Source organism: Mizuhopecten yessoensis, unplaced genomic scaffold (genome assembly GCF_002113885.1).
Source record: "Mizuhopecten yessoensis strain PY_sf001 unplaced genomic scaffold, ASM211388v2 scaffold11177, whole genome shotgun sequence".
NCBI classification, from domain to species: Eukaryota; Metazoa; Mollusca; class Bivalvia; order Pectinida; family Pectinidae; genus Mizuhopecten; species Mizuhopecten yessoensis.
The window spans coordinates 1,147,890-1,292,068 of record NW_018408918.1 but is presented as its reverse complement, the minus strand read 5'-3'; the positions used below and the strand labels follow the sequence as shown (position 1 = coordinate 1,292,068).

Genomic DNA, 144,179 nt, shown 5'->3' with positions numbered 1-144,179 from the left:
TTCAATCCCCACATCCCCCCCTTTTTAAATTAATAAATGTGTATTCTAATTGTTTTCTGGATGAAACCATACACAGGTAAATGAGCATGTGCAAATGTGTTCAAAAAGTGAAACAAATGTATACCATTTATCAAATTCAATTACCACACATCTCGGTGATAATTTTGTTAAAATCTGTCCATTTAGTAGCCCAATTCCTGAAGGCTTGTGGTGCAATGTATTCAGGAGATTGGAATTTGTTATTTTAGAGAACACAGATACCATTTCAAATGAGTAAAATTTAGTATGAAGGAGGCAGACAGGGTGGTCTTTCCTTTTGAAAGCTATACCGACACTACAGGTCTAATCTGACCCCTGAATAACTTCAATTTCAAGTTATTTTTATCTGCATTGTGTGCATGATGGCTGCATCTATCGGAAAATGTTGGAAATAGGTGGCGACGTCAACAGCACCCAGAAAAATGTTCATCCTCACAAAACAATGTCCACTACCATCTCTATTAACTGATATTCTAGCAAGTGTGGTTACTGATGTCATTGACAGGCACCTTATATTTATTTGAGGAACAGGTAATGTACAGGACATAGTTTAAAATAAATCGATATCAACCCTAATAATCAGCAAAATCTAATCAACATAGGTTACCCCACCTGGCAATGTTGGCACTTGTTGGATGGTTAGTCATTTTTCAGATGCTGGGACGGATATTTCGTGTCACTTTCATGGTTACCAATGTCAATATAACCCAATAGTTTGCCCACAATAATTTCCATGAGTCCCATAATCTGGTTGCATTCGATCACAGTGGTTCGTTACAAATGTGTAATACACAAACATATGATACTGATATGGGTCACTGCACATAGCATATATATATATGTGTATTAGACATTTGTAACAAACCACTGTGATTTACTGATTTGATTAATATCTTTACACTATTAAGTTTAAAACAGTTTTGCATACATTCTAGATATTGGTATTTTTAGACAATGTGAAATATGTGATGACTATTACTGCAAAACTTTTATTCAGGATGAAAGGCCATGGATGAGGGACAAAGTTTCCATGGCAGACAAAGTTCATAAAAACTCCATCGAACAGAATACATTTCAATATAACATTACTAATGACTCTACGGTAAATATGAATAACAATGTGGATATGACAGGCTTCACAATTCATGTTGACACTATTCTTTAATTGCCATGTTTATAACCTTCGTGTCCTGATCATGACTAGCTGTCTGTAAAATGTACGTATGTAGATATCTGTGTATCAACTTCCAGCGACACCTGTAGCAAACGTTTTTGCTTGTTCCTCATGGCAACTGTTAAAGGTCTCCATTAAGGATGAACACATTACTTCGTTGTGTCCAGAACACGGTGCCAAACTTACGTGTGCTGCCTGAAAACCCATGCTGTGACGTCCTATTCTTGACCTCTGTCAATGCACGAAGCCGGTACCGGTTTCTCAAGTTAGATGTGTCCCCACAAATACTAACCCACCTTTTATTGTTCCATAAAGATATCAAACATTTTCCATTCGTCAAAATTGATCTCTTCTTTATTGAACACTTTCTTCTATAAAATGATTCTATTAATTGATAATAATACAAATGCTATCAAATAAGTGTATGTATGAAATCAATTGTTTCAGTATCATAGTATGCCCATTTCGCTTAATTTGCAAAAATGGAGAAAACGAAACAAAACCAACCTCACCTTTCGATAAAAATATAATAAACTAACACTTCCTGAATAAGCCATTCTCTCCCATGTCAGTTGCATTCTTACATTAGCCAGTATCAAATACATACCCAAGCCTCTTGTGACATGTTGGTAGTTTTCACTTCTAACACAACGCTGCAACTTCCCTCTGACGTTGAGTTTTGAACAACCAGATACTGTCATAAGTTTCCCAAATTTTATCTGCATACGCACCGCTTTCTGCGTCATCCGAACGCTTGTTCTCACACCATAGACGCCTATATGTATAGAAGTATACATTGTGGCAATAGAGAGGCCTCCAACTGGTAATGTGATCTGGAACAATCTCTAATTTGCAAATGGTAACTTTTTTTACTTCCAACACGCCCGACTGCTTAATGCAACATTAAATGTTGAAGCAATCTTATTAAAATCATATCCTACGCTCTCAACGTAATGAAATAATTTATCTGATGAACCCAATATTTAAGATGTAAGGAACATGTATTTTTTATTAGCTCATCTGGCCCGAAGGTCCAAGTGAGCTTATGACATGGTGCGGCGTCCGTCGTCCGTCCGACGTTAACTTTTTACTTTAAACAACTTCTTCTGAATAACCAAGAGGCACAGGCTGATGATATTTGGCCAGTAGCATGCTGGGATGAAGGTCTACCAAGTTTGTTCAAATGAATGACCTTTGTCAATTTTCAAGGTCACAGGGGTCAAATATGTAAAAATATTTAAACAACTTCTTCTGAATAATCAAAAGGCACAGGATGATGATATGTGGCCAATAACATGATGATGAAGCACTAACAAGTTTGTTCAAATGAATGACCTTCGCCCATATTCAATGCCACAGAGGGGTCAAATATGTTTAAACTTTTGAACAATTTCTTCTAAATAACCAAGAGGTCTAGGGTGTTGATATTTCGCCAATAGTATGCTTGTATAAAGGGTTACCAAGTTTGTTCAAATGAATGACCTTCACACATATTCAATGTCATAAGGGTCAAATGTCTAAAAAAAAACCTTTAAACAACTTCTTCTGTATAACCGAAAGGTCCAGGGTGATGATATTTTATCAGAAGGATGTTAGATGAAGGGGCTACGAAGTTTGTTCAAATAAATTACCTTTGCCTTTATTCAAGGTCACAGGGGTCAATTGTCTTAAAAACTGTTAAACGACTTCTTCTGAATTATCAAAATGTCTAGGCTAACGATACGAGGTCACCGGGTTCAAATATGTTAAAATCATTTAACAAATTCTTCTGATTAACCAGAAGGCTCAGGATGATGATATTTGGCAAATAACATGCTGGGATTAAGCACTACCAAGTTTGTTCAAATTAATGGCCTTTGCCGATGCTTAAGGTCACAGGGGTCAAATATGTTGGTATATTTTAACAACTTCTTCTGAATAACCAAAAGCTCCAGGGTGATGATATTTCACTAGAAGCATGTTGGGATGAAAGGCTACCAAGTTTGTTCAAATGAATGACCTTTGTCCATATTCAAGGTCACAAGGGTAATTTGTCTTCAAAACTTTTAAACAACGTCCTCTGTATAACTAAAAGGTTCAGGGTGATGATATTTGGCCAAAAGGATGTTGGCATGAAGGGCTACCGAGTTTGTTCAAACAAATGACCTTCACTCATAATCAAGGTCACAGGTGTCAATTGTCTTAAAAACCTTTATATAACTTCTTTTGTATAACCAAAAGGTCCAGGGTTATGCTATTTGGCCAGAAGGATATTGGCGTGATGGGCTACGATGTTTGTTCAAATAAATTACCTTTGCCCATATTCAAAGTCACAGGGGTCAAATATGTTGAAATCTTTAAACGACTTCTTCTGAATAACTAAAGCATACAGGGTGATTGATTGCTGATGTGAATGACCGTGACACACTTTCATGGTCTCATCTGGTCCATAGTGCATAAATCTTTAAAAGTCATCTTCTTAATAATATTCAATTATAGCCTTTGGCTGAGGTCGATACCTGGATTTATCAATCCGAGAAAAGATATATTGACAGAGGACGCAGTCCGAGGTCAATATATCTTTTCGCGGGTCGATAAATCCAGGTATTGACCGAAGTCAAAGGCTACAACTGTTTTATTATTTTCAAAACAGTAATGTTAGCAATCTGAAAAAACACAGCAAAAAGCTACGGAAGCGGGACGATAAGTTCGTTTGGAGACACGTTATTATTCTATTTTAAGAAACACCCAGTCCTTCAACTAAAATCACGCGCTCCAAGTCAATATCGGTTTTTATCGATGGACACGTGATTCACTTCTGGCCAATCACTTGTCGAGAATAATATGAAAAAATAATGAACAGTTTTATTATTCAATTTCTAAGATTACAATTGTGAGATTAATACCGGGTGAGCGATACAGGCCCATTGAGCCTCTTGTTTTCTAGTGTATGTGTAGTAATATGAAACGTGGCTGGTGGCATTAGCGGTTATACGTTCAAATGAATAAATAATTGATTGTGATAATTGATTTACTGTAGGTTTTTTATCCTGTTTTTATTTACCTCTCCTGTCTAGAGCTTAGTGTGATGTCAGATCTAATGCTGTTTTTGTGACTCTACATTATTGCTTCTATTCATACGCTATATGTCATACCATAGGGCTGACTAATAAAATCCTCCCCTACCTTGAGGGTGAAACAGAGAGTTATCAAACTCGAGTGGTGATTTATTTGGTTGTCTAACCCACGGAATTAGATATAAGTTAGTGTCTTACCAAGGCTCTACCGAGCGTTAGACAACCAAAAAATCACAAGGATTGAAATTTGTTTCTTTCATATTACCCTCAAGGTTGGGAATAATTATTTTTCTTTCATCATTCCCTTACTATCTTAAAAAACAACAGTTTTCAGTATTTATAATCTGTTTGATGTGACCTCTCCCGTCAAGTGCTAATTTTGACGTAATATATTATCGGGGTATACTAGAGACATATAGCTCCCAAACCATTTCCAGGCACAATTCGAACTCGCACCCACAATATGGAGTCCACATACAAGAAAGTGACAGGAAAGTTGAAATGATACAAACAAGCGCCACCAAGAAGAACAATAAATGTAAAAGAAGAAGGAAACAGAAGAAAAAAAAAAAAAAAAAAAAAAAAACTACTCCCTGCATGCTAGTGTCAATGATATGTAAGCTAGCTTCTATTGGAGCTGTATAACCGGATGCTGATGGATAGAAGGCCTCTTATAGCCATGTTTATTATTTTTACGGAGCGGGGTAACAAAATAGTGCATGGTCTTGTTGCGTTCCCCCTACCGTCATGTACAATATATATGGCATTCCATCAGATCTAGACGTCACATGCTCCAGCGCTCCTTCCTTAAATTTCAAAACCTTTCATGTTTTTCTTCTTTCCTGCCATCATCATTCTGTTCTACATTTCAGATTACTGCCGTATACATTATGCCATTTTTAAACAGACTGTGGTAACGTCAGGCTACTACCCACATTGAGCCAGTACCCAAATTGAGCCACCCGTCTTTGAAATGGCTCTCAAACTCTCGAGCATAAAATTCACGGAAACTTGCATGTATTTCTGAACAAAAGTGATGACGTCACATCATTAAATTGTATTTTTTTTCGCCGTTTTTGATGGAGCCATCCTGTACGAAGCGATCACGTAATCGTCTACATTTACTGCCATGGATGTATCTTCTTCTTATACTTTGTTTTTCTATTTGAACATATTCATGACACTATTGTGTGCCCCTTTTTCTATTTCTGTCCTGTGCATTTTATTACTACATCCGTGAGAGTAAAAATAATGATATCTTATTCAGGTAAAGGGCAAATCTTACAACGTACATACAATTCATCATAAATCCATGTAAAGACTGTATAGCATTCATCAATATACCATCCTCGATATCCAGGAGTTACGCTCACTTTCGCTCTCTACACCCCCTGGAATATGTCATGGCAAAATTGAAGGCTCGGTGTACGCCACCTTATTGATGAGACAAGAAGACTAGTTCGATCCTTTGTTGTACATCAAAATAATCTCGCGGTCATGTAACGGTAAAAATTGACAGGCTTTGAAGTTGGGCGTCTCTCCTTTAAAATCTTCAAGGGAGAGGTATCAGCCTAGCGATTGGTCATTTTTTTTTACCCGAGACCAATCAAACAGCTATATCGTGCCTTCAATTTTGCTATGACATATTCCAGGTGTGTAAAGAGCGAAAGTGAGCGTAACCCCTGGATATCGAGGATGCAATATATAATCTCAGTAGAAAGTATCAAAGTAACTAATTTAAAAGTGAGCAAGATACAAAAGTAGTAATTCTGAGAATTGAGTTACATAATATTGCAATTAACTGGAAAGTTGCAGATAAATAATTAAAACAAATATCGAAATACAGATGGATCTGAGTTTGTCATATTACCTAGAATAACCAATAAAACTGAGAGAAATGGCTTGCTGATTTCTAGTGGGGACCTGGCAGAGACGTACTTGTACATGTATATACTATATGTCTCTAGATCTGGTCCTGGAGGATATCGCTCAGAGAATGGATTTAATATTAATGCATACAATTAGCACGGAAGTAAAAAATACATCCAGGTTCGTATGATAAAAAACCCACTGACATAAAACTAGCTAAACGTAAATATTAATTCCTAATGAAAGTTGAAAATGTTTCATATGAAAAGTATTAACGCTTTCTTTACCCTAAGGCGCTTACAAATATCTATTATCACCAGCAATACAAAAGATAAAAGCATATCATAGAGGGCGGAGCTCTCTCACGGGCCCTTCGGGCCCGTGAGAGCGAAGCTCTCCCTATAGGTAACACGTATGTAAGAAAAATAAAGAATATTCACAATACCTATGGAACTGAAAAACTTGTCTTAACATGGCCGCCGGTCGCACGCGCTGTAGTCTCCGCCATCTTGATCTCGAAACGAGGTCTCGTTTGCCGAATCTCGAACAAACGTTACATTTTTGTAAGATTTAAAACTTATATCTAACTATAGGATACTTAAATATTTGATACTTTCCGGTTAAAGATGTAAACTCTCTTGACATAACGTTACCGGCTACATTGCTCTAGTTCTGAATGGTCGAAAAATTATCGTATCGGCAGTGTAGTCTCGGTCAATCAGACGATTGCGCAGACAACAAGAGTCTGGTTGAACGAGACTATCACGTAGAGTTACGGTCCTTGCACTCCCTACGACAACTCTGGGTAGAGATTGCAGTGGTGTATATTTAGAAAACGGAATATCAACAAAACAACGTGCTGGTTGTCAACAAAAAGGGAGTTTATCACAGTGACGCAAAATGATAGGATAAAAAAAAACATACAAATATTTTCATCAGAATTTTTTAATTAATATTTTGCACGAAGAAAATAGAAGAAAAAAATTGAATCCATACTGTAACATTTTCATTTTTGATTACTATCTCACAGCTTTTTTTATTCATAAAAGAAAATCTGCTGTTTTACAAATCTGCACGATTTAAAAAAAAATCTATCCAGTTTAATGTGCTGAACTGATTCAATTTCTAATTGAGGAAACAATACATTTTCTCTATTGCTAAAACTATACATAAAGCAGAGACATATAAAGCATATAGTCAGTAAATTGCTGAAACAAATGTATTCATCCACAATATATATATGATATATAGATCTATTGACTCTCTTGGCTGCAATGATGGGTATTGAAAAATGACAAAAAATGTGATTTCGCATATGCTTCTTATTTTAATAGAAACTTCATATAAATCCAGTTTGTATAGCATTGAACAAATTAATTTTTAGACATAAAAAGCATAAAAAAAGTAAAATACTATGCATAAGTTCTCTCTGGATACAATATTTATAAATCATTGAAGTTAAGTTTGAAGTAATCCAAAGGGCTTATTCGTAAAGATATATACATATATATATGTATATTTTTTCGTGGATATCAGATAACTATGCTATTATACATGATTAACAATATCCATCCTAATATGTTTTATAACAATGTCTTTGTAGAATATGCTGCACTTGATTCTTGCAATGGATTCAAGAGGTGCAAATTTAAATACTTATATAGTCTAATGAACCTTTCGCGTTCTCACATTAATGTCATGTCATCATACGCCTAGGCGGAAAACTTCAAGATATCAAACATCTTGTCAGCCAAAAAGAAATCAAGAAAGGAAACTTATCTGTAATATACACTGTATAGCTATACATGTAGGTCTGATTTAGTAATTTAACACATCACTCAATGCTTGAAAGAGTACAGTACCGACATTCCGATACATTTACAGTACAACCTGGCTCCGCCCTCACTAACGGCCATGCCGTAAAACATATTACGAAATGTGTTTAAATAGAAAGTATTCAAACGTGAAACGCGCCCAAGGCCGATAAGCTAAGAAAAACCCAGCCTGCACCTTGTCTTCTCCTCAAAATTTAAGTACTGCACACCGCGTGCATGGTGTGAAATATCTTTGAGCGTGTAGATGACACAGATCGAACTTCAATAAAAGAGTTCCAAAACACACTTTTTCGTTGAATGTCAACCGTCACGTAACAGAATGCAAATTTTAATGTAGATACCACTGTAAGTATTAACTTAGCCGCTGTTAGTTGTTTGAAATTACATATTTTTGCACTTTTATTTCATCTTTTTATGTATGTTCGTTGAGTTAGCCTAATCGTCTTCTCGAAATCGAACAGTACTGTTCTCATCAAGATCAAAATATTATGAAACTCGCTTGAGAGCTCGAAGATCACTACAGCTGGAACTCCTCTAACTGTACAACGCAGTATTTAAAGTCAGATAATTTTAATTTGTGTGCATGTAATTCATATAATTTTATCAGAATAGCATAGAAAATGACACATTCAAATTCACTCACTATCATTAAAATAATAATAATGTCTATTCATGTAAAAGATAGGCATGGCAAACATAAAATTACATTACACACGTCTCTGCATTACACAAGCAATGAGAACACAGACTGGTATTTGATGAAAGACTAACCTTCAGATATCACAAAATGCATATGACTAAAAATTATATTAATTTCAATTGAAAAGCACATATTCAGCACTAGGTAGTAGTATTATCCCTGGTGAGTTTGTATGAATATCACATTAAATATTGGAGGTAGACAGTGAAAAATTATCTTGAACCGGTAATCTTCTACCTAGGATGACCCATGAAAGTTTTGATTTTTTTTTCTTTTCCAATGGGGTCATTTGGAAAAATATTAGCAACCGGTCGAAATGATATGATGGTTCTTATAATGAATACTATAATTATTAACACCTGTGAGAAGTCAAAAATTTCCTGTATAAAACTTTTTTTCTTATATGGATTTTTGGAAAAAGGAGTTAATGGCATAGTAGAAAATGTAAAAAAAACTATATGTCCGTGTGTTCGTTTTTGCAGAACAAATTCTTACAATTTCTTCAAAGTGTGTTATCAGATATATGTATGAATGTTGGCTATATCTTATCATCGTCCCAAGTGGGATGATGCCCACCACCTAATAAAATCGGCGTGTGTAAGATGTGTTTTGGTCCATTCGGAACTCCTCGCATGTGATCCAACATATTTCTACTGATTTAGGATGGGGGATAACTCCTCCGGCATTGACGGAAATATATTATGTTATCTAACATTGGACGATTTATTCCGTCATTGGTAATTTAGTGGGAGGATAGTAAGAGTAGTATATAGAGCGTTGATATGTAGTGGGACGATGGTAAGAGTAGGATATAGATTTTTGTCACGACTTTCCTACACTATGAAAGGGTTTTCCTTGGGGATTGCCACAATCAAAAAGGGGCTAGGAATATTTTTTGGGAAAACATAAATAAATGATAGTTTTCTGTTGCTATTTTAGTGGGACGATGACAAGAGTAGTATATGGAGCGTTGATCTGCTGGGACGATAGTAACAGTAGGATATAGAGGGCCGATAGCGAGTTGTGTACTAGGCGTACTTTCATTTTTGTCATGACTTTCCTACACTATAAAGGGGTTTTCTTTGGGGATTGCCACAATCAAAAAAGGGGCTAGGAATATTTTTTGGGAAAACATAAATAAATGATAGTTTTCTGTTGCTGATTTAGTGGGACGATGGTAAGAGTAGTATATAGAGCGTTGATCACTAAAATATGTAGGCTATATATTCACAACGGAATAAATCGCGTAAGAAACCATGCATTTGTTGTGCCCCTTGTAAGAACGGAGGAGTTATTTCCCTTATAATGGTTGGCAATTATGATGGATAAACCCCGAGGAGTTCCGAAACAAATAAAAATTGTATTATTTCATAATTTTTGGAAACGCAATTGGAATGATCCCAAATGGGACGATGGTAAGATATAGCCTGAATGTTGGTAGAATTGATGAAAATATCATTTTCTTTTAAATTATGGAAGTATGAAAAAATACTCATTTTTTTACCATTTTTTGCAGATTAAATGCTTGATATAAAACATTCTGCTATTAAACTTTTTTTTAATATTTAATGAATTAAAAGAAAATGTGTTTCTCTTTCTAAAACATTCACAAAAATTGGGGCTCAGTGTGCTTCTTTTCTTGTCCCATTATCATTTGTGTTATTTTTTAACCTTTTTCAGGGTCAAAAATCAAAAGTGCTTCAGTAACAATAAATATGTAAAAAAAATATCAATAATGTATAATTTTCCAGTTTGTTGCATATTATTTTATCATATTAAACATTATAAAGTTGTACAGCAGAATTGAAATTGCTACAATTAAAAATGGTGACACAATGACAACTTAAGTGATCAATCTAGTGTCAAAAAAGGTGATATTTGTGCCTTTTTTGATGCGCGAGAAATACACATTAATACACATTTTCAAAATGGCCACCAAATTGGTAATTTTTTTAAATTTTGTAATAAAATTCTACAAACAACAGGCATGTAGTTTTTTGACATATTTTTCAGATGCGTGTTTGCTAATAAACTTGATCATAATTTGTTAAATCTGTATTACAAAAACCTGTTACACCGGATCAAAACGAGACTTGAACGTGATTGAAACCTCAGAAGCGTACATCCTTTAAGTGGTATAGGGTAATTATATATTATAAAAAGACAAATTCATTTTGATGTTCCCTCTTAGTCTCTTATCTATTTCCATCAAGTGATGTTTAACCTGAAGTTTAAATTGATGCTTTTTGTGTAGACATCTGATTGACCTAGGTAAAGAATTCCAATCTCTGATTCCATTATTGAAAAAAGTGGAGGACTCAGCTCCCCTAATAGATTGTACTAAAAAATTGTGTTCACAAGATCTTGTAAAACGAGTATTGTTATTCTACTAAAACCTTTGTTCATATATTTTGGACAGCACTGATGATACTATTAAAAACATGATTGAGACGAAGCTTTTTAACTCTATGATTTACATTTAGCATATTTAACGATGCAAGTTCCTCAAATGATATTCGTTTCCTATGATCCTACCGGGGAATAAATCTTACAACTTTGTTCTGCATAATTTGTAGTTTATTTTGAAATATTTTGGTTAGGCTGTGTACCAAGACAGCAGGCATAATCAAAATGGCATTGTATCAGTGCTGAACACAGTGTTTTTCTGGATTTCATTGATAGACATTTACTATTTCTATAAAGAAATTTTAGAAACGAATAAATTTGGAAACGATTAAATTTTAAAAGAAAATATGTTTACCTATTTACATGTTTTATAACCCATACACCAAACTGTGTATATAGTAAATTACGGTTGAATCCATGCAGATTATTGCTAGAATTAGTCATTATTATCAATGTAAATATGACTCTGAATCTTTGATTAGTGCACGGTGAAATTTGGTAAACAAACAACATTTGCAACTGACCTACTGTAGTATTTGACTGTGGTAGTCATAACAGACGGAAAGAATAAACAGATTGTGCATATTGTGTGACCTTAAAGCTCGTGATCGAGTTCCCTCTGGCCCTGATACCAGACTTTTTGACATATACTAGATGTCTACGATTAGTGTACGAGTCAGACTATATTCTGGTTACTGTTCACACTCCTCTATGCGTCTATTTGTACTGAATATTGTCTAGCTGTGATATCATACATTTGTGAGATTGCACAACATAACACGATTTGCGGTTAGCCCAAGTTTCCTCTGGACACCCGACTTAGACAGTTTGACAGATACATGTCTGGTGTGCTATATCTGTCAAAATGTCTAAGTCTGGTGTTGAGGCCAGAGGACACTCGGGCTAGATGTGTGGTGTGCGCACAATGTGTGCACGATTCAAATCTGGACGATTATTGCTTGCACACATTTGTGCGGACAATGGAAAAAATGTTGTGCAATGACAATCGTGGTTGGTGTAAATTTAGAAATGGCTTAACAATATATATGGTTCGAAGTTTAAACATATTAACTTGAATTACTTTAATTCAGAAATGGTGTTTCTGTTTTTTTTAAACAACCCGAATCAACGCATGTAAAATTATTACACATTTGGACTCCTCCACATATACAGGTAAATATCGCCTCTTTGTACATGTACGTCAACCATAGTTATCCCCACACGGGCCGTAGCACTTACATAACTTGGTAAGTTGTGAAAATCCAGGTGAACTCATCAAAATGTTTTTTCCCGTTCTGTTACCTAGGAGCAAAACCCATTCTTGACAGTTTTCACACAATCACAGTAATATTATGTAACGTGTAGTTACAGTAAAATTTAGTATAATATGTAATTAATGTGATGAAAAGTTAATTTATACAGTACTAGTGTTCCTTTTACCATACCAGCCTTCCAAATTGTTTTCATTCTGTATTATTGATCAATCAAATGTACTAAATCGCACATTTGTGGGGAAAGAAGCGTACTACTGGGTGAGCGATTGTTAAATCGTAAAGTTGTGCGCTCCATGTGTTGATGATGTGCGCATTATGTATGCACGATGTGGGCATGCTATTTATGGAACGTTGTGCAGTCACGCAACTGTAGCTTATTTATTAATATAAGGACATATGTATAAGTACTATATATTGTTTTGTATTTTGCTGCTTTTTATACTGTACATATTGTAAATAAACCAAGGAAGTCAACACATAATTTCTGACTCGAAGTAAGAGGTAAGTTTGAAATAGCATTTGTTTCCATTTGGGTGGGCTTATTACCAGGCATGGGCTTGTTGCTGGGTAAAAAAGGTAAAATTATGTTGAAACTGATAAGTTAGACGACTTAAAGGAATAAAGAACTTGAACTTGAACAAATAAAAGATAGATTGTTAAACCATGTTTTTTTCTTTCTCCAGATTTGGACTTACATGTACAGTATTGAAAAAAAGGTTTACATTTAGTGGTACAGGTGCTAACGCTCAGGTGACATGATGGCCATGAGCCAGCGAAGTCGTGTTATACAGCTCTACAAAACGGTAAGTTACACATAAGTGACAACAACTTACGTCACAGTAAAAACCTAAAACTGAAAGTAATTAGTCTATTCTGTGTTAGAAAATCTTGTAGACTGGCCCCCATCTATAACCATTTTACCCTATGTGACTTTATTAGAGTCTACCATGCATTGATATGGATGAGTCTGTCATGGTCTTCAGTGGTGAAAGGGTTAAATATTGAATCATTCAGAAGAAAAAAATTGACTGATAATTTTGAACACTCAGATGTCTGATTCCAAGTTTCAAACTAAGGGGAGGTAAGCTAGTAGAAAAATGCAACTGGAAAAGTCCTTTAAAAAACTTAAGAGCTATAGAAAAACACTACTTAAGTCAATCAACAACTGTCGGCACTTTCTGAGTATTTTCTCGTTTAAGGAAACTGCCGATGGTTCCCAATAGTACATTACGTATTGCAATTAGGGACCCTTCCCTAAAGATTTAAATTGGACAAAGAATTTTTTCTCATAAAACTATGTCATCATTTGATAACAATCAGAATGCTTGTCAATGTATTTATTTTGAAAATAGAAGTGGTTTTTTTTGTGATGAAATTATTTAATTTTCACTTGATTGTTGTTTTGAATTTATTTTTTAATTTAGCAAAATCATTTGTAATTTTTGGGAAAATAAACTGGGTAGCTTAAATTCTTCTTGACAAATGCCAAGTGTTTGTGTAAATTACTTTTCGGTGTTTGTTTTACAGCTGCTACACATGGGGCGTGATTATCCAAAGGGGCATGAATACTTCAGGGAACGACAGAGGAACGCTTTTAGGAAGAACAGAAATATAACAGATCCGCAAGAAATTGATGCCCTAATCACCAAAGGAGAATATGTCCAAAAGGAAATTGAGGCACTGTATTTTTTGATGAAATATCGGACAATGAAGAGAAGATACTATGATAGTCACAATTCAAATGAAACAACTTCACAGAAATAGTGATAACTAATTTGTGGTGACAAGAAACATATGCCTGGATAAAGAAAAAAAAATTAATGAAAGAAGAAGAAATATATTTTAACATACCTGTGATAAATTTCATCTTTTAGGGAGCTTGAAAGATTTTATCAGCAATACTATGCATTTGTGTATAACATTAGAATGTGTAAATTAATGTATATTATAGTGTATAGATGGGACACTCGGACTAGAAAAGAATACAGGTGCTTGTAAGGGATGGGGGCTTTATTTAGTCAAATACAGTATTTGTCAACCCTTATATCAGTAGTTAAAGCTGTGCAAACATTCTAGATCTGTAGCCTTGAAACAAAAAATCAAAATAGGATTTCCAGTTTGTGTATGTTTAAAGAATGAAACTGACGTACTGGTGAGAAGATTTCATAACATTTCTTACATTAATTGTTTCTAGTCGCAACACACTTGTCAATATACATTTTTTTTTTAGTATACAATGCATGCATACCAAAACTCATACATGCATGAAATAATTTTATGGCCTATTTTACACTGGTAATATTTCAAATAGTCTATTTTTAGTTTCAATCAAAATAGGAAAAAGGTCAGTGTTATTCATTAGTTGTAGTTATGACTAAACATACATGCAATCTTTCTTTCCTAACTGTATATAACTTTACTTAATTAAGTATTTACTAATTTGAAGGAATTTTTCTGGAAAAAGTTACCCCAAATATGAGATCCTTGAGTTAAGGACCATACATTCCTGAACAGTAAATAAGTAATCTACATGTGATAAAAAGCTTCAATATTATTCCATGTGTGTTTTTGTAAACATTTAGTGGTTTAATAAATTATCATTTATATTTATTTTTGTGATTTTTGACTGTTTTAAATGAATTTGATCTCCTTTCATTTAACAAGAATCACCTGATATGCATTACTCAAGGAAAATCTGTTGCATTTTATGATTTTACAAATGCTTCAACTATAGCATTGAATAAAAATAAAAATAAATGTTGTTTCCAAACATTGTTAGCCGATGTAATTTTAACAATATCCTTGATTTGGCATCATTTAATGAGTACTTTCCATTTTAAATGTCTCAAAACTTTGTACATGGTTCAACACAATATGCAAGAAAATTTTGCTGTATCATGACATCATAAGTTTATTGTTATATCGGGAGAATTTTTGTTCCTTGTGAAACCATAACTAAAATTAACAAACTTTGCCTTCTAATGTTTCTAATTGGGTATGATATATGGATGAATTAACTGTAGTCTGTCTATATTCTGATAGTTTCATAATGTAAACTCTGTAAAGTGTTTTGAATTTTTTCTATTTGTATGGATTGTTGAAAAGAACATTTTTATATCTTCCCTAGTTTACTTCATTTTTACTTTGTTAGAATGTGCTTTCTGATTAAAATTGCGTACAAAATGACATATGTATTGAAATTCAGATTTACCAGAATTAAATGAATCACTTGATTGAGGTGCAAAATAAATTTTCGTTTTTTTAATTTGTGAAATTGGTTTTATTGTTCAGATTTTACAGTTAGATAAAATACATTTTGTACTAGTTTCGGTTATATATATTATATGAGAATTCGGATATTAAAAGTACAATTTGAATTTTCAAATACACTTTCATGCGTTTATTTAATATTATTTTTCATATTCCCAGATAGTAGTTCAAATTTTAATTTAAACATTAATGAAAATATCTTTGTATTAAACTCTACAATTGTATGTTATTTACTTAATCCGTTATTAATGGCAAAAAAACAAGAACTGAGAAAACAGGATCATCTGGCCTTTTGTAAAAGACGTAGTTTCAATTAGAGTTATCTCCCTTACCTCGAGAGAGGTCAATTGTAAAAGGTCATGGGTCATGGTACCAGGTATATATGGAACTCCGTGGTGGCCTCATGTAATTTCATTATTTGTGACAAGTTTATGAAATGGAATATAAGTGGCATTAAAATATATTGGGTTGCTATTAAATAATTTCATTAAACACTTATATGTCTCCCCTTTTTCCCCCATTCGATACTTAACTTGCAAACTTGAGTGCTTCAACCATACTTTGAAAGATAACATTGGAAATGCTTGTAAATCCATATGCATTTCACGGCAGATATGGCGCTCTATTTTAAGCGACATTGAGCATATATGGCGTTCCATATTATGATACATTAGGCAGTTACGACGTTCCATATTATGATACATTAGGCAGATACGACGTTCCATATTATGATACATTAGGCAGTTACGACGTTCTATATTATGTAACATTAGGCAGTTACGACGTTCTATATTATGTAACATTAGGCAGTTACGACGTTCTATATTATGTAACATTAAGCAGTTACGACGTTTAATATTATGTAACATTAGGTAGTTACGACGTTCTATATTATGATACATTAGGCAGATACGACGTTCCATATTATGTAATATTAAGTAGATACGACGTTCCTTATTATGATACATTGAGCAGTTACGACGTTTAATATTATGTAACATTGGGCAGTTACGACGTTCTATATTCTGTAACATTAGGCAGTTACAACGTTCTATATTAGGATACATTAAGCAGTTACGACATTTAATATTATGTAACGTTAGGTAGTTACGACGTTCTATATTACGATACATTAATCATTTTCGACATTCCATATGATGATAGATTAAGCAGTTACGACGTTCCATATTATGATACATTAAGCAGTTACGAAGTCTATATTATGATACATTAATCATTTTCGACATTCCATATGATGATACATTAAGCAGTTACGACGTTCCTTCTTATGATACATTGAGCAGTTACGACGTTCCATATTATGATACATTAAGCAGTTACGAAGACTATATTATGATACATTAATCATTTTCGACATTCCATATGATGATAAATTAAGCAGTTACGACGTTCCTTCTTATGATACATTGAGCAGTTACGACGTTCCATATTATGATACATTAAGCAGATACGACGTTCTATATTATGTAATATTAGGCAGATACGAAGTTCTATATTATGTAACATTAGGCAGATACGTTCTATATTATGATACATTAGGCAGATACTACGTTCTATATTATGTAACATTGGGCAGTTACGACGTTCCATATTATGTAATATTAAGTAGATACGACTTTCCTTATTATGTAACATTGGGCAGATACGACGTTCCATATTATGATACATGAGGCAGTTACGACGTTCTATATTAGGATACATTAAGCAGTTACGACGTTCTATATTATGTAACATTAGGCAGTTACGACGTTCTATATTATGTTACATTAGGCAGTTACGACATTCTATATTATGTTACATTAGGCAGATACGACGTTCTATATTATGTAACATTAGGAAGATACGAAGTTCTATATTATGTAACATTAGGCAGATACGACGTTCTATATTATGTAACATTGGGTAGTTACGACGTTCCATATTATGTAATATAAAGTAGATACGACGTTCCTTATTATGTAACATTGGGCAGATACGACGTTCCATATTATGATACGTTAAGCAGACACGACGTTCTATATTATGTAACATTAGGCAGTTACGACGTTCTATATTATATAACATTAGGCAGATACGACGTTCTATATTATGTAACATTGGGTAGTTACGACGTTCCATATTATGTAATATAAAGTAGATACGGCGTTCCTTATTATGTAACATTGGGCAGATACGACGTTCCATAATATGATACGTTAAGCAGATACGACGTTCTATATTATTTAACATTAGGCAGATACGAAGTTCTATATTATGTAACATTAGGCAGATACGTTCTATATTATGATACATTAGGCAGATACTACGTTCTATATTATGTAACATTGGGCAGTTACGACGTTCCATATTATGTAATATAAAGTAGATACGACGTTCCTTATTATGTAACATTGGGCAGATACGACGTTCCATAATATGATACGTTAAGCAGATACGACGTTCTATATTATGTAATATTAGGCAGATACGAAGTTCTATATTATGTAACATTAGGCAGATACGAAGTTCTATATTATGTAACATTAGGCAGATACGACGTTCTATATTATGTAACATTAGGAAGATACGAAGTTCTATATTATGTAACATTAGGCAGATACGACGTTCTATATTATGTAACATTAGGCAGATACGAAGTTCTATATTATGTAACATTAGGCAGATACGTTCTATATTATGATACATTAGGCAGATACGACGTTCCATATTATGATACATTAAGCAGATACGACGTTCTATATTATGTAATATTAGGCAGATACGAAGTTCTATATTATGTAACATTAGGCAGATACGTTCTATATTATGATACATTAGGCAGATACGACGTTCTATATTATGTAACATTAGGCAGATACGACGTTCTATATTATGTAACATTGGGCAGATACGACGTTCCATATTATGATACGTTAAGCAGATACGACGTTCTATATTATGTAACATTAGGCAGATACGAAGTTCTATATTATGTAACATTAGGCAGATACGACGTTATATATTATGTAACATTAGGTAGTTACGACGTTCTATATTATCATACATTAAGCATTTTCGACGTTCCATATTATGATACATTAACGACGTTCCATATTATGATATATTACTATATTATGTAACATTAGGTAGTTACGACGTTCTATATTAGGATACCTTAAGCAGTTATGACGTTCCATATTATACATTAGGCAGTTACGAAGTCTATATTATGTAACATTAGGAAGATACGAAGTTCTATATTATATTATGATACATAAAGCAGTTACGACGTTCCATTACGTTAAGCAGATACGACGTTCGATATTATGTAACATTATGCAGTTACGACGTTCTATATTATCATACATTAAGCATTTTCGACGTTCCATATTATGATATATTACTATATTATGTAACATTAGGAAGTTACGACGTTCTATATTATCATACATTAAGCATTTTCGACATTCCATATTATGATACATTTTATGATACGTTAAGCAGATACGAGGTTCTATATTATGTTACATTAGGCAGTTACGACGCTCTATATTATGTAACATTAAGCAGATACTACGTTCTATATTATGATACATAAGGCAGATACCACGTTCTATATTATGTAACCTTAAGCAGTTACGACGTTCCTTATTATGTAACATTGGGCAGATGCGACGTTCCATATTATGATACATAAAGCAGTTACGACGTTCCATATTATGATATATTACTATATTATGTAACATTAGTCAGATACGACATTCTATATTATGTTACATTAGGCAGTTACGACATTCTATATTATGTTACATTAGCCAGATACGACGTTCTATATTGTGTAACATTAGGCAGATACTACGTTCTATATTATGATACAATAGGCAGATACGAAGTTCCATATTATGATACATTTTATGATACGTTAAGCAGACACGACGTTCTATATTATGTAACATTATTATGATACATTAAGCATTTTTGACGTTCCATATTATGATATATTACTATATTATGTAACATTAGGAAGATACGACGTTCTATATTATGACACATTAGGAAGTTATGACGTTCCATATTATACATTAGGCAGTTACGACGCTCTATATTATGTAACATTAGGAAGTTACGACGTTCTATATTATTTAACATTAGGCAGATACGACATTCTATATTATGTTACATTAGTCAGTTCCGACATTCTATATTATGTTACATTAGCCAGATACGACGTTCTATATGATGTAACATTAGGCAGTTACGACGCTCTATATTATGTAACATTAAGCAGGTACGACGTTCCATATTATGATATATTACTATATTATGTAACATTAGGAAGTTACGACGTTCTATATTAGGATACCTTAAGCAGTTATGACGTTCCATATTAAGATACGTTAAGCAGATACGACGTTCGATATTATGTAACATTATGCAGTTACGACGTTCTATAAGATACGACGTTCTATATTTTGTAACATTAGGCAGTTACGAAGTTCTATATTATGTAACATTGAGCAGTTACGACGTTCTATTTTAGGATACATTAAGCAGTTACGCCGTTCCATATTATGATACATTAAGGAGTTACAACGTTCCATATTATGATACATTTTATGATACGTTAAGCAGATACTACGTTCTATATTATGTAACTTTAGGCAGATACGACGTTCTTTATTATGTTACATTAGGCAGTTACGACGTCCTATATTATGTTACATTAGGCAGAGACGACGTTCTATATTATGTCACATTAGGCAGATTAGCCGTTCTATATTATGTTACATTAGTCAGTTCCGACATTCTATATTATGTTACATTAGGCAGCTACGACGTTCTATATTATGTGACATTAGGCAGTTACGACGCTCTATATTATGTAACATTAAGCAGATACTACGTTCTATATTATGATACGTTAGGCAGTTACGACGTTCCATATTATCAGTTACGACGTTCCATATTATGTTATGTTACATTAGGCAGAGACGACGTTCTATATTATGTCACATTAGGCAGATTAGCCGTTCTATATTATGTTACAGTAGGCAGATACGACGTTCTGTATTATGTAACATTAGGCATTTACGACGTTCTATATTATCATACATTAAGCATTTTCGACGTTCCATATTATGATATATTACTATATTATGTAACATTAGGTAGTTACGACGTTCTATATTAGGATACATTAAGGAGTTATGACGTTCCATATTAAGATACGTTAAGCAGATACGAGGTTCTATATTATGTTACATTAGTCAGTTCCGACATTCTATATTATGTTACATTAGGTAGTTACGACATTCTATATTATGTTACATTAGCCAGATACGACGTTCTATATAATGTTACATGAGGCAGATACGACATTCTATATTATGTTACATTAGGTAGTTACGACATTCTATATTATGTTACATTAGTCAGTTCCGACATTCTATATTATGTTACATTAGTCAGTTCCGACATTCTATATTATGTTACATTAGCCAGATACGACGTTCTATATGATGTAACATTAGGCAGTTATGACGTTCTATATTATGTAACTTTAGGCAGATACGACGTTCTATATGATGTAACATTAGGCAGTTATGACGTTCTATATTATGTAACCTTAGGCAGATACGAAGTTCTATATTATGATACATAAGGCAGATACCACGTTCTATATTATGTAACTTTAGGCAGATACGACGTTCTTTATTATGTTACATTAGGCAGCTACGACGTTCTATATTATGATACATAAGGCAGATACGACGTTCTATATTATTTAACATTAAGCAGTTACGACGTTTTATATTATGTAACATTAGGCATTTACGACGTTCTATATTATTGATACATTAGGAAGTTATGACGTTCCATATTAAGATACATTAAGCAGATACGACGTTCCTTATGATGATACATTAGTCAGTTACAACGTTCTATATTAGGATACATTAAGCAGTTACGATACGTTAAGCAGATACGACGTTCGATATTATGTAACATTATGCAGTTACGACGTTCTATATAATGTTACATGAGGCAGATACGACATTCTATATTATGTTACATTAGGTAGTTACGACATTCTATATTATGTTACATTAGCCAGATACGACGTTCTATATAATGTTACATGAGGCAGATACGACATTCTATATTATGTTACATTAGTCAGTTCCGACATTCTATATTATGTTACATTAGTCAGTTCCGACATTCTATATTATGTTACATTAGGCAGTTACGACATTCTATATTATGTTACATTAGTCAGTTCCGACATTCTATATTATGTTACATTAGGCAGAGACGACGTTCTATATTATGTCACATTAGGCAGATTAGCCGTTCTATATTATGTTACAGTAGGCAGATACGACGTTCTTTATTATGTTACATTAGGCAGCTACGACGTTCTATATTATGATACGTTAGGCAGATACGACGTTCTGTATTATGTAACATTAGGCAGATACACGACGTTCTATATTATGTGACATTAGGCAGTTACGACGTTCCATATTATCAGTTACGACGTTCCATATTATGTTATATTAAGTAGATACGACGTTCCTTATTATGTAACATTGGGCAGATGCGACGTTCCATATTATGATATATTACTATATTATGTAACATTAGGCGGATACGACGTTCTATATTATGTAACATTAGGCAGTTTCGACGTTCTATATTATGATACATTAGGCAGATACGACGTTCCTTATTATGATACATTAGGCAGTTACAACGTTCTATATTAGGATACATTAAGCAGTTATGACGTTCCATATTATGATACATTAAGCAGTTACAACGTTCCATATTATGATACATTAAGCAGTTACAACGTTCTATATTATGATACATTAAGCATTCTCGACGTTCCATATTATGATACATTAGGCAGTTACGCCGTTCCATATTATGATACATAAGCCACATACAACGTTCTATATTATGATACATAAAGCAGTTACGACGTTCTATATTATGTAACATTCGGCAGATACGACGTTCTATATTATGTTACATGAAGCAGTTTCGACCTTCCATATTATGATCCATTAAGCAGTTACGACGTTCCATATTATGCTACATTAGGCAGTTACTACGTTCCATATTATGATACATTAAGCAGTATTATGTAACATTAAGCAGTTACGACTTTCTATATTATGATACATTAAGCATTCTCGACGTTCCATATTATGATACATTAAGCAGATACGACGTTCTATATTATGATACATTAAGCATTCTCGACGTTCCATATTATGATACATTAAACAGTTACGACGTTCCTTATTATGATACATTAGGCAGTTACGACATTCTATATTATGATATATTAAGCAGTTACGACGTTCTATATTATGTAACATTCGGCAGATACGACGTTCTATATTATGTTACATGAAGCAGTTTCGACCTTCCATATTATGATCCATTAAGCAGTTACGACGTTCCATATTATTATATATTAGGCAGTTACGACGTTCTATATTAGGATACATTAAGCAGTTATGACGTTCCATATTATGATACATTTAGCAGTTACAACGTTCCATATTATGATACATTAGGCAGTTACGATGTTCTATATTAGGATACATTAAGCAGTTATGACGTTCCATATTATGATACATTAATCAGTTACAACGTTCTATATTATGATACATTAAGCATTTTCGACGTTCCATATTATGATACATTAATCAGTTACAACGTTCTATATTATGATACATAAAGCAGTTACGACGTTCTATATTATGTTACATTAGGCAGATACGACGTTCTATATTATGTTACATGAAGCAGTTTCGACCTTCCATATTATGATCCATTAAGCAGTTACGACGTTCCATATTATGATACATTAAGCAGTTACGACGTTCTATATTATGTTACATTAAGCAGTTTCGACCTTCCATATTATGATACATTAAGCAGTTACGACGTTCCATATTATGATATATTAGGCAGTTACGACGTTCTATATTATGATACATTAAGCAGTTACGACGTTCCATATTATGATACATTAGGCAGTTACGACGTTCTATATTATGATACATTAGGCAGATACGACGTTCTATAATATGTAACATTGGGCAGTTACGACGTTCCATATTATGTAACATTAAGTAGATACGACGTTCCTTATTATGTAACATTGGGCAGATACGACGTTCCATATTATGATACATTAAGCAGATGCGACGTTCTATATTATGTAACATTAGGCAGTTATGACGTTCTATATTATGATACATTAAGCAGTTACGCCGTTCCATATTATGATACATTAGGCAGTTACGACGTTCTATATTATGTTACATTAGGCAGATACGACGTTCTATATTATGTAACATTAGGCAGATACGACGTTCTATATTATGTAGTTACGACGTTCTATATTATGTAACATTAGGCAGTTACGACGTTCTATATTATGTAACATTAGGCAGTTACGACGTTCTATATTATGATACATAAGGCAGATACGACGTTCTATATTATGTAACATTAGGCAGTTATGACGTTCTATATTATGATACATTAAGCAGTTACGACGTTCCATATTATGATACATTAGGCAGTTACGACGTTCTATATTATGATACATTAGGCAGATACGACGTTCTATATTATGATACATTAGGCAGATACGATGTTCTATAATATGTAACATTGGGCAGATACGACGTTCCATATTATGATACATTAGGCAGTTACGACGTTCTATATTATGATACATAAGGCAGATACCACGTTCTATATTTTGTAACATTGTGCTGATACGACGTTCTATATTATGTAACATTGGCAGATACGACGTTCCATATAATGTAACATTTGGCAGATACTACGTTCTATATTATTATACATTAGGCAGTTACGACGTTCTATATTATGATACATAAGGCAGATACCATGTTCTATATTATGTAACATTGGGCTGATACGACGTTCTATATTATGTAACATTGGCAGATACGACGTTCCATATAATGTCTATATTATGATACATTAGGCAGATACGACGTTCTATATTATGATACATTAGGCAGTTACGACGTTCCATATTATGATACATAAGGCAGATACCACGTTCTATATTATGATACATTAGGCAGTTACGACGTTCTATATTATGATACATAAGGCAGATACCACGTTCTATATTATGTAACATTGGGCTGATACGACGTTCTATATTATGTAACATTGGCAGATACGACGTTCCATATAATGTAACATTTGGCAGATACTACGTTCTATATTATTATACATTAGGCAGTTACGACGTTCTATATTATGATACATAAGGCAGATACCACGTTCTATATTATGTAACATTGGGCTGATACGACGTTCTATATTATGTAACATTGGGCTGATACGACGTTTTATATTATGTAACATTAGGTAGTTACGACGTTCTATATTATGTAACATTAGGCAGATACGACGTTCTATATTATGTAACATTAGGCAGATACGACGTTCTATATTATGTAACATTAGGCAGATACGACGTTCTATATTATGTAACATTAGGCAGATACGACGTTCTATATTATGTAACATTAGGCAGATACGACGTTCTATATTATGTAACATTAGGCAGATACGACGTTCTATATTATGTAACATTAGGCAGATACGACGTTCTATATTATGTAACATTAGGCAGATACGACGTTCTATATTATGTAACATTAGGCAGATACGACGTTCTATATTATGTAACATTAGGCAGATACGACGTTCTATATTATGTAACATTAGGCAGATACGACGTTATATATTATGTAACATTTGGCAGACAGTGATACGGCGTTCCTTCCATATCATAAAGGCAGTCGCTATTGACACTCTGGTGATACTAGTGACGGTTTTATATATGTTTAACGTTTGAAAGATTTAGTTTCCTTTATCATGTAAATAAAACAGTATCAGTGTCCATATCATGTACTATGCTATTACATGTAGTTATAGCTATAGGTTCACGTGACGTGTAAGAAAAAAATCCCACAGTCTATACATTTATTTAAATTATTAATGCATTACTATATTTTTTTCAAACCTGCGATAGCTTTACTTAAAGGAGTATACTATACGGATTTCGGGTGAGCAACCATGCTTTGTTTGTAAATGTATTTGGTAGACGAAAATATGCAGCAAGCAAGCGTGTATCTCTATCTATAAACCAGCGGTAAATACGGACAGGGGAGATTGATCAAGAAGGAAATGAAATGAAAAGACAATATAACTGTACACTGAGAACTATCGCACTGAACTCCATACGAATAGACACACGGACAATGTATTAAACATAAGTTTTTATACAGTCTAAATAAGTATAAAGCTGACCTCTGTTCGGATACCAAACCCTGGAACCAACACGTGCGCATTCTGTTTTTCGAATATCTCGCAGATCAGAAAGATTATTTCACCTACATATGGGACATTATGACAAGATGTCAACTATATACAAGTAAAAATATTATAATACAGAATGTTTGTTGCAAAATGAAAATGAAAAAAAAAATCAATAATATTATACCATCATAGATAAATAATAATTACTTGTCTGAAACGTGAACATAATTTCAATAATATTTCACCAACATTGATAAATAATAGCCGCTCCCTAATTATAAAGAAAACAGAAATGCAATGTTTCTTACCAACTTTTATGATTTATGGTCGATCGACCCCTTTCAAATACGCATCCCCATACGATACTTATACCATGGAATTAGATTAAGTCTATCTAAGTCCGTGCTGATACGATTGTAAGGATCCTTTAGGGTGACTCAAGGCAGATATGGCGTTCCATATAATTTAAATAAGGCTTCTGTTTGTACGGCGCTCCGTGTATATAGGTCAAACTGCTGGATCAGATCAGCTGGCTATAGCTTGATGTACCGCCTGCGTGCTAGTGTCTTGGTCAAATCGAAGGTAAGTATAGCTTGTCAACAACATCTGCAAAGTGCAAAAGAACAATATATCATTGCTATAGCTTCTGATATAGTAAACAGAAGTTTAACTGGTTTAATACGTCGATAGCAGAATCAGCGGTTCTTGTAGAATATGACCCAGATTTTGACTGTGAGTTTGAGATAACGGACGTGTCTTATAAAGAATGAATGAATGATATATGTATACTTACACATTTGTTTTCTTAAAGGCTAAGCCAAGACTTGGGAACGTTGTTTTGCAAGCTAAATTTTGTAAACTGCATTCGGGAAATAACCTTCCTCGGCTAGTAATATAAATCTACTTCGTCACAACTCAAGTATTCAAAAGAAATAAATAGATCTATACGTGACAAATGTCAAACAGTACAGCGATAGTTGGTTAGGACTATTTAACATTTAAATTGTTTTAAAGGCCTCAGGTGACCAATTTGAAAGCCGGGTCACATGGTGGTGAGCAATCAGCTGATCGAATGGCCAGTGTAACTTGGCTATATTGCTGATGTTGCTTGTAAACAAAATCACGTGGTCACCACATGGTCAGTGTATATTCCTTCTTTGCGTATTGCAGAGTTATCTTCTCTTGGGAGCAGGTATTGATTGTTACGTCATTGGTTTGTGTGAGAAAATTACGTCGTTTTCTCAAAAATTGATGACGTTACTCTCACAAACAAGTGACGTAACAATCAATACCTGCTCCCAAGAGAAGATAACTCTGCAATATGCAAAGACGGAATAGCTGTACATACAAATTTAGGATCTCCGAAGGATTTCTAAAATATCCTTTTTAGGAATTATTCAATAAGTGAATTCATGATATTGATTAATAAGAATAAGATAATTAAAAATAAATAGCATGGAAAATAATTGAATCCAAAACTATTTATAGAGAATAACCGTACTGCATTCTTTTATAATGTATGAAATGTGCATAACATCTGTTATCAACACACTGTCAAAATGTATAATAGAAACATAAATTGAATATATAAAAGCAGCTCTATCTGAATATACTATTCTCGTAGTATCTAAACAATAAGCCTGATTGAAAATAGATGGTCTTCGAGCTAATTGGGATTCCTTACTACATAAATAAAGTCGTAGCTTATTTTCGAGATTTTAGGATATTATCATGTGAAGTGGTTTTTTGTTTGTTAAGGTAAAATGTATTTATAACTTGCCATAAACGGGTGTCTAACTATAAGCGGCCACCTTATACCTGTAGCTACTTAGTTGCATACAGATTTTGCACAACATAATTAATAATTTTTGGCGTGAACACTATTCAACCTACGTGGACGTTTTCACTCCTATATGATCAATTTACTTTGCTTGATTGTATTTGAAGATACACGTAACACACACACAATGCGTTTACACCATACTTGCCAGCTCTCCTATGAAGACTGGAGACTCCCGATTTTCGACCTTCCAACTGAGCATTTTCAGCATGTTAATTTGCTAAACTATTCCTCTTTTCTAAGATCAGATGATTTCATCTGAAAGACATTTTGTGAATGATAAAGTAAGTCAAAAATAATTAACATGGCACCATACAGCTATTTCGTTCTTTTAAGGCTCATCGGTGATGATAGGAGCCAAATATTTGGAAATCAAAATAACTCTAGACTATTGTTGAAACAGAGAGACAGGTGTGTAAAATCCCTCTAGTTAATTTCAAATTAAATAGTATGTAAAGTGTGTTTATCATATATTATGAAACATACCACTACTCGAGAGAGATTGCTGTGGTCATCAAGGTTACACTCAAGGTTACACACGATGTACATGTTTCTGTAACGATCTATAAGCAAATGGATTGATAGGTGGACCATTAATTACAGACTTTCTGTTTATGCCTTCAATGTGTCTCCAATCATGCTCGATAAAAACGTACTGAAGTACCTTAAAATTCAAACATTATTTGTATATTCATAAATGAATCATAAAAATATCACAGAAGTGATATAGCATTAAACCAACTGTTCTGCTAAAATGATTAGCATAACTTTTAACAGTGAATAGGTGGGTATGTCTTAACAAAACGAAATCGCTATAGGTAAAAAATAACGCGACAGGTCATTTTAATCTGCCCATACCGCTCAAAATCAGTGACAAAATTGATCAGGATGATCATAATACACATCATTTATAAAGCGTCCTATATATGAACAAGACATACATTTATTTATACGATATGATTCGAATGCATGTTGTTCCGGAAAATAGGGAGGCATAGTTATAATAATGATAGAAGCATTTACAAGTATGTTACCCTTCTTCCAACCAGAACCAATCATGTGCACTTACAGTTGAAAATGGACCTAAAAAGGCGAGTTTTAACACTGTGATTGAATATTGCAAGTTTTTTTTGACTTCTCCAACAAACTGATGCTTGCCTGAAATACCGATTTCCATATGTTACAGTGCAAAATGCTGAAAGCATTACCAGGATCACGGGTACGAGCCTCGCCTGTCAAAACACCTATACTGTAATCGTACAGGTGTATTGACAGACGAGGCTTTAGTACCTGTGCCAGGATTTTGACAACTAATGGCAATGATCGTGACAACTAATAAAATGGTGACAAACTCATATAGTTCCATTTTGTGCCCTGAACGTGTTCATACACACGTACCTCGTCCTATATCATACAGGTAACTAATACATGGGGTATATCGCTGGTGTGATGTGTTTGATTTAAATCCTTACATTGTTTTGTTGTTAAGATCTACCGCATACATCCCTTGGTCTTAATCTAGTAGTAAAAAGATCTTGTAATATTATTTCCCTGTTTCTCTATTTTTTTCTGAACGATCGACTATACAGTAAGGACGTCCTAACTTAGAGTCCTTTTTATATACGGTAACTTTGACAACGATCTATAGGTGGCCATGGAAAGCTAATGCTTAAGCATGGTAGTGTTACACATGTATTTCATATACTGATGTCAGACAGACAAGCAAAACGTGTGGTTGATTGGATGATAATCACAGTTTTAGATTGTGCATGTCGCTTCATGCTGCATTTGTTTATTTTGATTTTTTTAATGTAAGGACAGATGCTTTATGTACAATTAAAATGCTCCTCATCTTGGAATCTTTAATAGCTTTTGCAAAGACGAAGTTGCCAAACAAAAGAACTATATCCAGTGTAATATTATAAGATAGTCAATCTATATATTATCCTGTGTATCCAACAGTGCTTTAAAATTCTGATACAGTACCGGAGAACCTGTCCCAGCGACTAATGTGGGGGTCTCCTTAAAACTTCGGTTTTCTTTGGTGTGTTATGTTTATCTGCAGACACAAATGCAACACTTTAGGCTTCGAACATTGTTTATATTAGTTCCACTCCATCTTTTTGGTGTTGGCTGATAATACCGATGTAAATATGGTGAGCTAGTTGTCAGAATATTGTTCATTGGTTGAGTAGCTTAATACAGCTTGTGGCATTTCAGGGAAACAGCACAGTTTACATATGTCTTTGGATATGTACAAAATATTTATATTTATATTTGCTATCATCCATGGAACCGTTTTCACATGGCCTTAGCTATTGCAAAAACACAAAACCATGAACAAACAAACAACCATTCAGAAAATGACCATACTTAGGTTTACTAACACAAAAGTTCATAATACATGTAATTAATTTCATTTCACGTTAAATATATGAGTACAGTAATAATATATTTGGACTAATTAACCGTTAATACATATTAATACATACAAGTTTTCATGTCTTTTTATAATGGAATGATGCCAAATTAGGATCCTGAATCACTCGTATGTCAGTATAGTCTATATAACCAGTAGTACTCTTGCTAAAGTCAGCAGATTGAATGTTTTAACGACGGAACATCTAACCAAATGGCTTTATCTCTATAATCCAGTAATATGAATTTTGACACAATTTTGTGTGACTAAGCATATATATTGCATGTACGAACGCAGAACGATGTTAACCTGTGTCCTTGATAAAATCCTGAATGGTGAATTGCAGATCGATGTTACTGACAAACGACAGGGTATTATTTCAAATTCACTAGACATTCGGTTTGATTAGATAATAATTCTACCTTGGTTATCATGTCATATTTCCTGCTATGATAGTTACAAATACTTAACGCTGATGGCCATGTTACATACTACATGTAGTATTATTACTAAATCTCCACGACGAGATCAATTTAAATAGCCATCACAACGCGAGTGATTCAGCTGCATAGTTACACACATCTGCTATCAAAAAACCCTCTCTCTGATTTTTAACTCATAGCACAGGTTTTGAATGCGACGTTATGAAAGGGGAATGACAATTCCCATGTTTTTAGTTTCGTAAAAACTACGTATACGTTTAGGGTTATTTGCACATTAAGTGTTTGTGTATAATGTAAAGCGCATTAGAGTAATTTTGTAAATATATACGATGTTTTATCAATGTTATAAATATTAAAAGTATTGAATGATGTGTATATAATGTATATAAATACCTCTTGCCTTGTGATACTAGGTTAGCTAGTGCTAGGTCACCACGACCTGAACTTAAACAAACAGGTGTCAGATGTCGATGTCCTGAAATGCAATGATATGCAGTCGTCAATTACAATTAATGACATGTGTACACATTTCTAACTGAAACAACTGACAAACTGTAAATCAATGAAGTCATCAGAAATAGGCAAAGTGTCAGACAACGTAACAAATTTCGCGGTCTGTCTATTTCTATTTGATTTTTTGCTACCATTTACTGTGTTTGAATATATCACGCATAGTCATTTACCAAGGTATTATATGGAGGTTAATCTTTACAAGAAATGATCCTTGAAAATTTATATATTTATCTTTCACAAGTCAATCTTTACACCCACGTTATAAGGCACAATATATTTTACTATAAAAAAACAAGGAGTGCCGCATGCATATAGGCTTAGTGCCAGCTCACCAGGCCGAGTTTAACGAACGTGCCTTCTCTTAACTTGAGGGAATTCTGTAACTTTACTTTTCCAGAGGAAAGGCATTTTTAAGGACAGAATTATTAGAATATGGTAATATCTGAAGGAAATTGTCACGAACAGCAATACTTCCTAATGCAAATTGCTAGTTAAGGAATTCCTTGTGTTAAAAAAACTTTTATGGAAATTGGGTCAGTGACATCTTGACATTCGATTTTTCCATAAATGATTCCAATTCATTTGTTTTGTAATTACAGACGCCAGGTGAAAAATGTCACTAAATTCCAAACTCATTCGGTACTGCCAAAAGTTTAGAAATACACAAGGGATTTTGGAAAGACACTGTAAATCTGGCAATATATGTTTTGGAGCGCAGCAGGACATTATTCAAAATGGAAGGTGTATCACAACTTTGACCACCAAAGAACAGAGACTTCTTAAAAGGGAGACAACTTCAATCTGTGCTCCTGTTAACTGGTACTATGGGGCACCCAGGTCGCAGGATGTGTTTTCGCAGAAAGACGGTAATAACATCGTCAGGAGTCCATACGAAGATCTGGATATACCGAAAGTCACCTTTACAGAGTACGTCTTCTCACAGCTGGATGACCACAAGAGTCCAGTGTGCTTGGTAAGTAATGAATGATGAATGAATGTGCATTACCGCTGTCCAAACCAGAAAGGTCTGGTTCACTGATAAATTTTATGATTTTTGTTTCAACTCATCCTGTCTCTTTGTCTCCCGCATGTAAAATAGTGAAGTAGAAGCGTTAAGTGTTCTAAATTCACTATTCCTAGCATTAATAACAAAAAAACAAAATAATTCCCCCAAACCCCCCAAAAACAAAAGACATTTTTTTTTTTAAATTGCGGGGATTTTTTCACGAGACCTAAATCTCATTTGGAGATAAGTATAATTATATCATGCTACAAAAGACGATTTCGACCATTTCATTTTCACTCTTTCCTATACATATTCGGGGGAGATATAATTGAGATTGAATAGACAAGGTTTAAGATAAATATAGGATAAGATTGTGTGTTACATTCAATAAAGTCATATCATATAATAAAATATTTAATGTTCAGTCAATCTTAATGAATTTAAAGTAACTTTTTATACAAATTTACACATGTTAAACCTATTTAGTTTCTCGGAGCAAGGAACGCCAATGATTTGTGGTAGACATATCATTTCAAAGACATCGCTAATTTATCCAATGTCCCATTTTATATATTTTTTCTTTTTTCTTTCTGACAGGTAGACAGTTCAACAGGAAGGAAACAGTCCGCATCCGAACTGAAAGACATAACTGTGCGCGTGGCAAGTGGACTGACGAGAATGGGGTACAAAAAGGGTGATAAAATTATCATATTTGCAAGAAATTGTATGGAGTATCCAGTAATGTTCCTTGCCTGTGGCGCCACGGGGATCGTACTCAGTACCGCTAACCCAGTGTACACTCCGAGTAAGTTTTACTTTTAGGTGAAGGGCTGTGATCTGGTAGAGTATCAGACGATATATCAGTTGTATTGGCAGGTCACGTGTAGAACGTTACCTGTTATCCAAGGTCTTACATCTATGTAGTGATGTCACCTGTATATGGTGGCCATCTGATAATGTAGGTCACTTGTATATCTAGATCATCGTCAACATCACATACAGTTCATCACTTACGGATCAATACATTGATATATCATATTATGGGGATGGGATGGGGGTAGAGTTAGGGGTTTTAAATAAGTGCAAAACTAATATATTTACCGGAAATCGAAGAGCTCGAAAGAATGTTCTTTGTTAGGAAGCCAAATTCAGCTCCTTCCACATTTCCTGCACCCAGCAAAGTTATTTGATCAAGGACATATGCATTTAAATTCAAATATATAAAGGTTACCTAAATACCAAGGTCACGATATTTCGTATGTGTGGTTATCAGCCATGTAGGCTAATATTGTGTAGTTTATTTTAAGACATTGCTATAGCAATTACAAAATATTTTTGTTCATTTTTAGGTGAACTTGGCCGCCAATTAAAACATTCTGGATGTGTTGCCATAGTTACATTACCAAGCATGCTGGAAACAGTGAGAAAAGCCTTGGCGTCTGATCCAGAAGTCAAACAAAACATTAAGGTCAGATTATGTGTTTTTAGTTTGTCTTTCTGCCTGTCTGTCTTTATATAAATGTGGTTTTGTATCTAGATATCTTAAATCTGTGTCTTTCTGTCTTTTCCTTTGTCAATATCATATACTGCCACAATTTGTACCGGGAATGTTTTGCACAGTAAAAAGGTTTTGGCGATATACCAAAGAAAACATTAAGGGAATTGTCAAGATAAGGGAAAAGAGACATTGGAATTTATTTATTGGCAATAAGCAAAGTGAAATAAAACGAGTAGTGTTATATTGAAATTAAATCTATATATTTATATATATAAATAAAGCAAAACACGAAGACTAGTATAATCGGCTTTCGCTTTCGCCCATCTATGGGCCTTTTCAGGCGATTTAAATTTATTTATTTTATATATATACACATATCCAGTGATACCTCATTATACTTCTTATCATTTAATTTGCCACCTTGCTTCCCAACAACATTTTGAGATCTTTTTGAGAATTCTTTAATGCCTTTATCTTTCATATTATATCATGCTAAACATTGCTTGGAAAACATTATTAGTGTAAAGATTTTTTTTGTACATGTATTACACTTCAAATAGAAACGTTGATTTCCTTGAACATTTAACTAACAAAAATCATGATTTTCCAGCATGTGATATCGATAGGGGGAGGCGAGGGGTGTGTCCCATTCTCGAATCTGGCCGAGGATGATGGGAAGGCATTTCCGGAAAATGTTGTCATCGACCCAATGACGGATGTCCTTACATTGCCCTACTCTAGTGGAACAACGGGGCTGCCGAAGGGTGTGGAACTTACTCATAATAACTTAGTGGCAAACCTCGTCCAGTGCATCAGGTGTGTCCCACTCCAAGAAAGCCCCACATACCTCATCCTAGGCCAAACTGTATTGTTTGCTGGTATAAACGATTGGGGTTCAAAGTTTCAATTGCTATAGCAGTCTGGAATGGGGTACTTTATTTAAAGTTTTTACTATATCAAGAAGTATGATGTTTAGCTGTTGACCTTTTGATATTTTATTGGTAGTTTCGTCGATAATGACCAATTGGATCTGCGTCTCCATGTTGGTGGTCTTTTCGAAACTTGGTGTTAGTCGAAATATTTCATGAAGCTGCGTTCAATCTCCTTGCAGGTATAGAAGTATTACAGATAAAGGCATTGTTCAAATCTGGCATTACGCCATTATTATTGCTAGTGTACATTGCTCTGGACAACAAACAATCGATGGCCTCAGTCTTCGTGATTAGCAGGGACTGAGATTGGGCCAGTAGCTTTGTAAGATTTTGAGGCCAGGCGATAGTTTCAAGACCGTTTCCCTGGTCACTGTCCTCTCTGACATGCCTTTGTATGGTCTAGCTTTATGTCTTCATTGCTACTTTGCTCTCATTTGTAAATATTGCAATAGGTTCGCTAAAATAAACAATTCTTAGACTCGTTTCATAAATCTCGTATGAAATGGAAACTTAAACTTTAGGGTGGTCTGGTGGCGCAAGGATAGCGCACTCACCTTTTATCAAGACGACCGATGTTCAATTTCTCGATCGACGAGAAAAGGTATGGGGCCATTTGCCCGATGACGTAGATTTTCTCTGGTTTCCTCCTACATTATGACCCATGAGCCCTACCATTCGAGCCAACAAGAGTGATTAAGATAAGTTGACAGAGAACTTGAAACTCATTTAAGATCCTTTATTTACCTTCTCTTTATCTCTGATTGTAGGTATATAGTAAATTAATAAAAGTGTGTAATCGTATCGATGACAAGGCTGATAAACAGTTCGCCACTCAAGCTTTAGAGTGTAACTAGGCCTTGTTGTAACGTTCTGTATGTAACGGTGCAACGCAGTGCTCAAATAAAGTCTTTGTATGAGCTCTGTCCGATATTTGTTGATCTAGTTAGCTTAAACAGTTGTGATAAACATTTAAATGAAATTTTCAAATAAAATGTTATTGATTTCATGTCATTTATATGACTATTAACTGCATATGATTCTATGAATACACTTGTTGTATTTATTCACCATCACATCTTTGCATATGACTGTAACCTACGAATGTCAACGGAAAGTAAAAGTGTAGAATGTTAAATAGTCAGTTTAGGACATTCGTAGGACAAGACATTAAGTACGTTTTATAAGTTAAAAGGATGTTTACTTAACTTCTGATAGTTATACATTTATGTTGCCTTGTACAACACTGCTAAACATATGTGTAGCATACATACCCGTTTACATGCAACACAGAAAATGACAATCAATACAACGAACCACCAAGGAGTGAGAAAGTAAACCAGCAAAAATTAAACGCATTTTTATGTAAAATATATGTTATATATATGTATTGGTCAATTTCATTTCATTGACATCGATAGTATTACATGTTAATGTCTGTAACAGAGGTCCAATGAAGCTAGATCCCAACACCGAATGTCTCATGGGTTTCCTGCCTTTTTACCATATTTACGGAATGGTTCCGGTACAGCTTGGTGCAATCTGCCTAGGAACCAAACTAGTCGTCATGCCTAAGTTTGAGCCGGAGGTATTTCTCCGGGCCATAGAAGAGCATAAAGTAAGTACAATTTAATGTGAACCAATTGGTTAATATTCTGCTAATTAAAGCCCTTTTTGAACTGTAACATTATTGCAACTAGGGGTTTCTAAACGATTTAAGATCCAATAAGGGGCGGAACTGGTAAACATGTTACCAATCTCCCTATCTGCCTGCAAAATATGAGTGCAATTGGGCAAAATGATTTTTGACAACTGACCTGACTGATTTGGCACACTGTGGCTTAGTGAGTTGTTTTCAGCGGTTTAGAGTCGAGACACCGGGTCATTTATACTCTTTGCTTGACAAGGGAAACAAACGATTGCGAAAACTCGAAAAAAATAATAATTCCTGTTTGTGTTCAAAACCGATTGAGCCTTTATTAATCACATTTTATTGTTTAAAATTTCTAAACACATATATGCCATTTCACTATTTGAATTGATTATTTTTTAGATTTCATACATGCATATCGTGCCACCAACCATACTGTTTCTGGCTAAGAGCCCCCTTGTGGAGAAGTTTGATGTGAGCAGCCTGAAGACTTTGGTGTGTGCAGCCGCGCCCCTGGGGGTGGGGCTGACGGGGGAGACAAAGACCAGGCTTAATGTGGACATCACACAAGGTAGCTTACATGTGAGAAAGCGCATGGAGATGTGATTCTAAAAGACCAAACTCCTAAATATGCATGATCGTGCAGGGACTATGTTAAGGGCGAACAGTTCACCTGATCAAGACATTGCTGATTTCATTTATGTTTTCTTAGCTTATGCATCTGTCGCAAAGTTATGATATTCGGCAAATAGCTAAGGATGGAAATAATTATCAAAAGTGTCAAATAACGTCATCTAAAGGACCCGCAATGCATGAAGTCATTCATCAAGTCGCTAACAGAGGTGAAGAGTATCAAGTTTGTTCAAATATATGATCACGAACAACACCTAAAGTAACAAGGGCATAACGAGCGAAATGAGACCATATTGCCTAAAGTCTTCATACTTCACTTGTGACTTAATGTGGTGAAAGGCTAGAGAGTTTGTTTGATGAATTACTAGTTCCTTTTAGTTTGAAAGGGGTTGGTTGTGTTTAAGTCTTCCAAGAACTTTTAAGGAAAAATAAGTAAATTTTAAAAGTACTTAGCAAAGGTATAGGTAAAATAAAGATTATGCCATGCCTGATATCTTTAAGCAAGAGTACAAATTGCGATAGAGGTTTGGGAGGGTATGCTACGGATTGTTTAGACAAACTGATCGCTCTTGTCATGAGCAAATGAATTTGAAGTATGCAGAATCAAAAACTGTTAATAATAACTCTAATATTCCTCCTCTACGCATACATATCTTCATTATGAGTTATACGAAATTACTTATCTCTCATCATTATAGCTTATGGTCTGACGGAGTGTAGTCCTCTCACCCACTATGACACATACCCGGGGAAGGAGGGGACCATAGGGCAATTGGTGACAAACACAGACGGCAAGGTAAGCTGGAAATATGACAATATAGGTTGGTAAGTTCTGAAGCATTTCCGATGGCACGACACGATTAGTGTCAAAGTTCTATGTGCTTCATCGCCAACGAAGCAGGTTCCATTTTTATAACTTTGATTTACTTGCCCATTTACTTTAACGATGATTTAAATACATCTTGTCTCCGCTAAGAAGATTCGATACTAGGACCAAACATCTCCAGCACACACGCAGGCATACACATATACGGAGATATAAGCCAGATGGCAAAGGACTGTAGTTAGCGCCTGACAAGACAGCTCTTGCAAATTCCTCAAATTCTATTGATTAATGTAACAGTTAATGCATATGCTAATTATATTGATCGTATACTATATACATCTATGTACTATCAAGCGCTTCAGAGTGTCTTATTCTAGCTAGATAAGGCGCTATATCAAATGTGGTATAGATATTTCTATTTATTTAAATTATAAAGCATAGAGCTTAAACCACCGTGCCATTGGTCATGGCATTTGTCGTATATTAAAAAAGTCTTTCCTGTTACATAACTGGGGATACTTTCAAGACGGTTGCATGCCCAAAAACCGTCCGCAACTTACAATTGTCATTTTGCGAATGTACAGGAAATGCAAATAAATAAACAACTTTCCTATCAGACGGAGAGGTCAAAGTTTCTATTCAGTTGGGAAGTCACGCTCTCGCATCCCTGGCAGTATTCAATGTTCAAAGTTCTTAGTGAGTAGATAAGTCAGGGTTACGAATTCCTAGTTAATAGAGCTGTCAAGGTTACAAGTTCAAACGAGCACATGGTTTAATAAAGGTTGCAAAATAAAAACTGATTGTGCCCGGAATTTTATGGTTGCTGTCTTATGATAAACCTTTGGAGACAGCATGTTTGAGCGAACAACAATTTTAATTCTTAGTGGCCATGGAGAGGCTTTGAGTCATTATGACTAAAGTGATAATCAAAGGTCAATTAGTGTAAACTGAGGAAGCAAAAGTTAAAGATTAAAACCACTTATTAAGACATACTCTATAATGTATTAATTTAGTGGATTCATATATTCGTGATGAATGGTTGCTGACACATGGCCAGAGCACTAATATAACAAAGTTGAACCCCTGTGAAAAGGCTTAGTTAGTCAACCTGAAGGAGAATTCTTCTTTCAGAACATTTGTTGTTGATGCAAGTCAGATGTATTTGATGTTATCATGTTTCTGGAAACTTAATTTGTAGATAATTAAACAACTTGCGTTTCAGGTAGTGGATATTGAGACTGGTCAAGCGTTACTCCAGGGACAGACCGGTGAGATCATGATACGGGGGCCACAAGTGATGAAAGGCTATCTCAATAACCAGAAGGCTACAGATGAAATGGTTGTGGATGGCTGGTTACATACAGGTAGTATTTATAGTTGAGTAGTTACATACAGGTAGTAGTTATGGATGACGGGTTTCTTACAGATAGTCATTTTGGTTGAGTGGTTACATACAGTTTGTGATTATAATTGATTTGTAGCATACAAGTTGTAGTTATGATTGACTGGTGGTTTCATACAGGTTGTAGTTATGGTTGACTGGTTATATACAGTTTGTAGTTATGGTTGAGTGGTTACATACATGTTGTAGTTATGGCTGACTTGTTACATACGGGTAGTAGTTATGGTTGAGTGGTTACATACATGTTGTAGTTATGGCTGACTGGTAACATACGGGTAGTATTTATGGTTGAGTGGTTACATACAGGTTGTAGTTATGATTTATTTGTTACATACTGGTTGTAGTTATGGTTGAGTGGTTACATACGGGTTGTAGTTGTGGGATACTTGTAACACTCAAGAAGTATTTTCGTTTGAGTAGTTGCATAAAGGTAGTAGTTGTGGGTGACTTGTTTCATGGCGGCAGTAGTCACTTGACAGGCTACATACAATGTAGTAGTTATAGATGACTAGCTATGGTAGCTATTGAACTGATCACTGGTTACAACAAGGTAACAGTTATATATGGATTGCTGGTTATATACGATAGTATCTTTAGATGGATGGCTAGTTATGTAAAAGTAGAAGTATTTGGTGACTAGTTATGGAACATGTAGGCATGCAGTGGTGATGGTTGACTAGATACAGTACATATAGGCAGTAGTTTCTATAATTGTTTACATACAGGAAGTATTTATGGACGGAAGGTTCTGACAATAGTCGTTATAGTTGAATCGTTACATGCGTATTGTAGTACATACATGTAGTTGCTTAGTTTATAGAGTAAGAGTTGTGGCTGATTGTTCTTAGAAGTAGCATTGGAAGGGGTTATCTTTGATGTATACCAAAACTAAAAATCCTGATTTTCCATAACATTTGCTCTTTGTTTCAAGTGACTTTCCATTTTCAAATTCTTGAAAATAAAAGTTAGCCTTTTTTAATAGTAGTTCATGACTGTGATTTTCTTTATTCCTAACCAGGTGATATCGGCCATTATGACAAGGAGGGATACTTTATTGTGTCAGACAGAATGAAGGAACTCATCAAGTACAAGGGCTACCAGGTAATTACCTTAAGTATTATGTAATGATCCTGGATAACAGATCATTACGTGCACTTCCAGATAATGAACTGAGAGACCACATTATGGCCATTATGGCATTACGATTATGACATTCCCTCAAATAGACCTGATTAACAGATAATGACTTCGATATCCATGTAATGATTTTGCCTTCCGAGTATACAATTGGTAACCATACACTGATGTTGACTAGAGGTCAAGAACCTAAAAAACAGTAATGACCTTGGCGACGTCATTTTCACGTCAGTGTTTTAGCCTTGACAACTAGGTAACTGTCTTCCCGTGATCATTTGTCTATCATTGACTTAAGATAAATTGTTTAATGCGTCTGAAAAATGATTGAATAATGCAAACACCAAATGTCATAGTTGAGCGAGAGTGAGACCGAGTAAAGTTTTGTGTAACGGTATCCATTTGTTTATGTAAATGTATCCTTTCCTTGTCTCTAAGTGAGATGGCACTTGAATGGTCTTATTACTTGTGAACATTCATATGATTTCAGATAAGACATATGTGAATCAAAACTATGAAAGAAGATAATTCTTGATATTCTTTTCTTCTCTTACATTTGCCATCAGGTGGCGCCTGCCGAACTAGAAGCCCTTATCTGTACCCACCCTATGGTAGAAGATGTGGCAGTGATTGGTGTGACGTCAGAGGCTGGCGAAGGTCACGGCGAGGTCCCCAGAGCGTTTGTCGTCCCTAAGACCGACTGTCAACTCACAGAGGAGGACGTTTCCAAGTTTGTACAAGGTATGAATCATCTTGCATGTGACTTTATATTACAGACAATGTTGCGTTTGTACTTTAGAAGAATAAGTGACAAAATTTACCAGTTTATAACAGTAAAAATATCACCTCAAATAATAGATGTTAATGGGGTTAGCCACCTTAAAAAGTAATGTCGCCATTTGTTTTGAATTTTTATTCGTCCTCTAAACAAGTTCAGGATTTCACTTTTTCTGCAATAAAAAAATACTATGTCCTTCTCTATATAGTGTTTCAAATTTCAAGCTTCGATATATTGCCAAACTCCTTCAATGCGGATGTGAAACACAATGAGTTCCCTGTCGTTAATGTTTATTCTATTTTTTTCCAGAGCATTTGTCACCGTACAAGTGGTTGAGAGGAGGAGTAGAATTGACAGACTCCATACCAAAAACAGCCAGTGGAAAAATCCTTAGGCGTCAACTTAAAAAATAACGATTTCTTTTAATCATGTACAATATTCTAGTCCTTTTCAGACGTATCGATGAATGAAATATATTCTAGTCCTTTCAAGACGTATGTTTCTTTCTCTGATTTGCAGTTTCACTCCAGCAAAAAATTGAAAGTTTGTTTTAAATTTGTTTACTTTAGACTAAAAGCATTGGTTTACAAAGATAAGTGCGGTAATAGGACTTTATAAGGTAAATCTTGATTATTCGAAATACATCTCAAACAAAAGTAGGTACATCTTGTACGCTAGCGTATAGTTATATTTTCTGTATTTAGTTTATGATCTCAACTTGCATGCATGTACATATCTTGTGTGAGCTTGTGTACTGTATGATGGAAGTGGAGGTTGAGAATGTAAGCTTAAGTTTATGTGTTCATACGTCATTATGTACAATAATTTGTTTTAATTAGATGAATGCTCTGTGTTGTGACGTATGTAGGCCACGTGATTTGGTTTCACCATCCCACCATACCGTATTTGTCCGAATTAATACCAAGATCATCTGTAAAACATTCGGAGCGCTAGTAAAATTGTTTTTTTTATGTCAATTGTTTAAATAAATGCAATAAAAATGTTTGAAACATTTAACAATGTAATATTGTTTAGTTGAATAAGTTTTAAGGGAGAATAGTTGGCTTATGAAGATTTTCCAGATGACCAATATTAGTCTGATTTCTTGAGTGTTCATAGCTTTCAGGGGCAATTTAGAAATAACGGGAAAAGGGTTACACACACAATCTTTTTGAGACATTCCATGGTATCTGGACAACGAGATGATATTTGGATTATGACTTGAGATAAAAACAATGGGTTTCAGTGTTCACCACAACTAGACAGGCTCGTACGTTTAAGATCTTTTTATTTACATTTTATCAGAGGTATTATTACGGCTGTCAAGTATTTGGTGAATAAAATGTTTAACCATTTTGAAAAACGTATGATCGTCTCTGGTTCTTTGTTTTGTTCTAGTTGTTACCCTTTCTAATTTGACTTCTGAAAATTAACTTTTGTGTATTTAAGATGTTCTACTATGATTATAGAATACACACCAAACCATGATGATGCACATTGATTCTTCCCTTATTCCTGTAGGAACTCTATCAAAATCAGAGATTTATAACGATAGAGTAACTATATCGCTATAAATCTCTGATTTAGATAGAGTTCCTACAGGAATTAATTCTTCTCCAGCCATTTTATTCGTTTACCTAGCACAAACACGGAGACATTCGCAAGATCGTCTCTGCAAACTCCATATTTAAACCTCGTTTCCATATATTTTGTGAGGAATGCATGACTACATAATTCATACAGATGTTATCGCGACGGGATAGAATATTTCGTCTGTTAAGTTTGATCACTATAATACGACTCGATAAATACTTCACGTGCAATCAGAAACGTTACCAAGTAAGTATATACCCACAATGTGGGCGACACAAAATGGAGATGGAACCAAGAAATTATATACCCACAATGTGGGCGACACAAAATGGAGATGGAACCATGAACGTATATACCTACAATGTGGGCGACACAAAATGAAGATGGAACCATGAAAGTTTATACCTTCAATGTGGGCGACAGAAAATGGAGATGGAACCATGAATGTATATACCCACAATGTGGGCGACACAAAATGAAGATGGAACCATGAAAGTTTATACCTTCAATGTGGGCGACAGAAAATGGAGATGGAACCATGAAAGTATATACTTACAATGTGGGCGACACAAAATGGAGATGGAACGTTGAAAGTATATACCTACAATGTGGGCGACACAATATGGAGATGGAACCATGAAAGTATATACCTACAATGTGGGCGACACAATATGGAGATGGAACCATGAAAGAATATACCTACAATGTGGGCGACCCAAAATGCAGATGGAACCATGAAAGTATATACCTACAATGTAGGCGACACAAAATGGAGATGGAACCATGAAGGTATATACCTACAATGTGGGCGACACAAAATGGAGTTGGAACCAAGAAAGTATATACCCACAATGTGGGAGACACAAAATGGAGATGGAACCATGAACGTATATACCTACAATGTGGGCGACACAAAATGAAGATGGAACCATGCAAGTATATACCTACAATGTGGGCGACACAAAATGGTGATGGAACCATGAAAGTATATACCCACAATGGGGGCGACACAAAATGGAGATGGAACCATGAATGCATATACCCACAATGTGGGCGACACAAAATGAAGATGGAACCATGAAAGTTTATACCTTCAATGTGGGCGACACAAAATGGAGATGGAACCATGAACGTATATACCTACAATGTGGGCGACACAAAATGAAGATGGAACCATGAAAGTTTATACCTTCAATGTGGGCGACACAAAATGGAGATGGAACCATGAACGTATATACCTACAATGTGGGCGACACAAAATGAAGATGGAACCATGCAAGTATATACCTACAATGTAGGCGACACAAAATGGAGATGGAACCATGAAGGTATATACCTACAATGTGGGCGACACAAAATGAAGATGGAACCATGCAAGTATATACCTACAATGTGGGCGACACAAAATGAAGATGGAACCATGCAAGTATATACCTACAATGTAGGCGACACAAAATGGAGATGGAACCATGAAGGTATATACCTACAATGTGGGCGACACAAAATGAAGATGGAACCATGAAAGTATATACCTACAATGTAGGCGACACAAAATGGAGATGGAACCATGAAGGTATATACCTACAATGTGGGCGACACAAAATGAAGATGGAACCATGCAAGTATATACCTACAATGTGGGCGACACAAAATGAAGATGGAACCATGCAAGTATATACCTACAATGTGGGCGACACAAAATGGTGATGGAACCATGAAAGTATATACCCACAATGTAGGCGACACAAAATGGAGATGGAACCAAGAAAGTATATACCCACAATGTGGGAGACACAAAATGGAGATGGAACCATGAAAGTATATACCTTCAATGTGGGCGACACAAAATGGAGATGGAACCATGAATGTATATACCCACAATGTGGGCGACACAAAATGAAGATGGAACCATGAAAGTATATACCTACAATGTGGGCGAAACAAAATGGAGATGGAACCATGAAAGTATATACTTACAATGTGGGCGACACAAAATGGAGATGGAACCATGAATGCATATACCCACAATGTGGGCGACACAAAATGAAGATGGAACCATGAAAGTATATCCCTACAATGTGGGCGACACAAAATGGAGATGGAGCCATGAAAGTATATACCTTCAATGTCGGCCGACACAAAATGGAGATGGAACCATGAAAGTATATACCTGCAATGTCGGCCGACACAAAATGGAGATGGAACCATGAAAGTATATACTTACAATGTGGGCGACACAAAATGGAGATGGAACCATGAACGTATATACCTACAATGTGGGCGACACAAAATGGAGATGGAGCCATGAAAGTATATACCTTCAATGTCGGCCGACACAAAATGGAGATGGAACCATGAAAGTATATACCAACCATGTGGGCGACACAAAATGGAGATGGAACCATGAAAGTATATGCCCACAATGTGGGCGACACAAAATGGAGATGGAACCATGAATGCATATACCCACAATGTGGGCGACACAAAATGAAGATGGAACCATGAAAGTATATCCCTACAATGTGGGCGACACAAAATGGAGATGGAACCATGAAAGTTTATCCCTTCAATGTGGGCGACACAAAATGGAGATGGAACCATGAAGGTATATACCTACAATGTGGGCGACACAAAATGGAGATGGAGCCATGAAAGTATATACCTTCAATGTCGGCCGACACAAAATGGAGATGGAACCATGAAAGTATATACTTACAATGTGGGCGACACAAAATGGAGATGGAACCATGAATGCATATACCCACAATGTGGGCGACACAAAATGAAGATGGAACCATGAAAGTATATACCTACAATGTGGGCGACACATAATTGAGATGGAACCATGAAAGTATATACCAACAATGTGGGCGACACAAAATGGAGATGGAACCATGAACGTATATACCTACAATGTGGGCGACACAAAATGGAGATGGAACCATGAATGTATATACCCACAATGTGGGCGACACAAAATGGAGATGGAACCATGAAAGTTTATCCCTTCAATGTGGGCGACACAAAATGGAGATGGAACCATGAAAGTATATACCTTCAATGTCGGCCGACACAAAATGGAGATGGAACCATGAAAGTATATACCCACAATGTGGGCGACAAAAAATGGAGATGGAACCAAGAAAAGAAAATCCTTCAATGTCGGCCGACACAAAATGGGGATGGAACCATGAAAGTTTATACCTTCAATGTGGGCGACACAAAATGGAGATGGAACCATGAAAGAAAGTGCAACTAACCGATACTATACAAAAAGAAAATCAGTATTTTATTTTAGAGTGGAATATCAGACAATAGTTCATACATGGCGAGCGTAGAGAACCCAATACAATATTGAACGTCAGTTTGTAGATAATATGAAATGAACGCCGATATGCATTGGTTCGAGGGAGGGCAAGTTTAGATAGGAAAAGATGAAGTTGCAATTTTGTAATTCGTCTTGAGAAGACATTCCATTTCTCTCAAAGAACTGTTAAGCTTCACAACTCAGAACCCATGGAAGGAAGCTGACGGAAGTGTGAAAGCAAAATCACTTCGGATATTTTTTTTCGAAAATTATCTCCATAATAATGTAAAACGGGGACCAAATAGTATTTACAGACCATGGAAACAATACTGTTAAACGTATGACAAACCGGCCAGAGCGATAAGATTAATTTACTACAACCTGTCATGAGGAAGTTGAGAGTTAGGCAAAAACAGAACATGTCTAGCAGTAATAGTTTCGAAAGAATAACAGGGTGGTAGGCACCTGTCGCCGGCTTATCGTGTGTGAATTAGTTGATATCTCACACTAAACACAAAACTAAGGTACTTTTTCAAATCGGTAATTTGAACTGAAATTTAAGAAATGGTTCAGTAATTTCCAAACAAGTCACTTTTACCTAGTTTGTAAATTGATGAAACTAGTTAGTTTATATTGGTCGGGGGACTTTTCCTGTAGAAATGCATAGCAAAGGTACGATGACGATTGTTCGATGTATACACAGTATACTAACTATACTGTACTAACTAACAGTATTATAAAGCCATTGCTTTTGACGTATCTCAATCTTTGATGTTTTATTTCTTCTTCACTTGTTGTATTGAGACCCAATAGGTGATAAACCACATGGAGATTTTTTTACATGAAACATAACTTTTCAGTGTTTTTGTCCTCCTCATCAAAATAAACTCTAGTCAGAACATTTACGATACATTGGTAAACTGTCAGTAAATCTTTAATACCCCTCCCCCACCCCCCGTGTTTTTGGCCTAACGTTAAACCAGTCAATATCGACCATGAGGCTATATAAAGGACGTCCATCATCAAACTGTTATAAATGTAGTTTTGACGACATTTTAAAGTCATATGAAAGATTTTCAATCAATTTGTCAATAAATGAATAAAATAATAAAATAAAACATATGTCATAGTTGTTTTAATAATAAATATTCAAACGCTATATATACAACATGTGCTTATCATCCAGTGATCATCAACATAAAGAAAAGCAACATATATTCAACACCAGTGCCAGTAAATTAGACAACCAGTGTCCAAAAATAACATAAAACAGCGTGTACACCACACGATCATTTGTAGCATTGTCATGTAAAAATAAACGTCGAGGTAGGCATCCTCGCCCAAATCACTAACTTATAATCTATTTTTACACTTAAAGGAAATCCCCCCCCCCCTTTATTCTTCACATAAATACTGAGTGTTTTATTGTTTTTTGTTCAAATGTAAAAGATATTGGGAATACCGTAAAAGTACTTAATTTAGTGGACTCTGATTTTAACGTATTATTGAATTTTAACAGGTAAGCACATCAATGAATTGGCGCACTTGCGATACATGAGTAATACTAAACTATCTATAGAGACTGAAATTAGCGCGGAACAGCCCTAGAAATTAGAATACTGATGATTAGGTAATGCTAAGATATGCACGTTCTCAGTATCCACATGTTTATAACATTTTAAAATCTGCAGTAAAAATACTAATGTTCTATCAACGATACACCAAATAGGAAGCTTGCATTACATTAAATCTAAATCAGCCAGTTCACACAGCACTAAGCTATAAAATATATACCGGTATGGTGCCATGGATTTCATTTCTTACTAAAGGGGAATAATATTTTCTGAACAATACACTTCCTACATTCATTACAGAGTTGTGTCAGCTAAATAACCTTTGTATTATTGGTTCAACACTAGGTTAAAATAATACAACAAAGCACCATCAGTAGAAATATAGTCCTATAAAATCTGCAAAATAATCAGTGAAACCAATGTTTAAGCATATTTTCCATACTTCAAACACAGAATAATGAGTAACAGGAAAGACTGGAATTTGGGATTTGGGGAATGTACAAACATAAAATACGAGATGTGGATTAATGAGAGATGGATAAACCTTAAAGAGATAAAAGTAATAAATCTTCCGCAAAACTGAAGACCATTTACCTCTTATGTTCTATTTCAGCCTAAGGACAATTCCAGTGATAATTTACTTAACCCCCAGACCTCTAAAATAAATCACATCTATAGATGGTTGGGTTTTCTGCCTCTTAATTTTATGCAAAAATTATAAATTTACGAGTGGTACCCGAAACGAAACCTGAAGGCTTGGGTGGTATAGATTTTTACTGGAATATGGCCCTAATACGGGTCTGAAATGTTATTCTCTGGCTCTATTTTACATTTCTTGAAATTATAAGCATTGATTTTCCTGCAATCCTCAAAAAGACTTTTTTCTGAATCTAGTTATTCATATTTTTGTTTTCAGATGATCACATTTTTAATTTCAAACTAAGCAGTTTCATCTAAGAATTTGAAAAATATGATACTTGTGAAAATAAAGAGTAAATGAATGTTATCAAGCAAAGGTTTGAAAACCCATATAACAGCTATTAGTATTAAATGTTAAGAACTCTTTGAGGTCACTCTTGCATAAAGCAATGTAAGTTTTAAATATATTCAGCTTCCACTATAGTGTGTCTTTGCAAACCTTTTTATGGTGAGGTATGAAAAACAGTGAATATGAATATAGTTCCTAATGCATTCCTTAAATATTTTAACTCAAATTATAAATTTATCAATCGATATTTCATATTCCCAGTAAAAAGGATCAGAAAAACTTTAATTTATATCCAGTTATATAAAACATAGTAAATTCCTTACACTTAAAGCCTCCGATTACAAAAGGAAATAAGGGTTATGTTTAGGCCAAGACAACACAAGTTTAATGATTTCATCTCGTCACATTTGGAAAACTTTTCATTTCCAGTGATTTTTATACATTTTTATGGATTTCAATGTTCCATCTTTTCTGTAGGCATGCAGCAGGTCTGAATACTTTCTAAATGTTTTATAGCTTCATGGATGGTCGGGTGGGTCAGTGGATAACACACTCGCCTTTCAACAAGGCAGTTAGGGTTTGATTCTCCAACCAGACGTGAAAAGGTAAGAAGTAACCTGCCTGACCACGTGGGTTTTCTCTGGGGACTCCAGTTTCCTCCCACGATAGGACCCCCACATTCGAACATCTGGGCCAACAACAGTGATTAATATTAGTCGAAAAAACTTGTTTCATGATTGTTGTAAAAGAAATAAAGTCCATATTTAAATATAGCTACATGCATATCACCTCTTGCCTGTAATGAATGATACACAAAAGATAAGCTAAATCTGATAAGAAATATGCTGGATTATAATTTCCTTTCCAGTATTCAAAACTTATATAAAATTATAAATAGTTTGCATGAAAAAGTGCAATTAAAACAACATATATCAACACCTGGCTACACATAATCAAAAATCAACAAAACGTTAAAATGTTGTTAACAATCGCAAAGCTACACGCATAATAGGAAAGACAAATTATACTCATATACATTTGTTACATATAATGGAAAGATCCTTACACAAAAACTATAATTAACAATATTACTGTCACCAGGGAACTATTAAAATTGATATTGAAATTATAATAAAATCAATTTGTAAACATATACACCGATATGATTTTTGTATGGATCCTGGAAATTCATATTTTGTGCTTATTATCAGGAAGTTATTAATATTTATTATTACAGATACATATATATTAATTTGTTAAACTGTACATGTTTATCCAAAAATAAGGATTTTGGGAACTGCTGAAATTTGCTCTATGTTACTAGCAAAAAAACCTTCATCATATCAGGATTCATGTTAAAGGTTGATTACAAATGTAGTTTATATAATATTGATCGTTTTGGTTTACGCTAGTTTTCTTTCTGTTTTGTGAATTTTGGCGTCTGATTATTAATGATGCATTTAATAATATAATATTTGAATGTCTTGAAGTGTAATGAAGGAATTAACAAGTAGCCCCCACCCCTGATTTCAGAATTTATAAATCTGAAATCACCGAATTGTTTCCTATCTACAGTAACCTCCTCTGAATTTCGTTTTATATAATTAAAAACTTTAAAAACTTTAATAAAGCACATTTGGGCCAGGACACTTCTGTTAACTAAGTAGTTCAGTCGGATAGAACTATAGTATACAAATCTGAAGTCTGAGGTTCAAATCTCGGTCCAGCCCTACAGATGTTTTACATTCAGAACAATACCTTTTTTTTAAATTTCATTTTGATTATTTTCTCATTAAAGGCCTGCAGGTTATATTTTTCTTTTTAAAAATTCTTTATCAAAGCTTAAGCCATGCCAGAAAAAAGTTAACGAAGCGTAGCTACAGTTTTTGGAAGTGGTATGGGGATCCTTAAATAGGTTAAGAAGTCATCTGTGAAGAATATACTTTTAAGCACAATAATGCTGACACGTTTTCCCATCCAGTAACAAAAACTCTGATACAAGTGTCTGATTATGGAACTTAACATTTTTCTATGTTATATTCCAATATTGGAAAAATTAATGATACTCCAAAGTATGCGTGCAAGCTGGACTGGTTGGACCAGAGATGTTCGTAAATGAAATAAGATCGGAATCTAGTAATCTGATGGTACTTTCATGTGAGCCTTGACAAAGTCTTGCAAGGCCTGCATAAACATTTGCAGATTTGCCAGGATTTATACCCGAAAATGTTACATTTAAAAACAGACAAACCAGTTCTTCCGCATAAACGAACAGGCCCCATGTGTGTGTGTGATGTGTTTTATATTGGTGTGGTGTATATTTTTGGGGAATCGTAAAAATAGCAGCATTGTATTCAGTTAAGCATGAACAATGTACAAAAGCTTGATGACTAGAAATATAAAATTCTCTCTAGAGTGGCAGATACAATAAACTGTATGCAAAAGTTTCCATGTGCAGAAATCATAAGTAAAATGGAAGTTTTCTTTTCAAAATTTCTAAAAGCTGCCATGTCAAAATTTTTATAAGATGCACTTTGCAAACTTCTGACAATCTAGAAAAGCTGCAATAAAAAAATTGGTCTTGTCTCAGTTTCTAAAATTTTCTAATCTAAAAGTTCTTCTGGTATCCATTTAAGAAAACTATGTAATATAAAACCTTCTATGAGTAAGTTCATAAACTGACAGAAAAACATACACTAACAATCAAACATAATATCTTACCTGGTAAATACAAGGCAATTAAACAGACAAACTAATTTTGAAGCATCCTCTAATCTATAGAGTTAAGATGACCGTGTAAAAATAAATTGGCAACATGGCATAAAGGAAATGTATTACTCACCACCACTTCGCCTACTTTTAAGTGACTTCTGACAATAAAGACAATATCTTGTTTACAAATGTTGATAAATATTTTAAATCAAAGCTGCTCTTTGACCTTACTTTCATGATTTGAACAATTTTGAACACTTGTAATTTGATCGAGCTAGTATAAATCCAGGTTTTCAATTTTCTTAAGATTACAATTGATGAATAATCCCCCACCTTTTGGATCATTTGAGTCATATGGCCTTATCATTTGAGAAGAATTCTCTATCAAATTCTCGTAGGTTATTATGTAAAATTTCTACTGACATTATGGGAAAGTAACAGGTAAGTTAGTTCCTGTATAGCGCTTTAAATTTGCGGGGTCAATATTTCGCTGTGCCACCGAATCACATGTGTCATGCAAAGTCCTTTGAGTGTCATCATTTAAGAGTTAAACCACGAAATACAGGTAAACCGTTTGAAAACACTGATCCTGAGCGTTGTCATCCGCCAGTGACTTCACTCGAAAGAAAATCAAATGTGTATGTACCTTTGTAGGAGTAAACTGTAATCAATTAATCATCTACTGTGTACACATAAATATGCTGTGGTCACTTATATAAGTGTTGTTTTTACATGGACTGCCCAGTTTGAGTTAATGTAAGCTTGCATAACAGCGTTGGGTTACAAGTATTTTCAACCTGTTGTGATAAGGTCTGTTAAAGTAGTAACATTTTCGATAATTTCACTGGTGTTTAGAATTCGCGCATATTAGTCAAATTGCAAATATAGCGAAACTAAACCCCCACAAAATATAACCACTATACAGTAATAAGATATAGGAACAATTAATTCATTCATTAATACAATTCCATGACACAGATCCACTGTGTAGTTAAATAATCACGTAAAAATGGAAACTTCATTTTTGTTTAACAAAACAGTCCAAGGCCCCTGCATGCTAATTATAATATCTGAAGGTAAATATAATTTTAATGCTATAATCAACACATCACTTCATCAGCTTAGTTTCGATGCACCCATAGTTGTACTGAGTTCCTCCTCGGGGTCCGTGAGGTGTCGGGGTGACGTCATAGGATAGGACCTTCGGTGTTCGGGTGTTTGTGTCTGGGTAGTTATTGGGCTGTAGAGGTTGCTTCCGTCGCTACTGTTCTCACTCTGATTCAGGAACTCGTCACTAGGGTAATACGGAGGGGGAGGCTCGTCACCTGTCAGGAGGAACGCTAACCATCGTCAGACATAACATACAAAATAGCAAAATGAACAATACATCACATACACTGTTATGTATAAACTGTTACATCATGTGATACCCAGTTCTTATAACAAACAGTCGAGCTTGTTTGTTGGGGGTTTAACATCTTCATAAAAGGTAAAGTCAGATAATGGTGGGTGATTTGGGTTAAACTGCCGAAATGTCTCTCCCAGATACTGCAGGGATGCTCGACAGGAGAGGAAGGACAATTATCTTTTTTGAATACATGTAATGATTAGAAATGTAGAGACAGTCCAAGATAAATACCTTGCCACCTTGTTTACATCCAACATATTTCAAGTTCCTTTTTTCTCTTTTTTTGTTAAGAATTCCTTTATGTTTACCTCATTTGATCACCAAACCCCTTTATGATGCCAAACGTTCTCTAAACAAATGCTGGCAGTGTACACAAGGTTTTACTTAAAATTTATCAGCACTTCCATTGCAAAAATTTGACCTGAACTTTTCTGTTGCATCTGTTCAACATTTTTTTTATTAAGATTGATTCATACAAAAGTGAACAAACATATTATTCTCAAAAACTTTCTTGGATATTTAATCTTGTAATGTTGTTAAGCAAGAATGATAACACTGAAAAAATCACTGGCTACCTGCCACTCTTCAAGTGTTTAAATAGTTTTGTTTTATGATCCTTTTTTTTCTTTCTTTCACAAACAAAGATAAAATTCTCAAAGATAATAACAAAATGTTGAAAACTTGTTTGACTATGCAAATGTAATGATACTCGTTCTTGTTAACACATATGGAAATTACTGTTTGTGGTGTGTAGGTGATGGCGGAGGATCTCAGAACAAGGGACTAACTTCTGTGCCCTTATTTATCATTCAACACGGTTTCGCCTAAGATATTTAAGATATCTGGTTTACTTTGGTAAGATTAAGACAGTGTTTCTTTCTTTCTTTTAAATAAATCTGTTTACAAATGTAGCCGGGTCAACTCTACATTGGTTTATGACAGAATAATCAATACTGTGATTCCATTTTAGTGGTTTATTTCATATCACAAAGAGGACCTCTATCAATCTGACAGGGGTCTTAATGACAATACTTATAACGGCTTGTCGTCTATATTCAATTCATTTTATGATATTGCTGCACTTTAAGTTCATAGTCTGTAGGTATAGGTCGTCTGTATAGATTGTACGAGAACGTGTTACATGCTCTTCATGTCAAGTGCAGGAATGCAACTCACGGGTACACGTACGAACACGCAATCACGTGACAAGAAAATTAACACGACAATACAATACAGGTGAAAAATACTCAGGTGGACATGTGAACTGCACAAACGGGTTTGACAAGTACATGTATTAAAATAGATAGCGCTAGAGATACATTATTTAAAAGTACAAAATAATTAATACTCATATTACCACTTTAATATAATATATAGAAAGTCTGAAAGATTTTGATCAATCTATATTTAAACAAAATACTCACTGCCACACAAATTCACTAAAAGTAACATGTAATATATTTTAACATTTCTTCAAAACACGTTTTTTTGTGTCTTTGTTTCTGCACAGAGATTTGCTAGATTTTGCCACAGGAGAATGTTTTATTCTGGTTAAGTGACAAACACATTTTGGGCTACCAATCATAAGTTTCCTCACAAAGAATGGTAAATTATAATAATGTTCAAATTTTAATCATCTTTTCAAAATATATCTAAAACTTGACTCCAAGTTTTAGATATATTTTGAAAAGATGATTAAAAGATGATTAAAGTGTCCTGTTTTTGGTCTCAGACAGTATTTGTTGTCCTCTATCTCACCTCAGCTGTAGATCACATTGTACTACACACAACTCAAGTTGTAAATAAATGTTGGTCTTCTATAGGGGGGGGTGTCAAATCTAAGACACACACCCTTTTTTAAAGACCTATTTGTTGTACATGCCAATAATAATCTGTCATGTAACTTGACATGGCAGGTATTGTTTTATGGCAGGTGTTGTGTGGATATAAAGTGTCTACAGCCGACTATGTGAGACATCAAACCTTTTACCATTCATCATCGACCAACTATAAGTTTTCGTATCTAAATATGGGAATAAGTGATGTATTACGTCTTTAATACATCTTAAAGAAGAGAGTCTCACAACCATTTTTTTGTGTATACAGGTGTGTTAAACATAGGCCCTATTTAACAGAAAAGTAATTGGAAAACTAGATTTAACTTTTAAGTGTGGGATTCATGGATGCCCCTGCACCCAATTTATCAGTTCCTTTGCACTGTAAGAGTAGACATTTTTGCCGAGTTTTCCCACATTGAGAAAACTAGTGTGGAAATATTTATCGATTATATAGATTATACATGAATATATAGATTTAAGAATGATATTAGAATGAAAAATATTTCGAAACCCTGAAGAGTTTAAACTTACACATTTCCACACCTGAAAATTTACAGTAAATAGTGTTGTAGATATGAATATGAATGTTCTGACAATGATAAAACTTCAAAGTCTGATGTCAATACATAAAACCGTACCCAAAATATCTTCCGAAAATCTTTATGCCTACCCTGTATTTAAAACATTGAGTTTATATTAAGGTCAGAGTGACCCAATTCTTTTATGTCTCATATTGTTTAACAAACCTTTAAAGCACCTTCACAACAAGTTGACAACTGATACACATTAATTACATGACCAATCAGAAATAGGTTGACCACCTACATGTGTTTCTGGAGTAGTCTGCATGCTCAGAAAAAGGAGGGGGGTCTAGTCGATGGGACTTCCGTTTATACTTTTTCACCCCATCCTTGGCCTGTTTCACATATAGCTGTGTGGCTCCAGCTCCTGAAACCAAAGAAAGACACTGTTGAAGAAATCAAGAATATCTTAAATACTGATGTTATAATGACCAAGGAGTAAAAGTCAATTGATTTCAACAGAAAAACTGATAATCAAACACAAACTAAGCTCGATCAATTTGGAACTCAAAATTTTCATGCATCAAAGTAAATTGAAATACTTTGATACTAAGACACATTAAATAAAACACAGTATGTTCTTATATAAATCATTTATGAATAAATTCTTGCATGATATTAGAAATCATGATCGTCTCAAGGGAAATGACATAAATGTATTAATTTGCCCAATAAATAACACTGTATGCCAGGAAACTGTTGCCTAGTCAATCATTCGCCGTTTATACAGGGAATTAATGTTATGTACTAAAGTTTGTTGTCATGATGAATTCTCCCTAATTGCAGGGGATGAAAAATTCCCAGAATACAGTATATGAAATTTACAACATCGTGTATAACAAAAAGGCAATGGAAGAGTGATTGAGGGGCAATACAATATATATCTATGACTTTTAGCCATTTTGGAAGCAAATGGACCCAAAATACTTCTACAACTGACCTGTATATTTCACCTGCTCCAGTTCCTTTCCATGGACATCTGGCAACTGGAAAGCAATGTCCTACAACAAGACGATTAATCTCAATATCATCATATACATTTGGTTACACCAATCCAACTTCATATTCTGGCGGAAGAAACCCGAGTGATGAAAATATGCGTGATCAATCAAATATTGTTTTTTCATCTGAATTTCTCCCACCTTCAAAGGTAAGTCTCCCGTTTTAGCCGGGAAAGATCAGCTTGCCAACCCCTAGGGGGAGATAGCCTCGCGCCGATTAGCATGTGTTCAATTGTGACGTCATTAAAATGCGTCACCGGTAATTGTGACGTCATCAAAAATGAAGGGCGATATTCATACCCCATATGTGTTTTTTTTTTACAAACAGATTACTGTCGGTGGAGTTGTGACTGAAATGATAGGATTGGAGAAAAATAATCATCCCCTAACTTGAGGGTGTAACAGAAATCTCCAACCATCAGAGTTATTTTTTGGTTGTCAAACTCTCGGAAGAGCCTTGGGTTAGATAACCAAAAACATCACTCCTCGGGTTGGAGATGTCTCTGTCACACTCTCAAGGTAGGGGAAGATTCTATTAATCAATCAAGAGGCTGTATGTATGTGGTAGTACTTTACTTACCCTCTGTGCTTCAAATATCATGGCACATTTACTGCCCAGCTCTACATAGGCCTCGGACACTCTTAATAATCCCTCCTTCATACGGATCAACTTTACAGCCTCGTTCTCACGGACCCTCTCGCTGACTGTTAAAACAAAAATATCATCTTTCAGATTAGCAGTGGCAATACTATATATTAATTGCAAACAACTACTTTTTTTAACGTGTGACTGTAAATTACATTATGGCTATCAAAATAATGTACTTTTAATCATGCAACACTGGATAAATAACGTCAAACTGTACTTTCAAAGTTTAACTTAATAAACAATGTATGTATTAAATGTGTCACAATGTTTCAAACTGACTTGTTCCTTTGTTAAGCTATGACTGAGTGAGCGATTTGTTTTGTTTACCTGAACAATGATGTGACGAAATTGTAAATTTCATCTGTCACCCAACACTGGACATTTTGCCTATCGATAGAGAGTGCATACAATGTATCGAATAAGTTACTGGTAGGGTGTAGATCTAGCACACTCTCCTGTTTAGCTCAATATTGGGTCATCCAGTTGACTCATCTGGTGCCCCCCTTGCCTCTGTTCATATTTTGAGTTTTCCAGCTGAGTCATCTGTATGAACCACTTGTGACCTTAACACTGTTCTTCAGAAATGAAAAGTTACACTGTACAGTAGATAAACAAGGTTAGTTTATTGTTTTTGTTTACTGATTTTGTTTTTATAAATAAGGCTACATTGTTATTTTTATAAACAGAATTACACTATAATCAAAATAAACAAGGTTACAGCGTTCTCTGGGTAAATAAAGTTACACCGTATACTTGTTTAACCAGATTACATTGTACCGTAGACCAACAAAGTTACAGAGTACTGTCATACCTTCAACTTCAGCGACTTCTCTAGCTCGCTCAGCCTGGCCCAGTCGACCCTCTAACATACTGATTTCAGATGCTGAAGCTCTCTGCAATAAGAAAAGTAAGATGATACATGCTAATCCTTAACCTTATCTATATGTTGTGTAAGATTTAAATTTCTTAAAAAACATATCAAACTTTCCTTTGTCTAGCTGGTACATGTATATTATCTCTTAAATTGCTTCACACGTACTATTCGACTTTTATGAATGTCCCTATCTTTACGTAATCTCCCAGATGATTTTTTTTATTGAACTGACTTATAGAATGCAATTGCCATCACAGTCATTTATGATGTGATGTGATGGTATTTTAGCTTAATGGTAAAAGAATCATACAGACTTATCTGTATGTTTTAAATTTGGTACAATAGGTTTTTGTTTATGTTATGGCTGAAGAAACATCAAATACCCCAGTTTGTAATTATAATTGTAAGGAATTAGTCATTTTCGAAATCCAAGGGTTCTGCTCTAGATACACATCTTTTATACACCCTAACAATATCTCATGATAAAAATTGAAAGCCCTATACACACCACTGTGGATGATACATATAGACTAGTTTGATAATTTTGTATGTACAACAAAAGAATCCCACATCAGCATAACAGTAAAACTGACTGGCTTTGAAGGTGCATGGGTGTCCCTACTCTGTAACTATAAAAGGGACAGGTATCTGCCAAGCGCTAATGGGATTGATCAGGTTATTTTGTACATGATACCAATCAAATAGCTGCCTTTGATTTGTCCTGACATATTAAAAGGGTGCAGAGAAAGTATGTGTATCAAAAACTGAACCTTTGGATTTTGAAGATGGAAATTAGTACAGAAGTTTTATTCCCGAGAGAGCTATACAAACATCACAAAGTTTATACCTTGGCTGCTTTCCTTAACTCCTTCCTGATCTTAAGTTCCTTTTGCTCACATAATGCCTGTTTAAAAGAGAACAATATTCCAAAACATTATTTTTATAATCATACAATGTACATGCAGATGTGCTACTTTCAGAGCTTCAATCTAGCTCTCGTCGAAGTTAATAGCAAACAAGTATGTTTTTGGTCCTGTTGTATTAACAATGAGCTGTACAATGATATACATTTTAATCAGAGTGTTACCAATTTAACAAAGAAAGTTCCTTAATACCATCTATCCTATGTGTCTATGATTTCTGGAATGGTCCTAAAGGTAAAAGGTACCACTGCATCAGTTATAAATTTGAAGAAGAAATCAATTTCAAATTTTTGAAATTTCTTTCTACTTCTTTTATTTATTTGGAGTACTTATTCATATCACCCTTTATATATAGAAAATGAATCAACATATTAAAAGGACTTGTTTTTGGCTTAGAGTTACTTCCCTTGTAAAGGCATTTATTTATCATTTTGATATTGTGCATTTATGATTCTTCCACACCAGCATCGTTGAAATCGTTGAAGTTAGGATTTGCACTGCCAGAAGTTTGATCCTTGCAGGTATTTTTGGTGTTTTTGTTACACAAACTTCAGACAACTTAAATTCTGCAAAATGTATCACAAGAGGTAATTTACATGCATATGGAACACTTTTGAAGAAAAGGATTTTATTTCGAAATTTCCATATATCAATACTACCAGGTAATCTTATTTGTTAATTTTGTTATAACATGTATTTCTATAAGGGCTATTCCATAATGTATTGTATAGGGGAGGTGGGAGTCACCTGTATTAATATATTATGGGTGGTAGGGTTAAATCCGGATCTGCCTTCCATTCCTTATATTTAATCAATTTTAAGATTTTATCGGTGGTGGATTCTCTGAAAAAGTGCCTCCCACATGCACCTCTCCCCTACAGTTACCTAATTATGGAACAGTCCTGAGAGAAATATGTATAACTTACCAAGTTTTGTTTGGCCTGGGCCACATGCTTCTCCCCCTCCAAAATCATCTCAAACATCTGTCTGTATTCCTTTAGATGATCTGAAACCAACATATCATCTGTTCAACTTCTTTGTACATAAAAAACCTAGTCGAACATAATCATTTAACAATATCAAATGATTGCAAATATAAATTCACTTCATTCAGTAAATTTGATGATAGTTTTTAGATAACATCAATAAGGTCAGTGTGTTTGCCTAAACCTGACCTAGGATTTTTAGTTTAGGTACTTAGGGAACTTATTTTACTGTATTTTTTACAAATATCACTTTCTACTGGTTTATTGGTAATTTAAACAAATAAGCCCTTTAAAACTGTTCCATGCATTGATATTGAAAAGGTACACTGTCAGATGAAATTTTTTGAATTCAATGCATCATTGACCTATTGAATCTGAAAGGAAAAGTTGGTTTAGAGTTGTCATTTGGTGTCCCTAACATGTCTCATTGAAATACAAATGATTCCTGAAAATTGGCATTCTGCCTTTTTACAGCCAACTAAACAATAAACCACTTGAAGACTGTTTTAACTGCTTTGATGTTCACTAGCTGACTATTAAGCATTTATTTTTGTGTCCAGATTAGTTGCCATCTGCCCAAACTGTTCTGTATTTGTTGACAATTGTACTGTCCTTGAAAGGGTTGAAATAGCAATTGAGACATGGTCATGCTTCATTTTTTCAATGGCATATATATATATATAGGAGAGGCAACCGTACATTTGAACATTTCTGTTATTTCCATTTTGATGCCACGTTGCTCTCTAATATTAGATACTGGTCAGGGCGTAATTAGCTATCCATGAGTTATTTCTGAACATTTGCTCTAGATGCTATAAATGTATATTAGATGACACACATTTTCCCTACATCCTCATTGGTTAAATCATAATCCTGTGGTGATCAGTGATTTGTAATATTAACTTTGTGTTACTATTTTTAGAAACAGAAGGTCAATATATATTTTTTATTTTTTTCATTATTTCAATTGCGCTCTCTGCCAAATACAGTACATGTACATTCCTTTTGACAATTTGTATACGTTCCATTTTGTTTCATGATTTAAATATTATTTTGCTAGCACATCTAATATAACAATTACCACCTCTATACATCCTCATTGGTAGTATCACAATCCTGTGGAGATTGGTGATTTGTGATATTGACTTGATGTTACTATTTTTAGAAACAGCAGGTTAATAATATTCACTTTATGACATCATTTCAATTGTGCTCTCTGCCAATTGCAATACTTTCCTCCTAACAATTTTCCTAGGTTCCATTTTGTTTTATGATTTAAACATTATTTTGCAAGTGCATTTAATATAACAATTAAGGACTCTTATTTCAGTGAATGAGGTTATAGGAACATGAGAAAGTGATATTGACAGAGACTTCAACAAAAGTCTAAAACTGTTAATATCACATGAATATAAATACCACATATACAATTTTCAGATACATTTACGTTTTATAGCAAATACCAAATTTAATACAAATGATAAACAAGAAGAAATTAAACTTTACATATAAAATCCCTCTGTACATCTGTCCACTGTGTGTTCAACTCAGAAATTTGGTTTGTCACATCCTGAAATATAGGAAATAGGTTAACATCAATACACAACATTCTTCTCTTTGGCAGTTGAAAATTATATACACAAATGTATACACATGTATATGTTTAAAAACCGTTTACTTGTATTGGTTTCATTCTCATGATGAACATTCATATTAATATGATAAAGGATTTGGAAACAAGGAAACTGATTAAGGACCCCTGTCCCATTCCGGGCAGTACACTAGATAACTCAACTGTACTCTTAGAACTTACAAACAGTAACATCCCTTTAATTTTGTTTTGGATATAACTGTAGTGGGATTGGGTCAATGATCAGAACTGATGTTTATCTAACTGCTCTGTTGGTAAGAGCTACTGTATTGTGATCAGAGGGTCAGGGTTCAAATCCTGCCATGGTCAAACTGCATTTTTTTTCTCAGAACAATATTGTAGATTTGTTTCGTTTACCTCGGTATTTATGTATCTTGATCATTGATTTTCAGAAATGATAAAACTTTTGTCATATTTGTAAAAAGAAATTCCAATTAAAAGTTTCAAGTTTTGGCACTGGGATCCTTTCTATACAAATATTTCATGACAGTGCCGTACCATTTTTACCACTAGCAGCTTGACTCCAGATTTACTCTAATGAAACACTTTGGATTCATGTCCCACTGCACTATCAGTTTTCCTTTATACAGTAGTCATATAATCATATAAGGAGGCACATAAGTCTAGTGGTAGGACGCCAGGCTCGTGACCGAAGGGTTGCGGATTCGAGTCACGGTACGACACTGTGTTGTATCTTTGAGCTAGCTACTTTACTCCGCTTATTCCAGTCCACTCAGCTGTAAATGAGTACCTGGTTGGGCAGTGCTAGAAATGTTGAATGCTAGCTGTTAGCACCGAAATGGCAGCTCCGGCTGTATGCTCCCCAGGGAGTTGAGAAAGATATTGGCTAGTTGCAAAGGCCCTATAACCACGGAAAATAATTTGTGAACCGCTTTGAGACGACCTACGAACTAGGTTGTGATAAAGCGGTATATAAGAACCTCAAATTATTATTATAATAGAATCTCCCTTCAACTTCCAATTGGATATTTATAACACTTATACATTTAGGCTAGTTCACTTCTGTTGACTGGAGAGCTCAATCGGTTAAAACAATATTTATAATAATCTGGAGTCCGTTGAATAAAGACTAAAGGGAAGTTATTTGGTAATTCCTGTCACCAAATATTTATTACAGGACACTAATCTTAATAAAATATGAGTTACCTGAATTGCTCGGTTCTCTTCATTTGCCGCCCACTTCAGCATATCATGAGATGCTGAAAATAAAAAATAAAAATATTCACATATATTGCATTTGACTTACCTAGATTAGACTCCATATAAATTACTTATCTAGGTTCTAAGCCCCCATTTAACGACCTTCCGGAACTCTGAGCCCACTGAATGACTTACCTCGGTTCTGAGACCCCATAAATGGCTTATCTAAGTTCTGAGCACCCATAAATGACTTACGGCCAGAGCTCCCACAATGCATATATGACTAACCTAAGTTCTGAGCCACCATTAATGTCTCACTTAGGTTCTGAGCCCACATAAATGACTTCCCTAAGTTCTGAGCACCATGAATGACTTACCTAAGTTCTGAGCCCTAGTTAAGGACTTACTGAAGTTCTGAGCCCTAGTTAATGACTTACTGAAGTTCTGAGCCCTAGTTAATGACTTACTGAAGTTCAGAGCTCCCATATGCATTATGACTTTCATAAGTTTTGAGCCTCCATTAATGACTCTCTAATTAGGTCCTGAGCCCCCAAAAATGATTTCCCTAAGTTCTGAGCTCCATGAATGACTTACCTTAGTTCTGAGCAACCATAAATGACTAACCTAAGTGCTGAGCCCCAATAAATGTCTTACTTAAGTTCTGAGCTCCGTTAAATGACTTACTTAAGGTCAGAGCTCCCATAATGACTAACCTAAGTTCTGAGCCACCATTAATGACTCACTTAGGTTCTGAGCACCGTTAATGACTTACCTAAGTTCTGAGCTCCCATAATGACTTTCCTAAGTTCTGAGCCCCCATTAATGAGTCACTTATTAGGTTCAGAGTCCCCATAAATGACTTCTCTAAGTCCTTAATCTTAACCCCATGAATGACTTACCTTAGTTCTGAGCCACATGAATGACTTACCTTAGTTCTGAGCCCCATGAATGACTAACCTTAGTTCGGAGCTCCCGTAAATGACTAACCTAAGTGCTGAGCCCCAATAAAAGGCCGCCAATAAATGACTTACTTAAGGCAAGAGCTACCATAATGACTAACCTATATAGCTAAGGTCAGAGCCACCATTACCTAGTAATGACTTACCTAAGTGCTGAGCTCCCATAAACGACTTTGCACTACTTCTCATGTCCTTCACCTCAGACATGAGAACGTTCAGGTCAGCATTTCCAGTTCCATAGGATAATAACTTTGCACTGCTCCTGGAATAAAGATTAATATTTGTTCAGTACAAACCCTTAGCCATAAATATGTACAAATATATTTTCAGTGTAATTTTAACTAAAATACAGGCGAACTTTACCTTGTCAATGTGAGAGCCTCTTACGATATAAAAACATAACTTAAAGGTGAAATGAAATTAAGTTTATGTATCCTAGGCTATATATACTCCCCTACCTACATATGTACATGAACAATTGGTATTGTACTTGGAATATAAGCCTCTCTATAGCTATACCTGATAGCCAATGTAAAACTCAGATTTAGTAAAAAATCTAACCATTGAGAATCACATTCCATGAATATATTTCCAAATTATTGAAATATTTCCATCAGAATTTAATTTGAAAGTCATTTTGTTCAATGATTGTGATATAAAATAGTTTGACTACTTAAATTATATCACATTCTTAGATAGCATCAGCCTTAGCAATAGAAGTTTTTACACTTATTTCTCAATTTACTCTGCTTAAATGGATGAGACTAAATCATTACAGTTCAGGATCAAATAATAGAGACACAATGTCCAGAATACAATCACAGACTCAATGCCCAGAACACAACTACAAGTGTACATGTACATTCATTGGATGTGGTGTTATTTGTAGGCTATATATTGTTATCTTGCTTTTTACAAATGCATACATTCACATAATATAAATATAATTTGCTATCATTTCAAAAACACCACAAGAGTGCAATGACCAGAGGTAATTAACTCAGAATATCAGTTAATGTGTGTAATTTAATCTTGAACCCTACAAACTATTTTTAATTTGTTAAAAGCTTGAAACGCAGAAAATGTTTGCACAAGCAATTAAATTGAAATATATATAAGTATACAAAATATACCCCCCCCCCCCCCCCCCCATCTAAAATGGAAATATTAGCCCTTAGCGCGAACGGGATTTAGGGCGAACCAACCAGTTACCTGGATCATGAACCAAATTCATAAAATTCAATACGTTTACATGAAGTCTGATGCCAAACACACCTGCGTATAGCTCTGGAAGCCTTCTCCATTATGATTGAACAGACAGTAGCGTTGTTATTTCAAATAACAATGTTTGTTATACACAAGTTTATCACAGGTGAGCACGTTTGTAAACAAAGCAACTTTGCTTTCGTGTTGTCAAGCGTTCCTTTCATTTTAAAACGACATTTTGAGCGGTTCATATTTATGGGAAAACATGTCGCTGAACATTTTGGTTACCCAAGACCGTGTATCAGGTAAATGAACAGTCACCAGATTCAAACAACAAATTGTTTACATTCCCGCGCAACCGAGTCAATTTCCGATTTCCATTTCACAACTGGTTAATATCACAGGAAGTATTAAACATAAGGGAGATCACTCTACATACAATGATCAGCAAAAGGCCTATTAGGCATGTAGATCCTTTTCGCTGGACTGATTTATCTAATTACATATATTGACCATTTTTATCATATAATATCTGGCTTATATATATCCACACACGTTTAAAAGAATCTTACTGTTTGCCGAAATTACATGCCTTGGACATTTTAGGTGCCCCTTTGTCCATCTTCTCCCAAATTGGACCAATACGCAAATAATCAAAATGCTTAGATGACTTATGAAAGTCAGATGATCCTAAAATCATGAGTATTTAACTGGTAGTTCCACGTGATGTTAAGTGTTAGCCCCTTTACATAACTGGTAGCTCCACATGGGGGACAGGTGTAAGCCCTTATAGAATGTATATAACAGGTAGTTCCATTTTGGGATAACCATTCATTGAAAACTACAGAATAGTTTAATGTTATCAAGATAAGTAGTACCAGATAATGATGTACGTGTAAGTAACAGTGATATTGATTTTTTTCCAACAGAATATCACTTCGTGTATATTGAAAGCCAATGAGCTTAAACTTCCGAAAGTAAAGTATAAGAGGTATCTTAAACCCTATTGGAATCAGGAGTTAAAAGAGGTACACGGAATTATGCTTCAAAAAAGAAAAAGATGGATAGATGAAAATAAACATAGGGAACCTACTGTAAACAGTTATAGAGAGTATAAAGATGTCAAAGCTGATTTTAGAAAACGACTGCGGAACGCTTTTAACCGGTACATGTCGGAGGAATTTGAAAAAATAGATCAGTCAGGAGAAATAGATCAGAAACTGTTATGGGATTAATTTAAGAGTAAGAAAGCTAGGTCAAGATATACGCAGACTAAAATAAAATATGGCGGTAAAACATTCTGTAAACCTTATGATATAGTGGAAGTTTGGGCTACACATTTCGAAAACCTTTTTAAAGATGTTCAGTGTAATCTTTTCGACAAAGAGTTTTACGATAACATTTTAAAAAGCGTAAGAGATATTGAAAAGAATATACACAATGAGCGCGACGTTTTTTTAAAATAATCAAGTCACTGCTACAGAAGTCGAGAAATAATAAAAAATTTGTAAAAGTTAAATAACAAAAAAGCAGGAGGATTCGATGGAGTAGTGTACGAGCATCTCATTAATGGGAACGAACATTTATTTAGATACCTAACAAGGTTAATTTAACCTTGTAATAGATAATGAATATATACCTTCTGATTGGAAGAAAGGAAATATTTTTACGTTATATAAAGGGAACAATAAACCAAAAGATGATCCCAATAATTACAGAGGTATCACGTTATTACCAGTTATTTTAAAGTTTTTGAAATGTTAATATCAGAAAGAATAAGTTCAATTCTTCAATCAGATACATTTCTATATAGGCAACAAGCAGCCTATCAGAAAGGTTTATGTAGTTTATGTACATCATTTAGTTTACAGGAATGTATAAAATATAACTTAGAAAATAATGATAATGTTTTTGTTGGATTTTTAGATAGCAATAAAGCATTTGATACGGTATGGCACGCAGGCCTGCTATACAAACTTTATGAAATTGGCTTGAACTCGAAAGTATGGAAATTACGTACTGAAAGGAATATATACTGGTGTCAAAAGTTGCATTATTTGTAATAGATTACTATCAAGATGGGTAACCATGGAGAGAGGTATTTTACAAGGGAGCGCATTATCTGCGAAAATGTATTTAGTTTTTATTAATATGTTGCTGAAAAATATTGAACAGAGTGGCAAGGGATCAATGATCATCGACTTTAGAGTTAATATACCCACTCAAGCTGATGATATATGCCTTGTAAGCAATACATATACTGATTTGTAATATATGCTACGGATGTGTAAAGATTATAGTAAAAAATGGAGATTTTTGTTTTCTAACACCAAAAGTAAGATAACGTATTTTAATAAGAAAAACAAAATGAAATGTGCTACTAGTTTTTATTTATATGATAATATTATACCGGAAGTTGAAGATATTGTTCACGTTGGTAGTATGTTAAATAATAAATTCCAAACATATGAACGTACAATGCGTGCTTGTAGCAAATTAAAAAGTGGTACAATGAGTTTCATTAAGAGTGGTGTACATCCTTGTGCGTTAAATCCAGTTACTGCCGGAAAACTTATCAAACAAGTTGTATATACGTCAGCACTATATGGTTGTGAACTATGGATTTTATCAAAATTAAAGAAAGGGTTACTTTTGTTGGAAAGAGCGCAAAGATTTATTTTAAAATCAATTCAAGGCTTTAGCAACAGAACACGTACTGATATGTGCTATGGATTGATTGGATGGACATCCATAGAAAGTTATATAGATATAAGAAAATTATTGTTTTTTGGAAGGTTGTGTTATTTAGATAAAAATACATTGTCATCACGTATATTTTTAAGAAGACTATACGCATCAATGCTGAACAGATCTGGTGACCATTTTGGACTTTTAAATGATATTTTGAGAATTTTGAAAAAGTACAATCTTTATAATATGATGAACAAGTATATTCGAACGAGTGTATTCCCATTAAAACGGCAATGGAAAATAATTGTGAATAAATCTGTGTTCGCACTGTTCGCACTGTTCTTCCAGTCGTTGTAAGTCTTCGACTTGTGAGACTGTCCTATATTTTGTTGTCATCGATACTTTATGGTGTTGAAAGAGGAACATGATTGGAAAGAACGAATGTCAAATGATAGTGATTTTAACAGATTTGTAATGGTTCATAATATATTGCAACCACATATACTATTTAAACTGGCAATGAAATTCCCGGAGTTTAAAGATTCGATATTATATGTTACGAAATTAATAGTTAATATTTGTACTGGTTAAGCCAAAGAGCTATGTCATAGATGTGGTATTATTTACCAAGATATATTAACTCATATTATATTAAAGTGTAGTTATACTGAACACCTATGGGACAAGTTGTGGTGCTCTATCGCAAACATTAGTGATACTGATATACTGCTGAGTGCGTACACACACTCTCTGACAGATCACGATTTAATTCATATTTTAATTGGGGGACAAATGACTTACGAATTAAATGTATTAGACATGAATGAATTTAGATTGAAATCAGTAGCAGCTGTCGAAAAGATGCACAAATTATACTACCAGTAGTGAGTAGATATAATCTCACACCCCGATAAAGATTAATATAAATAAAATAAAATAAAATAATAATATGAATGTTTCATATGATACGTATGTATTACCTCATCACATAAACACTTATTAATGACATTTATTGAATGTATGACTTCAATGTAATTAAGTCTGTATATGTTATGTACGTTATTTGGTGCTTAAGTGTATTCAATATGATTATTTTGTAATGTTAATATGCTTAGATGACTTATGAAAGTCAGATGTTCCTAAAATCACGAGTACTTAACTGGTAGTTCCACGTGGTGTTAAGTGTTAGCCCCTTTACATAACTGGTAGCTCCACATGGGGGAAAAGTGTAAGCTCTTATAGAATGTACATAACAGGTAGTTCCATTTTGGGATAACCATTCATTGAAAACTACAGAATAGCTTTGGATGATATGTTATCAAGATAAGTAGTACCAGATAATGATGTACGTGTAAGTAACAGTGACATTGATTTTTTCCAACAGTAACGGCGGCTTGGGGCGGTGGTACTACTACGTAGGGAAATAAGTTTAATTTTAAAGAAAGGTACAAATAACATATGGAATATGTGTTGTTTGAATGACACAACCGAAAAACAGAAAGTCTTGACAAATACTAATACATTTGTAGATATATAAAAAACACATTGTTCTCTTCTTTCATATTTGGGGTTGCAAATCTTGGATGTAAATAAACTAGTAGCTCCACATGGGGGCAGGTGTAAGCCCTTATATATAACAGATAGTTCCATTTTAGGACAGCCATTAGTCCTTATATATAACAGATAGTTCCATTTTTGGGACAACCATTATTCCTTATATATAACTGGTAGATCTATTTTTGGGACAGCAATTATTCCTTATATATAACTGGTAGTTCCATTTTGGGACAGCCATTAGTCTTTATATATACTGTAACTGGTAGTTCCATTTTGGGACAGCCATTAGTCCTTATAAATAACTGGTAGTTCTATTTTTGGACAGCCATTAGTCCTTATAAATAACTGGTAGTTCTAATTTTGGACAGTAATTAGTCCTTATATATAACTTTTAGTTCCATTTTTGGGACAGCAATTAGTCATTATATATAAATAAGAGTTCTATTTTTGGACAGCCATTAATCCTTATATATAACTGGTAGATCTGTTTTTGGCCAACCATTAGTCCCAGGGGCGTTTCTAGGATATTTGAAAGTGGGGGTGTAGAATGTAATGTTTCGCCGAGCGGAGCGATGCGAAAAAATTTTGGACCTTTTTTTGGCTAAAAAACATAAAATAATTGTGAAATGCACTAATGTAACGGTTCCTGACTTGGAGCATGTATATTTTATAGTTAAAGTGTCAGGGTGTTTATGTGTTTAACTACTGAATATGATAAATTGCCATATTCAATACAATATAAGCAGATTACGATAGTTTTTTTTTTTTTTTTTTGAAAAAGGGGGGGGGGGGGCGTACGCCCATTACGCCCTCACCTGGACCCGCCCATCCTCACCTGGACCCGCCCATGAGTCCTTATATATAACTGGTAGTTCTGTTTTGGTCCAGCCATTAGTCCTTATATATAACTGGTAGATCTGTTTTGGGCCAACCATTATTCCTTATATATAACTGGTAGTTCTATTTTGGAACAGTCATTATTCCTTATATATAACTGGAAGTTCCATTTTTGGGACAGCCATTAGTTCTTATATATAACTATTAGTTCCATTTTGGGACAGCCATTAGTCCTTATATATAACTGGTAGTTCTGTTTTGGGCCAACCATTAGTCGTTATATATAACTGGTAGTTCTATTTTGGGAAAGCTATTATTCCTTATATATAACTGGTAGTTCCATTTTTGGGACAGCCATTACTCCTTATATATAACTGGTAGTTCTGTTTTGGTCCAACCATTAGTCCTTATATATAACTGGTACTTCTATTTTGGGACAGCTATTATTCCTTATATATAACTGGTAGTTCTAATTTGGGACAACCATTAGTCCTTATATATAACTGTTACTTTTGTTTTGGCACAACCATTAGTCCTTATATATAACTGTTAGTTTTGTTTTGGGACAACCATTAGTCCTTATATATAACTGTTAGTTCCATTTTTAGGACAGCCATTAGTCCTTATACATAACTGGTAGTTTTGTTTTGGGACAACCATTAGTCCTTATATATAACTGGTAGTTCCGTTTTGGGACAACCATTAGTCCTTATATATAACTGGTAGTTCTATTTTGGGACAGCTATTATTCCTTATATATAACTGGTAGTTCCATTTTTGGGACAGCCATTACTCCTTATATATAACTGGTAGTTCTGTTTTGGGCCAACAAACAGTCCTTATATATAACTGGTAGTTCTGTTTTGGGCCAACCATTAGTCCTTATATATAACTGGTAGTTCTGTTTTGGGCCAACAAACAGTCCTTATATATAACTGTTAGTTTTGTTTTGGGACAACCATTAGTCCCTATATATAACTGGTAGTTTTGTTTTGGGACAACCATTAGTCCTTATATATAACTGGTAGTTCCGTTTTGGGACAGCCATAATTCCTTATATATAACTGGTAGTTCCATTTTTAGGACAGCCATAAGTCCTTATATATAACTGGTAGTTCCGTTTTGGGACAGCCATAATTCCTTATATATAACTGGTAGTTCTAATTTGGGACAACCATTAGTCCTTATATATAACTGGTAGTTCCATTTTTGGATAGCCGTTATTCCTTATATATAACTGGTAGTTCCATTTTTAGGACAGCCATAAGTCCTTATATATAACTGTTAGTTCCAATTTGGGACAGCCATTAGTCCATATGTATAACTGGTAGTTCATATTTTTGGGACAGCAATTATTCCTTATATATAACTGGTAGTTCCATTTTGGGACAGCCATTAGTCCTTATACATTCCTGGTAGTTCCGTTTTGGGACAGCCATTATTCCTTATATATAACTGGTAGTTCTAATTTGGGACAACCATTAGTCCTTATATATAACTGGTAGTTCTATTTTGGGACAACCATTAGTCCTTATATATAACTGTTAGTTCCATTTACGGGACAGCCTTTAGTCCTTATATATAACTGGTAGTTCTAATTTGGGACAGCCATTAGTCCTTATATATTACTGGTAGTTCCATTTTGGGACAGCCATTAGTCATTATATATAACTGGTAGTTTCATTTTTGGACAGCCATTATTTCTGATATATAACTGATAGTTCCATTTTGGGACAGCCATTAGTCCTTGTACATAACTGGAAGTTCCGTTTTGGGACAGCCATCATTCCTTATATATAACTGGTAGTTCTATTTTGGGACAGCCATTAGTCCTTATACATAACTGGTAGTTCCATTTTGGGACAGCCATTAGTCCTTTTATAAAAGTGGTAGTTTCATTTTTGGGACAGCCATGGAAACCTGTGGAAAGTGATAGCAAACTTATTCCCAATGACGAAGAATCATTTGTCTGGAAGGGAAAATCTGATAATTTCACGAGTGTAACTTTCTATCATTCAATCATGACTGTGTTGACAGCTTTATTTGTAAAGAGTATCGCTTTCCTCGAGAAATGATAAGAAATAGATCTGATCGAGAATAACCAGAAACTTGACAGAATCTTTATATTAATGTTTCTTTTCCTCTATAGTAGCATACTATGTTGCCATGCCTATAGGATGCATGTCCCATTTTATTCCTTAGTTCAAAGCCTGTTCTCAGGAGCAAGTTTTTCTAGATTTGTTGACCAACAAAATGTTTATCCAGAACCCAGTCTTCGTTGATGAAGTTTGTTATACATGAGCGGATCTAAACGTTTTCTGGATTAGACGGGCTTTACTGTAGAGGCTGGGTTTTTTTCTGCGAGGTACTAATTTTCGCGATTTTTGCAGTATTGGTTTTCCACGAAATTAGGAATTGAATCAATCCAGTAACGCTTAGTGCCATTGCCACTTAACCTATAATCTGTCAAAATAAGATACCGCGAAATTGAGCATTTAGGAAATCTGAGAAAAATAGGGATCGCGGAAAAAAACACTTACAGTATCATGATAGATGGGTTTATGTAGTCTCTCAAGTTATTTTGATGCGTCTACAGTTCCTGTTGCTGTATTGTCTTGTAAATATTGGTTATGAATATTTCCCTGTGCGTCGACGCTCTGGTAAGTTAAAAAAAATCTAATGCAACTACTGTACAAACCAAAAAACGATAGCAAAATAACTAGTTTAGAGAAATTTTATTCATACAGTCAATATTTCTTAATACAATAACAAGATTAATTAATAAATACAGTGTAAATATCTGTATTAATATTTTGAAGCAGCCAAATGCACTAAATATTTGCACATCTGATTTAACAATGAATACAACAACACTGCTTCATTTACATATTATATCTCCATATAACAATGTTATAAGCATTCACATATATGTATTTCTTTCTTTCTTTCTGCAACTAGCACCGTAAGTATCTGATAACAACTGACCGAATACTCTTAAGCATCCTATTGTATATCTACCGACAAAATAAATGCCATGGCGACAACAAGAATATATTAATCAAAGGCGTGCTGTGAAATCAGATATTTTCGTGGTGCCCAATTTTTGTGTTTTCCCGACAAAACACCATTTCGTGGGTACATGCATTGGCATATTGCAAATAAAATATCAACTCAAATGGAGAATAGCTTTATGTAAATCTTGTAACTACTTTGTGGACCTATGTTTTCGTGGATGATGAAATCAATGAAATAACAAACGCCACAAAAATCAGAACTTTATGTAAAAAATGGTACAGCTCTGCCAAACGTTGGGTAAACAATTTTGTCCCATCTGCAGTTTGTGATATCATTAAGAGAAAACCTCTTTTTAGAGAACACAGCGTTAAAAACACCTCTAAATCTCACAAATACTGTTATTCTCATGTTGACTGAAACATGTATAAAGATACCATCTGTAATAAATGATCACTATATGGATTTCTCGAAGGTGGTCTCTGAAAACAGGTTTGTTTGCTTTTGCAACTTAAGATATTCAAAACCTGTTTTAACAGGGAATCATTTTTCGAAAATCAACGCATGCGTAGTAAAGATACATACAATATACAGTGTAGGGAACGTGGCAAAAAATATTTTGAACAAGAATTTTTCTGATGAAATTTAATGCAAACACTTTTGTATTTGTCATTCTGTTTTTGGACTATAGAAAAGTTTAGATAGCGTATTTAGCTGCACATTTTCAGTTTAATATACTATGCACTCAAAGATCAAGCAATGATTTAAACGCTGATATACTTTAAGTTCAAGCTTGATATAAGAAATATATTGCATTTCTACTATATACAAATGTTTTAAATGTCCAAATATAAGTATTTAATCAGAAATACATTTGATATAGAGAGCTATTCTGAGATATCGTCCAGTCTTTTTTCTAATTTAAGTTTTTTGGTGGAACAAAAAGTTTTGACTGCAGCGTGCCTACATCCGTCAAGAAGAGGTTCAAGGACATCTGATTCGTCCTTGATCCTTCCCATGTCGTCATGCTGCCACGCGGGCACCGGAATGGCCTCCTCTTCGTGGACCAAAGCATTCACCGTCATAGGACTGCACTGTATAAGGGCATTTAGACGCCTACCAGGAGACATTTCAACTGGCTTCGCTTCTAGAAAATTCATCCAAAGAAAATATTAATATTTATGTATATATTATGACAATCTCATGTGGTATTTGAGTCAAAATGACATATATTCATGAATACAAATTCAAATGCTTGCCGTTTATAGACATAATGTATGTGAATTGAAATGTCACCATGATACGGAATACTAAGGTATAAAGAAGAACAGTTTTGGTGATGATATCATAACGTTATGCCATTCACGCATTTAAGTTGGACAAGAAGATACACCATCAGTGCTGTTGTCACAGTTCCCTTTGCTTTGCATTGCTAATTACTTGATGGTATTGCTTACATTAAAGAGTTATCGAAATTTAACATACTGCTTCTATTAGATTTACTGGATAATATGGATGCAATCGGGGACATTTCTGTTTGGAAATATCATAATGTTTCTTATTTCACAGGCTTAGCCGCGAAAAGTCAGATTACCTCCCGATGTAAAAACAGTATCACAATAGTATGCTTGAAATATCACACATACCATATCTTATGTAACTTATAAGAAAATATCTTGACGTTCTGATGTGTCAGATACATAATGCATAGCTGTTCATCACAGCCTTTTCAGAAATTGTTTCTTACAAAATATACATAATATTTTTACAGCACATATTTATTAGTTTATATCACTAAAAACCATATTCATAAAATTTATGATGCATGTTATGTCGCAGTAACAGCACTACCCTGTACATATCTATTAAAAGTAATAATGTATCAACATAAAAAAATATGATATTAATATTGTGCATAAAGTAACATGATATACATTGAAGATGAGTGTTAACCTATGCTTGTACATAAAGGTGCCAGTATATGTTTCTGTCGCCGCATACACTTTGATATACATAAATGTACATATACAATATGCAAAAAATATAATACATCATACTAATAAACATATCGTTATGTTAGTAATACGTACTACATGATTCCTCTACAAACAACTTTCAATTAGCCATAAATAATTACCATGATTCCATGCCAACTAAACTTTTCTTCGTAAAATCTTCGCATCACAACCTCATACAGTTATATCATGATGAAATAGACAAATTGTCATTTTCGAGGATTAACTATGGAAATTCTATTATAAATTCACCTTTCTTAAAAGGACCTTAGTAGTATACAAATACATGTATAAATAAAAATGAAAGGTGTCGTTAATATCCAAAAAGAAAATCATGCTGTGCATGACTGGAATTTATTAAAAAATATCTTTATAAAATACGAAACAATGGATTATGAGGTGACGTAATTTCAGTACAATGATTGGTTGTCGTTTGTACGAGATTTCACGACATCTTAACCACCATATATTACATACCGTTACTATTACAGAAGGGTTAGTGTTATTTGGCCTCCATCATGCTCTGCAACAGATCAGTCATTGTTAGTTATACAGACATTTCACTTGACGTACTAATGGACTACAAGTGAATGTAATAGGGGAAGGGGGACTAGGGGGATGAGGGGGATGGGCGATGGGGGTGGAGGAGGGGGTACATTAAGTTCCAACCAATCAAATTGCATTACACTGTATTGTAACTTACCGGAAGGAATTGGCATTAACTGAATTGTACAATTAAACGTTATTTCTATAACTTTTAACTAACTGACATACACGTTACTGATTTGATAGTCAGTGGAATATTATATTTCAAGACATGAGCAAGGTCAAAGAGATCAAGGTTGAAAGGGAGCAACTATTTAGATGCATGTATTTACTTTACAACAATTATGAACAATTTTGTCAATCTAAATTAATCACTAAAGATGGCTCGGATTGTAGTGTACAGGAGGTCTTTATGTGGGAGGAAACCAGAGTACCATGAGAAAACCCAAGTGGTCGAACATGTTACCCGAAAAATGTTAACGTCGAATCCCGGCTGTCTTGGTGAAAGTCGAGTGCGCTATCGACCCCGCCAACTAACCACCCGAATCAAGAAGTATAACCTATATTTCAGACATAACAAAAGGGAAGACTGCCATACCAGAAGAATAGACTAATTTTATTTATTCGTGATCAAATTAGCGGTAGTTAATTAGCACTTGTAGTCCATTTGATTAGTTAAACAATATCATCAGGCAAATCAAGACATCAACATGTTCATTGTTAGTAACATTTATACAACGTTATAATATGTAAGACCGTACATATTTTCTTCCACACTTTTAAAGGTGTATTACCGTTTTTAGTAGGCAAACATATAGAGCTATCTTTAACTTCAGCTCACTCGCGCCTTTATTCTAAAAACGTCATCGCGTCATCACTTTATGCTGCGTAATCCTATCACAACAGGATCACGTCATCATTTCATACGCCATTGATGAAATAGCAGTGCATTCGGTTCATCATTACAGCTTATTAACAAATCTATTTTTAAGCATGAAAAGTATGGAAGAAAATAATCAATCATTCCTCTGTGGTGCAGATATAGTCATATGAACCAAGTGGATAACATTTTTGAAGTTTAACATTCCGAAGAGACTTGTTCAAAACTTCAAAAATCTTAATCTCTTGTTGAGATTTCTGTGTCCACACCATACTGGCATGATAGATTCTATCAATTCCCCACAAATACAAAGGAACCTCATCAGTCCGGACAATTTGGTTTCAAATTTAAGAAACAACGTTTTGGCCAAAGAAACTCATGATAACTGGAGTTACTCACTGAGTTGTTTCTTGTTGAGCACTTCTTGTAGAGCTTACTATTGATCAAGTAAATAATAATTGTCTTTTGTCCGAACTTACGAGGCATGAAAATACCATTTACTTCATTCTCAATACATATATAATATATACATTTCAGTTTCGGATATTCATGCTGTTAATTACAAGTATATGAATACATTATTTCCAATCAACACACTAGCACGCACATGCACATTGGGGATTTAAACATAATAAAATTGGTTAAGGTCAAATTATTATTGTTAAATTTTCTAGAGATTTTGAAGGATGTAAAAAAGAAAACCTTATGTGATCAGTTTATTCATGTGTATTGTATTATAAGGTTACATAGAGGATGCGATCAACTGTTATAAACAATCAGGCCCCAGTAACACGAACGTTTCTTAAGGATCCTCGTTCCACTGCCAGAAACTGGAACTATGCATTGAAAACTTCCCTTTTTGGTATGACTATACGGTTTTAATAAATCATTTCTGAAAAATAACATTTTTATGAAAATAAAATAAAAATTGAATAAACTAGATATAACCAACAACAGTTTCCTGAGGGTAACAATTCCGCTCAAACCGACTGAGCTAACTGGCCAAAGGAAGTGTAATTGACCAGCTGTTCTACAGTAACACCCAACACCGAGATTTAGGGAACATATGTGCGACAGTGCGTTGGGACAGGCATCCTTAATACGTTTTTTACAGGAATGCATTTCTTAAGTTATGGAGAAATTGTCCTTAACTTCTGTGATGCTCTCAAATAGAGTCTTACGTAAAAAACCATATGAGAAACTGGAGCTAGTTGTGTAACTATGATATAAAAGGGAAATGTTTTATAAATGGTAAGGTAGATGGTTTTGACAGGAGTTCATGGGCAAATGTGCATTTAGATAACCGAGGCAACCACATGCAAACATTCTTCAGCTAAAACAGTAAACATGTGCAGTCTGGGATATGCTCCTAATAAATCTAGATTATGCAAACATAACACATGCATTGTTCAACTGAATCTGAAAAGTATATTGCATTTCCTTTCGATCCTTTATGATCCTTTATGATGTATATAACTTGGTTTAATTATTTTTAAGATTTCTTAAATACCGGTCGTTTATCTGATAGCAGTGTAATGACAATAACAAGCTACTGTATAGAAGTTTGTTTTCTTTTGAAAATGTGTTCTTTAAATTGACAAATCATGAACAATTACCGTTAATAACAAAAATCTTTACATAAAGCGAGGATACACAATTATTGACACCCCGTCGATACAAACCTGATATAGATGCCACTGTTTCGTATTTGCTGCTACACTCTGGGTCTTTACAGGGCGGTTTCCATCTTGGTCGTCTGCTCAGCTGTCCGTCCCCTGCTTGAACGCCCTTGTCATTCATCTGGAGACAACTTTTGGTAAGCGTTCTTGTGTATCTGACAAAAGAAATAGTATTTTTCTATTTGATATATATGTCTTCAAAGGGGAAAAGTATGGATAAGGTGTTTTTGACACCAAAATCTATCAAAATTCTTGTCATATAATTGATCCTTTCACAGATTTGAAGATTCCAGAAGACTAATATCAAAAATATTTTGTGCTTTTCATAATTGCTGCCATTGTAACCAGTGGTGAAATTTGTAAATTCAATCAATTTTGCATTTGGCAAACGTAATTGAAACACAAATATTTTCATAATAGTTTGGTGGAAAGATTCAAAATAAGAAAAATAAATAAAACAGTGATTTTTTAATAGAATCTACTCAGTCACTTATTGCATATTTTTAATCTACACCAAACTAAATAAGCTTGGTTTGTTTTGAAAAGATCGACAATTACACTACTATCTTTCATTATAAAATGATATTGTTTTATATGAGGAGCATGTGAATAGTTAACAAATATCCTTTTCCAACTAGTAGTTCAGTGAAATTTATTTTTCTGAGGGATATCTAACTTACCAACTTACCAACTTAACTTAAGCAACACATAAAATTCAAATGTCCAGCCTATGCTTTCTTGGTAATTTTCACCTTATATAACACTACTGATAATACAATTATGAATCGACCTTTCATAATTCGAATTTCTCGCTGTTTCGAACTACAATCAAGTTCCGATCGTTAGAAAAATATTGCAAATAGGAACTAATAAATCGAAGTAAAACAATAACCTGTACAAGAACATACAAATGTCCAGAAGTCATTTTAACAGCAATATTTAAACTATAGTGTATAAATACATGATATTTTTTTCGTATTACGTTAAATCCGATACTTATAGATTTCAAGTTAAATGTCATGCTTTGATCACGCATATTCGGTCTTATGCAGTATATACAGGATCAAAATTCAATATACGTGAGTCGACGTCTCCATGTTTCGATTTTATTTATTTACCCGTAGTTTTCAGTCGAGGAGAAATCAATCTTGTCCGTTTCCGTTGGTCCGTTCTTTACACTACACACGCCCTGCTCTCCTGTCCCAGTTCCTGATAGTTGACTTTGTGTAGGTTTGTAATAATTTGGTTTTCTAAGCAAAAATAGAAGTATTTTGCAAAATGCATTATCCTCGTCATCATTACATGTTTTGTGTTGGTTAATCACAACATTTCAACGAAAAAATATAACTCTAACAAATATTTTACCGACGGGAAACAGTACATTCCTTGAACAGCCTATATTTATTTGGCAATATAGCAGCTAAGGAAGAAATACAATGTCAAGATTGAACATGTCTTTATATAATGAGAATACTTACCATCTACAGTATTGGTTTTGGAAAGAAAAATATATCTACCATTAACGAGAATAGAACTAATAAGACACACTCATTGCTATAGAGTCAATTGTAACTGTAAATATTTTCGGATCATAACTTCAGGACTTAAGACAAAGGTTTGGCTTACATCTGTGGCATACGTTGTAAGAGAAACCCCTCCCCCCCCCTTTTTTTTTTACCACGAATAGTATGTAACTCGACCAACAAAATGTTTTTTTGAAAGTAGCCTGCCTGACAGACTTGATATAATTGCTACAAACGTCTTATTTATAATGTCTATATCTGAAGCAGAGTTTTTATCGAATTAAGACACAAGCTTAACAGATGAATGAAACGTCCGTTATTTGTATTACAATGTGGTAATGTAACATAACTAGAACACTGACAGGTCAGTAAGGGCACCGTCTTGTGGTAATATATCCCCCATAATCATCAAGAAGCAATCTGCCCATAAAGCTGAGCTTGACGTCTGACATTTGGACTTCAAATAGAATCGCAAGGAAGCAAAATATACATTTTACATGTACTATGATGTTAGTATTGTTTCCTTCCACCTCCATATTTGCTAGGCTAACAGAAATGTAAAATACCGATGCAATACTCATTTGTTAGCTTTGATATGTTTTATTTCACCTTAAATACCTCCTCCATCAAGAGCCAGGGTCAAAGTCAGAAATCCACCTTGTCTTTGACCTTTGGACCCAAATGACCTTGACCTTTAACCCAGTGACTCTGATCTTGGTCAGTTGTCTATTCTTTGATTCCGACCAACTTTGCTTCATAATATCATAACAAAATGTTAGAATGTGAAAAATACTAAACTTGGCCTTAACCTTGAACCTTTGGACACCGTAACCTGGATCTTAGGTCAGTTGACTTCTTGTTAGGTTTTGAACAACTTTGCTTCATGATATGTTCATCAGTAAAAAGAAACAATATTTGACCTTGACATTGACCCGGTGACCTTGACCTTAAGTCAGTTGACTCCTTGTTAAATTCCGACCAACTTTGCTTCATAATGTCATAACAACATGTTTATCAGTGAAAAGATACAAAATTTGACCTTGTTCTTTGACCCAGTGACCTTGACCTTTGGTCAATTGACTCCTTGTTTAATTCTAAGCAACATTGCTTCAAAGCGTCATAACGAAATGTTCACCAGTGGAAAGATACAAAATTTAACCTTGACCTTTGACACAATGACCTTGACCTTTGGTCAGTTGACTCCTTGTTTAATTCTGACCAACATTGCTTCATAGTGTCATAACAGAATGTTCATCAGTGAAATGATACTAAATTTGACATTGACCTTTGATCCAGTGACCTTGACCATAAGTCAGTTGACTCCTTGTTAAATTCCGACCAACTTTGCTTCATAATGTCATAACAACATGTTTATCAGTGAAAAGATACAAAATTTGACCTTAATCTTTGACCCAGTGACCTTGACCTTTGGTCAATTGACTCCTTGTTTAATTCTGAGCAACATTGCTTCAAAGCGTCATAACGAAATATTCACCAGTGGAAAGATACAAAAATTAACCTTGACCTTTGATACAATGACCAACTTTACTTCATAATGTCATAAAATGCTAATTAGTGAAAAGCTACAAAATTTGACCTTGACCTTTGACCCGATGACCGTGACCTTCGGTCAGTTGACTCCTTGTTTAATTCTAACCAACTTTGCTTCATCATGTCATAACAAAATGCTCATCAATGAAAAGATGCAAAATTTGACCTGGACCTTTGAACCTTATGACCTTGACATTTGACCTTGACTTTTTACCTCAGTATGTATTTTTGTGAACTGAAGATCTTGACCAAGTTTCATGTAATACCAAAATCATTAGCAAGGAACAAAATTTGTGGACGGACAGACAGATAGACAGACAGACAGACAGACAGACAGACAGACAGACAGTGATTAGTAAAGGGCACCCGTATCTTCGATACGGGGCCCTAATTAGCAATAACAAACAGCATTGTTTATATGCATTCTCAATTCACTAAGTAATGCTGATATTTATTTTATTTGAAGTAATATAATATTTTCATTTATATTCTTGCATCTCTAGTGCTGATTACTTTGCGATTGTGATAGACCTATTGCAATAGTTGAACCTGATTTTTAACCCATTAACAGTCACCCAAAACTAATAGTTTTATATTTAACAACACATAAGTAATGTTATTCACTAACTTGGAGCTGGTCTCCGAGAGTTCCATGCATTCAGTGTCACTACCTCCCATGGATCCCTTGGATCTCAACAGGTGGCGCTGACGGACCTGTGGTGATTCTGAGCACGTGGTGTGCGTGAAGGCACTGCCGTCAGAGAAACTTGACATGTTGTCCATCTCTGTCGCCGACGACGCTTTAAAGATAAATAAAATTATATCTTTTAGGTATTTCATTTTACAGTGACATTTTTTGATAGAAAATTGTTTCGTTACACTCAAAGGATAACACATTAACTAAACGATTTTCAAATAAGCGTAACCCGAAATCACTTAATGAATAAGAAAGACAATTAGAAAGAGAAATAAAAAAGAAAACAAAAATAAAAAACCTATAAAAAGAAGAAAAATAGAAAAAAAATAGAATATAATAATGAATACGTGATACTGTAACAAGTTAAATAATATATTGAGAAGAAGGCAATGAAGATTTGTTTGTATCACCGAGTTTTGTGAATCTGTGATGATATCTATGATAATGAAAACTAGTAAAATCACGTCATATCCGTTTATAAATCTAGTTATGTTTTTTTTCAGAAAAAGGTTTAGGAAAAGGTTAGTAAAATGGCTTACCAGGAGAAACATCCGATATACGTAACTCCATCACCTTTTTGTGCATCTGAGGTCTGAAGTCGACTTCATACGCACTCGTGTCCTCGCCTAGCTGCTCCAGTAGACTTTTAATTTCAGCACTCTTCTAGCAATGAAACAAGGACTAATTGAAAACGTTAGAAACAGTGGCAATATAAACCACTTTACTAGTCTTGACCTTGACGCTCGACTTTACTTTATCGAAAATATTACATTAGCTAACTTGTATTATTCACTTCCTTGTCCAATAAACAGTGTATATTGAGTAATGAGATACAGATGGATTCCGCAAGAAATGATAAACCTTGATAGCCTATGTTCGAAAAAGGATTTTGGTATGTTTTATCCCACGAGAGGAAATGGCAACATGCACAAGAAGTAATATTTTTCCGTTTCATGTTGATTTTAATTTGATATGTACATAGAATTTAAAGCAGCCATTTTACATCGTAGCACTACCATCTTTAAAGTGCAAGCATGCTCTGGGGCATATATTAAAAAAACAATCAATCAATTAATTAATCCAGGTCATCCCAGCAAGAAAATAAATGTGGAAAAAGTTCAGGGATTATCATGTTAAATGTTACCAGAGACAGTATCACGGCATAACCCTCAACGACTTATCTTCTAATGTTACAGTTTTTGTATGATATGTTTTGAACAGAGTACATATCAGTCAAATTGTAATCGCTGCCTTTGTTAGATTACCCACACAATTGACGTATATGCATCTTTGTTTTCAAACGTAGGAAAAACCAAAGCATAACGCAATGCTACAATCGTCTGGATTTTCTACACAAGCACAATAACGTGCAGTTTATGCATGCGTGCAGTATTCCATACACAGGAACGCATTGTATAATTGTCCATTTCAGGAAGCAGATTTGAGTGAAACTTAAGGAAGCGCCGTGTTTTATATATACAAAAGTCTAAACAAACTAGAAAAATAAATAAATTTTTAATGCAATAATTACCTCCTTTATAATTTCTTTGTACTTTTCATTTTCCTCTAAAACATCTTTAATCCGTTTCTGGAAGGTTTTACCATTTTCTTGCTTGTTTTTCTTTTTTCTCCTCAGTGTAGCCCGAATTCTTCGTCCTTCGCCTGACGGATCTCGGTGTAACTCAACCATCTGACAACGTCAAATATTAAAAACAAAATTACACAACTTATCACAATTTGAACATGGAAGCTACAGACAAACCGTCAGCTAAAGTGCCATTTGTTTCGAAGTCTCATTGTGTACGAATTAAAGCATACATGTACACACAAATATAATTGGTGACGAACACCTGTAAACCTATAAAACCCTTAATCTTCTAATAACATAAAAAGGCAAATAGAGAGACTTCAGTTTCAGAGAAGGTTTCCAACGAACAGTCTGGCTTTCTGACAAAGACACATTGTAGATGACAAAATGAACTTACACCAATTTTACTATTGATTTATTCCATCGAATTAATAGTTTTATGTTTTCTCTTAAAGGTAGTACAGATGTATATGGTCACAGATGGAACTTTGTTTTTAGTTCTGAATGTAAGATAATTCGCTTCATTACAATTATATGCTGTATACCGGGAAACCTTTACCATGTCAATTATTCGCCCTTTGCCGATAAAGTCCATATTAGCCCAGTGTAAATTTCACCCTTAACATGTAATTAGTGTATGTTGTGTACTAATATTAACTGTCATGATGTATTCGCCCTCAAATATTTACCTTAATCTCTGCCAATAATAAAAAAAATGTGGAGTAAGTTTTGCTTTTTAAACAACACATTTATAATTTGATGTTTTTTATTTATTCATTTTTTATGAAAAAAATAATTATACAAAAATAATTGTGGAGTCAGCTTTACTATTTTACCACCACAATGTTATTTGAAATGTTTTTGTTGATCAACGGGTGTCTATCAGTCCCACAGAATACATGTAGAGTTATACATTTGTTACCTTTGGTACAAACACGAGACACAAGGTGATTGTCGTACAGAAGACTATAAACAGACTGATGATGACAAAAGCGGGCGTAGGCTGGTCTTTGATGGTGAAAGATATGGCGGCTCCGCACACACACATGATTACAACATTGTATACACTCATTCCTATGTACTTCGAGTCGTTCAGAGCGGAAATCGTGACATTCTTTGTCTCCCATGCAAGGAAACAGCCGAATACCTGAACGTAAATCATAAATGATATTTAGACCTATAGGTGACTTTTGCTGCATGTTTTGCAACACAAATGTTATGAAATTCTTTTGTCAATCAATAATGCATTGATACGACCTAAATGGACGAAATGACCATATGGCGCAGTAAACATGTTTGCGTTCGTTTAGATTGTACAGTACCTTCAATATATGCTTTCTTACGTCTTATTTCTACTGATAATGCTTCAAAGCGTTGTTATTCTCGAATGTTATGTAGATAATGTAATATTAATGTAACTGACTGATAACATAGGGGTCATGCTTATGTCAAATACATCATAGCTGCTTTGTTTTCTATTTAAAATGCACTTGGTGTAATGGTGACACTAGTCAGTAATATGAATTAGACATTTGCTAACATTTGTTTTATTAAAACAAAGGTCAATCAACTGCTCATTTCGTTAACACTTACTAATAGCAAGCCCTTGTAAGCGTATAAACTGCCAAGCCAGATCTTCATTGCATTACTGGTGCAATACTCTATGGTTGGAATGACTTCGTATTCACCTACTACCTGCAAAAAGATTGTAAGACTCTTTTAGCGAATGGGTATAGGATAGAGAAACTCCAAATCGTGGTCGCAGCCCGTTGATTAACGATAGTTCTGCCCCAGTTTGAGAATTTCGAGGGTTGGATTTTCCTATCCTACACCCCGGGCAGGATTGAGTATTTTTTCTTTCAGCCCTTGAGCTGAAAAAACTCGGAAACCATTGAAAACTCGTTTTGACTGGCTATCATTTTGAAAATGTCAACTTTTCAAAGAAAATAAACCGGTCAGAAAGATTATGCTTTCTTAATTTCGACAAACTTTGTTCAGAAAAATAAAACCCATCTATTTGTTTAAGACGGTTTATATATTATTTCACTTTTAATATTGTGACTCGGTAAGTTCTGCATTACCGCCTTGGGGTTTTCCAAGAATGTGACGCCATGTCATTGTACCGTTACGCACGTGAAATGAGTTTCTTACATCCCGCTTTTGCTTTGGATATTTTCTGCGGATCCATTTATATCATTTTGTGATTCACTTTCGTTATTTGACTAATGTAATACAACCCCAACGCTAATGATGATAATACAGTTTCTTTAATACACGAATGGGGTTGCCCTCTTAGCCGGGCAAAGTTGATTAAAATGATATATGATGAGAAGGACTATGTATAAGTACAACAGTACTTGTTTCCCAATCATCTGAATGAAATGTCTATGTATTTGTACATGATTATTGATATGAACAAAATATGGTTTAAACTAAAATGGCAAACGAGACCACGCAGTAAATATATCTACACAAATTGCTTTACTTCGAACAGCATATTTGATGTCCAGCTGTCACAACAATGGATAACAACGATATCAGTTTCGTACTCAACATTTCTTTCGGTAATTGAAATTGAGAGGTATTTAACAGGCATTTCCTGAAACACTATTGAAGCTTACGGGTTGTCTCCCATTAAACAATAGGAACACAGCTTTTTCAGAATGATTACCATGTACTAGAACACTCGAGGTATTTGTTTTATTCAAGATAATAACTGCGGTACATAGTCAGGATTATGAAGTACTTACCAGAGCAGGAAGGTCCTTTGTTGTCATATACAAATGATCCATTATTTGCCAAGCACTGAGGATCCCAGCGTCTATCAGTACCAGCACACATACCATAATAAATAACTTATAGTCCTTGATTATCTGAAACAAAAAATAACAAGTTCTATGATCCAAAGGTTATATGTTTGTAAGTAGTTGGGTTTTCTACTTTCATTAATGCCAAGAATATTTATAACAATACTTATACATGTATATTAAAGTTAAAAGACATTATATTTATTTTTCCTGCCAATAAATATATTGTGCATGATATCCTTAAACAAACTGGTTTATCAAATAATGGAATAGCTTCATTGTATTTGTGCAAACAAAAGGCAAACCTCATTCGATATAGTTATCTGTTTGAATTTGATGTCAATATATGATTGGTCATATATTACATAAACAGTATGACATAAAACTGGAACAGTTTCCGACTGGAAAACATTTACGTGCATTACAAAATGTAGATCTTGGTGTTATTATCATAAAACCTATACCGACAGTTTAAATAACAATGGATGAGAATGCAGCATAAACAAGAAAACAAAAAATCTCATAGTCTTTCATATTTCCTGGGTATTATATTTTTTTATCTATCTCAGAGATTATGGTTCGGAATCTAATGCATGCTGCAAACTCACTGGAAACTCTTTCCTTACCAATTTTCTTAACCATTGCCTTTTTTTTTTTACAAATCCTCTGTTCACTATTTTACCAAATCAAACCAAGTCGTATACTGTAAACAACAATTACGAAGCCCGATTAAAAACAAAGTTAAATTTTTAAAGACAGCTATTATCGGATCTATCATATGCATCATTAAACCTTAATGTATGTACAACTAAAATGGTAGTTACACACATAACAAGCTATTGTTTCCTTTTACAGTTTAGATTAAAACGGTAGAAAATCAACCAAGCTTGATACAATGGATTTATAAAGTATTTCTGCACATGTCAAAAACCTCGAAACTGCACCGTCATTGAACACGAACTTAATGGGACTATATATATGGTTAACGTTGTCAACATAAAATGTAGGAGACTGTTATTAAGATTAAGATTTTTTAAATTCTGTGGCATAAGCACAGAAGTGGTTAAACAGCAGTAACACCATTCTGAGTACTATATACCAGGAAATGTTCGCTGCAGTTTAATTTTCGCCTTTTCGCCCTCCTGAATGAAGGATAATTTATCATAAAAGCGAGTGTAATTCAGCATCATATTATACGTAGACAGCATAATAGACATAGAAGTTAAACGTGAAGGGCAAAATTAACACTAGGCGAAGACTATTTTCATGGGCGAGGATGAAAGTTTGACTGCGCAAATATTTCCTGGTAAACGGTATTGGGAACAATTATTTCGTATATATTTTTTACTCTCCAGTCCAAACATTTGGTTCTCTTAATTTGTTTAGTGAAAATTGATTTAACACGATGACGCTCCATTTAAACCGATGGCGACAACGCAAATTACAAGCAATGATTTTTTTTGAAACCATATTTGCTATTGACAGCTTTGGATACAGTTAACGTTACCAGTAAGATTCTGACCTTTTTGTTAAGCTTGATATTGGTAAATATGGCATGAACTCTCCAGGTCTTGCTGAACATTGCTCCAAAGGCGAGTGAAAATCCTATGGACAAAACCCAAGACTGCACCTGTGAAATACAAACAACACTTCAGAAGAATAATAAAACGATATTTTTGAGTTAACAACGCTGCATAGCATTAAATAGCAACTTGTAATTTATCAACTACTTAAATGTAGCATCCCTGCGTCTCCTGAAAATGGTATGTATATTTATCACATAATGTACTGGTATCAAATGAATATACCCAGGTCATATTGTTTTTGCGTATTAATCCATGTACCTATCATCCCTGTTATTCGTTGTAAGCGTCAATTGTTTCAATTGTGACGTCACGCCTAGGACAAGTACATGACGTCACAGGCTTACGCACTGGAATCAAAATGGCGGCTTTTTACATTTCAAGGTTGCATGAAAATTGTCGTTTTACACGAATAAATGCCACAAATCTTGGTTATGTGATAAAAAGGATTTTACAATCGTTTTCTTTTTTTTATGAAATTTATGAATCTCGTCAGTAATATTTCATTTTAGCCCGCCAGAGGCTCGCTAAATTGATAGTGTAAGATCCTTTATGTAGCAGTCGATTCACCGGCTCACGAGATAGATGCCGGTCTCAATGGGCTGTATTATATTTTCTTGTACGATATTGATACTGACATAGTTAGATTTGTCCTTAATTTACATGACGAGTGTCGCCGATGAAGCAGAAAAGCTTACCTCCTAATACACATTGTCTTTGACATTTTGTACTTGTTCAAGGTTCCCAATCTAAATATTTTCCTTGTTCATATTTTGCTATAGATTAATTGATTTTCAGTAACGATTCTGTTCACATATTGATGGATGATATTGTGTTTAAATTATTTACAAATTGTAATGGAAACTATTCCCTCTCGTGCACTTCCTGGTTAATGCCCCCTTTAAAGAGTTTGTTATGACAGGTACATACCACACATACGTATTTAACAATGTTTGTAGGCACGACACCACTGTCAGTTCCTAGGAGAAATACACTCAGATAGCACAGGATACACCCAACTATGATAACATTGTTCATATATGGGCTTGACATCTTGATATACCTAAAGGTAAAAATATAAATTAATGAAAGACAAATATACCGTATAACAGTTGATTTTTATTGAGAACAAGACGTATTTCTCAAAGAAAGAGCAAAAGAATAATTGAGAAATTCGGTCTGATATTTAATATTGATTAATCTTTCAAATAGTATATTTGATTTGAAGGTCAATCGTTGATCTGTTTGCAGAGTGCATTTAAGGGTTAAACATGTAGATTATCATTCTTAAAGCAGTTCTTATCTGATGGTTGAAAGCATAAAAGAGAATAATATCATCTCTTTCATGGAATGATTCACAAGTATAAGAATGTGTGTTTCCTATATGGAAATATTTTGAAAATGTCCGATTAGTATTACCTACCCATGGTTTCGAAAAATGATGTTAAATATGAGAAAAACTGTCGCCATAACAATGCCGATACCAGCTAGAAAACAAATGACGCTATAAGCCGCAACAGAAACTCTCTGCACCTCCCATCGGCGCAGGTTCCGGTCACGTGGAGGACCATTTCCTGCAACATATTATACATGTCTTTCAACTGACAACACTGACGCCGCCGTCGCTTAAATGACGAAGACGATGATGCTGAACAATTTTTTAATCAATTCTATTACTTAAGCACTGAACTACACTCTTGATCTCCCCACGAAAATGAAGATAACGCTGCAGTGGCTGGAATTTGCGAGGCAGATGTACAAATCAGGAAGTTCCTACTGAACATTATGCAATTCATTCCACTAGCGCGAACAATCGTCTAAACATGGCATCAGATGCTGATTCGATTTAGGTCAGTTGTCACAGAAAGGAAATGTCAGAATAGCGAAAATGGCATGTTCGCATGCAATATCGGCGAAGGTGTTATTGTGTTTGAAGTCAATAGCCGTCATCACTTTACAGATTCCTACAGAGTGTGGCTGATTTAATGTCACGGCAAATTGTCAGCATTCTATAGGACAACTATCTTGTAATGGGATTTCAGCTTAACAAGGTTTAGAAATATGCAAAGGCCTTCTTTAGATTTTTTCTTTTAATTGAATAGATGTATGCTCTATGTTTTTGTCAAATTACTACTAAATAAATAAGTTGTACTAAAACTAAGGCTAAGACATTTTTTCAAAGTGTTGGCAATCTCAAGATAAAACTCGTTTTTTGTAGCATGAATGTAGTAAACAGTATATTAAATATATCAATTACCGTAAGATATTTATGGGTAATACTTTTCATAAAGGTACTCAATACTACCGAAGTTTAGGTTATATTTTCAAAATACAAGTTTCATCCGTGTATGTATCATATTGATGTAGGTTTACGCTAAATCGGAGGGTACTTCATTTCTACCGCAATTGCCTCATTTATCTGCTATTAAATGGCATTTGGTCAGTTCAAGAAGTTAATCAGCTTGTTGATAGCATCTTTTGTTATTATGATAGGCTAAACTCCTGACCTATTGAACGTTTGAGGAATTGAGCATTTGGCAATTGTAATAAGGGGTCCCATTATAGAAATATATTGTTTTACATGTGTCCTATAAACACGTTATATATCATACGTACATTTTATTTAGTGAAGCATTATATGATATCTGAAAAGAAATTATTGTAAAGTAGTCTCTGAATGTTGCCAGTTTTGAAAATGTTCTTACCCCGCCATCGTATTGTATCTAGCAGCATAAGGTCGTCATTAGCCCGTTTGTACTCCCCTATCTTCATCATTACCCCTCCTGTAATACAGACATTGGGTCTTGTAAAAGTCAAACATATTTTATATATATATTTATTTAAATTGTTGCCAGTGAAATATTGAATCTATCAACTTGATGAAACTGATATTTTTCACACTTTGACAAATATCACTTTTTGGTATTGACCAATCATAACGGTATCTTGTATTCGCTGCATTCAAAGGCAATGATTTTTTGTTCAGATTCAAATGAAGCGAAGGTAGAATAAGTGGTTGTTATGGTAAATATTTGTTTTTGGTACACACACTTAAGTATTTACATAAATATACAATAAATAACATTTTTATAAGCAATCATACGAGAAAATAGCAGAACACGTCGGAATTGCGTTGAGTATCCCATTCAAAATGGCGCGCAGCCTTGGTGTCAAGCGTGACGTCATTAGAACATGGCGCTAAATATTACGCTTCTGATTCCCGCCCTTTTTTAAATGCATTACATTTTCCATGTTTTATGCTTTAAAAATGTAACAAAAAGAAAAATTAATGGTTTCTTCAGTAATAACAAATATATTACTAATATTTTACTGAAGACACAATTAAACATCCTCTATATATTAAAATTTATTATTACCACCGACGCAGAATGTTTGAATATAACTGTAGAACACTTTGGCCAGGACACTTCCGTTGATCAGGTAGCTCTGTCGGTTCGAGTAATAGTTTTTCTAATTGCAGTCCATAGTTCGAATACCGTTTTTGTCGAATTGAACTTTACAGCCCGGCGAGGTACGGGTTTCTATTCGGAAATGATTTGTCAATGGTATAGGCATGCCGATAAAATCGGTTCCCAGTGCATAGTTCGAGCATTTGGTAGTAGTGTAGAGATTATTAATACTATTCATGATTGTATATTTCCAATTATATCGTATTTGAATAATAATTACATAGTATTGAGTATCATATGAAATTGTTGTGATTCGTCAAATGTTTCAAAGAATACTAGAAAATGGTAATATTTTCAAGCGAATGCTTCTATGTAACACTTTTTCCATACGCTGAGCACGAAACGTTAAAATAGCTACTTCTCCATTAGACGGTACATAACCTAGCGGTATAGCATGTCTTATGATATCAATCTTCCCTCGGGATATTTACAAAAATAACAAAGACTACAAATGTGTCCCCGGGGAACAGATTAATTCTGTCTTATTTACATAGCCATTCCGTTATCCAAGATATTAAGAGGAATCTGCTATTTCATCGTTGATGTCGTTATTGGCATAAAGCTATATCAACCCAGACAGTCGTTCCTTCTCAGCCAAAATAAGCATACGTATAGCTCCCATGAGTGAAATGTATTTCTATTCAGAAATGGAAATCGATTTAGAAAGTACAACCTTTCAATAATCCATATCAGTAAACAGTGTTACACTTAGGCTGGTTTATCGGGCAGTGTTCTTATCTACAGAATTTCGATATACATTGTAACCGGATCTCTAGAAATGTGTAACCGCCAAAATCCTTTAATGTTATTTTTATAAAGTGATGACGATAAAGGAGCGATTTAAAATTAACGGAAAAAACAGGTCATGTACAAGTCAATTTTTAATTCTAATTTTCTAATGAGCCATTCATTTGGTTGAAAACAATCATCCACAAGCATTATATTTATATTGAGTTTAAGCGAAAGTGTACTACATACTCATACCATTAATATATTATATTGTAACAGTTTCGTACCTTTGCAAATTTTATTCTATCATATTTTCGCAACGACCAAAATAATCGATATTTTCATGGAATAAAGACCTACGGGAAAAGACTATCAATAATAAATGACTTTTGAAATCAGGAAATAATAGGTTTTTATACAGTGTTCGTTTGAACGCGCTAGCCACACATGTAGCTTCTACCATGTAAAGTTACCGATGTGTCTACATACCTAATCCTGGCTAAATAGTTTACTACATATAACAGCAATGGATAAAGTCCTAAACATGTGTCCACATGGTATAACTCCATATTTTTAATTTATTTTGTTTATGCAATATGATGCAATTATGTGTTTTAATAATATTTTGCGAAAATGTTTAAAATACAAAATTTACAATAAAAAATTGTGTTCAGTAGGCAAAGTTCGTCTATTTTCATCATTTCGAATTTCACCCTACACCTTCTTGAAGGGATTAAAAGTTAAATGTGATATTTTAATATAACTGCATAAAATACAGAATTGGATGAGGTTTCTGTTAAATTCCTTACTATACAAAACCCCTAAAGACGCTTGTTTATTAACACTAAGTATGCAACTATTATAACCGACAACAACAATATTCCTATTAGACAAAATGAAAAATTCTTTGTAAAATAATTAATACACAAATTGTGCAAACATGAATGTCAAACGCATCTTTGTAGAACAAAGAAAGGTCCAAAATTGAATGGGATTTTTGTATTTGTGTTTTTTGTTGTATATTTCAAAGACAAATATAAAATTAATTATAATTTTTGTTTTGTATAAGGTATTGGATAGAATGATAATTGAATGGAATAAGAATGAAAATTGATTCTAAAACAGAACTACTATAACACGCATAAATAGCGTTGGATTGACAGACAAGCAATCCGTATTAAACTTCATGATAATTATAAACATAATCACTAAGGACAGCAGGGCATTGGCAATTCTTTTATGTAATTAATCATATTCTGTTACCATGGTTATACAATTTTTCCTGGAACGTGGCGACATTTGTCATCTAGTTTGCCGTTGATAGCTACCGTCTTGCGTGGAAAATCGAACTATTCTTGATCGTTCACGATAAGGGAATACTGTTATTATCTTAAATCTTTTTTTCGCAAAACACTTTTATCCTGTCATAACACTCATCAAATAAACTGTGTTATGAACCAAAGATAGTTATAACTGACTATAGGTTTCCAGTGTTTCATGGCGTCACAGATTTTCAATTGCTTGCATTGCGACATCACAAATGAAAACAAACACCAATTTTGATATGAAGTAATCTGAGGAAATGTTTTTGCATGATCAATAGAATTTAACATTCATTTCCATAATATATAACATTGATTAAACATTCCTCGGATATTTCATGTTAGCTCGACACAGGCTTGCTATAAGAAACAATCTTATATCTGTAACTATCATATCAAAAGGAAACTCAATATGAATGTTTTAATATAATACGAATTGCGGAGTAAACCACAATTAAGCTTTTATAGGGGCACAACATGTATTGGGTTGTGACACCTAAGGTTTTATTAACGAAACAAGGGAGAGTTTTCTCCCTTGGACAAACATTCTTTTTACCGGGGCGGACACGAACAGGTATTAGAGCAACAAGAGTTTTGCCATTGATTAAGTATCTGAATCTGCTATTTGAAGCAAAATATTTATAATTTGCTAAAGTTGTGACTAACAAATCCAATCAAACTAAATTATTTTGTTTGTTGTTTGTGTATCTTTAATAACTCTCCATAGGTAAGTTGAAATGGTTTGACATCATGAAGCGAAAGAACAGGGAAGTTAAAAAAGAAAAAATACACATCCCAAATTTTGCGATGGGACAGCTGATCAATTGTGGATTCTTCAATGCCCATTAAGGAGAAGGCACGATTTTGCAGGGCCCCACATGAGTTGCCCATTATTATTATTAAGATAACATACAATAAAACACAGAAGACCCATTCTGTCCCCGAACATGCAGGGGTTTCATAAGAAATAAAAACTCGTCTACGATCCTCTATATATTCTAGAGTCTCTTAGCAATACCATGAACTCAAACCTGCCTTTAGAACCTTAGACGTTTGGATCTAATATCCGCTATATTCAAACGAGATGATGACAAGATTGATCGTAGACCGTCTGGAGATTATGTAAATTCACAATATCATTTGTAATTACTGTTTCCATAAATCCAACACCTTCAATCTGAAATTCCTGAAATCTGCCATTAAAAGCGATCAATATAGCAAAAACATGGTAATGTTTTCTGATAAACTTATTTTGTCGCGGAGGACATGTGATACGTTAAGCGTTTACCTCCGGAAGCAAATTTCTATGAACCAATTTTATATACAACATTATAGTAAATCTGCATAGGATGTGGTTAATTAAGACTAGTCATGTTCACAACACAATGTAACTCGAAGAGATGAAGGATGTTGATTACTTTTAAACAATGTGCTAAGACAGATACAAGTGTTAGAGTCTGCCACTACAAATCGAAGCTAGAAAATGTATACAAAAATTATGTTCTATATCACATAATAAGCAGTGAATACACTGAGTTACTAAGACATAATGCTGTCTTATTTTGCTCTCTGAAGGGAATGTATTTTAAATAAATCAACATTTGTCCATTTCCTCATTTTTAAGAATGTGCAAAAACATTGAAATCGTTAAACAAGATAATACAGCACTAGGTCGATGTAGAAGGGAACATTACCTTGACATTACAGCACTAGGTCAATGTAAAAGGGAACATTACCTTGATATTACAGCACTAGGTCAATGTAAATGGGAACATTAACTTGATATTACAGCACTAGGTCAATGTAAATGATAACATTACCTTGATATTACAGCACTAGGTAAATGTAAATGGGAACATTACCTTGATATTACAGCATTAGGTCAACGTAAAAGGGAGCATTATCTTGAAATTACAGCACTAGGTCAATGTAAATGGGAACATTTCCTTGATATTACAGCACTAGGTCAATGTAAATGGGAACATTACCTTGATATTACAGCACTAGGTCAATGTTAATGGGAACATTACCTTGATATTACAGCATTAGGTCAATGTAAAAGGGAGCATTATCTTGAAATTACAGCACTAGGTCAATGTAAATGGGAACATTACCTTGATATTACAGCACTAGGTCAATGTAAAAGGGAACATTACCTTGATATTACAGCACTAGGTCAATTTAAAAGGGAACATTACCTTGGTATTGCAGAAGAAGGACTTGGCCTATGCGATCAGCGCCGTCAAATTGTACGCGTCCCTGAAAATGTTCAAAACAAGTAGGATAATGCACATGTACTTCACATGTACTTGGCTAGTATAAAAGTGCATCATGACATGTACTTAAACTCACCTCGAGTATTCCCCCTAATTTATACTTAAAATTGGTTCATGATGTGCCATAAAATCAACATAAAAACAAATTGTCCATGCTTCCCAACACGCCCTGGAACAGAGTTTGGTATAAACATTAACGTGAAATTGGACGCAGTTGGACAATGCACCCCACCCGAACATAATTTCTGTTTCTTATAAAGAAAGCAGTAAATTCAAAATTGTTTTGATATACAAAGCACGGATTACAGGAAACCATAATACAGATTATTTGTTGTAGAAAAAAAGAAGTTGTAGATTTGTATCGTAATAGATAAGTGCAATTTCCCCCTTAGCTATACTTCTTCTTAATTTGGAAGCCCATAAATCATTTTTGATATGAACATAATAGTTTATATCACACACGTATGCTATCATCCAAGGTATTTTAAGGGAAACAAAGCAGTATGCATGTCATCAAACAAACTGGTTTAATATCACACGCCACTCCAGTATCAGGAAAACAATATAACACCAGGGGATTCTGTGGTAAAACCCTACTAACGAAATCAGCCATTAACTCCTTACTTGTTAATTGGATTAAAAAGGACCGAATGTTGCACTGCTGTGGACTCGTTAAATCATTATTAAAATGGTGTGATTTAACAGTAGACGGTGCTTAGCTGTTTTGATTAGTTTTGAGAGTCGTGGTATTTCTTCTCAATCCCAACAGTCCAATTACAATTCCTATCAATTACAGAAAAATGCCAGTGTGTATTATATCAATTATTTGCCACGTATCAGATGTAATTTCTTAATGCGAATTAACGGTGCATTTTTTGGGAGATAAACATAATTAAAATTCATGGCGGATGTGTGTTCCTACATCATTGACAGTTAATTGTAATTTCATTATGACATATTACTTTAATTAGTTTCGCAACAAATGAATGTTACTTTATCACTATCGATTACTGTAAATCGATCATTAGATATACATGCAACTTCATATATCATGAAAGATAAATGTAACTTTATCATAAAAGATAAATGAAATGTCATCATGACAGCAAAACGTTACTTAAATGTAACGCCATCATGATAGATTAGTGTAACGTTATCATGATAGATAAGTGTAACGTCACCATGATATATAAGTGTAACGTCATCATGATTGATAAGTGTAACCATACTCTCGATGGCCACAGTTATCCTTTTTTGAGTAGTGTCACGGTCCTTTATAAAATTGTAATAGTAATATAATAAATAATGTATACAACATTTGATATAGCGCCCTATCTTGCTAAAAGGAGCTACTGTAAAGCGCTTTACAGTACACAGATATACAATTAATGCAATAAGCATATACATTAACCAATACAGTATTTAGGGAATTCGCAGGAGATGCCTTATCAGGCGTTAACTACTAGTCCTATGTCACCTGGCTAATACCTCCCTGTGTGTGTATGCCTGTGTATCTGTTTGGGATGTATTTACTCATTATAATATCTCCCTGTGTGTGTATGCCTGCGTGTCTGTTTACTCGTTATAATACCTCCCTGTGTGTGTATGCCTACGTGTCTGTTTGAGATGTATTTACTCGTAATAATACCTCACTGTCTGTGTATGCCTACGTGTCTGTTTGAGATGTATTTACTCGTAATAATACCTCACGGTCTGTGTATGCCTGCGTGTCTGTATGAGATGTATTTACTCGTTTAATTTTGAAATTAACCAGTACTCCTTTTATTTATATAATGAAGAGATTTTACACATTTCCCCTTCTGGTTCAAGAGTAGATTTGGATTTCCAACTTTTCGGGTCATACATTACTGTTTACATCTAAAAGCACGAAATAGTTGTACGGTACAATGTAATTCATCTGTTCGGAAGCTGGATCTATTACCAAAATTCAAAAGTGCAATCATATTTGTGTATAATCGGTTCATTTTTTCAGTATGACCAAAGGCAGATGCCAAATGCTGTACATGTAATTTATCTAGAAATGTATAATTAATTTTTTAATGGTTTGGTCATAAATATTTATCATTTGATTTTTTCCAACAAGAATTTCCGTTTTGTACTAGGATACAGATTACTACTTCCGGTTTTTGATGTTGTATACAAGATCTATTTCTGCTGGATATGTTGTTATGCATGGGAGAAGATTCCGGTAATTTTCGCCTGGGAATACGATACGTTTCTAAGGTGAAAGCTGTGTAAGGCTATTATGGCAGATGCTCGATTGCAAAAATGTCCCTCCATGCATTTGCAGAAACCACATATATAACAAAAAGAGAAAAATGTTTTGTTTAAACGTTTCACTCACAATGTTTTCAGAAACAGCACAAATACGGTACAGTGGAAATAGCTCGTCTACATTTTGAATTGCTAAAATAATTACCGAAGGATACTGAAGTGTCAAAATACCTTAAATCGACCTCAAATCAATAACACTACGGCAAAATATGAACCAGAGAATGCTTTACGCAGAGACTTTATTAAAAAGTACCAGGCGAATAGTTGTTCCGGAAAAAAGGAAGCGTTTTCTGCTTCATCGATGACACCCGTCATGTAAATCTCAAGGCACACTTATTATAGTTCCCTTACAATTATTGACCGCTAAACAAGGGATTAAAAAATATCTCTCTATGAATTTGATGGTGACTATACAACTTGCCAATACAATATAATGAAATATCGGTATTCTGCCATACTCGTGAAATATCTATGATTTTCACCGGGATCCCATTAAGTATCCTCTTGACATTAATGGGCAAAGAGCTTATGTAAACGACATTCTGCTATTTACATGATTATTAGAGGTCATCAGAAATGTTTCTGATGTCAGGAATTTGAGGTTATCCTATGCCTATTTTGATATCACACCCTTTATCAGGCTGATATCTGGTCAAGAACGAAAATAAATTAATTTAAAAGTTGTTGTTGTTGTTGCTATCGTCTGCACCGGGAACCGAAGTGTGTAACTTAAAACTGAAATTAGGAGTGAAGAACCCGGATGAAGTGATATCAGCCCGGGTTGGTGCATCTTCGCTAGCCAAGTGTTCGCTTCTTATACATTCCGCTTACCCTTGGCGGATATAGCCGTGTTTTCATAACTTCCTCCACTGCCACCTAGCGGATATACCGAGTTATCGTTCTTCTCCTAATAAACTCTTAACCAATCAGAATGACTATTACATACACACTCCATCGGCGTGTTGACATAAGCACGTGTATGTCGAGGCGGAGTATAAGTGACAGAGCAATATGGAAACAATCCAAAGGCAGCAAACATATTTTCCCAGGTCATCATTTAAATGTGGCACGTAGTAAAAGATTTCCACCAACTGTTTTAACACTCCAGAAGTTTACCAAAAGATCGTGCGCCTATATGTTTGGGGCAAAACACTCTGACATAAACGACAACGTTCTTCCGTACAGGGCGTCACCATTACTGTTTTGCTTCGTCAACAGCGCTATATGTAAGACGCGATTTCATTGGATGCGAGCGATTGGCGCCGCACGAAAATTTGAAGGCTCGATAAACACGGCTATATCCGCCAAACGTGAGTGGAGTGTATACGAAGCGAACACTTGGCTAGCGAAGATGGGGTTGGTGTAAACACTATTTATCAGCCCGGGCACAGATATGACAACGGAAACAACACTTGCACATGTATCAAATGGGCAAAATGAACATTATCAGAGACAAAACGTGTGATAAATAGAACAATCTGATGATTATTGCGTACATATTAAATTGGTGGTAATACCCGGTCCATACACGGAACATATATTGTTTTTTATTTTCAATTATTTTTATTTTCAAACATTCTAACACACGACATTTTGTGCCGTAAAATAGAAATCAAGTAAACATACCGTCACTCCCATGAAGTTTGTTTCGTTAAGAGCTGAGGCAACAGGAGGTCCTCTGAATGTTTCTTCCTTGATTGACATTGGGTCGGTATGTCGCAGGATCTGATCCATTGCTTTGGCAATGACCCAAATACCGTCAAAAGCGTAACCATGGTATTTGCTGAACTCCAGTCCACGACTGGTGTTGTACAGCTGGAAGTACTCGTATGAAGTCTGAAAAACCCCGCGACATTTGACAAGTTATCCAAGTCATAAGATACTACCCAAGAATAAGAGAAGGGATTCCTTCGATCGGTAAGTTAACATAAATTAAATGCAAATTGAAAAAACATTTTTAGGTTTTGATAATTTCTACTAGATCTCAAGTTATTGAAATGAAAGTATTCAATTGTATTTTATGTCAACTCACCAGTCCTGATATAGTGACTTCATTGCTGCTACTAAGAGGTAACACTTCGGAGGACATGTAACCTTCGATGACGACCTCTAACTCCTTGTTACTGCAGTCCTCGGTGTTGTTTGATCGCCACCATTGAGCAGGATAATCCCCCATGATAATCCACTGGTATTTCTGACCGTACATCCCTCGTCTGCGGGCCTTATGAACAAATTATAAATGTTTGTTATCATGACTGGACCAACGTACCTTACAAATGCCCTATACATTAAAGGTCAGTATATGTGTTCTCTATGAAGTTACAGAATCCTATCGCTTTATGTTTAAGCTTCAGCGAAGTTGAGTGCCAATTTGTTTGTCATTTGTCCCGTGCAGGTGCTTACCCTTTCACTGTATAAAAGAGCGACTTACGAAAAACAACCTGGTCATAGTATTTGATCGGGTAATACTTTGAAATCATTGTCCTATTCTCTTCAAAAGGCACACATTCCTGCATTTATCTAGTATGGAATATATGGATTTAAACAAACTGATCAAATTTGCTACGCCAGTAAGAGACAGAAACCACAAACACACTTGATTGTTGACGCACGGCTTTACTGGGCCCCAAACCGGAAAACGAAGACACACACTAATCATATGACCTAGAACCCGGTATCGGGCAGTAGATCCGGAAACATAATACACGGTAGTGGCGCTAGGTTATATACAGCAAAACGTGGCAGGACTTTCTGTCTTAAGGGTATTCCAAAATACCTTATACGAGTATGCTTAACTTCTCTCACAAACAGCTGCATACACTTTACTTGGTACAGTAAATGTGATTGACTAATTCCCTCGTAGAATTTATCTTCTTGAATTTAACCATTCGATTCAGGTATGTTTTCGTTTACGCTAACATTCCCTGAATAATTAAGACACACAAAGTAACCAGATCTATCAGATTTTGGTTATGACATATAAATATTTAAACAGAAAATGTTAAATATAAACGTACATCTATTCCTGCTTTTATTTTAGTTTTAAAATGGTTTTTGTTATATATGTTTTGGGGTGACACATTTCGAGAAATAGTAGTGTAAATGAAAATATACTCACACTACAGAACACCTTTCTTGCCATTTCGTGGTCGAAAAATCCAAGTATCACCCTCACATCATCAGCCTATAAATAAATTATTTGTTTGGTAATCGGAATAAAACGTATGATATATTAATAGGGAGAAATAACACTAGGAATTAACAACACATACATTTAAGCATGTGTTACACATATTACACATACATGCATTAAAGCATGTGTGCGTAATATGTGTAAGAACCATATATATCAGAGCAGCAAATATGTTTTTTATGAAACATTACAATGCATCATTGTCTCTCAATCTCGTACGCGAATGATGAAGCTGTCCAGGGAAAGAAAGGGATGTCAGAATTATCGTCACAGTGGGATAAGATTGATGTGACGTAACGTAATCGGGATTGCGAAAACTACAACAACATTTTGTGGTTTTTGAGCTGATTCTGTTGATTGGAATGATAGAAACATATTCTATCATGCCCATGGGTGTAGGATAGGAAAATTACACTCTCGGGATTTTCAAATTGATGAGAAACTCTCGGTAAGCCTCGGGCTTTACCCAATTTTAAAAACACCTTCGGTGAAATTTCCCATTCCTTCATCCATGGGCATACAAGTGTGTTATAATCTTAAAAAACCACCTTTGATAGTTAGATAATGCTAACATATTATATAATAATAAATAATAATAATAATATACAACATTTATATAGCGCCCTATATAATTTGGAAAATTACTCTAAAGCGCTTTACAACATATGGATAATAGTAATGGTTATAATTGTGAAAACAAAAAACAAAGGCTTACAATCACTTTTATTCATTTAAGCAAACAATGTGCACATGATTGAACAAATAAAAGGGTGGTATTTACATAACGTCTTTGCAAAGATTCTAAAATGCAGACGTGAAGAGGTGAGTTTTGATGTCCCTCTTGAGCTTGGCCAGGGTATTGGACTTTCTAATTGCAGATGGTAATCTATTCCACAACGTAGCCGAAACCCTTCCAAAGCATCTGTTTCCGTAAATCACAGTACGAGATTTTGGGACACACAACAAAGATTCTGACTCCGACCGCAGTGATCGTGACGGCTGTTACAGGGTAACAAGCTCCTGTATGTACTGAGGAGCTGTTCCATTCACTGCCTTGTATGTGTACACCAGAATTTTGTACTGCGGCCTGTATCGTACAGGTAACCAGTGCAACGAATAGAGACAGGTGTGATGTGCTCTCTCTTTCGAGTACGAGTAAATAGCCGTGCTGCAGTGTTCTGGATCCTCTGCAGACGACTAGTTAGTTTGTCAGATATACCACAGAGCAGGGCGTTACCATAATCCAACCGAGAGGTAACAAGTGAATGCACCAAAATCTTGCATGCATCTGCAGTTAAAAACTGCCGAATACAGCCGATGTTCCTGATATGGTAGTAACAGGATTTGGCAATAGCGTTCACTTGTTTCTCCATGTTCAGTGAACTATCAAAGTATACCCCTAGGTTTTAAACAGCTGGAACAGTCTCAATGTTCTGGCACCGACCTTGAGCTGGAGAGCCATTGTTTGCTGACACTTTGGGGAAAAGACGATTAGGTCCGTCTTTTCCTGATTAAGCTTAAGCATGTTGGCATTCATCCAGATACTGATATCTGTCAGACAAGCTTCCAGACATTCTGAGACGGTTTTCCAACTGTCCTGTGGTTTGATGACCATGTAAATTTGTGTGTCATCGGCATAGCAATGATAGCGAAGGCTATGGCGACGACAAATCTCTCCAATCGGTTTGGGGTACATACACTATTTTCTTGGTCCTAACACCGACCCTTGAGGAACCCCGAAATCTAGTACTTTGTCATGTGAGGTGGAAGATCCGATGGCAACACACTGTCGTCGTTCACTCAGGTAAGACTGTATCCAGCATAGTGCGGTATCAGTCACTCAATAAGACTATTCCAGACGTTTATAAAGTATGCCATGGTCGATGACGTCAAATGCAGCAGACAAGTCCAGCATGACAAGCACAGCTCTGCACTTGTTATCCAATATATATATATATGTTTAACTCATAATTTTCCAACATGTCTTGCATGCCTGATAATGGCGTATGTATAGTAATCGTGATGTCCTGTGAATTATAATACTTTTCAAAGATTTCCATTTCCAGTTATATCTTCCTCTCTTCTATTGAACTTATTATATGAATGTACTACAACTGAACAAAATAACGATATTATTTCTCAAAGAATATCTTTCTGCTATTCTTTTATTTAAAATTTCACATTTCGCAAAAACAATAAATGAAAAATACGATTTAGAAAATAATTAAAAAAAATCCATCAAAATAAATGATTAAATAATTAATTAAACAACTGAATAATAAAAAAAAAGAAAAGTTCAAATAAAATAAGTAAATGAATAAATTAAGCAAAAACTATTTTTTCGCACAAAAAAACAACTCTATTTACAGAGTGCGTTTGTCGACAGATACATCAGGACTTGGGTGATACATTACATCTTTGTTGATTCAGACCTTTAAATGGGCAACAGCCGTGTCTGGCTCGGCTAGGAAACTCTCTACTTTCACCGCATCAATTCCAGCGTCATCCAGTAACTCGATTAAGCGAGAGTGTGCCTGGAATAAAACGGTAATTCATTTACTTAACACAATTATTCAGTCATTTTTCGTTTGAAATATCAGCGCTGATGGGGCCTGTGACCATTATAGAACGATAAATCGTTATGCGTTCCCGACTAAGAACTACATGTACTACCTTTCACAGAGCCGTCGCTAAAATGACAACTGGTGTTGTACGAAGGCACAGAGCCCAAACACGTTTCTACATTATACAGGCATTGCACTGTTTTTCATCTATCTTCATACACAACATTTATTTTATCTTGCGGCATGTTTAGGGAGTAAGGACCTGTTGGAATTATTTCCCAGTAATATTACGATTGTTTTGATAAAACAGTTATCATGATTGGTAGTGCTTCGAATAAGTTAGTTTGATCTGAGGATCTGTTCCCCCTGGCGGAGCCGAAATATTTTTTTCTGAAAAGAGAAATTATAATAATTACATTTCTTGGATAACATGTGCGTCTAACGTGCTGTAGTAAATGAGCAAATGTTTCCAGGTCAGAAAAATATCGAACAACCCTCCATCATAAGAGAGCGCTTTGCAGCTATTATATCTGCAATCTGATTAAAATCATCTGTAACATGGCTCCGCCTGAACATCTGAATGTGCCGCGGTCAGGGTCACGTTCAAGTGACATTTGGATGAACCAATCAGAAGCGCGCTGGTAAAGTTTGCCAGCGAATAGGAATATCATGGTTGATAAATAAATAACGAGGGGTATCGAACAGATTAGTTTTCCAAAACATAAAAAATGCGGGAACTGACGTTTCTACGACGCCAGGGAAAACGTACCCATTGGGTAATAATTGCGTAGGCGACACCGCCATACAGTGTTTCTTCTCTAATAAAGCTTCGAATGTCTTTTTCTGTTCGGGTTTCAGATGATCAATCTCAAATAACTTCAGAACTTTCGCATCATTCTCATCAATGTCCGCAATATTTGTTACAACACTGAGCGCCCTTTTTGAAAGAGGGTCTCTGGTCAAAATTTAATGAGTATTTATTAATATAAAGGTCACCTGAACGTGACCCTGACCGCGGCACACTCAGATGTTCAGGCATAGTACTAAGTTAACGAAGCCATGTAACATATGATTTTAATCAGATTGTTATATCCGTTATACATTGCATATATTCATGCCAGTTTTGTCTTTGAAATGTAGAGTTTTGGATCTTGGAATAAGTGATACATATGTATAAATGCAAATGCTGTGTAATAATATTCAAATGATATCAGAATGATAAATAATATGTGTACAGTCTGTCAGTTCAATAGTCACGTTTGAAGCATTGATACATGTAACAATCACTTAGCTTCATAACATGAGTTGCAATGGGCAGCAAGTTTCTCAAGTTTGTCTAAATCAATGTAATAACCAAAACGGCGGCATTCACAACATCAGATAGCTTTAGTTGATAAATAATATTGATGTTGAACGGAAAAAGGAGGGAAATAAAAACCCTTCACAATATTAATTTTAAATATTTATAAAAGTACTAGTTAATATCTAATTACATAACGAGTAAGATGTGTGTATCATGAACCGTGCCACTACTCAAAAACAATAACTGTGGCTTTCACGGTTTCGGCAAAACTCGGTAACATGAAAATTATTGTAACAACATGTTTTATATCTATATTTCCCGAAGTTTAAAGATCCAACTTAAGACATTGCTAGAGACGAATTCGCAAGATAGCGTAGGCAGTAGTTCCGGAACGTGGTTTTATTGAAACATATCAAAAGTGTCAATTAGTACACTGGCTTACTACAATAACTATGATTTATACGTAAAACTTAGCAACAGTAACAATAGTGGGAAGATGAAAAAAGGTAACGATTGGCGCAAACAGCGTCATAAAACCGGTATCTAACGAATCGTCACAGTTAAAGTCTAGTAACTATACTAGCTGATTTCATATACAAATGAAAATGTAGAAGTAACCTGCTATTCCGTCTTTGCGTATTGCAGAGTTATCTTCTTTTGTGAGCAGGTATTGATTGTTACGTCATTTGTTTGTGAGAGTCACGTCATCAAATTTTGAGAAAACGACGTAATTTCTCACACAAACAAATGACGTGACAATCAATACCTGCTCACAAGAGAAGATAACTCTACAATACGCAAAGACGGAATAGATGAGGTCAGACAATTTATTAAAGAAATGACTGAGTAAAAACTTCAAATAGACTAAATGGAATGAATCTAATATTATTAGGATGTTTGATACTCTTATACCTCTTGTAATCGGTGCAATTTCAGTATGTACATATGTCCTAAATCTTGGGTAACTTGCCTTTTTTCTGAATTGGACGATGGACATGGTAGCTGAGTTGGTTAGCACGACAATATAACAATATGATATCAAGGGTCCGAATCCTGTTCTAGCTCGCTGATTTTTTCACCGTCAGAACACTGTTGCTGATGATATTATGCTATAGAAGTTATTATTATTATGCAAGAAAAGTCGTATAAAAGATATCTTTGTTATATTAAGTATTTGTATGAAGTGAACTGTTTGGTCGATGCGGAAAAAGTTTTTTTTCTTAAGAGAGACGATTATTTAATAGGGGTACTCGCAGATTTTACTGAAGCAAAAAATGAAAGCAATCATATTATTACAATACAAGATTTTATTTGGGATCAAAATAAATGTAAGCTTACGATTCCGTATCTGTCCGAACCAGTAGAGGGATCCTGAAAAATTGTTCCCACTCGGGTCCAGTTGAAGTGTCGGAGAATGGCGATCATAGCCGGATTAAAGTCGGTATCACTCGGAACTGTCCGGAAAAAGTTACTGTAGGTCGATCGATCCGAGAGCTTTGGATCTGTATCGGCGTATGACAACTGTTATGAAAGAAAAATAGAGGAAATTGGACAATTTATAAATTGCTGATGACAGATTATTTTACATTTTCAATTAACAACACCAAAGCGGGCTCCTCAGCCAGGACTCCTCTAGACAAGTATCCGTATGGATGATGAATGTGTTGGGTTTTGTAAAGGCTCGTGCTTAATTCGATATTCATAAAAAAGTCATTTGTATCTCTATGCGATATCGAAAATCCAATCAATGAGAGGAAATATTCCTCATGGGATTTTCAAGCACTCTTCAGTGGAGCGGCAACAAAGACATAACATTAATTGCAGTGCTGCAAGGTTGTATGGTACCGGGATATGTCGCTACTAATATAGAGATCAATATTTATATTTGTTCGCTTTATGAACATATACACATACACGGGCTAATCATAATCGAACTCAACAAAAAGTCGATTTCTTCATCGTCTGAAACGAATACAGAACACCTTCTGTTGCGGACATAATAATCTTGTTTCGATCTATAAATGCCTTTTCATTTTGTCTCAATATTATATATTCAATGATCCCTGACCCACTGCTGTCTAAGTTTTCGTATATGCAGTATTCCCTTTAAATTCGTTTTTGATATTACTATGATAAAGTTGAGCCAGGGCACTCATGTTGACCAAGTTGCTCATTAGGTTAGAGCTATAACATAACAATCTGAGGTCTAGAGTTCGAATCCCGGTCTAGCCACGCTTAAGTTTTATATCAAGAACATTGTTGTTGGTTACACTTTGTATGATTCATCTGATTTGTTTTGTTTAAAAAAAAGTCCAACAACGTGTTGTTTCCCGTCAGAAATGATTTATCAAAGCTATAGAAATGTCGCAGGAAACAGTTTCCAATGTGTAGTTAGAGGCTTTGGCAGTGGGACGGGGATCGATCGTTAAGAGAAGTTAATGAGGAAACCATGAAATTAATATAAGTATTACAATAAATATATCAAGTGTGAGGATTATTACGGTACAACCCGATCAAATCGTTTAAAACGAATCAACATCTATCTGCTCTGCTCTAAATAGAAAACAAAGACATGAAATGCCAAATCGATACTAGGCCTGCTGCAAAGGTGGACATTTTACATAAGTGTCACGACACTTGTTTTTGTTTCCTTTCCTGTTCTTTAAAACATGTACTTCGATGTATTGTCAAACAAAATTTGAATAAAACAAAGTTTAAACCAAAGGTGGACATTTTCGCTGGTTGAATTGTTCGTGCTGTGACTCTTCAAACTAATCACAGTGAGGCAATGTTTGTTTTGGCAATCGTTCTGATATCAATAATATCTTTGTCTATAGATTTGCGCGTGGATATGTTTGCGTAAATTTTCATAACGCTATTTCACCTTTCGAAAATGTTCGACGTTCTACATGGTAGCAATTCATTCTTTTTTTTCCTTGCATGACTTTAGCTTTGATAAATCATTGTTGAAAGGGAAAAGTACATAAAATAATAAAATAATATATAGATAAAAGAAATCAACAAGAGTATTCTAAGTGTACATTACAATGGTACCAGACCAGGATTCGAACCATGGACCTCAGATCATTATACTGTCGCTCTAACCACTGAGATACGTGATCAATGGAAGTACCACGGCGCTACAGTTGTATTCGAAACACATTTAAGGTTAAGTTTCTGTGGATACGAAAAGATTAGGTGGAATTCCCTAGTGTTTTGCCTGCAACAGGATGGGTCCTTGACATTATATACGACTGTTCTTTATGTACCTGCCACATATTCCACCATTTAGATATCTGCGCCATGGGTCCAGTGACGTTAGAGCAAGCGTCACCAAACAGCATGATTTTTGTAGTGTTCTCGGCCATCATGTCAAAGAAAATCTTTGTCGCTTTGGCCATATCACACTGTAATAGAAAAATATAATACTTCAAAAAATTAATTACTATATTTATATCAGGTTTGACATTGCAATAGTGAAAACCAATATAAAAATGTTGTTATCTTAGTCGGGTTATATATACAGGATTTTTCTTGTTTTTGCAAAATCGTATTGCAAGATATATCGGTAACATATAAAACATTTATCAATTATGGAACTTTGTTGAGGTGAACATGTGGTTATATGGACAAGAGAAAATGATATTAACCGAGATAAAGTCGAGGTCAATATCATTTTCTTTCGTCTTGGTTGAGAACACTTTCTGGGTTCATATAACCACATATTCACCGCAATAAACGTTTTTAGTTGAAATATTCGATACTATATCATGTTGAAATCATTAAACAAGATGTAACGTATGAAATGATACGGAGGAAAGTACTGCATTTGACAGACAACATTGTGACGTAATAATTGGAATAAGGTAATAAAGTGAACAGTGATTTGTTGTTTCTAAAAATAATAACACCGAATCAATATCAGATATCACATACCACTACGTGATTATCATCCAACCAATGACACCGCAGGGAAAATATATGTCATCTGATATATGTCCCTATGGCCATATAGGATTACAGCAGAGAGGTGAAACACCAAATATGTTTGTCATTTTTGACGTGTAACATTGCTACAGAGAATTGTTACACATAAACGCTTTGTCATAATGGCCAAGTAACATTTTATCATGGTCATGTTTGACAGAAGATCTTGATGATGGTCGTTGTCGCCTTGACCATGTAACGTTTCAACAGAGAAATAATGTGAAATATCTTAATTACATTGGTAATGTATCATTGCAACAGACCCATCAAATATATGTCGTCTTAGAAAAATAACACTGCAACCAATAAGTTTAAATAAGAAGAAATTATTTGTCGTTTTGACAATTTTATATTTTAACAAAGAAGTGGACCACAGAAGACCGTAGTCACTTTTCCATATAGCATTAACACAGACATTTTTACATATGAACTGTATATACTATAGAAGTGAAAATTTGCTTGGTCAGAAACGGTTGTGATTTCAACGTTGTGAGGTTTTGCTAAGGAATCCACGCGCGAAGAATTATTAATAGATTATAGCTATTATACAGAATGCAGATAAAATGAACATATATATTTCAGAAAAAGCTATCAGTTTAATGGGTAACAACGCGAACATTTCCACAAAGCGATCAGTTTAATGGGTAACAACGCGAACATTTCGAAAAAGCGATCAGTTTAATGGATGACATCGCAAACATTTCGAAAAGGTGATCAGTTTAATGGGTAACAACGCGAACATTTCGACTCGCTAAAATTTCAAGTTTTTTTTAAAATATGTCGTCTTAGTCAAGGAACATTGCAATTGCGAAATGTATTACGCATGCTATGTGTTGTTGAGTGTTATATGTTGAAAACAATACGAAAAATTATAATAATCTGGTTGTTACAACAAAAAACACATTCAGCATGGCTTCTTTTATCAATTTTTCTCATCTTCGTATTGTGTACACCACTATAATTCGCCCATGACATTAAATATTTCGCAATTTTTATTTCTGTCAGTTTACGACATAAAGAATTAACAGATACTATTAACAGTATAGGTGGATAGAACAGATAGTTAGAAGGACAGAAGTAATAATGAAGTTACAATAACTGCACGTCAAGATGACTAGACCTTCGATATAAGCATTGTTGCAGACGAACATGATGACATTTCTTGTCAAAACAAAAAGCGCCATTGGTGTTGCTGAGCTAGAAATTAAAAACCCATTCGCAGAATACTTGTCGGGCTACAATGATGCAATTTACTGCAGATACAAGCGACGGCTTCATAATTATAGTTTCCATATCTCCTGGCAAATCACAGAGCGACACAAGCTGTTTGCATTGCCTTGGAATACTGTTATAAAAACTCAATACCGTTCGAAAACATGAAATAAGACGAGGTATCATCTAGTACGACAATGAAAGTGTACCCTTGTGAGTATTAAAAAGGTTTCGTGTAGACGGTACGACCCAACAGGTGCGATGTGAGTACTGTAATATCATAATGGTCTTTATACAGGTTCTGTGAGAGTACTAATTTTTGTAGTTTTTTTTAATTTCGTGAGAAATCTTCTTTCACGAATTCACTTGTCCACGAAATAATTACATGTTTCACATGAAGTAATTGTTCGTTTCAGAGGTATTCCTAATTTACGAATGTATGTACCGACGAATTTGTGTTTTGTCGGGAACCCTCGAAATTTGGGCCTCATGAAAAAATACCTGTATTTCACAGTATGTCGTATGTGTGGGTGCCCCATAGCTGTGATATGAGAACAAATGAAATGTTATTTTAACAATTCTTTAACTTGCATCCTTTAAAAAAGATATAAAATTCAAAAGTGTGTCAAAAAATGTGTCAATAATTTGACCCATTGCTAAATGATAATTAAAAAAAACCCACATATAAACTTATGAGATCTAAGAAAAAAACAGAATCAAGGGTTTTGTGTTTGTATTGTGATATGTTTCATCATGAGACCTGGAAACACGAAACAGCTGTTAGGGGCAGTGTACTTTTTTATAAGTTTACGTCACATGTGTTTATCTTAAGTTCGGCACCCTTTTAACTTTGGTCACAATCCAGAAGCCGACAGTTTAGTGTATGTTTCCTTATCGGACAACACTGCAGACTTGTGTACGTATTGCTTCCATTTGGTGAGGGATTTCAGGTCAATACTCGGGGAAAGATATCGCTCTATTTATAGCTTAAATTTCAAGAAAGGTTGTGAGGCTAAATGCGTTGATCTTCAATGAAAAATGTTAGGAGTTATTGATGCAGCTCAGACGTAGGCTTGGGGATATGTGTGTTGATTTATCGGTTTTAACAACGTAACAGGAAATGTTGTTTTCCTCTGCAGATACATGCACAGGCTTCCTGTCAATAAATGTAACATTAACCATTTGAATAAAATGCATCAACAGAATGACACTGATCGAATGCTGGATACAGCGTGGTAATTTACCTTCCTAACTCGACTGCAAGCAAACGACTACATCGTTATACGAATTCAAGTCATGACTCTATGCACTGAAGACTTGGAGTATTTAATGTTTGAGCTGCTAGTTAAGGAATGATTTTTATTTTTTCAACATTTATGGACATATTGAATGTTAGCGATTCATGTAAAATATGTCCAAAAACCCATTGTTGTTATGACCTCATAAATGTTGAAAAAATAAATATCATTCCTTATATTTACATTGACGAATCCTTTCAGTGGATCGATATAACAACGAATAAAACAAATAAACAGGGTTTGTTCCTGCTTATACACGGGTGCAACGCAGTGGCGAGAACAGTGTTTTTTCGCGGGGAAATGTGACACTATCGTGAGAGATCTTAGCAACCGTCAACAACAATAACACAACAAAATGTAGTTCCATATTCAATGTTTATTTGTAGCACAGGACACGTGAATACGTGGATATTTCACAAAGCACAGTTCAATAATATTTTAAGATGTAAGAATTAAGCATCTAGGTCGGTCGTTCCGAGTGAGTAGTTTTTGTAGTGTATTACTACGCAGTGTGATCAGGTTACTATCAGTTCCCACGTGCTGAGATTCTATGAACACCTGTGTTATGCATTTATGAATGTAATTTTTGTCAATGGGTCTAAGCATACAGAATGTAAATATTATATTATATAATAATTTAAGTGGGTTAGGGTTGAAAACACAGTAACATTTACTGAACAAGTAATAGGCTTATGTACTTGTATTCTTTATTTATTTACTTAATTTTGTTACCGTGGTACAATACAAAAATTGAAATGGGAATTTTTAGTTTTATTCCACAATGAACATTAAATAAAACACCTTTTCATTCTATCCCAATACATATTTGCAAACAAACCCAATAGGAATGTGAATTATTGTCTTTTTTATCGCCACTAACTTTTGAGCTATTATGTTATCATTGAAATCTGCCATCATTGTACAGAACGTGTAGAACATTCTGAGACGTATTCGGTGGGAATTACATAAAACTGTTTCATGTCAGTACGTAAATATGACAAACGGAATTTGAAGCAAAAAAACCCCACCTGGATCCGCCACTGTTATAGATAGGAGACACAGTAGTCTAGTGGTAGGACGCCGGCCTCGTGACCGAAGGGTTACGGGTTCGAGTCAAGGCACGGCACTGTGTTGTATCTTTGAGAAAGATACTTTACTCCGCTTGTGTCAGTCTACTCAGCTGTAAATGAGTACGTGGTTGGGCATTGTCAGAAGTGTTGTTTGCTAGCTGTGAGCGCCGAAATGCCTGCACCGGCTGTGTGCTCCCCAGGGAGTTGAGAAATATATTGTCTGGTTGCAAGGGCCATATAATCACGGATAATACATTTTGAACCGCTTTGAGACGGCCTACTAACTAGGTTGTGATAAAGCGGTATATAAGAACCTCGATTTATTTTTTATAATTATTGGATAAATAGAATAGAATACCTATATAAATATTACAAATATCGTCCAAGTAAAAAAAATTACACAGCGATCAGTTAAAAGGTTCACAACGCGAACATTTCAACCTGCGAAAATGTCCACTTTATAAAACATTTACAACAAGGTCAATGATGAACCGAAGAGTCTGGGCTGTTGAGGACTTAAAATTATTTGTAAATGATGCATGTCAGATATGAATTTCGACCGGCGGTTTTCCTCACAATATTTATATTCTAGTCAGAGAGACTGTGATTTGTGGCACAACATATCTTTCTTCAAATAGGCCGATGAATAAAACGATATTCGTTGTGTTTAAAATAATTCCATCCGATAACAAACTGATTATATGATATCTTATTTAAGATGATAATGCATGATATCAAGGACGGTAATTGTATTTTCATAAAATAAAAATGAAATGCAGATAATAATTATTTATGAACAGATTTCGCACGCGTTTATGGTTCTCTGTAGAGTCTGTTATTATATAGGTATCGGAGGGTATGACAATTCTACCAGAGGGAGTAAAATTTGGGTCAGAGCCGTGACCTGTCAAGGACCTTAGATCAAGTTCTACAAAGGAAGGGAAAAGTTGTATATCCCCCATTTCTACGTAATAATTGACTTTTTTTTCTGTCTCACTTTTTATTCGGGTATTCCGTAAAATGTGGAAAATGACTTTGCAAATGCAACAAATAATAGAGCATACTTGCTAGATAATGAAGCAGTAGGCTAAAACTTAATGTTTAATGGTTTTAATTTTCGTGAGGCGATGTCAATTGCTGAATACGATTAGGTAAGTACATGTTCAAACACTGATCAAATTTACGTTTTATGATGACGTCACTTATCACATAATAATGACGTCATGTTTAAAACAATCCATCGATATGGTACTGAACATTTGGAATTCAACCGATCTGTTTCATACGGGTCCTAGTCTGGATTTAGAAAAAAAAGTGATCTTTAAATGGAGATCATCGGATACAAGTGACCCTTTCGCTGCAACTCAATCAGAAAACGCAATTTAAGGAACAGTTTTTGACTTATAGATAGTGTATCAAGATTCGGAACATGATATATTTGACGGCACAAATACTTAAGTGATATATTCCTTACTATAAAATCAATATCAATATTTCGGAACTGAAAGAGAAATAAATTTCGTTGTTTTTTATACAGTGTGTATATATATAATCTCTGATAAATAATAATGAATGTCAGAATAATCGTATTGGCTACACAAAACCATTATACCTGAGATGGTTATGTTTAAGTTGAATTTAAGAAATTTCAACCTCCAAAGACAAAATAACAAGAATCACGTAGACAGCATGAACCGAACCAAAATTGGCCAAGTGGTTAAGGCGTCTGACATTCTGCTACCACTAGCCCTCCACCACTGGGTCGCGGGTTCAAGGCCTACATGCACGTGGGGCAGTCGCCTGGTTCTCGCCGCAGGTCGGTGGTTTTTCTCCGGGAACTCCGACTTTCCTCCACCACGAAAACCTGGCAAGTCCTTAAATGACCATAGCTGTTAATAGGACGTAAACACAAACAAACCAAACCAAACCAAATCTGCGAGGGTACACATGAATCGCCTTTTACCATAATATCAGTTGAAAACGAGGTGACTATACTCTTCTCGAACCTGCAGGGGCTTTTCATCATGGTAGACACTGGTAAGTATTTTTTACCATGTAAAGTTGTTCTGACTTTCATGTAAAAGTCGACAGCGTACAGGACATTGCTCAAACCATGAAATTCTTTTCTATATGGCTTCCTTCATGAGTGTGATTTCAAAGCATATCCCATTTTAAAAGATTTATACAATTTACCAATGTTATGTTAACAAATCACATCAAAGCATATCCCATTTTAAGAGATTTATACAATTTACAAATGTTACGTTAACAAATCACATCAAAGCATATCCCATTTTAAGAGATTTATACAATTTACAAATGTTACGTTAACAAATCACATCAAAGCATATCCCATTTTAAAAGATTTATACAATTTTCAAATGTTATGTTAACAAATCACATAAAAGCATATCCCATTTTAAAAGATTTATACAATTTTCAAATGTTATGTTAACAAATCACATCAAAGCATATCCCATTTTAAAAGATTTAATACAATTTACAAATGTTATGTTAACAAATCACCCCCACCCCCTACACCTCCCCTACACCCCTCTACACCCCCCACCCCTACACACACACACACTTCTCTTCAGTACACACAAATAATGTTAAACTTAAATATATCATTATATTTAGGTCGCTCTAAACAACTTGAGAGAATTGACCCTAAATCGCTCAAAATGTCCTTTCTATATTCCAACATAAGGACATATTGAGGACAAACATGCTAATTCGGGCCGGATACTGTCAGACAGGGCCGATCGTAAAGTAGAACACTACGCTTAAAACATAGCGATGATGTCACAAGTGTCCAATAAGTTGCATGAACTGTCCAATAAGTTACCCATCTGTCTTACAAGTTCTCAACGTATTGGACAGTTGTGACATCACATCCTAGGGAAGAGATGGGCGGAGCTAAATTGGAGTAACTTAGCGTTATAGGTAAAAAAACCAAAAAAAAACCCACATGAAATTTTAGTATAATATTAAATCAATGTAATATATAGAATACCAGTGGTGAATTATCCTTAGAATCCAACACATTCAACAGCTAGAGTACTGTACACACCGGCAGTGTATATATTCAACAGCTAGTGTACTGTACACACCGGCAGTGTACACATTCAACAGCTAGATTACTGTACACGCCGGTAGTGTATATATTCAACAGCTAGAGTACTGTACACACCGGTAGTGTATATATCCAACAGCTAGAGTACCGTACACACCGGCAGTGTATATATTCAACAGCTAGAGTCTTGTACACACCGGCAGTGTACACATTCAACAGCTAGATTACTGTACACACCGGTAGTGTATATATTCAACAGCTAGCATACTGTACACACCGGCAGTGTATATATTCAACAGCTAGAGTACTGTACACACCGGCAGTGTATATATTCAACAGCTAGTGTACTGTACACACCGGCAGTGTACACATTCAACAGCTAGAGTACTGTACACACCGACAGTGTATATATTCAACAGCTAGAGTACTGTTCACACTGGCCGTGTATAAATTCAACAGCTAGAATACTGTACACACCGGCAGTGTACACATTCAACAGCTACAGTACTGCACACACCGGCAGTGACACATTCAACAGCTAGAGCACTGTACACACCGGCAGTGACACATTCAACAGCTAGAGTACTGTACACACCGGCAGTATATATATTCAACAGCTAGAGTACTGTACACACCGGCAGTGTATTTATACTTCTTGTGCAATTTTCTCTTTTTCGGAAAGGTCTGAAAAAATGTTGCTTAATCGTAAATTTGACCTCTTATTTTCTTCATCCTTTTCCAAAATGTCACTCAGGACACCGTCAAACAAAACTTGTCTCTCAAATGTCTACAAATTTTGACTTAGTCCGACAACGGGTTCACCTTTTTACTGTCCAATAAGTTAAATGGGTAAGTGAACACCAGTATAAAGAATCTGTTAGCTGAATCAGCATCAGAGGCACTCAGAGGGGACTATGTTTTAAGTTAGATATATGCCTCAAACTGTCCAATAAGTGAGAGAAAAAAACCAGGTCTCGGCCCTAACGGGCCTCGACACCTGTCCTGTCTCTCACTTATTGGACAGTTTTCGGTTTATATCCATAACTTAAAGGTAGGTGATTACATGGAATGATAAAGGAAGTTTTGACTGCAAATTGGTTTAAAATCGTCTAGACTAAAAGGCGGTTCTGAAACAGTGGGATGTAAACTAGAATTCATTAAGAGTGCTATCACTGTTTTCGTATGTCATTATACAGTATTTCATTCATATAATTTAATTTGTCAAAGCTTGTCAGATGGCGCATCACCTTCACCAAAACGACTCGGGTTCGATTCCCCGATCGGTAATAAGAAAGTGTTGGATCGTTTGCTCGACCACGTGGGTTCCCCCCTGGTTTCCTCCCACATTAAGACCCCTTGTGCGCTGTAATTCGGGCTAACAAAAGTCATTTACACAGTGTATGCGTCGATAGAACTAGCTTTTGCAATTATTGTAACATAAACGAAGTTAATTTAATAGCTCATCTGCAAAAATGTTATAAATTTGTACATTCATCAGTTAATAAGACACTTGCCTTAGTGGTTCTTGCAGATTAACACATTTTAGGTAGTGACAAACTCCTCGTAGTGCACATTTAATACCGGTAAAACGAAAATTCACGCAACTTTTGTACTTTGAGTTCTGTTTCGTACAGGTAACTAGGGTATTGAGTACAACACTAATGTAATAACCGAGCTGCTGTGTACTGAACACTCGCTGAAGACAGCTTGTCATGGTTTCAGAGATAGCATACAGGAGGGCTTTGCCACAGTCTAGGCGAGAAGTCTCTTTGGAGTACGACAGAGTGCCAGTTACAACTGAAATTTCTGATTTTGTAATAAGAAGCTTTTGTAATTACATTAAACTGTTCTTTCCTGATCAACAAACTGTAACAGTACACGTTTTTGTTATTTATTCATGGAACCTTTTGCTAGAAATCCTGTCCTCATGTTTGTCTCGAATACATAATGTTAAACTTGCATAATAACCATGCATGTTTTGAAAATGACATCTTCCAATCTTGCTTAGCTTTGTAATACTGTATATTATTTTAGTTCTTCCCTTTCCGTACTCTGCTATTTATCACATTCATAGGTATAGCAAATCATTACAAATACGTATTGTATAGCTCAGTTTCTAAGATCTTAAACCAATATCAGGACGATAATGTAGGCATAACTTCATTTGATGTTCTGCTTTTCCTTGTTTCAATTTTTGTACACTTCGATTTTTGGATGCACACACACACTTTGACTTGAGAAAATATCGAGAAGTAACCTTTGTTTGAAATATTTCAAAATATACCAAGTTAAAACTTTTAAAAAACACATATGTAAATCTGAATTCGCAGTTGCATATCGTCTGAGCTCGATTGGTATTCGTACCAGGTTTGTTTTTATAGTGTTAACATACCATGTATGGCTGCAGGAAATGCTGTTTTCATGCAAAATGAACCAACTTGAAATAGTTATTAGTTATCTTATATAACAAAAGCACCACAAGGAATTTCAACTTGTGTTTTTTATTTAACAGAATTAAATGTGGCGTGTATGCTGCATCTCACAACAAATCAAAGACATTCAAAAGTGAACTCGATTTTCTCATTTATTGCATAATTATGTAACTGAACATTCAGCTTTTATGTTTCATTGCTTCCGTTCAAGATCCTTATTACAAAGATCACCATGCGTGTGTATAGAAAGTAGGACTAACGTACACAAGATTGTCTCTCCATATCCAGCTAATATGTTTTTTTCAAAGTCCTGAAGGATCTCCGTACCACTACCGACATTTGTAACTAAGTATTGGACGCTATTTTGCCGACATGACTACGGCTACGATCCATCAATTCTGAAAGGAAACCATACCTTGCGGGACTTTTTATGAGAAATGAAAAAAGTGAAATAAACTAAATATAGTCAACAATAGTGTTCTGAGCGTTTACAAAATAAACACCGTAGGACTAGGCCCGGAACCACCATTAACTTCAGATTGCTAAACTATCGCTCTAACCGATTGAGCTACTTGGTCGACGGAGATTTCCTCGCTCAATTGTTGTACAGTTTTATCCAAACGGAAGTTAAGGGGCAGCTACTGCATATTGGAAAATCCAGTGCAGTGGTACAGGGATCCTTAATATAAAACTGAACTCTACAGGAAGCTGTGAATAAGGTTGAGATATTGAGACGTTAACATTATAATTACAGACCACAGAAGCAGTGTCGTTTCTGTTCAGCTAAATGGCAGCTTCCATTGAAAATCATTATTTTTAATTAGGTCCTTCGAAAATTGATATGACAGAAGTATTATAGAAATTATTTGTATGGCTATTAACCTATATCCTGTATTACAGTTACCAAACCTATATTAGTGAGGAATCTTGTCTACCTATATCACGGTGTGACGAAGAAGACATAAACGACTACTAACTCATTGCATGATAGTTACATTTAAAAGCATTACTTAAATAATATTGATAATGATAATAGTCTTATGTATACTTGATGACAAAGTTGAGTCAACGACTCGTCTTACAACTGGTCCAGTAGTTATAAAATATACAATAATTTACAAAACATAATTTCAAAGTAACATTACTGATAAATTAATGACTATTTACACAATTATAAAATTCAGGCCCTATATTCTTGAAACTGTATTCATGCTTCAGCATGATTTTTTGTGCTTTCTTGTAACTTGTTAAAATCATGTAACACAGGCAAAATCAAGTGTAAACATTGAAAACAGTATTCGCCTGCTTTTGGTCGTTTCGATATTCTTCCAAAAACATTGACAAAAAATAGAATGTTTACGAATGTTATAAATGGAACAAGAATTTTGGCTTGAGCACAGAATCAGAGCTTGAGGGTGAGAACGGTTTCATGAATACGGGCCCTGTACTTATCGTTTCTTAGTAAAAAGACGTGACGTTAGAAATAGCTGTTGGCGTAAAAAGCTTTGTATTTGTCTCAAGATATGCAAAGCTATTTTGGTCATTTGTTTAAGATAAGAAATACATACACTCTTTCGTGTGGATAGGAAAAATCCATTATCGTGAGGAAATAATAGCCAAGAAGAATAGCAAATCGTGACGTATCACGTGCCATGTATTCCCCACGTGACTTCCTGGTAAAGGGGAAATCAAACATACGACGTTACGCTATTAGTTATGATCCTGTATCTTTAACATGTTAATCGGTATCCAAAAAATCGGATACTAATCTTGGAGATATGTTGAAGGAAATCCTCCGATCCGTAATTAATCTCCGACCCAAAAGTTGAGCTTTTGGAGACGACAACATGTCTATCGCCTGGCAATTATGGAGCGCGAGAATTCAAGTCGATTTACTACACATCCATCACGCTACACGAGTCGCAGGAGCGGGGTCGGATGTGAACAAATGATGGCTCCAGGTCGATATCCTAATGGCATGGTTAGATCGGCGATAAACTTATATGGCCACCAAAACCATCTGTAGAAAATCCACACTGATGAGACAGTCGGAATACATACCGACGATCTAGCGTTCCTCGCTAGTTTCTATTCATATAAAGAATAAATAAATAAAATTGTTCTGCACTGGTTCTGTTCCCTTCTGCTTCAGTTGGATTGCTGTGTGTTTCTACGTAATACACGTGCACACTAAACAAAGAATCTGTCAGATTTATCAATGTTTGGGGCGGAAATTAAGTGAACGGAAACATACACGAGTAACATTATACTCTCCGGATTCTCTCACAGTTGAGGTTGTCATATCGTTATGTTTTGTACAATGACAGGAGCTGTCAGACGCATCAGTGTTTGGTCGCGGAAATAAAGAGGATGGACACAAACACGAGCAGCATTAGTCTATCTGGATATTCTCACAGTTGGTGTTAACATATCGTTGCTTGGAATGTTATGATTTATGTATTAACATTATTGTCGTTAGAAGTACAATATTCTGTGACTTCAATGCCATACTATTTACAAGGAATATCAGGAACAAAAAGCTGAATCAGATGGCTAATGTCCAATCTTTCTAGCATAAGAACATCCCGCCTGTTTGGAAAATATATTTGAATTATCCTGTTGTTTGGTCGCAAGCGCAGATGTGCATCGCGTCATATGTCTTATTCACCGTTATCACTAGTCTCAAAACACTGAAGATTGTTTATCTTATATCGATTATTTTTCGTGGGTATCAAATTTTCGCTTTTATTTGTGATTTGATGAAAATGTGAAAAATAGACCGCAAACTTTTCACACATATCGAAATATTCCACGCACGTACGTGATAGAATTAGCAAGCAGACAAAAACGTAAAAATTGAAACACAGTTATTTCATTTTGAACGTATTCCCGAAAATTTGCAACACATGTGAATATCCTGATTTACTTTATTTAAAACCTTATGGTCGATCATATGAGATTACAGGTTAAAATATCTAAAATGAAATTACATGAATACTTAAGTATACACACTATATACTGAGAAGGGGTCAGCACCGATCACTGCCTTATCCTTCTGTCTGTTGTTGAGATATGTTAAGATTCAGTTCGATTTTTAAAACTTTTTTTGTGCAATTTTGTTCAAGAATTGAATGTTAAACAAAGTGTGTTGTGGTACTATTGCGCACCTTGCTATTGTTTATGAAGCAACAGAAACCGTACCGTGGCATGCTTTATTTGTCAAGTTTTTGTTTGTTTTTGTTCGTTTGAGGTTTAACGTCTTCACAACAGCCAGGGTCATACAATGACGTGTGCCTAGGGAGACACAACAGTCAGAGTCATACGAGGACGTGTGCCTAGGGAGACACAACAGTCAGGGTCATACGAGGACGTGTGCTTAGGGAGACACAACAGCCAGGGTCATACAAGGACGTGTACCTAGGGCGACACAACAGCCAGGGTCATACGAGGACGTGTGCCTAGGGAGACACAACAGTCAGGGTCATACGAGGACGTGTGCTTAGGGAGACGCAACAGCCAGGGTCATACGAGGACGTACGTGTACCTACATTGTAGGGAGACACAACAGTCTGGGTCATACAAGGACGTGTACCTAGGAAGACAGCGCTGTTAAGAAAAAGAAGACAGGAAATACAGCAAACGAAAAGGATCTCAAGTGTTTCAATGGGACAGCAGATCAATTTTGTCTCTGGCATGTCCCCTTGGTAGAAGACACAGAAGAAAACCTTGATTCTGCAGGTGGCCCCACATAAGTCGCCTCTACGATTATGCAGTGGGATGCAGCAGGCCTATTCCTTCCCCGAACCTGCACGAGTTACTTATGTTAGGAATAGCAAGACATGTTATAGGACCACGACACCACTTGAACAATAATTCATTGCTTAAACAACTACAGCCCGACACTTGACGTTGTCGACAGTGCATATGTGAGTGTGATATGCAAATTTGTTGATCAGCAAGCTTCCTGCGATGTCATCAACATTACCTAATGACAGGGTTTCCGATCGATGCAGAAATCAAGGCAGTCTATTCGATTGAATGAACTTCAAGCCAAACATGTTTTATTACAGGAAATCTGCATTCCACGATAAAAATACAATAACAAATGTTATGTTAAAAATGAAATGATGGCCATTTATCATTTGTTTAACTTTGGAGTATGAGTGCAAGTATTTCTACAAATTGTTTCCCAATATTTTTAAAAATGAAAATAAACTTATCCATATGCGCATATACGTTAGTAATAGTTTCACGTTAAAAAGCAAAATAATATTAAAATATCTAACGTGTACCCTGTAACAAGAACACTAGGAAACTCATAGAATTCATAAATCTAGTAAAATTTGGTTCGTTCTCAAATTGGTTCGTTAATTGAAAGTTGAAGTAACACGGAATCCTTTTAAAACGTATATATCAATGTCACTACCATATTCCAGGAACTCGAGAACATGCCATAATGACCGTTTTATGCGACTAAACCACGCACAAGATCGATTTCTACATACTGAAATGGATACCGTCAAAAAATACTCTAGGGCAACAGGAATTGTCAGAATACCAAGCTACAATCTCTGTATAGGGATGACATGAAGTCAGCGCAGTCTCTTGTAAGCTAAGGTTTAGCATGACCTTAATGTCAGGTTAGAATGGTCTGGCGGAACCACACCGAACAAACTTGGTCCCAAGTTGTCAATATCTTCCAACAACAAGACTAGATCTTTGTTGTACATGTCTGGCTTACGGCCGTCATCACAATAAAGAGAAATGAAACATTCTGTAAAGGCGTAAAAAGAGACGGCCAAATCTATAGGAAATGTCGCCGCTTTTAGATCTGGCTTTAATTGCTGATGCACGACAAAGAAAGGCATTGCTCCTTAGTCAACTACCTTGTTGCAGTACCGTGTAGGTACAACGTGCATCATATCGTTCATAGCGTGCACACGTCGTGTCTTCTCTCCTGCATAATGCACAGACGTGTGAATTTGTTATGAAGACTATTAACGGAAACGACAAAAAGGGCATTAACCATCTTGTTGCTGTACCGTGTAGGACTACGTGCATGATCTCGATCATAGTGTGCAAACGTCGTGTATCTGCGTATTCACCGCATAGGCTCATCGGCATAATGCACAGACGTGTGATTTTTTTTCAAAGATTAACGGAAACGACAAAGAAAGGCATTGCTCCTTAATCAACCATCTTGTTGCTGTACCGTGTAGGTACACCGTGCATGATCTCGTGCATAACGTGCAAACTTCGTGTATCTTGAATGCACCACATCTGCTCTCAACGTGCATGATCTCGATCATAGTGTGCAAACTTCGTGTATCTTGAATGCACCACATCTGCTCTCCTGCATAATGTATAATGTGTGAATTGTATACAAAGATTACCAGTACATTACCATTCAATAGATGCTTTAAAATGTAAATGATTCAGTGTATACTAAAGGATTGTTAATGTAAGTCGCAGACGTATTTCATAAGGATCATACATGTATCATGTAGGGACATTTCCCGTACTGTGTAGAGATCGCACTGTTATCGTGTAGGAATCTTGTTTGCATCGTGCAATGAGTGAAATTCTAGCGTGTATTAGCTGTTCTCGAATTGTGTAGAGATTGTACTTGTATCGTGTACGAATCGTACTTTTATCGCGTATAGGTCGTGATTGTATCATTTAGCGTATTCATGAAACCGTTCTCATGCTCAAACACGGATTTAGTGCTCAATGCCAATTTCCTGTTCCAGTTATGATTCAATAATAAAATCTTATTTTGTCATGATTTGGGAAAACATTTGAAGAGACTTAAAGCCGAGTTACAAGACACTTGAAAATTAGATAATGAGAGAAGATAAACATGATCTCCACTCATCACGAGTTTAGGGACCTTTTTTTCCCGCCCATGATATAGTTTTGACGTCACAATTGAAAATGAAAACTTGAAGCATTATTATGTGACGTCATAATTAAAGCATTGACAGATGAAATTACATTTAAGGTCTTACTCACTGGCGAGTAACCCAAATGTGTATCAACTCCTTGCAAAGTTTATCAAATGAGCCGGGAGTGGAGAAACATATATTGGTTGTGAGAAAACAGTATTTATTCAATTCCAGAACGAATTAAGTATGCATGGAATTCTTCACTCTTCACAGAAATTGAAAACTAAAGCCAAATTTAGGCCAGACTGATATGATATTAATTTTTTCGTGACCAGAGACAATGAAATTGACCAATAAAGATAAATAAAAGTCTGTAGACACAAAAGAATTGGACTTAAAAACCAGATTTATTTTTCTTTATTTTTGTGTTGTTTGAACTTACCTCGGTATCTTTTGACGTCATCCGAAGGACGTAATCCTTAAGAATAGTCGTGTCATTATTGACCATATCGAGTGCTAGCTGTACAGCCGGACGCACACCACGTCCAATAGCTCCGGCCGGAATATCACGAGAAGTCGGAAACAAACCAGCAATTACAATTTCATTTTGAGCTAAACTCTCAGAATAAATCGATGTCGTCAAAATTCCACTTAGAACAAAGTGTATAAACATGATTAACACTTTGTATATATTATCCAATGTACCCTAGATTTTATGCTGCAGGCAAATACAATTGTTTTCGTCAGATTTTGTTTTATAAGATTGTTGTAAAGTCAAAAAGCTATCCTTCAAACGCCCTTGTAAATCCTTCACTGCTTCACCGAATACTGCAGTATTTCATGTAGACTGACGTCGTGCACTCGACAGTTACGTCACTCCCGGCTGCTAACAAGACACTTTAATGGCTAAAAAACGTTCAAGGGCATTCTTCACAGAATCAAAAGCTTTGTAATGGAAAAGGCAGACTTGATCGGTCCTATTTTTAAGATCAGGCAGATCTCCGTGCGGTAGACACCACTATGCCGTGCTGTGTGACGCGATGCAAATGCCGAGCGCAGTTTCGTACTGCTAATGATTAACACTAAAGGATCACGATCACATGTTGTCACTTGTATTCCAAATGGAATCGAGAAGTTTCCTGAAAGATTGTTTTAAGTTATTGCAAATCTGTTGATTTATCAAAAGATGCACTTCAAGAATCACATACTCGCGATGTTGTCTGCTCTCCTTGAGGTACTGACGGGAGCAATTACAGATGGTCAAATTGCGCTGCACTGCAAATAATTCCTGAAAAGAAAGAAACATTTAAAAGTAGCGCATCGATCAGCTAAAAGTCATTGTCTGTATTGTCAGCAATTAAAATGTTATCAATATGGCACAGCAGTAGTAATGAACCTTGCTATTATTAATATATTAAAATCTTCATGAAGAATAGAATATTGTTACATTTTTACAACGTCACAAAATGAACCTTGCTGTAATTAATATATTAAAATCTTCGTGAAGAATAGAAAATCGCTTCGTTTGTACAACGTCACAAATGGCTACAATTTGTTCTAAAATGTATTACAGTAGTACTTAAATACAAATTTGTTCAACACCTATTGACTAACATGTTATTTCTTTTTATAGAAACGACACAAATTATCTTCTGACTTTTAGCATCGTTTATCTCTATCTTGATTCATGTTTTCAAAATGTGTCATTTTATATACAAAAATTATCGGGAGAACGAGTAGTTATTTTGACAATGTTGTGACAGTATAGAGTCCGTTAATCTCGTGCGTTATCCGTCAAATCTCTCACCGGATCCATCACATATGAATAGAGAGAAGACAGATTCCACTTAGCGCTGAAGACCCGTGTCCAACAGATCTATTAACGGATCGTAAGTATCATCAGTGTTTACCGTATAGAACGCCTCAACGAAACTTCCCATCAATGTGCGTCACTGGCTTACACTGCTAGCAGTCGCTGACAATAAATCCAAAAAACTGTCAGAGAAATAAATTACCAAGATGCGTCGAGCTATTTTCCTAACACTGCGGCTGTTGTGTGGACTTCCACTATATAGCGAAAGCCTTCTGATCGGAGTGAAGCCTCTCGCTAAATGTCCTATGTACAAGTCGTCACTTTGTGTCGGTGCAACAAATCACAGAGATATCCGGACGAGCTTTGCTCCTGATGTTAGTGGCGTTGTATTGTCCCGGCTCTTGTACAATGTATTCATACCGATGTGTAACACTCGTGCGTGTAATATCTAAACGAGGCACCACGGGCAATACGTCAACAATCACAGCAATGCAACATCATTGCTAATAACTTTTTTATCAAACCGCATCCCTCTGGAATCAGGTTCAATAGAGCTTTATAAGCTTAATGAGAGTTAAGGTAACAGTTGGGGCGAGGATATTTTCTCACTTATTAGAGCTTAAAAATTAATATATTATTTGTCATACATATATACAACGAATTTCTTTATTAAGGACACAAGGGAACATATATATGTACAAAAATAGATTGAATTATAGAAACATTTACCATAACGTCAGCTGTTTGGTTGAAGCTTGATGAAACTGGTCTTGGTCAACCATAGGCCTGCCACAGCTTTTAATCCCACTCCAGATAACTCAAAAAATCAAATTCGTGTTTTATCCGGAATACAAACAGAGCGATTGTATTGAGTTAGTTCCCTGTTGGTTGTAGTATCGTGTTTCGTCACCGCGTTGATCCTATTTCCGATTTTAATATAAAGATATTATCTTAAATCTCGCAACATCACGCGAACCAGTTCATTGATTGTGTTGTAATACATCTAATGTATTGATATCCGACACCGGCGTACCAGCAACCAGCCAAACATTTTTCATCAATTTAAAAAAAATCCTCTTTTAGGTTTTGTTTTCACCTCTTCAACGTTCACAATTACTGTATGCAGCTTATTTAATCAATATATCTAAAACATACACATGTACGCCTAATGAATGCTTTATCGATATACGATATGATTCCTGTTCAATAAATAAATTTGTCTGACGCAAATCACTATTTTAAGTAGTGAGATTAAAATACGTGATTAGCTGGATAGCTGAAGGTAATGAAAAAAGACATGTAAAATAAAACCTCGAGATAACGCCCCTCCTTCCATTTGCCACCTCGCTCATCGCAGTATAACGAGGTTTTACTGTTTACTGTTCACAAAAGCTGTAATAGGACTCTTGAGTTGATAGTTTAAATCGTGTTTGGTGAAATGGACACATGTCATAGAAACGGGGAGAATATTGGATATGAACGCGAAAACAAATAAACCAATGCAATTTTGTCTGTGTTTCTTTGATAAGTGAATTCAATATTATAACACGTTTGATTTTTAAAACTTATGTTTCTAATGATAAAAAGTACAGTTATTTGTAGCGCACAAATATCAGTAATGCTTGTACAATGTACTCGTCAAAATAATCATTTAGGTTAATGGCAACAATCGGTTCACCCATTGCCTGTGTAATATAACCGGGCGGAATGTTGTGCTCGGTGCCTTCGGCATGGTATTTCAGTGAGATAGCACTATAATGTTCCCATCAGATTTGCGCTATAACAAGGAGGCAAGCACACCAACATACTCTGCCTCCAACACACATGTACGCATACACAACACACATGGAAGCACGTCCTTAAATGACCTTAGCTGTTTTAAAAATAGGACGTCAAACAAAATAAAACCAAACCAAATTACCGTTGTCAGAATAATGTGACCGGGCGGAATGCTGTGCTGGGTGCCTTCGGCATGGTCACTAAAAAGTGGGCATACGATCCATGCTATTACAAGGAGGCAAACGCTCCAACATACCCTACGTACATCACACATGCACGTATTTTCTCTGGAAAGGGCTTTTATAGGCAATGCCTGTGCCTAATCCAATTGTATCTTTTTGAATACAATAAAATTGATTTGAAATGAAACACATGCACGCATACACAGCAAACATCCTTAAATGCCCTAAGCTGTTGATAGGACATGCAATCCAGAACAACAACAACACCACCACCACCACCACCACCACCAACAACAACAACAACAACAACAACAACACCAACAACCAAATTGCCTTCAAGTAATATCCGCAACGCTGACCATTACACCATCGCGGTGTGAAATAGGAAGTTTTCATACCAAGACATTGATTCAAATCCCATTGGTCGACATTTCTTTCCTAGAACTATGAGTAAAAATAGAAATAAGCATCACTCAATGGAAGTGTCTGCCAAATCATTGTATAGCAAAGCCGTACAAAGATGGTACATGTATGTTACCTGATTACAAAGTGACATTGACATGTTGACGATGCCTTAGAATGTTCATTATGCAGCTGGATATACTACACTACCTGTAATGACTCTACCCGTATGTCGTTAACACCCACAATGTACTTCAAGCCCTTATGTACGAGTGGAAATGATTTTAATCAAAATATATGTATAAGCTTGTTAAGGCGGATTGCCCGGAAAATGCATAAATAGAACAAATATGATTATATTCTTTAATTTTTGCTTTTGATAGTACCTCAGGGGAAGTTTGAAAGACATTCAACTTGGTGGTATCTATATTTATTTTTTAAATATTTAAGAAAACATGGTTTGACTTAATTTTCAAAAAAAGTGGCTACCTTACAGCACAAACATCTGAAAAGTAAGTCCTTATGCCATTTTTTTTTCTTTCCTGATATCGAATCTATGTCAAAAATGCAAGAAAAAAAAGACTTATTAGTAGAACAAGACATGTTATTTTACTCCAAAAGTGTGGGCCCACCTTAAATGATAGAGATTCGGATCTGATTCGAAACTATTACTGGCGTCCTATCACTAGTGTATCACTATATCGTCCTATCTATATGTATGGCATTGACCATAGGCTATTAAATGTCGAGCAATACTCCAGAACCAATTTTCCTCTTGGATCCTTGTCAACGGGATTGCTCATTGGATTTCCTTGTCTACATTAGAACCAATTTTCCACACAAACTATTATCAGCTCCATCGACCTCATAGTTATAAATCGTCGAACCCCGTAGTTAACAAACGATTTTCTTTAATAGGCATTAATTGTTATAAAGTCGCACGGTTTCTACGAATAGGTCGTTACCGAGATTCTGCTGGTCTTCCCAGTTTCGATCTGGATTATATATATACGCATGTCAGATGACAGAAGAAGGTATTTTTTCCTTTCGGTAAACACCGACAATCTTACAGTGACAACAATGTTCTAAAACGCTGGTGTGTGGTTCCTGGCCTTGTCTGACGACAGCGTATTAGTCAGTCAATATCTCTTTCATAAAAGATGTGAAATTTTACACATTTCTGTCCTAAACCACCAATTTCATATATGTACTCCAATGAAGAAGGCTTGCTGGCTACTGATTTAATACTAACCGGAAGTATACATCCTCAATCCCATGTACCACGTGACCGCTAAATCATGTGATACAACGGGCCGTTCCCAACCCTTTCCCTGCATAACACTGCAGCATGCATAAATACTCATATATGCATATGACAAATGACAAATGATACAGTGCTTTATCTAGCTAGAATGAGGAATTTTAAGAAACTTTAAAATATACATATACCGTTCATAAAATCAGTACAATCAATGCATTTTTTTAAGATTGCACATCAGCTGATCAACATTATTGCTTTGCTACATTTGGAGCGTACACATTCTTATTGACAACTATGTGATGTAAAGTGAAAATACTTACTGGAAATACTACTATTATAAGTAGGAAATCACCCTTGTTAAAATTAAGAGGGTCGATTTATAAAAAGCAAAGTAAGCTTTACTGACACCTAGAGACATTCTGTCTATACTCCTGAGGCGGATTGTTTTTCCATGTATGGGAATAATGATACAAAAAGCAAAAATGCAAATAATGACATTTTTTTACATGTACTGTTTTGCTTATTTGAATACAATTTAAGGATTCGTTTTTGTACGATATAAAGACTGACACAAATATATTCCCATTTGGATACAGGAACATGTCTTTGACCAGTTTTTCTAATTGGTTTTGATATACATGTATGTAAATGGATGATTGGGATGGTATAGGTGGTACTTAATCTTGCCGCTGCTTGTGCTGTAGCTATCGTTGTTATCGATCACACAGTGAGGATGGTGAAGGGTAATATATTATCATTAGATCAACCCACGTAAGATATAGAGCTGTCACTTAGAAGGAAGGTAAAGGACATCAATTTGAGTCAGATCCGGTATACAGTAATTTTTCACCAAACCGATACAGAAGCCGAAATGTGCTGAACCTATACTGTACATACATAATGTTGTGGTAGCACTGCTTTCAAATATTTCCTTCGTTGAACTGAGTTATAGTTTGGTAGCATGACACAATTTTCGTCAATCAAACGTTGATGATTAGTGCCGACACATGAACAACGCCAGTCTAACGTACGCAACCGTATGATGAAGGCTTGATTTGCCAGTAATCAAACCAAACATTGTAATCGCACGAAGAATAGACGGTGATCGTGATTTGCGATTTGTACGAGATCTTTCTGTCTCAGACTAGCTGAACTCCCCATCATGACAACATCATGGTGACAACATTGAGCTCACTCTCCAGGTGAAAACATTGAGCTCACTCTCCAGGTGACAACACTGAGCTCACTCTCCAGATGACAACATTGGGCTCACTCTCCAGGTGTCAACATTGAGCTCACTCTTCAGGTGACAACATTCAACTCACTCTCCAGGTGACAACATTCATCTCACTCTCCAGGTGTCATCGTTGGGCTCACTCTCAAGGTGACAACATCGAGCTCACTCTCCAAGTGACAACACTGAGCTCACTTTCCATGTGACAACATTGAGCTCACTCTCCAGGTGTCATCGTTGGGCTCACTCTCGAGGTGTCAACATTGAGCTCACTCTCAAGGTGACAACATCGAGCTCACTCTCCAAGTGACAACACTGAGCTCACTTTCCATGTGACAACATTGAGCTCACTCTCCAGGTGTCATCGTTGGGCTCACTCTCCAGGTGTCATTGTTGGGCTCACTCTCCAGGTGACAACATTGAGCTCACTCTCGAGGTGACAACATTGAGCTCACTCTCTAGGTGTCATCGTTGGGCTCACACTTGAGGCATTAACATTTTGCGCACAATCATTTTATTAAGACGGGCTCGAAATAGAAATGTAAGCATTTGGCTCACATGCTAGCCATTAACAAAACTTAAATACAATGTATTTGCGATATTAAAGCTCCTTAAACATAGCCATACCAGCCTTCCAATAGTTCCATACGACTACTATTTACTACACAAAAACTTGGGTAGTTTGAGGAAACACACATACACCACGTTAACTGGAAATCTGAATCTTGAGGACAAGAGTTAGTAAAAGGTGTTCCGTTTACAAAGATTCACATTTTTTTATGCATTGTCGTTACTGCTTCTCCGATTATATATCGATTTCAGTAATACACAGCCAACGATATTCTTTTTTGATTTTATTTAGTGCCCTTATTGCCTATACTCGTGTAGACACAGTAGACTAACGACAAGTGGTTCTTTTTTTAAATCACTATATCAACATACACCAGCGTATGTGATGCTTTGTTTTTATAACTGGTTATGCAACGTAAAACAACACTGACGAGGGAAAACAATTTTTGATTTTGTCGAGCGCCGAACTTACGATCTGTGACACCATATCGCCTAGCCAAGAAATATCCTCAGCTCCGATAATTACACCATCGCCCCTCCATACATATATATATATACTAATATCCTAATGTAGAGAATAATTAATTCTTATTAAGTTATTGATACATTCTCCATAACGGCGTTCGTAACTGGTTTTGACGTTTTACTGGGCCTAGGTGGAATTCCCGCGGGAAATTATTGACTTGTATAGGATAATTAACCTTTCGTGTCCATTGGTGATTGCCGTATGAAATCTAATACACACTGGGCCTCAATACGTAGTAACTAATATTCGTTTTCTATTTCGCGCCGATACATAGAGTTATCGGAAACTCTAGAATGGAACTATTTGCTTGAATTTCCAGGCATCCACTTGCTGTTCCATTTAGGTAGATTCTAATTTTAGAAATTTGCCTTGGTGCTGGACCTGTGTGTAACCTTTTCGTTGGCTAAATTGTAAGTTTATTTTAAACATTATTACTGGAAAGTGACATGTGGCACATTTATATTGACTACATCTTAAACTGTTTTCGATTGAATCAATTCAAATTTCCTTAAGCATTTCTTGCAAATCAATCAAAAAAACAACTGTTCACCAGATTGTCATTATTTGAACTTTGCTGGTTTTCTTAAGATTTATTTAGCAGCCATTCTATATAAAATGCAAAGCATTGACATAAACTGTTTTAGATGTTCTCATTTGTGTAAACGGAGCTAAAACCCCTAGCTACACATCTTAGTTCCATTCTGCCCAATAGTGTACCCTGTGGTTCATTATGGCTATCCCGGTGCTCGTATGACATGGATTTCATCTAGATTGACACAACAATTAATGTAGTCGATAAAGCAAAACATTCTTACCCCTCCGGAACACCATTCTCATTGTACGTTTCAATTGTCTCCGTGCGTGTAAATGTTTCCTTTGTTGGTATTTGAACCTTAGTTTCGTTTTATTTTGTTCGAAATATGGGTTTTAAGTATCAGGAACCCGAAAACATTCCTCCTATCAATGAAATACTGACGAATTGATATATGATGAATTTTAAGAAAAATCTTATTTCATAAAAGTACATATCTTATTTTTAACATGCGTTTGGGGAAACGTTCACTCTTCATGGATCTTCGGTTTCACCTCCGGCTTTACTCATGACTAAATATTATGCCACCGCTATATTGTGTTTATGTTTCTCGTTTTGATTTCTTGTTCGGTTTTTTTTTCATATTGGCTTCACTTACCGTTTTTGAATTTTTGTAATGAAGATATCTTTTATTTTGTTGTAAGTAAGGAAAATGGTATCCTTGAAACTCGAGGGGTTACGCCTTCTTTTCCTCTGCATCCATGTAATAAGGCATGTCGAAATCAAACGCCCTGTACGTGCCACCTTGTGGCTGATACACGTAGACTGGTTTGTTCCTTTCATGCACATCAGAAGAATCATGCAGCAGCGTAACGGTGAAATTAACCGGATTTGAAGTCGGGTGTCACTCCGCTGTTATCTTAAAAGGACAGGTTTCACCCGAACAATTGGACCGTTGTTTACTTGAAACAAAGGAAAAGGCTAGCAGGGAGCCTTCGTTTCTGTTATCGTATATTCCAGGGATACTGAGAACGTAAGAACGTAGGTCAGAATAACCTCTGAAATGTTTGAGGTTGGGAAGAAGGCAGGACCATTCGAACAATTCAACGGTAAAACCTTCGACATATTTGCTATCTATGATTAAGTTCATCCTTGTTACTGTTTGCTAACCATTCAAAACCTTGATATTTCAATGTTCCGCTAGATATATTGGACCACTAGACGGAAAGGTCACGAAGGAATGACCACTCAATATACCGTCTACATCTTTCATTAACGAAATCAAAACAGCGCTGGTTCGTGAGAGGAGCGACGCAATTTTATAACAATTTTCTGGAGGAGCAGACCATTACACGCACGAGGACAACGTCATTTATCGCGATCGATAAGGGACACATTCTACAAGGTCAAACATATAGCCGATCAAGATCAAAATGACAAGCTAGAACAGCTCAGAATATTATCATGTACATACTGACAAATATTGTTTATCAAATTGTGAATAGTCAAACAGAGGGAGATTGGTTTTCGCTGATCTTCTTTAAAACATTATTGTCGGTCTCTTTTTGATATGAATTGTAATAAATGACCGAAGAAAATATTCTTATAACTACATTATGTAGTAAGCTGTATCGGGTCTATGCAGTCTAGTTGTGTGATACATACATGACCAATTTTCATAAAAAATGTCCCGGATTTAATTTGAAGTTCTTGTATAGGCAATATATCTAGCATGGGCAGGATATGGGACAAGACATTTGCTTTGATACAGCTACGTGTAATGGGATCACTACACTTGTAAAGGATGAGCGTCTATAAGGCCTATTTTGGGCCCCGGTATATTCGGATTTTGCCCTCCTTAATTTGTTTAAAGATGTCCTATTGTATTAAATGCACAAACACTTAGGTCAAAGTTTGCTGGAAAGTGAGTTTTGGGGGTACCAAAAGGGGTAGGGTAAATCAAAAATTTAATTTGCTGTTTTCAAAATGAGCTTTAAACCAAAATAGTCCCATTTCTGTTATCTAACGTGTAAACTAAACACGCATATATAAAAAAATTAAAAAATTACAGATATTCAATCGTCATTTACAGATCGCTTAAAAAAAGCAGAGGGATAGGTCATGGAATGCTGTTAGGTAATTTTCAAATGAAAATTGTTTTGTTTTCTCAATAATTTCCTTTCTAACCTATATTTTGGGTTGAAATTTACAACTTTACTCATTTGAGTACACTTACATAAAATGCATATTCACTACGCACTTTCCTTTTGTTTTATAGTGAGTAATGGCTTCTGAACAAATCTCAAACTTGTCAATTTCAAATACCTCTCTGTCTGTAGTGAATTAAAAGGTGCAGGACGCCCTTTATATGCTATACTTTTATGATAGTAATGGTTATTATTGTATATCATATGATATGTGGTTGGCACATGTTGCTGAAGTGAGTTTCAGGTCCTGATTTGTTTTCTTACTTACCAAGTTAACTTACAAATAAAAATGGCATTTGCCATCACCACTACAATAAAATGATTAGCTTGATATAAGAAGATTAATTTGCTGGTAATTTTAAGTCTCCTAGCTTCAAGAAAAATATCTATTTTAATCCTTTAAGTTAACACTTTTCATTGTTTTATCAATTGTTGTGTTCCTATTAATGAAGAACGCTTTATAGACTGCATAGTGTATGTGTAAATGGAATTTGTGACCCCACTCCACCCCTTTTTACTTCAATACCACCAAGATTTATAAGGACAGTATGAACTGTCGTAAACTTTGTACTGTGTGTAATATGTAATAACATTTGTAAAATGTGTACATGGGACTGTAGCACGATCTTTTCCTGTCTTTGTGTATATCTACCACATGGGTCTGTATGCGCGATACTTGCATCCCCTATATTATATAGCTATTAGCTACCACAGATAACTGACGTATGGTATTTGCCTCCCCCATAGTGCATATATATAGCTAACACAACCGTACAACATGATATTTGCCTCCTCTATAGTACGTAGCTACCACAGGAAACTGGAGCACAATCACCGTCTCTTCCATAGTGTATAGCTACCTCAGGAAACTGGAGCACAATCACTGTCTCCTCCATAGTGTATAGCTACAACAGAGGACTGTTGCACAAGAACTGTCTCCTCCATAGTGTTTAGCTCCCACAGGAAACTGGAGCACAATTTCTGTCTCCTCCATAGTGTATAGCTACTACAGGAAACTGGAGCACAATCCCCGTCTCCTCCATAGTGTATAGCAACCACAGAGGACTGTTGCACAAGAACTGTCTCCTCCATAGTGTATAGCAACCACAGAGGACTGTTGCACAATCACTGTCTCCTCCATAGTACTGTCTCCTCCATAGTGTATAGCTACCACAGAGGACTGTTGCACAATCACTGTCTCCTCCATAGTACTGTCTCCTCCATAGTGTATAGCAACCACAGAGGACTGTTGCACAAGAACTGTCTCCTCCATAGTGTTTAGTTACCACAGGAAACTGGAGCACAATCTCTGTCTCCTCCATAGTGTATAGCTACCACAGAGGACTGTTGCACAAGAACTGTCTCCTCCATAGTGTTTAGCTACCACAGGAAACTGGAGCAAAATCACTGTCTCCTCCATAGTGTTTAGCTACCACAGGAAACTGGAGCAAAATCACTGTCTCCTCCATAGTGTTTAGCTACCACAGGAAACTGGAGAACAATCACTGTCTCCTCCATAGTGTATAGGTACCACAGAGGACTGTTGCACAATCACTGTCTCCTCCATAGTGTTTAGCTACCACAGGAAACTGGAGAACAATCACTGTCTCCTCCATAGTGTATAGGTACCACAGAGGACTGTTGCACAATCACTGTCTCCTCCATAGTGTTTAGCTACCACAGGAAACTGGAGAACAATCACTGTCTCCTCCATAGTGTATAGCTACCACAGGAAACTGGAGCACAATCACTGTCTCCTCCATAGTGTATAGCTATGTTGTTTGTTTGGTGTTTGTTTTCACAATTATAACCATTACTATAATCCATATGTTGTGAAGTGCCTTAGAGTAATTTTACAAATTATATAGGGCGCTATATAAATGCTGTATATTATTATTATTATAGCTACCACAGGAAACTGTAGCACAATCACTGTCTCCTCCATAGTGAATAGCTACCACAGGAAACTGGAGCACAATTTCTGTCTCCTCCATAGTGTATAGCTATCACAGGAAACTTGAGCACAATCACTGTCTCCTCCATAGTATATAGCTACTACAGGAAACTGGAGCACAATTTCTGTCTCCTCCATAGTGTATAGCTACAACAGAAAACTGGAGCACAATCACCCTCTCCTCCATAGTGTATAGCTATCACAGGAAACTGGAGCACAATAACTGTCTCCTCCATAGTGTATAGCTACCACAGAAAACTGGAGCACAATCACTCTCTCCTCCATAGTGTATAGCTATCACAGGAAACTGGAGCACAATCACTGTCTCCTCCATAGTGTATAGCTACCACAGGAAACTGGAGCACAATCACTGTCTCTTCCATAGTGTATAGCTACCACAGAAAACTGGAGCACAATCACTATCTCCTCCATAGTGTATAGCTACCACATGAAACTGGAGCACAATCACTGTGTCCTCCATAGTGTATAGCTACCACAGGAAACTGGAGCACAATCACTGTCTCCTCCATAGTGTATAGCTACCACAGGAAACTGGAGCACAATCACTGTCTCCTCCATAGTGTATAGCTACCACAGGAAACTGGAGCACAATCACTGTCTCCTCCATAGTGTATAGCTACCACAGGAAACTGGAGCACAATCACTGTCTCCTCCATAGTGTATAGCTACCACAGGAAACTGGAGCACAATCACTGTCTCCTCCATAGTGTATAGCTACCACAGGAAACTGGAGCACAATCACTGTCTCCTCCATAGTGTATAGCTACCACAGGAAACTGGAGCACAATCACTGTCTCCTCCATAGTGTATAGCTACCACAGGAAACTGGAGCACAATCACTGTCTCCTCCATAGTGTATAGCTACCACAGGAAACTGGAGCACAATCACTGTCTCCTCCATAGTGTATAGCTACCACAGGAAACTGGAGCACAATCACTGTCTCCTCCATAGTGTATAGCTACCACAGGAAACTGGAGCACAATCACTGTCTCCTCCATAGTGTATAGCTACCACAGGAAACTGGAGCACAATCACTGTCTCCTCCATAGTGTATAGCTACCACAGGAAACTGGAGCACAATCACTGTCTCCTCCATAGTGTATAGCTACCACAGGAAACTGGAGCACAATCACTGTCTCCTCCATAGTGTATAGCTACCACAGGAAACTGGAGCACAATCACTGTCTCCTCCATAGTGTATAGCTACCACAGGAAACTGGAGCACAATCACTGTCTCCTCCATAGTGTATAGCTACCACAGGAAACTGGAGCACAATCACTGTCTCCTCCATAGTGTATAGCTACCACAGGAAACTGGAGCACAATCACTGTCTCCTCCATAGTGTATAGCTACCACAGGAAACTGGAGCACAATCACTGTCTCCTCCATAGTGTATAGCTACCACAGGAAACTGGAGCACAATCACTGTCTCCTCCATAGTGTATAGCTACCACAGGAAACTGGAGCACAATCACTGTCTCCTCCATAGTGTATAGCTACCACAGGAAACTGGAGCACAATCACTGTCTCCTCCATAGTGTATAGCTACCACAGGAAACTGGAGCACAATCACTGTCTCCTCCATAGTGTATAGCTACCACAGGAAACTGGAGCACAATCACTGTCTCCTCCATAGTGTATAGCTACCACAGGAAACTGGAGCACAATCACTGTCTCCTCCATAGTGTATAGCTACCACAGGAAACTGGAGCACAATCACTGTCTCCTCCATAGTGTATAGCTACCACAGGAAACTGGAGCACAATCACTGTCTCCTCCATAGTGTATAGCTACCACAGGAAACTGGAGCACAATCACTGTCTCCTCCATAGTGTATAGCTACCACAGGAAACTGGAGCACAATCACTGTCTCCTCCATAGTGTATAGCTACCACAGGAAACTGGAGCACAATCACTGTCTCCTCCATAGTGTATAGCTACCACAGGAAACTGGAGCACAATCACTGTCTCCTCCATAGTGTATAGCTACCACAGGAAACTGGAGCACAATCACTGTCTCCTCCATAGTGTATAGCTACCACAGGAAACTGGAGCACAATCACTGTCTCCTCCATAGTGTATAGCTACCACAGGAAACTGGAGCACAATCACTGTCTCCTCCATAGTGTATAGCTACCACAGGAAACTGGAGCACAATCACTGTCTCCTCCATAGTGTATAGCTACCACAGGAAACTGGAGCACAATCACTGTCTCCTCCATAGTGTATAGCTACCACAGGAAACTGGAGCACAATCACTGTCTCCTCCATAGTGTATAGCTACCACAGGAAACTGGAGCACAATCACTGTCTCCTCCATAGTGTATAGCTACCACAGGAAACTGGAGCACAATCACTGTCTCCTCCATAGTGTATAGCTACCACAGGAAACTGGAGCACAATCACTGTCTCCTCCATAGTGTTTAGCTACCACAGGAAACTGGAGCACAATCACTGTCTCCTCCATAGTGTTTAGCTGCCACAGAGGACTGTTGCACAATTACTGTCTACTCCATAGTACATAGCTACCACAGGAAACTGGAGCACAATCACTGTCCCCTCCATAGTGTTTCGCTACCATAGAGGACTGTAACATGATCTTTGACTCTCCTGTAGCATACAGTACAGCTACTATACGATCATTGCCCCCTAGAGTATATACATGTAGCTACCACAGGGGACTGTAGCGCGATTATTGCCTCCCCTAGAGTATATAGCTACCACAGGGGACTGTAGAACTACCATTGCCTCCCCTAGAGTATATAGCTACCACAGGGAATTGTAGCACGATAATTGCCCCCTAGAGTATATGTATCACTACCACAGGGAACAGTAGCACGATAATTGCCCCCTAGAGTATATGTATAAATACCACATGGAATTGTAGCACGATAATTGCCCACTAGAGTATATATATCACTACCACAGGGAACAGTAGCACGATAATTGCCCCCTAGAGTATATGTATAAATACCACAGGGAACAGTAGCACGATCTTTGCCTCCCCTATAATTGTATAGCTACCACAAGGGAACGGTAGCACGATCCTTGACTCCCTTATAATATATACATTTGTAGCTACCACAGAGGATTGTAGCAAGATCCTTGCCTCCCTCATAATATATAGCTACCACAGGTGACAGTTGCACGAGCTAACAGGAGACTGTAGTACGATCCTTGTCGACTATATAGTATATAGCTACCACAGGGGACTGTAGCACGGATTTGTTTCCACATGACCTTGGACAAACAGACGGACGAACGTAATTACGGACGATTTGGGATAATAAATAATAATGATCGTTTCCTTAGGATCTTACCTATCTTTCAAATGCAGTCAAAAAGGAAAGATGTACAATGATAGCACCAAGAATGTCAAATACATTGTTTAGAGACCCAACACAAGATGTCTCAAATACCATAAGATAAACTATTTACTACAAAACTATAAAAAAAGAGTATTTTTAGCATAAAAGAAATATCAACAGCGATGCTTATATATTGATTTTTGAAAAGTTCCAGTGTCTTGGATACATTTTTGTTTTTTTGGGGCAGTGCCCGAATGTTGAGTTTTTTTTACAAACAGTTCGGAGTTGGGACGACAAATGAATAATAGATGATCGAGAGTTGTGTTCTCGAGCCATTTGACATTACTTCCTTGTGAGTAAGGATATTTAATGTTCTTTACATTTATACAGCTCTCTGAAATCCTATTTAGCTATTTATTTTTTCTCTCCATATTTAACCATAATGTTGACCATATCTTTCAGTTTTGGTACGGTACCCAACCATGATCATTGCGTCTTACGTTTTTCTTTTGTCAGTGCGTGTATATTTGCATCGATATTTAACACAGAGAATTTCGCGAAACAAATTACAAAACGCAATATTGATATAACATGTGTTACAAATCTCAATAAACAGAAAAGAAACATGTTTATAACCCGACCTGAAAAGAAGTATTGCTAATTAACTTTACAAATTTTTATTAATTGCAAAATATATAAAACACATTAAACGAAGTGATTTGTTATTGCAATTGTATGGATTAATGTGATTATCTACAAGCTTAAAGCAAAAAGGACACAAAGATTCATACATACAGAGTGGGAAATGGAACAAAATATACACAATGACTTTATAATTGATTTATTTTACATTTTACAAACACTTAAGTCCTGGTGGGAGTTGTCTTTCTTTAAATAAAATCGGAACTTTTTGAAGAGGGATACAACTTACACAATGGCAGTTATTTCTTTTTAAATGTATATCAGAAATGATAGAAATAAATTAAAATTATGATATCAAAATTGTCAATGTTTTGCTTTTTATAAAACCAAATTACTTTCAGTCATGCACACTTTCGACATCATTCCACGGCCCGCTAGCGCACGGTATATTTACATGTCATGTACACATGCGTTTTCATAGGGGTCTTGCTATTTTACAGTTAATCTTATGAAGATGAACGTACATGTAAGACACACGTATGATTGCACATATAACAGTTGGTAATACATACAGTATACTAAAAATACAGTACACTGCAGCACACAGCTGTTTCTTCCGTCTAAGACTCATCGGTGATGAGTAGGGAAGGTGTGTAAAACCCTTTTATGATATTCATTTTGAAAGATTTGGGAAGTACTGGTCAACTGTTCATGAATAATGAGTTCAGTTTAATTTGTTCATGTACATAATGAACCGTATGACTACCCTTAAATGAATAATCGTAGCTATCAAGATTACGGCATACCTAGGGGACTAAGATATACACCACACGCTTCCACCACCTTATATCTTGAAAGATGAACGTAAGAACCACACATATATCATATTTATACAAAATTGGGTAAAGGATATAATTTGCAAAAACAAAAAAATATAAAAGATGAAAACCCAAGCAACAATACACAGATTCACATTGATAACGACTGTTGCGGTTAAGACAATCTTTACCGTAAATTGTGTCTAAATCAACACAATACTCACCCGCTCATACAAATTGCTTGTTGAATAGCTTTTACGGCGCTGTGTTGTAAATACCGAATGTTTTGACGATCAATACAATTACTGACACCTCGTCAGCAGGACCTGATTTATGGTGAACCAAAGCATTAGGGTAACAACCTAGCCCGGAGATTCGTGTCTCGAGATAATTCGCTACAAAGACATACACTGGTAATGTGTACGTGTTGGCAAAATAAGATTCACTGACTCATATTCCTAGAATAACAACGCGGTAGAACCATGTAATAAATGTCACAAACAATAATTAACCCGACATGAAGCAGGCAGGCACACACCGCCATGTGATTTGAGCTGCGAAATGTTGTGACATTATGTCTAGGAGAACAGATACATCAGGACGCCATACACGAAGGAGAATGGTAAAGCAAGATCAGAATAGTGAAAAAAATATCTCTTACACTCACAGATGATATAAATTGCTTGTTGAATAACTTCAACAAGCTATTTTTCATTTTCTTCTGTTATCCTGGTTTCAACCTTAGCTTTTTTTGAACATGCATGTTGTCTTTTGTTTTGTTTTGGTATCCATGTATTGTTTATACTTTTATACTCGTTTATCGAGTAAGAAAAAGAGACGTGTTGTGTTAAAATGCATTTCTAAAACATAATGAAAGAAGATTAGAAACCATACCTTAGTAAGAACAGAAATGCTTATTAATTTTACGTATGCATGGTTTTGCTATATACATGTACAATGTTCACGTAAATGCCACCGAAAACAGTCGACGTCGTGCAAACAATATTGTTGAAATATTACATTCAAATCTCATTATTCATTACATAATGTATGTTATCATACGTTTGTTACCCTCAACAAATTTACTTTTAGATATTTTTCCCTATTTTAAAACTTTAGTGGAGATATTACATTTTCGGTAGTAATTAAGTTACGTGCTTTAGTCCATAAGCATTGTTTGTTATCATTTACCACATACGAGTGTCTTTTTCCATGTTATTTACATTGTAGGAGGCAAACACACAAAACCAAATTGAACGGGATACGTCATAACGAGAACCAGATGTGATACACTTCCGGATCACGCGATGTCGCCTTCAGTCTTGTATATACGATTAATTCTATCTTTTCTCTGTAATGAATGTTACCTCTTATCTTATGGTTATGCTAACGGATTTGAGAGAGGAACGACAACATGTGTTCTGTGCTCCATTTTTTATTCAGGTATATAGTTGTACCACTCAACTATACACGGGGTACCGGAGCCAACCAAGGGAGATCACTCTAGTTGTATTATAGGTATAGGTTGAACAGTCTTATTGTTACAGATGTCTTTCCTCAAATCCAGTTTTTTTGTACTTGTTTGGGTGACCTATTTGTCTTGCATGTTCACACATTTTACTTTTTTTCTTCATTTTTCTGTAATCCTGGTTTCAACCTTAGCTTTTTTGAACATGCATGTTGTCTTTTGTTTTGTTTTGGTATTCGTGTATTGTTTATACTTTTATAATAGTTTATTAACATTCGTTTGCAATTTCCACTATAGCTTTTTGTCTTGTATTAACGTTAGGATTTTTTATATTTTTTTTTTATCTTTTATCAATACATAAACTAGAAATATCCCCTATTTATATTACATGAGGATAATATGTTATACATTGGCACTCACTGACATTGACGAGTATACCTCAAGCTGCAGTGATGTATGAACGTGCCTTTTAAATAATGAAATCTTACAACTGTAGACAGAAGAAAATAGAAACGCCTTTTCAGACTGGTCTTGTTACTGAAGCAACAGAACGTTATTTTTATAAGGCTTTTTGACAAATAAGACAAAACCATTTAAAACACATCCGTTCTCTTTATGGACTGGAATGGCGAAAAGTTGGTGAGTGGTTAATGTAGTGTTTGTATTTACTTGAGCTTCACGAGATTTAATCTTTGATTTTGATCAAGGGAATCCGTATAAGAATTGAACGGTGTTTTTCAATTTCATGCGTGTATGAACACAAATCGGTTACAAGTATGTCACCGACTTGCGGTTCATACCAGCATGAACATTGAAAAAGACCTGTTAATCCTTATTTTTACATTCTAAAATTCCAGTTATTATTGACAAAATGCATATATTCCCTTAGGCTTTCATTATTGTATTGTCCGTGTCGTCAGTGCAAACGGGATTCCTAGAACGGCATAGCGTCACCAGGTTAATGGAGATGGGAAGAGCAGCTTCAAAATGACGCTGATCTGGCTATGAACACAACTTGTCTAAAGGTACTTGAAGTGGAAATGTAAACATATTTGTAATATTGAAAAATCATAACTATTTTGGTAGGGTTTATGATTGACAGGAGCTAGGTAAGGAGTCGAGCCAGTAGTATTTGTTTTGCATTTGTGTTTGCTACAATCCAAGGATGGAATCATAATCATCGGTCTTCGTAGCGTCCATTACATGCATTTACTGAGCCAGATTAATCGCAAGGTTACAAATGCTCAGAGCAATCCAGGTTATTTCACATGTAGCAAACGTCTTGATGATACAATTGGTAAACAGAAAATGGATTGACGGTTCTAGAGGTGTCTTTTTTTCTCTCTCGGACATAGCTGTTAGCTAGAAAATCTATTTGGATTTGAATAGACTGACTACACTGATTGGCTAGCGGACATGTTACAGACACAGTGATAGGTTACATGCTGACTGTGATGAAGACGATGTTTTGTTGTCGTTAGCCCATCGTCCAATTTCTGTAAGATGGCGCTTTTACTCACTCAGCAGGAAATTATGCGCATGTCTATTTTTGCGGAATTTCCCTAAGCGAGTAACTTTTATCTTTCATCACACATGAAGTGTTGGTCTAGCAGGTACAATTGCTAGCTAGTTGTTCACCACCAGAAGTTATCGTTCACCAAAGTCTGACACGTTTTATTGAAGGCCAAGAAATACGACGACCGTTGGTGCATTAGCTTATGACCATGGCTCTACTGAAATTAATTTCAATAAATAACGTTGCAGGAAGCCTTTTTACCCCTTTGGAAAGCTGATATACTGTCCTTATTATCCTATTTTTGTTTTCAAATATTCGAATCTCGGGTAACTAGTTCTAGGAAATATAACAGAAAATGTTCTGTA

General features: G+C 35.4%; 5 protein-coding genes across 6 annotated transcripts in view; 2 read left to right on the top strand and 3 right to left on the bottom strand.

The window, feature by feature from the left end:
- The window catches only part of LOC110440265 (NADH-cytochrome b5 reductase 3-like), a 27,389-nt gene extending 25,445 nt beyond the window's left edge, over positions 1-1,944 (bottom strand). The window contains exon 1 of one of the 2 annotated variants that reach the window (XM_021483237.1): positions 1,821-1,944. In XM_021483237.1, the coding sequence (XP_021338912.1) occupies positions 1,821-1,838 (18 nt within the window). In that variant the 5' untranslated portion in view covers positions 1,839-1,944. Of the gene's footprint in view, positions 1-1,399; positions 1,501-1,820 lie in introns of those variants that run through there. The other variant, XM_021483236.1, reaches the window with a different exon arrangement.
- Positions 1,945-13,070: 11,126 nt separating this feature from the next.
- Positions 13,071-14,963, top strand: LOC110440298 (electron transfer flavoprotein regulatory factor 1-like). Its single transcript, XM_021483272.1, has 2 exons — positions 13,071-13,156; positions 13,881-14,963. The coding sequence occupies exons 1-2, from the start codon at positions 13,109-13,111 to the stop codon at positions 14,115-14,117; spliced, it is 285 nt and encodes a 94-aa protein (XP_021338947.1). The 5' UTR covers positions 13,071-13,108; the 3' UTR covers positions 14,118-14,963.
- Positions 14,964-26,491: 11,528 nt separating this feature from the next.
- Positions 26,492-42,451, top strand: LOC110440281 (probable 4-coumarate--CoA ligase 5). Its single transcript, XM_021483255.1, has 12 exons — positions 26,492-26,600; positions 31,833-32,206; positions 32,837-33,044; positions 33,589-33,707; positions 34,348-34,553; positions 36,113-36,284; positions 36,720-36,888; positions 37,649-37,746; positions 38,999-39,140; positions 40,197-40,279; positions 40,879-41,053; positions 41,400-42,451. Exons 2-12 carry the CDS (start codon positions 31,847-31,849, stop codon positions 41,501-41,503), a joined length of 1,836 nt encoding a protein of 611 aa, XP_021338930.1. The 5' UTR covers positions 26,492-26,600; positions 31,833-31,846; the 3' UTR covers positions 41,504-42,451.
- A 9,519-nt stretch (positions 42,452-51,970) lies between these two features.
- LOC110440282 lies at positions 51,971-64,892 on the bottom strand. The gene is made up of 11 exons (XM_021483256.1): positions 64,571-64,892; positions 63,442-63,557; positions 62,343-62,395; positions 61,031-61,094; positions 59,465-59,544; positions 58,463-58,519; positions 57,553-57,634; positions 56,673-56,797; positions 56,032-56,092; positions 55,336-55,458; positions 51,971-52,589 (listed from the first exon to the last, which is right to left on the bottom strand). The coding sequence occupies exons 1-11, from the start codon at positions 64,597-64,599 to the stop codon at positions 52,381-52,383; spliced, it is 999 nt and encodes a 332-aa protein (XP_021338931.1). The 5' UTR covers positions 64,600-64,892; the 3' UTR covers positions 51,971-52,380.
- Positions 64,893-72,338: 7,446 nt separating this feature from the next.
- Positions 72,339-124,694, bottom strand: LOC110440255 (gamma-aminobutyric acid type B receptor subunit 2-like). Its single transcript, XM_021483205.1, has 21 exons — positions 124,022-124,694; positions 107,889-108,026; positions 105,958-106,140; positions 103,185-103,286; positions 100,678-100,743; positions 99,592-99,780; positions 99,186-99,395; positions 95,187-95,247; positions 90,173-90,250; positions 88,891-89,041; positions 88,398-88,530; positions 87,407-87,514; positions 85,828-85,950; positions 84,671-84,772; positions 84,000-84,224; positions 83,021-83,179; positions 82,029-82,152; positions 81,421-81,592; positions 78,837-78,968; positions 77,722-77,873; positions 72,339-73,745 (listed from the first exon to the last, which is right to left on the bottom strand). Exons 1-21 carry the CDS (start codon positions 124,250-124,252, stop codon positions 73,486-73,488), a joined length of 3,099 nt encoding a protein of 1,032 aa, XP_021338880.1. The 5' UTR covers positions 124,253-124,694; the 3' UTR covers positions 72,339-73,485.
- Between the last annotated feature and the right edge of the window lie 19,485 nt (positions 124,695-144,179).

What these genes read in the sequence shown, in the direction of transcription:
- LOC110440298 (XM_021483272.1), top strand. Translation starts at nt 13,109, where the DNA reads ATGATGGCCATGAGCCAGCGAAGTCGTGTTATACAGCTCTACAAAACG. An exon ending in TTATACAGCTCTACAAAACG is followed by an intron (nt 13,157 to 13,880) that starts GTAAGTTACACA and finishes TTTGTTTTACAG; the next exon opens with CTGCTACACATGGGGCGTGA.
- LOC110440281 (XM_021483255.1), top strand. Translation starts at nt 31,847, where the DNA reads ATGTCACTAAATTCCAAACTCATTCGGTACTGCCAAAAGTTTAGAAAT. An exon ending in TAACCCAGTGTACACTCCGA is followed by an intron (nt 33,045 to 33,588) that starts GTAAGTTTTACT and finishes GTTCATTTTTAG; the next exon opens with GTGAACTTGGCCGCCAATTA. An exon ending in AACCTCGTCCAGTGCATCAG is followed by an intron (nt 34,554 to 36,112) that starts GTGTGTCCCACT and finishes TGTCTGTAACAG; the next exon opens with AGGTCCAATGAAGCTAGATC.
- LOC110440282 (XM_021483256.1), bottom strand. Translation starts at nt 64,599, where the DNA reads ATGGAGAAGGCTTCCAGAGCTATACGCAG. An exon ending in TATGGGAGCTCAGCACTTAG is followed by an intron (nt 62,396 to 63,441) that starts GTAAGTCATTAC and finishes TTTTATTTTCAG; the next exon opens with CATCTCATGATATGCTGAAG. An exon ending in TGTACAGAGGGATTTTATAT is followed by an intron (nt 59,545 to 61,030) that starts GTAAAGTTTAAT and finishes TGTTGGTTTCAG; the next exon opens with ATCATCTAAAGGAATACAGA.
- LOC110440255 (XM_021483205.1), bottom strand. Translation starts at nt 124,252, where the DNA reads ATGTTTATACACTTTGTTCTAAGTGGAATTTTGACGACATCGATTTAT. An exon ending in ATATCAAGCTTAACAAAAAG is followed by an intron (nt 85,951 to 87,406) that starts GTCAGAATCTTA and finishes TTTTTGTTTCAG; the next exon opens with ATAATCAAGGACTATAAGTT. An exon ending in ACAAAGAAATTATAAAGGAG is followed by an intron (nt 82,153 to 83,020) that starts GTAATTATTGCA and finishes TTTCATTGCTAG; the next exon opens with AAGAGTGCTGAAATTAAAAG.